The 120,196-nt window shown below is 40.9% G+C and overlaps 8 protein-coding genes across 13 annotated transcripts; 5 read left to right on the forward strand and 3 right to left on the reverse strand.

Annotated features, from left to right (window-relative positions):
* The first annotated feature begins 18,024 nt into the window (after window positions 1-18,024).
* zgc:174906 (uncharacterized protein LOC571548 homolog) lies at window positions 18,025-21,167 on the forward strand. 2 transcript variants are annotated; one of them, XM_068733171.1, is made up of 4 exons: window positions 18,025-18,159; window positions 19,024-19,351; window positions 19,428-19,523; window positions 19,605-21,167. In XM_068733171.1, exons 2-4 carry the CDS (start codon window positions 19,036-19,038, stop codon window positions 19,883-19,885), a joined length of 693 nt encoding a protein of 230 aa, XP_068589272.1. In that variant the 5' UTR covers window positions 18,025-18,159; window positions 19,024-19,035; the 3' UTR covers window positions 19,886-21,167. The 2 variants fall into 2 exon arrangements, with proteins under 2 accessions (XP_068589272.1, XP_068589273.1); XM_068733172.1 differs by having other exon boundaries at window positions 19,443-19,523.
* An 886-nt stretch (window positions 21,168-22,053) lies between these two features.
* Window positions 22,054-29,249, forward strand: csad (cysteine sulfinic acid decarboxylase). Of its 2 annotated transcripts, XM_068733078.1 has the most exons (13): window positions 22,054-22,144; window positions 22,231-22,497; window positions 22,575-22,665; window positions 24,464-24,686; window positions 25,653-25,732; window positions 26,973-27,027; window positions 27,214-27,330; window positions 27,438-27,502; window positions 27,658-27,739; window positions 27,830-28,029; window positions 28,355-28,406; window positions 28,498-28,587; window positions 28,805-29,249. In XM_068733078.1, the coding sequence occupies exons 1-13, from the start codon at window positions 22,120-22,122 to the stop codon at window positions 28,976-28,978; spliced, it is 1,521 nt and encodes a 506-aa protein (XP_068589179.1). In that variant the 5' UTR covers window positions 22,054-22,119; the 3' UTR covers window positions 28,979-29,249. The 2 variants fall into 2 exon arrangements, with proteins under 2 accessions (XP_068589179.1, XP_068589180.1); XM_068733079.1 differs by lacking the exons at window positions 22,054-22,144; window positions 22,231-22,497; window positions 22,575-22,665; window positions 25,653-25,732 and having other exon boundaries at window positions 24,596-24,686.
* Window positions 29,250-31,596: 2,347 nt separating this feature from the next.
* znf740b (zinc finger protein 740b) lies at window positions 31,597-38,542 on the forward strand. 3 transcript variants are annotated; one of them, XM_068733409.1, is made up of 7 exons: window positions 31,597-31,680; window positions 33,753-33,903; window positions 34,108-34,341; window positions 34,968-35,096; window positions 35,202-35,331; window positions 35,916-36,034; window positions 36,209-38,542. In XM_068733409.1, exons 2-7 carry the CDS (start codon window positions 33,859-33,861, stop codon window positions 36,356-36,358), a joined length of 807 nt encoding a protein of 268 aa, XP_068589510.1. In that variant the 5' UTR covers window positions 31,597-31,680; window positions 33,753-33,858; the 3' UTR covers window positions 36,359-38,542. The 3 variants fall into 3 exon arrangements, with proteins under 3 accessions (XP_068589510.1, XP_068589511.1, XP_068589512.1); XM_068733410.1 differs by lacking the exon at window positions 33,753-33,903; XM_068733411.1 differs by lacking the exons at window positions 31,597-31,680; window positions 33,753-33,903 and adding an exon at window positions 31,738-31,910.
* Window positions 38,543-48,075: 9,533 nt separating this feature from the next.
* Window positions 48,076-54,287, reverse strand: copz1 (COPI coat complex subunit zeta 1). Its single transcript, XM_068733398.1, has 9 exons — window positions 54,218-54,287; window positions 53,686-53,754; window positions 52,290-52,371; window positions 52,108-52,199; window positions 51,221-51,276; window positions 51,019-51,096; window positions 50,854-50,905; window positions 50,731-50,769; window positions 48,076-48,707 (listed from the first exon to the last, which is right to left on the reverse strand). Exons 1-9 carry the CDS (start codon window positions 54,233-54,235, stop codon window positions 48,660-48,662), a joined length of 534 nt encoding a protein of 177 aa, XP_068589499.1. The 5' UTR covers window positions 54,236-54,287; the 3' UTR covers window positions 48,076-48,659.
* A 4,927-nt stretch (window positions 54,288-59,214) lies between these two features.
* On the forward strand, window positions 59,215-63,789 carry nfe2 (nuclear factor, erythroid 2). The gene is made up of 4 exons (XM_068733816.1): window positions 59,215-59,404; window positions 61,274-61,352; window positions 61,454-61,591; window positions 62,186-63,789. The coding sequence occupies exons 2-4, from the start codon at window positions 61,305-61,307 to the stop codon at window positions 63,449-63,451; spliced, it is 1,452 nt and encodes a 483-aa protein (XP_068589917.1). The 5' UTR covers window positions 59,215-59,404; window positions 61,274-61,304; the 3' UTR covers window positions 63,452-63,789.
* hnrnpa1b (heterogeneous nuclear ribonucleoprotein A1b) lies at window positions 63,632-67,487 on the reverse strand. 2 transcript variants are annotated; one of them, XR_011105239.1, is made up of 12 exons: window positions 67,377-67,487; window positions 66,726-66,842; window positions 66,487-66,633; window positions 66,176-66,386; window positions 66,009-66,092; window positions 65,855-65,905; window positions 65,673-65,756; window positions 65,424-65,570; window positions 65,189-65,335; window positions 65,026-65,110; window positions 63,813-63,867; window positions 63,632-63,724 (listed from the first exon to the last, which is right to left on the reverse strand). XR_011105239.1 is itself a non-coding variant. In XM_068733817.1 (11 exons), the coding sequence occupies exons 1-10, from the start codon at window positions 67,386-67,388 to the stop codon at window positions 65,037-65,039; spliced, it is 1,074 nt and encodes a 357-aa protein (XP_068589918.1). In that variant the 5' UTR covers window positions 67,389-67,487; the 3' UTR covers window positions 64,549-64,858; window positions 65,026-65,036. The 2 variants fall into 2 exon arrangements, 1 of the variants encoding a protein (XP_068589918.1); XM_068733817.1 differs by lacking the exons at window positions 63,632-63,724; window positions 63,813-63,867 and adding an exon at window positions 64,549-64,858.
* Window positions 67,488-68,035: 548 nt separating this feature from the next.
* cbx5 (chromobox homolog 5 (HP1 alpha homolog, Drosophila)) lies at window positions 68,036-74,189 on the forward strand. Its single transcript, XM_068733818.1, has 5 exons — window positions 68,036-68,190; window positions 68,692-68,872; window positions 69,567-69,828; window positions 70,931-71,031; window positions 72,857-74,189. The coding sequence occupies exons 2-5, from the start codon at window positions 68,742-68,744 to the stop codon at window positions 72,996-72,998; spliced, it is 636 nt and encodes a 211-aa protein (XP_068589919.1). The 5' UTR covers window positions 68,036-68,190; window positions 68,692-68,741; the 3' UTR covers window positions 72,999-74,189.
* Window positions 74,190-106,639: 32,450 nt separating this feature from the next.
* On the reverse strand, window positions 106,640-114,307 carry hoxc1a (homeobox C1a). Its single transcript, XM_068733800.1, is given in 3 exon segments — window positions 106,640-110,171; window positions 113,708-114,262; window positions 114,265-114,307. Coding segments are annotated over 3 exon segments (996 nt in total). The 3' UTR covers window positions 106,640-109,773.
* Between the last annotated feature and the right edge of the window lie 5,889 nt (window positions 114,308-120,196).

Genomic DNA, 120,196 nt, shown 5'->3' on the forward strand with positions numbered 1-120,196 from the left:
ACTTAGACACGCACACAGAGAGAGAGAGAGAGAGAGAGAGAGAGAGAGGCTTTGAGATGGGCCTTTAGTCCTACATGTGTGTATGGCAAGGAGGAGCGGATGGGAGGAGGGGGAACTTAACAATTAGCGTTCATAATGAGATCAGGGTTATCAGACGGCTCGCTGGTCACGGATGATGAAAAGAACACTAATTCAGTTTGTCTCTTCCTCTGTTCCGCTGGCCCTCGCTGCTTGCTAAGGAATGGAGAGAGAGAAAGAGGAAGGGTGGGGAAATGTCCATATTAAGAATAACTGCTATCAGACATGTGCTAAATCATCTCTGCAGTGTAATTTCATTGCGTACATTGGTTACAATAACTGTAAGCTTAAGAGAGCAAAATCCATCATACAAATCTCATTCTCGCCTATATCTGCAGCTCTTGGTCACTGCCAAGGTTTTGGACTCCAAAATGTTGTTGTTTTTGCCTGCCACATGCCATTCCTCAAAAAAAAGACTAGCGCAAATGACGTCAACACTATTTTCTTTTTTCTTTTACCTCTTATTCCCTTGCTTCCTGTTTACTCTCTTATTCACCTGCTGTTATAAATAGCTCAAAGTCTGCCCTGGCTGCACCTCAGTTGGAGCTAAATGAGTGTAAACAGCACTGACTGGGCCAGAGACAGATGAGTGCCACCGTCGAGGGAGGGGGGGCAGAGAGATGGATGGAGACGCAGACAGAGGAGGAGAAGACAGAAGAAGGGACTTCCACACACTCCTCTCTATAGAGTTCCTCGTGATAAACGGTCTCAGCGCAGCCCTCCATGAGCTAAAGCCAGAGAGCAGACCCAACACATACAAAAACACAGAGCCACTAATCAGCAGCACACATGCAAACACACACACACAAGCAGGCAGAGACATAGTGATTTGTTGTTTAGACTTAAATATATACTTCTTCAAATGCTGAAGTAGAAAGGATATCAGATGGGTGTATTTCCTCTTTCAGAGAGTTTGGTTGCCACGCCCTGTAACACCCACAATCCCATTCTCATCAATGGAGCCTAATCATTAAGACTGATTGGGAGACATCTCAGTGTGAAAGGACCCCCACACAACCCATCTATCACTAACGCACACACAGAATCACCCACACACACATGCATACAGACATGCACACACGCCAACACGTATACACACACACACAGGCTTCATCCATCACCCCCTGTGGCTGGTCTATCTGAGGTCTCAGTGATTAGTTGTCCTGCCTGGCTGAATTATGATGTTAATAAGTCACCATTAGTTCCCTTGTCCACACCCACTTCACACATGTGAGTGGGAGCACATACACACACACACACAAACTCACACAATGACCCAAATAATACAGCTAAATCTTCTATTTGGTCTTGCCATCATACAAGAGAGTGAGTTAAAAAATAATTCCCCCTGCTGACTTTTTGCATTATTTTGTGAACTACAAGAATCTGTTGAAAATTAAATTAAATAGATTTTGGCTATCACCATAAAAGTGAAAAAAAGTATTCATCATAAACGTTGATGCTGATGAAATCCCTTTGTAATACACGCCTATATCCACATAGACCTTTTCTAAGGAGGCATTTTAATGGTACATGTAATGAATAACATTCATAACAACTGTATTCTATTTAGGTGAGCCTGTTTCAGGGCCCTGCTTTGTGCATGTTGTCTCACTGACATTGTTGACTGGGACAATTAATGGAACTGTTAATGTCATCAGTGACACCTGTGCTTTTCTTGCTGTGACAATTAAAAATGTCTACCATAAAAAAGGACTATACCAAGCTGCGATGACCATGGGGTTCCTAATGAACACCACATAGCCTTTTCATTAGAACACACACAGCACAACAACGTATTCCTTGAGGAAAGGTACACCGGGATGAAATACCCCAGGGCCAAATAAAGAGCAATGTTGCTGTCCACAGTACTGAAAAACAGGGGAAAACGTCTGCTGTCATAGAGAGAAAATCAGTACTGAGATCTACTAATGGTAGGGTAGTCAACAAAACTCAACCATGCAAATACAGATACGAGTTGACAGAATTATAATATGAATACAATCAAAGTATTTCTATGTGAAAGAAACAACACCAATAACAATAGTTTTATATGCACATTCAACAGCAAATACCCCATCTTTAGTCAACATAATATGCCTAAAACATGCGAGTAAACATCATCTTCATTGAGGTAAGAAAAAAACAGATGGGGGGGAAAAGTATTAAGGTCATATTTCTTGGCAGAATGTCTCAAAGACAGCAAGTAAGGGTCGAATAAAGTAAAACAATGTTACACTCCATGGTAGTCTACTGAGAGGAAAACCCTGCAAGTCCAATATGACAGATTACCGCCTAACTAGAACTAATGTAAAATACATAAAATACTATGAGACACATTTATATTTGCTTCGATACCACCAAAACACCAATAAACTCCATTGTGTTTAACAGGGTTGAGTTGTAAATAGATAGATAGATAGTAACTTTATTGATCCCGCGAGGGGAAATTATTTTGTTGCAAGCAGCAATAGGTTACAGGTAAGAACAGGTAAAAATAAAATCTTAATATAATATAAAAAATGCACATGTCAATTGTATGAAATAGACACACAGATAAAGTCACAAGCAATTAGTAATGGCAAGGTTGCCATCATAACAACAATCCAGCATTTTTCTTGAATAGTGAAAGTGTAAGAGTGTAACTGTCAAAAGTCTGTCACAGCGAGCTCATCAGCAGATCAAACAGGTCACACCAAACACTGCGAAAGATCCAGCAGCGGCACGGCGGCCAACAAAACAACATAATGAAAGCAACTTACAGTTTGAAGAGTTGATTTCATCCTTCGTATGGTATCGCATCTTGGCCTCAGCTTCACCAAACTGACCTGAAATTAACAGAATTAAAAATGATGGCAAGAGGTGGGGCAGCCATCGTTCACAAGTCAAAACTAATTCAAACTATAGGCAACATTGTCAGAGTTGTAATACATTTTTTGTAATGATTTATTATTTTCTATTATATTCCTCCGCACTCTGGGACTCTTACGTTAAGTTAGCAGAAATATTTACCTTGTTAGCTCAGTCCCACAAGTCTATATTTTGCACTTCCTTCTGACGCACAGGTACTCTTTGTGTGTCCTCGTCTTCAAAACGTTCCCTTTCCCTTGGCAATTTCTTGTTAAAAACCTTTCCGGTGTTTTTGTTTCATCACTATGTTAATATCACCACCACTACTTTAGCTAGCTCACCATACGGGTCCCGTGTCACTAACAGAAAAAGAAGAACACTCGTCTTCTTTTAATAGACTATTAAGCAAACTATTAATTCAGTTCAGGGGCGTTTCTAAGATTCAAAGAAAGGGGGGGCTTAGCCCCAAGGGGAGTGGCATATTTCTGCATGTAGCGCACAGCAATTTTTTTTGGGGCCCATTTGGGGCCGCGGATATCCATTGTTTCAGACAGTTCATAGATTGGTTCAGTCAGAAAGAGTGTGATTTTGCTCTGTAGCTGTGCTTGTATTCAGTATATGATAACACAACAGACAGAATTCCAGGGTCAGAGTGAAATTTGACAACACAAATATGAACTTTTCTCAAATAAAGAGAGAAATAATTTTCCTGCTTGTAAAGGAAAGACGGATAAACTAGCTTTCATATCCACCTCACTCCCAAATCCTAATTCTTAAAGGGACCGCACACAATGGATGGAGAATGGACCCGACAGTGTCAACTTTTGAGTTGTTTACTTGTTTTGTTATGAGCAGAAGGGATAAGATTTTGATCAACATTTACATCTATTTTGTTGTCTGTGTAGTTTTTACGATAACAGTGATATGTATATATACTAGATATATATATATATATATATATATATATATATATATATATATATATATATATATATATATATATATATATATGTATATACCGGTACAATAGCAATTATGAGGGATAATATGAATTTTAGTTTTCACTAGCATTAACTGATTATAAACAACAACATTCTATAGGGACTGATATTATTGTTTCAAAATAATAGAGAGATATATTAATGCAAAGAATAGAGAGATGTCGATAGTTATTTTTTGTATTTCGAATTGGCTCATTCACACTCTTGCTCACTGGAGACAGTTTCTAACAAAATAGCTAGCTAGCTAGCTAGCTAACTAGCTTAGTGTTAACATAGCCCACTACAATATTCCCTTTCATTTGCCTGAAAATCAGTCAGTAAACCTAAATGTAAGCAGGTAACATTCGTTAACAACTACAGATAGTTACAGAATGTAACTACCTGTACTTACAATTTCACTCCGTGCATCATTTACTTTGAGCTAAACTCTTTGGCTATAATCCTGGCTGTCGTTGACGAGAGACGTTACTTGGCAGAGTGAGAAAGCCAGCGCAGCAGCCTCCCCAAGGTCCTAGTGCCCGTGAATATATCGGTCAGTATGATGATAGGCTGTTGGATTGTACTTTGAAGGGGGAGAAAACATACAAACCAGAACGCACACAACATATGTAGCATGTTAGAGTTATAAATAACTTGTCCATGTGAGAAACAATAGTTTTATTTAATGACATCACCAAAATAAAAATGTTAAGAAAGTTTGTTTTTTTTAAAGCCAATAATGCCAAATTATTTGGGGGGGGGCTGAAGAACATTTTAGGGGGTGCTTCACCCCCTCTAAAATAGGCCTAGCAACGCCCCTGATTCAGTTCATATTTAGTCAGGTTTTTTGTACGGAGCACTGACACTGCCACACCATTGCATTTACTAAAAAATATTCTCAAAATTGGGATCCACATGAATTTAACCAAATTATTCATACTTTTGTCAGAAAAGGTTTTCCTGGCTACTAAGAGATGACTGCAAATATATCAGTGTTGCACGTGAGTCTTAAATACAATACAATGATCTTATATGAATACAAATTTCCTCCTGGGGATGAATAAAGTATATATCTATCTATCGATATATCTATCTATCTATTTAATTTCACTTGTTCAATCTATTGCACAGTAGCCATCATCTGAACTGTATGAAGTGCAGCCAAACAATTGATAACTGATCCTCTTTTAACATACGAGTTGGTATAATAAAAACAAGTCTCCTATATGACCTTTAGATCCACCTGTGTATTTTCTTCTGTGCATAGATATCAGTTGCCTTTAGGTCCGTATCAGCTAAACATTCCTACAGAACATTGCAGCAGGCAACACATTTAAGAGGCCTCACCATACACCTGTGTTATGTGTTCAAGTTTTAAAAAATGGCCAATATATCATTACCATTTTTTAAACTCTTAAATATTGTGAGCCACATTGGCCTCAAAAATCTAGAATCAGATTGCCTCTAATTGGCAGTGAAGGGAACTGGGCAGCCAATTTCCCCTCTCCCACTTATTGTTGCTAATTTATTGTCTTATCCTCTTTGTGTGATTTTGGCATCACACAAGGACCACAGAAACATAACCGAACAAATAGCAGCGCTGCTTTTACTGCGATATTGACTGGTGTGACCTTGACCCCTTAAAATGCACTAAAATACACACTACTAACACTCCATTTGAATTATTTTGACACCTCCACCCTTTCCCATGTATTCAGACAGAAACATCTAATTTCATCTTCATTGATTACATTTCTCCATCAGCATGTGTTCATTTGTGTTCTTGTGATATCCATGGAAAACCTTCCATCCCCAGTGTGATGACCTTTGATGAATACCTACCTTCCAGGTCAATAACATTTTGGCCAGACATTGTCCTTACTCAATACCAGCTATATCTAAGCTCTGGCTAAATCAATATCAGAGAGAGATGGAGGGACAGAAACGAAAGGAATAGTGTGGCCATTAGGGGCTGTAAAATATGCAGGTATGCCTAGGTCTTAGGATTAAATAATTGATTAGGATGGGTCGATGGTGATATGTATCATTGTTGTTTGATAAGATATAGCACCATCTGAAGATAGCCCTAGAGAAAAATCTATGCAGTAGGTAAGACTAGACTATTGATTAGCATATATCTTATAGAAGCTCTGATGACAACTAAATGTGTGTCAGTGAAAAGTCCATTTAATCAATATAGGGAATCCTCATATGCACCATTCTGTTTGATGAAATACTTAATTAACTACCTGGAAGAGGTGGGTCGTGTTCACGCTATATCGAGTCATTCAGGTGCTTTCCTGTTCCTGTGCGGGGGAAACGGTTTAGTTGCACATTAATACCTACAAGTACACCTGGGATGCTCTGCCTGAGCATATCTCTTTTGTTGCAAATTACAGTTTGTTTCAAAGTTGCATATTGCAAAAAGAATATGACCCAGAATCATTAAAAATCTTTGTTTCAAATTTTGTCAATATTCCTCAAAACATCTAAACTTTTCTCTCAGATTCAGGCTAGTTGATGAGTAGGGGCCTTTTGAGCACATTGCCTGGATAATAGACACTACTATAAACACAACTTGAATTAATTGCAACATATTGCTTTTTAAGTGAAGATTCATATAATCTCTTTTCCATACCCACGGGTCATTACCTTCCAAAGTAATGCATGAAAATATTACTGACAATATGTACTGGTGGTGGATGTAGGATGCAAATTCCAGACAGGGCTTTAGGGAGAGCCATCTGCTGTTGAGTTCCACCATAATGACCGGCTTATGAAAGCTCTGTCCTAAAATTTAGCTCTATGTATGTAGCAGCAGACAATGAGCTGTCTGCCATCTGGGAAAAACAACAAGTCCCCTTTCCAAATGCACTCACTGCTTTGGAAATGGTCTGAAGAGGTTCTTCAAATGACTGTAACATACTTGCGAGGGCATGTGCTCTGGACAGATCTATTGCCTTTGGTTCGTTTATTTGGTACCGAAAAAAAGACTTATCATGTCATGTGCAATATTTAAATATCTGCATATGTGTATAGTTTTCTCATCCGACATCAGACAAACCCCTTACTTTATTCTGCCCCTCTATCTCTCACTCACAGTCTCATGGGGAAGTTTCAACTCGTCTGGCGTGAATATGTTTGAATTTGAGCACGGTGTTGAAATTTCTCCAAAGCTGTGAAGCTGTGGGTGAAATGGAATAGTCACTCTAAAATAAGCTTGGATCACACTATTATTCTTTGATACAGTGTTCGTAAGTTCAGCTGAAATAGGGTGAGTGTGCACAAATATGTTCACACACAAAAAACACACACAGAAAGAAACACACACAAAACTGAATTTCCCTGCGTGAGGAGGTAAGCATTATGCAGCTTCAGTTTCTCTCTGGCACACAGAATTAGCTGAGGTTAATGTCTGCACTTCAGCTTAGAAAGAAAGGGGAGCGTACTGTGCGTGTGTGTGTGCATAGAGGAGCACTGCGGGGTTGACCATTTTCTCTTCTTCTGTAACTTCATTAAAGAAATATAAAATGGCAGGCCATTAGGGCAAACACATTCAGCCGCCTCTTATTGAGAGATGCTTTTAGAAAAATCTAATTCACCACAAATTGTGTGGCACTCCAAGACTCCACACACACACACACACACACACACACACACACACACACACACACACACACACACACAGACACACTTCTCTAATCTTCCCCAGATGACTGTAGCTCTGTGAGCTCTGTGAGGGCTGCAGGAGGAGGAGATGGGTGGCACCGCGTTTTCACAATGATAAAGTGGCACCTCAAACATGGCCGTCTGTTCGCCCTGCCTTCTTATTAAACACAAAGAAAGAGAATAAGAGAGCAAGAGACCAACTGAGATTGCAAAACAGACAAATTTAAATTTTGCACTCACTTTTTCTTTACCCCGCCTCTAGTTTAACAGCCTCCATGTTCTCACCTCTTTCTTCTCGGTGTGTGCTTCCATCTCTCTCCTCCTCTCCTCGTCTGTGTGAGTTATTAGGGATGAGAGGAAGTCATTCTCCGTGTGTGGTTATTAGTATTGATCTGAGCGCCGTTCAACAGCCGTTTCCTGCTGATTTCCTCTCGTTCGCCCTCCTTTTCTTACTTTATATGGCCCCCACCCCCCCTACCCACCCCGTCCATCCATCTTAGCTATGTAGCTGCTCTACAGTAAAGTTTCAATACAGCACTTTGTCTGCTGTGTCTGACTGATTTATTGGATATTGTGGCCTTAATACTGCGACACACACTCATGCACATACAATTAACTGACCACAGAAACAATAAATTTACATTCAAGCCCAGGCCTGAGAATTTTATTGACCAATAAAGCCTCACACACTCATCCACTTCATTCCTGCTGTTTGCACACCATGCAGTCCCTCACACTCACACACACACACACACACACACACACACACACACACACACACACACACACACACACACACACACACGTGTATGTATTATTGAAACAATCATTATTTACTATGGGGTCCTCAGACTCTTGTCACATTGAGGCATGCAATACTTTGCTCGGTTTGCTGCTGCTGAGTCTGTTGTTTGCAGACTTACAATAAACAGAATGACATTTCAGGGATTGGCAGGTAAAGAGCAATAAATCAGCTGATTGCCTTCTAATTAAGATAAATCAAAACATGTTGGTTTTAATCTAGTCTTGCATAGCCAGACCTGCACAGCGCACATCTCTAAATTAAGGTCTGGCTCCACGCTATCATTCAGGTATAGCGGGGGAAAAATGCACTGGCATGTTTGTATTTCTTCAAAGGCAGGGTTGGTAATCTTGAAAAACTAGCAAGAGTACGCTAGATGTTACAAATCGTCCACCCAACAAACCCAGCCCAGTGTTGCTAACTCTTTTCCAATCGAAACAGCTCGCAGCACTAGCTCCAAAAGTTGCTAAATCTAGCAAGAATGTTGTCAAGTCGGCAACACTGACAGCCAACTGTAACTACAAACACCAATCCATTTGAATGCACACACACATACAATTACACCCTATACACACGGTATGTAAAAAATCCCAGTGTGTGCAACTAATATGAAGGTGCACCGGCAACTCTTTATTATTAATAATGAAGAATTTTAAATGTCACAGGTTGAAGCATGTGTATTATTGATAGTATTCATGTCAGTTCTCACCAAACCCAGTGTATCCAGCCAACATCATCCGTCAAGAGCTGCAGACACAATGTGTGAGCACTGTCAAAATCACACACAGATCGGGAATCGATTAACAACTAGATTAGATAAGGTGCACTAGCTGTGTGTGTGTGTGTGTGTGTGTGTGTGTGTGTGTGTGTGTGTGTGTGTGTGTGTGTGTGTGTGTGTCTCTGTGGTCACTGCACCATTGGCTTACCTCCCTTTCGCCACTGGTAAGGAGCTGACACTGGCCCCTTGACACTTTGCTGTGGATAGGAGTCACCAAACACAACCAATTTCTATCCCTATTCATCAATGTTAGAGTGTAACTCTCTAACCTCAACCTTCAGCCGCAACCTTAATCCTGCAACCAATCCAATGGATCGTTACCTTTAGCATATTTAGTGCTATTGGCATGTCCTTCCTCTGTGACCATGTCTATTAGTCTTGGCTAATAGAGCAGCCATCTGTAATGAAGACACACTACATAGTTCCTAATGGCTTGTGGAAGGGATGTAAACAAGGTCAAAAGTAAAAACCAAAACAGCTCATCACAATGTGAAGAAAATGACAGAAAAGCATCATCACTGTCAGACTATAACTTGGCTCACAGCAGCAGTAGCTAACAAAGCTATTTGTAAGAGGAAAAGGGGAGCAAAAGGCCAGTTCTAGGGGGAAATCATTTTGTTATCTACAGTCCGACTTGGCCTGTCCTTTTCGTTGAGAGGCTGTGGAACACAGTGAGTGTCTTTCCCAAGCTTTGCGCTGGCCTGTGACCAGGAGGACACTGTTTTTAGAAAAGTGCAACTTTTAAAGAGTCCAGCTTCTGAAGAACAGAGGCAAAGAAAGTCCCCCTCTCACAAGACACACTGACACAGTCACACAACCAGACAGGCACTTATTAGAGTGTCAAACACATGCTGTGTCTTGAGAACTATATACTAATAGAATAGAAATGTAGTTTGTGCAATGTCAGTTCAATCAGGAAAAACCAATGAAATAGAGACTTAAAGAGAAATAAACACATTTATTTTCCCCTAAATTGAGGCTTAAAACTTTTCTGTTGGTCACTGCCTTTCCCGAGGACATTTAAAGATATTATTTGTATATATCTATTGTATTATCTATCTAATAGATCTATTGTATTACTATATTTATTGTATTTCTACTGGTTTTTATTCTCAAATATATTTAGTATAAATTGTCATATTTTCTGTTTTATTTTTTTTTGTATGTGTATGCTTTATGTTAAAGTGACAGTGTGTAACATTTAGAGGGTTTATTGGCAGATGTTGAATATAATATTCATAACTATGTTTTAATCAGTGTGTAATCACCCGGAACTATAATCGTTATGTTTTCCTTAGCTTAGAAAAAGCCATTTGTATCATCTTCCACAGAGTTTGCCATCTTGCGCCGCCATTTTTCTACAGCAGCCCAGAACTACACTGGCTCTAGCGAGAGCCTTTTGCATTTAGCGTTATCTGAAGGTAGGGATGCGTTCCCAAAATCCGGTAATAAACGGGTCCAGCTGCTATATAAATAAAGATCGTAGGAGGATACTCAAGTTTACGGCAACTACGCTTGTTACTACATGTAACAAGCATAAAATAATTGCCAGTAAAAAGCCAATACTTTATCAATACATCTATAAACACGTAAACGAAAGTGAAACCTAATCAATTCGGCCACCACCACTATGTTTACACAAGCACAGCATGAAGGATTGGCCAAAAGCTTTTTGTCATTTTTTAAAACTTCTCTGCCAGCTGAGACGAAGCAGCCAGGAGGACAGAAGATAGGAAGAATGAGTGAGATATCAATTACTTTATGTAATGACTTTGATGTTGTAAACACAACTGTTTAGTTATATCTAAATTATAAATAACTTCTAATTTTGTTCTGAATGTATTTCTTTTTAAAATCTTATATATCTTTTTAAAAACAATTATTTAGTCATGTAGCAGAGTAGAGTATTGCTAAGATTAGCCCCTAGCTGTACTAAAATCCTAAAGATACCTATCACTACCTGTAGGCCACCATAGTTCTCCAACACGCTTTGAAAGGGAGGGGTGAGCTGAAAGTTATTTAGTTAGTTGCAACTTGATGCCACTAAAACGTACACACTGTCCCTTTAAGCACTTTGAATTGACTTTGTTTATGAAATGAGCTATATAAATCAACTTGCCTTGCCTTGCTTTACATTTTGTGAACAATAGGGAAAGTTGAAGAGATATATGAGGAGTCTTAGGTGATCATTCCCCATCATGACATCATCAATTTATAGTCGTAGTCACGCCATGATACAAAATATCCAGTGAATAAATTTAAGTGTGGAGCTGATGGTCCCTAAAATGTCAAAATTGCCCTATAATTCTATTGGCAACTTGGTCCTTTAGCACAGCTTGGTCAAGGGACATTTCCTAATCAATATGATCGAAAACAAGGAGGGAAGAGAAGAGCAGCAGCCCTAATTGGAAAATTTACATTTCATTTTCAATCTATGATAAAACATGATTTTAGCACGTGAAAAGGCTGAATAGGAAAACAACAACAAAAAATCTTCAGTAGCAGAGGGTGTCTCACTTGGATGTGAAAGTCCAATCACTATATGACATTATGTTCTCAATACATTCTGGTTCCTGCATGTTGCGCTCTAGTTCCTGTATGCTCAGTATACTTGTAGAATACTATCAATCCAGAAACACACATGTAGGTCATTTACAAATATCAAAAACAAATTAACTCTATTCACATGTCCCATTAGTGTGAAAATCAACATACAGAAACACGTGCATCCAATTATCAAGATCTAACTGGCTGCTATATTTACAAAATGTGAACTGCAACAAGGAATCTGAATATTTCTGCTATAATGTTTTTTGAAATGATTTTTCATGCTCTTGGGCGGCATTGCTCTGGATGGATGACAAACCTGTCTAACAGCCTCTTATGTTCACTTTCGCCTGTAGAGCAAAACGCTGAGTTACATATCTGTCTCTCATTTGTGCTTGTTCCCTCTCTGTCCCTCTCTCCCTCCCCCTCTCTGTGACTGTGAATGATATTCAGTTGCACATTAATCCGCCCTGGATATTAATTACAGTCTCCATTAACATTTCATAAATACTTCCCAGGTGGGCTTGCTGCTGAGTGAACTGAGAGCCTTATCAAATATTAGGCCTTTAATTGGCCTTTCACTCCAATGAATGGCTTTTTAATTAGCGTGCAGTTATCATCCCTCCACCAACCACAAGGCTGATCAGCACGCGCAGATGTGCCACTTTTGCTGAGTGAGGGCATCTTAATGACCTGAGGAAGGCCACTCGTTGCATAATACCCCATTCCTGTGGCCAAGGGAGGAATAGTGCAATCTGTGGGTTGCAGGCCACAGCCAGACACTAAGTGATTGTCTGTGTTATAGCATTTAGATCTATTGGGATGGCAGGGATACAGATTTCCAGTAAGACATCTGTGGGTGCAAAGGAAAACTCACACTCTAATACTAAAGCAAATGCAACTGTTACAAAGTAGACCAATACAATTTCACTTTTTCAAATTGACCAATCAGGACCACTGTGACTTGCCGATGTTTTCTTCATTTATGCATTTGCTTAATTACCCATTCATTGTCTTTCCTGCTATCCATGCATTAAGTAGAAAGCAGGGAACCACTGATTTTCAACCCTGAGCTATGAAAATACCCTCACTATTGCTATTGCTACAGTCCAGTCCACCTGACATACATGTATTTTATACAATGTATTCAAGGGTTTCCTTACCATTGAATAAGTGCCAGAAACCCAAGGTGAGATTGGGACCTGGTTTAAAGAACTTATAACTAAGGCAACTTCATCGGTTATTTTAGAGGGTTTTCAGTAATTCTGAGAAAACATTTCTGGGACAAACACTTTTGAAACTCAAATGTACAGATAATGAATTTTGTCACACAATACCAGCAATCAGCGACTTGCTCTTAAAATATCTGCATCAGCATCCGCCGTCAAAAATTTAATTCAAAACAAATATGGAGACAATAATGAATAAAATACTCCAACAGTTCTGATTAGAAATAATATATTACAGCCAAATCCGACTATCACCAATTACTATACACACACACACAGACCCTGGCACTATATACACATATTCACACCAATATGCTGTGAAAACACAGCAGGGGAGAGTGACGGCTGTCACAAACACTTAAAATCACAGAGACAGAGACACCACGTCGAAGCTTTGGATGTACGCACAACATACACACTAACACATACGTAAATCACTCATGATGAGTCATCACAAAGCACAAGTGAGAAACACACCCAGGATACAGTATATCCCACAGACTTTTTTTAATTAATCCTACAAATAAAATGAATTCTTCTGTAAACTTTTTCATTGGAGTCCAAAAAGTATTACCAAATCACAACAGTCTGTATTTGTAGATGAGTGCTTTATGTGTGCCGTGCACATGTATCTATGTGCAGAAAGTAACTGGAAAAAACAAAATCTTGTTCTTTTTGTATCAACAATACATCCTCTAACACTTTGAATAGGGGCACAGGCAGGTAGCAGTGCATTCTCAAAATATGACCGTGTGCAATACAGTAACTTGAATTGTTCCTTCTCACAGATGAAAACTGTTATTCTGTAGCCTTAACTAACATCAAGCATGCATAACAACCATTCACGATACAGATTCATGGGATACTGTTCTTGATCCAATGAGCTAAAACCTGTTGGGACACCAGAGAGGAAGAATGGATTATATAGGGATGAGTAGTAATCTGGTTTAACTGTTAAAATGATGATGTCCCCATTGACTTGAGTAACAGTTGTTCACTGAAATATCTCATTAGAAACAGAACAGCAGTGGGAAGACATTCCCGACATCTTTTCTCTAAGTTTAAACCAGGCCAGTGTTGTCATCATTGTTCATGTCGCAAATCCACAAGGACGATAAATACATTACAAGATGTCAGTTCCTGTTCAGTCGGTGTCAAAGTGGGTAACAGTGGCCCTCGCTTGATTCAAAAGAGTAGGTGTGATGTCCTCAGAAAACATTAAACTTTCAGATTAGGTCTAGAGTCACTCCAGTTCTTACACAGAGGTAACACAGTTTAGAACAGTCCAGACCAAATCCCAAAGCCAGCACAGTGAGGGTCCATTTTGCCACTGGGATTCTTTCTGGAGCTGCTTTCTGTCTCATGTTCGAAAACGCAGATGCTGTTGGGTTGAGGCAGGTCTCAGCTTTATGACTGAAATTTTAAAAGGTATGAGGAGCTGAGAGAGGGAACGGGCTGAAAGCCACCAAATAACACTTTTAGAATGATAAGAGCTCCCTCTAGAGGTGGACTCGCGCTGTAGTGGACACACACATCAGTCTTTGTTCCTTTGCATTCGATGCGATGATGCAGATTTCCTCTGCTCCAGAGATATGAATGATTGATGAATCCTGTAAACAGAGTCTCGACGCAACCTGGACTGGTGACTTCATTGAATTACAGCAGGTATGACATGCTGACATCACACACCTTCCTCTCCCTGAGTCCAGTGACTTCAACTGTGATGATCTCACAGTCTCTTGCTTACCTCACAACTACGAAAACACACACACACACACACACACACACACACACACACACACACACACACACACACACACACACACACACACACACACACACACACAGCCTTCCTTTCTCCTGTACTCATTCATTTTCTCCAGCTGCTACTTTGTGGCTTTAATGCAGTCTGAGAATGTGTCCGTCAGTCAGACTCACTGTCTTCTCCAATCGTTAGACTTAAAGGAAGGAAAATGCTTTTGTGTTTGCCATTTTTTTCAGTTTCCTCTCCAATGTAAGGATGCTGGGGAGCACACTCACACACACTTAAATTATTTACACTCTTATCAGCAGTAATGGACCCGTCAATTATATTGCAGGCTCAACCTATAAGTCCTCCGCAAACTTTTTCCTCACCATAATGAACAACATCTTCATATAAATTTAATCTGACAGAATTTACATGAAATGCTGAATGATAATGGCCATCCTGCCTTTATACCATATCACAACCTTCTGTGCTCTAAAAGTGAGGATAACATCATCTCAGATGGTATTAATTAAGCGCTCTGAGTTGAGACTTACTGATATCTCTTTTCTACCTTTGTACGTTTCTGTACTTTGCTCTTATTCTTCCTTCCTAATACTAAATTTATCGTCCTTTGCAGGAAACTGAAGCTATCCGCCCACAGTATGTGTTCACTCTACTGTAAATAGCTGCTTCCCTTTGCCCTCCCAGTGTCTGTCTCCTGACAGTGTCTGTCTCTTTCTCCCTCTCTCTGTTCTGCTGCCCTGCACCCATGCTCTTTCCTCCTTTCACTCTAGTCTTTCATATATAATGCATGTTAAACAAACAGTCATGTCAGAGTCACTCAAATGCATGGCTGTCCCCTCGCTGCTGCTCCATTGACCCTGAGAGTGGAGGTTCACGTCTACAGTCAGCTACAGCAAATAGACTGCACATTCTACAGGGGAGAGTATATTTGTTCAGAAAGGTGAAACCTCTTTCATCACATAAAACCAAACCAGATCTGAGAGAGGAGCTTTCATGCAGAATCACTGCAAATGTGGGCTAATCTCTAATTTTCAAGGAAATATAACAAAGGAGTTGCTTCTGAAGCTATTTGGAGAGTGGATGCTTATTCAAAGGAGAAACGTTTCTTTTATCAAGGATTTTACCACCGCTTTCTTGTAAAGGAGTTCCATTTATGTGGTTGTTTGTTTCTTTGTATACACATAAAAGTCCATACCCGTGTATTGTGAAAGTGCGTGCAAAGAGATGTTTGATCCAAACAAATGTAGAACCAAATCCATTTTGTCCCTTGAGGTTCAGAGTGCTAGAGACTGTCAGTAATAACGATTTCCCTTGTCTGTTACTTTACATGTAAATCTAATTTCTCAGTTAAGGCGTGGAGGGGATAAGCTGCTGCGCTGGCTCACTCTTAAATTGTATACATGCATAAATAAACTCACACACACACACACACACACACACACACACACACACACACACACACACACACACGCACACGTTCTGTCTTCTACAAAATCCCAATTTTCCAGGTGCAGAGGTCTGTAGAATAGAGCCAGAGCCACTCATCAGGAAACAGCATTATTCTCCATCAGCACTGTGGAGCGTCCAAGCTATTATACCATCCACCACTAGCATGCACATACAAATGGAGTTTACCACTTGACAGAGAGTGCGATGGGGCCTGAAAAGCACAAGGGTATGAGTGGTACCGCACTCGATCAGTGGCAGAGTGAGTTCATTTTCATATCCCATACAGAATATGCTCCACTTGTGCTGCAGTGATTTAATGCAAAATGACAAAATGCACATTCTACAGGCACATTATACCACATTTGGAGTTGAAAGCTCACCAGAGTGTCAACACATGTATATTTTCTTAGATCAGTAGATCACTGCATTTCAGCTTTGTGTAAGTCTTCACAATGTATCTTCTTAAGATCAATTCTGAACATAATGCAAATTCCTGGCATAATAAAGTCGTTAGAAGTACATAAAGGCAGATGAATGGTGCATTCCTCTCTTACAGTCTCACCTGGGTGGAAAGAATAAACAATAAGAATAAATGATAGTTCTCTCTACTCTTTCCACCCACTGTAGGCAGAGAGAACTGGATTTATTCAGACAGCTAATACACACAGTGACTCAGAGTGTATACAGTGTGTGGATGAAATGGGCTCGAGAGGCTTTTCCTCTCACACAAAGCAAATATCTGTCCAGGAATAAGATATTGATTTGTCATTTCCCAGAGCTGAAGCTGAGTAAACAAGCTAAGCAGACGTGTGACCGGTGGCGGCTGATAATTGTTGTCCGGTAACAGTCAGAGGCCTTGAGAGGAAATGATACACGAAACTCAGATGTGCTGTGTATCCTACATCATTCACATGACCATATGTACCTGAAAACACACACACACATCGTCTGTTTGGTAGTCATTCAGTGAATCTGTTCTGCTCAAACAAATCAATCAAATATTTATTCCCATGTTAACAGCATTCCACTTCCATGGCATGAACAACAACGGATTTCTCGGAGTCAACATGAATGTTTGATCTTTTTGTTTTGACTAAGAGGGCCCAGAAGAAGAGAAGCCATTTAGTTTACGGTTTAAGAATTTAAATGTATAACAACAACAGTGAGTGTTTGTCTCCTGGATCAGTGATTGGAGTTAATTCCAGCGAAACAGCATGACACATACCATCGTACTTTTCTCTTCTAGTCTCCTTTTATGTTTTTTGCAAAGAACATACAGACAGATAGATAGATAGATAGATAGATAGATAGATAGATAGACAGACAGACAGACAGACAGACAGACAGACAGACAGATAGATAGATAGATAGATAGATAGATAGATAGATCTACCTATACCTATATATTTACACAATAGTAAGTTGCACTACTAGACTTCTTTGCAACACAATTCACTTCAATATAGTCTAAGGTATAATCTTTGTATATATTGTATCACGTTTTTTTTAACACCAACTATAGTTTTTTTCCATTTCATATTTTCCTTCCTCATGTGTTTCCTTCAAACAGTTTATTATCCGTTTTCTTACCACTCAGACTGTCTCTGTTCTGCTGTAACATGTGAATCAATAAAGGCTTATCTTTATTACGACATTGTGTTATTTATCCTTAAAATACAATATCTCTGAGTGCCTTTCTCAGCAGTGAGTGCAATGTGTGATCAATTCCACCAGATGTCACTAAATCCTCACAGCCGCGGCAGATTACTGCAATGAAGTCATCCATCCAGTGGATGGAAGCACAGTGAAACGCTGACGGTAACATTAACGCATAGTAATGCGTTAGGCTGTAGAAAAACAGACAAAGAAGGAAAAGCAGCGGGAGTAGTCAGAAGCAAGTGATCCAAACCATGTAAACAGAGAAACTGTCTCCCGTCTGTCCGCAAACAACCTGCTTCTGTTTAATCGTGTTTTTTTCTCTGTAGTCCAGCTGTTACAATATGGTAAGAGTCTTAATGTGAATAGATTTAGTTTGTAACATAAAGCCGTACTTGGTGTAAGAGAGTGAGTGTGAAGCGCATCTGGCGCAGATCGACAACAGATGCTGCGCGCACCAGGAAGTCCAGACACAGATATTCAGCGCGGGACTAATGACACTTAAACGCTATTGAATCGCAGTTTCAGAACGTAAATAATATTGTGTTAACAAATCAAACACATTGTTCTGAAAGTGTTTTTCCTCAGAGTATTGTATTGTATATTTGAGCTCTTACTGAACTGTTGTAGATTAGTAGCACACAGTAGTCGGTCTATACATGAACTTAAATGAAAAATATGTATTTTTATGCTTGTCATTCTTCATGATCAAGGCTACTTACTTACACAAACAATCAGTAGTTGTGTAAGTAAACAGAATCACTATTGAGAGCTCTCACTTGCTGTAGTCCCAAATATAAATGCAAGTCTTTCCAATATTTAAACCCCATCAGCTGTATTTATAAATGGGTCATAATAACCTTGTTTCAGATGCACGCACTAGCCCAAGATTCCCTCACAGTGTGCTTATACCAATCAGCAACAAGGGGATTAGACTCTTTATTGGGCAAAAAATGCTGTAGATGCAATTGAGACAACCTGTCGTCATATCACTCACATCACCGATCAATATCGGTGAAGGTTTTATTGCTTGAAGAAGTACACCATGACCTCATTGTGAGACCCTAAATGTGAAATGTCTGACTTGAGGACAAAAGATAACGGTTTTGCTGATTTGCCACAATGGAATCAATAGTTGGTTTCACAGTTATTTCAGATTTGCACGTGCATTAAAATAATTCATCATTACTTTATTTTCTTATTTATTGAAGTGACATTCAGTCATGGCTGAGGAACCAGCAGCAGAAATCCAACTACTCAGAAGCCAGAAGGTCAAGCTGATTGAAATTCTAAGCGCAGATGCCGATTTTGTCCTGCAGCATGCAGACTCTCGCAGTTTGCTGTCTGCTCACGGCTACCAGCAGGTGAAAGCCTGCCGGGTTCCTAGTGAGAAGGTGACAGACCTGCTGGATCACATCATCCAGAGGGGTCCTGAAGCAGCGCGAGGTTTGCTGGAACTGCTGAACGACCAGGACCTGCAGGAAACCTTCCCAATGCTTCGCTTTATTAAGGATGTGCAAGTCAACACACTGTCTTCAGGTAGGACAACGTCTGTTCAGTAGTTTAAGTAATCTCATTGTATAATACTGGTAATTTCCAATGTGAAATGTAAAAGTGTTCTCTTTACAAGGAAAGGGCAAACCATCAAGAAAGAGAGAACCAGCTCCTGACTTACAAGAGACCACTCCATCCAAAAAGATCTGCAACAAAGGTGAGTCACACTACACTCAAAGCTATTCCCTTTAAAGCATCGTAGAGAACCTCACCTACAGTACTCTGTCTCACTGCACAGGCCCTAGCTTAGTTAAGGAGAGGCAGCTGATGATCGTGGCTCGAACCATTGGCAGATCTTGGAGGGAGATTGGCAGACTGGCTCTGGACGTCCCGTCTGTGAAGCTGGAACAGATTGAAGAAGACAATTCGGTCCATGTGGAGCGAGTGTTCGCCATGCTGTGCTCCTGGAGAACCCGCCAGAGGGAAAAAGCCACTGCTGCTCACCTGCACTCGCTGCTCAGTCAGAACGACTGGGCGCTGCCACCTGAAAGCATTGACTCACTGTTGGAGACTGACTGAGGTCTTCGCTGTCGGGTACTTGCTGAGACTGAAACCCTGTTTTAACTCAGAATGAGTGTGTTTCTCTAGACTCATTCCATATCAGGAAAAACATCACTTGAAGACTGTTGTTCTTTATGGAATAACCCCACAGTGCCTTTTAGTACCACTGAGGCCTTTTGTTCAAGGTTTTTCAAGTACAGAGAATGTATAGAAGTTTGTCATCCGTATTGTTCATACTGTAATTTTACTACTATGCCGAATTACGGGACTAAGAACAGAGGGTGTCTGGCCAATTGTAAAGCCTTGACCGTAAGATATTAAGGTCAATGATCTTCTTTTCTACTTTTAGCTTTCATTACAATAATTTAGAAAGAAACTGAGTTTTGTTTTATAAAAGTTCTTTGAAAGAATTTTTTTTTAAATTCTCTGTTCATAGTGTCTTTTTTATTATTTATTTGTATTTATTTATTTTTATTGCAAGACAAGAGACAATACATAGACATAACAACAAGAGGATGACAAGAACAGTGAGATACAAGCCAGCAAACATCATATGGTCAGTGTATGGGAGAACGGTGTGTGTGTGTGTGTGTGTGTGTGTGTGTGTGTGTGTGTGTGTGTGTGTGTGTGTGTGTGTGTGTGTGTGTGCCTGAGCCCTTTGAAATTAAAGAAAAAAAACAAAAAAAAGTACATACATGAGGGCAAATTACATAAATTACAAAATATAACGTCTGAAAAAAGGAAAAAAAAGCTTTTAAAGTAAACAAAGTCAGGGGCAGTATCGCCCCGTCCACTGGCAGCAAACCACGACCAGGGCACCGTCAGGACAGTAGGATCAGTCAGGCCAGGTCAACCGAGTTAAATATTATTTAGTTATTTAATTTATTTATTGTTTTTGTTTTAAAGACTGATCAGTCCAGCTTTGGGTCGACCGTTTGAGGAGGGGGCTGGCCCAGTGCGGGTTTGAGTCCTTTTTAAAAAAAAAGAAACAGCTCCCAGACCCTATAGGGAGGGGGCCTGTTCTTTTGAGGGTGCTTATCAGTCAATTATACAGTATATAAAATGTATATATTTGTGATATATTAACGGTGACCCAGCCTTCCATCCCCATACCACCCGCTCCAGAGGGAACCATCAGAGTGCCCCGGATTGAGCTCGAGCCGCCAGGGACGGGACGGAACACCGCAGGGGAGGCCGTGCTTAAAACAATGATGACAAAATTATATATATATTTTTTTTTTCTTTTTTCATTTAATTAAGGAAAAAAAAATAAAGAATGGTTGAGAGGTTTTCAGTGCGAGATAGGTATTCGTGTATTTTTCTTATTATCATTTTTTTTTAATTATTTCTTTCCTTTATAATAATAATAACAGTAATTATAATAATAGTGATAATAATTATAATATGTAATAACAGCAACATCACAACAATAATATAACATCATCAGAGATAAACAAAGATAACAAAAAAGGATCTTCTAGAAGACCAGAATAAATATGAAGATAACAGCTCCACCTGTACAATAACTACTATTACTTATAATAGGCTATAATATAGATGAATAATATTTAGCAATTAATTTGAATTGCTATCCTATTCATATTAACATTTTATAAGCATATAAGTATATATATATATATATATATATATATATATATATGTATATTTTGTATGTATTTATTATCAATATTATTGATTTTTGTTTTTGTTTTGTTGTTGCCTGACAACCAATTGAAACCCACGTACATGCATAGATGAACACCCACATGCACACGTACATGCATGCACACATACACACATGCATTATTTTTTGCTATATATTATTCATCTGTTCATAGTGTCTGTGTTAATGATTATTCTCCTTCCAGTCAAGGAGACATTAGGAAAACACTATATTGAGACTATACACTATGGCATTTAAAGAGGAGGATGAAATCATATTTTTTTGAATCTTTTTATGTTTTGGTTTATGTTTTTCTTAACTCAACATTTCATAAATGTACAGTTTGTGAGGGGACATGTGCCTTATTGATCTAGATATATTGGTCTTTAAATGTACCTAAATGAAATGTACCATACATCTTGGTGTGTCTTTTGAGAAGGCGACTCAGTGCCTATAGTTCCATGGCTGTATTGCTCCTCCCATTCTTTTATATATGGGACAAAGGTCAACCCCTCCTACTACCAAAAAACTTGCTTAGAAGCCATTTTCTGCCGTCTGCCTTCGCGGTACAGCTGCTAAAAGGGAAGAGATGGCAAACATGTTCCCGGTCTCATGTAAGTACAGTGTGCTCTGCATGTCTATTCTTGTTTATAACTCTTCTGGCAGTGTTTGTTCATGCGTTTAACTGTTCTGACAACAGTGGAAGGGCAGGAATCACGCATTCTCCGTGACCTGAATGAGCCTCTTGTTGACCATACAGAGGGCCAACTCTTCTTGAACGATGCCTTTAATATTATTATGGAGGAGGTGCTCTGCAAGGGCACGGACGTCAAGCAAAAGGTTTGTGAATGGAAAGAGCCGGAGGAGCTGGCTCTGCTGCTGGATCTGGAGCTGAGGGAAACGGGGGAGCCACAACACAGGCTCCTACAGAGAGTTAAAGATGTCGCCAAGTACAGCATCAAGACAAGTAAGACAGCTGAGACACTGAGATACTACAGATTGTCCCTTGTTCTTTCATGATAAGACTGCTCTGGTTTCTTCCAGGTCACCCACGTTTTCTTAATCAGCAGTTTGGAGGAGTGGACTATCATGCCCTGGCTGGCCGATTCCTCACTGAGGCGCTCAACACTAACCTGTGAGAATCAACGTAATGTATAACTAAAGCATGTAAGACCATCATTATTGGGTGGATGAAAAAGTCTGTTAAATATGATGCATATAATGCAATATATGAGATAATGTGACCGTATTAGTCTGTGGAGGAAGAAATGTGAGGAGCAATAACCTAGTACTGAAATCCACAAGCCATATTTAAAATAGCAAGTTGAGAGCATGTTAATAATAAAAATAAGGCAAAGATCAAAACCAGGTATGTAAACAGAGACATGGGGCAGGCAAAGTGTCAGAGTCTGGATTATTTTACTATTCTAACTCATTGTATCCCAAAATGACTTGCAAAAGGCCCCAAGGACTTACAAAATATAACTCAACTGTATACTACTTTATCTGTACTTGTACTTCAGAAGACATTTACCTGAAATGTTAATGGTAAAGTTGCAGATTCAGATTTTACTCACTAAATATAACAATTCTAATAAGATGCATAATAAGTCATTAAACTATCCAGCATCATATTCAAATTGAAAGCTTGAACAGATGTTTAGTAGATTTTGTGCTGACAATGCCTCTTTCTCTCTTCACTTGAAGTTAAAGGATAACCATTGCTCCACTTGGTTAATCTTAACTATTGTGGATTACTTTATGTGAGCTTTCAGTCCAAAGGGCCTTTGTCAGGGCATACAAGATTCAACTGTAAATCTTCACTTGAAGTAAACATTTGAATGCAGGACTTTTACTGTGCTCTATTAATAGTTTTACTATTAATAATTAATAATTTTACTTCTGAAAAATTGTGTGCAGCCTTCTTCTACCACTGCCAATACGTACATTTCCAGTTAGAGAAACGGTGAAAAACGCTTATAAAGAAGAGAATGGATTTCATTAGCGGCTGGCGGTAAGGTTATTAGTGTTTTAAGTTTGTATCAATTCATAAACCGGGGAAATACAGTCTTACTCGAGGGGGACAAACACACCCCAGTTGTGGCTTACTCACAGTCACACTGATTCACTGGTGGAAATATTCGATAATGTGAACAACAAATCCTAACCGTAGTTAGTTTACTGTTAGCAGCCGGTTGGCAGCGCATCCCCGCTTGGGTAAATAACAGAGCTAACAGCATAGCAACATTTCAGAAACTAACTTAATCAGACATGTAGGCCTGTTATTTTATAATTCATTCCCATGCATGCTGCTGACAGCTCCTCTCCCGATAGCACAGAGTCTCTCCCGAGCACAGCTCTCCTTGGAACAGCTGTTAAAGGAGGTTTAATTCAGTATCATAATGGATTCAAGGTCCACACAGTAAAAATTATTATGGGGCAAGGGTAAACATTATCATGATGTGTTCAAATGTAATCTTGTAAAATGTAGTTTTGGGCGAGAAATTTGAATAAATACAGTTATTTGAAGATGTTTTCATAGCAATGTAAAATAAATATTAGAGAGGGAATTATGACCTGTTAAACTTAACACTAACCTAAAGTTAGTATTGCCCCCTAAAGATGTTTTAAGCAAATATTTAAATAAAAGACAATCATTTACGTCATATTCATTTTTATGTGTTGTTTTATTTTGCAAATAACAACTATAGATGGCTATAGGTCCCCAGCAATACACCCGCCATGTGGGGAGTATGATTAACGGTACTCGAGATATGCAAAGGATTTCTTACTTCATAGGAAGAGGTACAATGCTTAAATAAATGTACTAAATTACTTTCCGCTTCTGGTGTGGTAATGTTTGTGTGTATAAAATGTAGAATATAATGCAATAGTATGAAATACAACTCAAACATTTTGTGTGTCGACGGCAGCTTCACCTATGAGGTGGCCCCGGTGTTTGTGCTGATGGAGACTGAGGTTCTGAGAGGACTGCGGCAGATGGTTGGCTGGACAGAAGGTGACGGTCTTTTCTGCCCAGGAGGTTCTACCTCTAATATGTACGCCATGAACCTCGCACGCTACCAACTTTTACCAGAGGTCAAAAGTAAGGGGCTGTGTGGTCTCCCAAGACTAAACATCTTTACATCTTCAGAGGTAAGGAATGGCCATCAAACAGAAAGAGATGTTTGTTGATGATCACACTGTTGTTTATAGGCATTTCTCATTTCCCACTTTGTACGTCCTTGATTCCTTTCCTTGCGAGGAAGAGACACAAGAAGAGAGGAGTTAAGGCAACAGACATTTAACAAATTCTTTTTAAAGTGACATCAATAAAATATGACGTGAGTCACAGCTGCATCAAAGATGCTCCAGAACTGTCTCCGGCTGCATCAGCTGGTCATTGTTTTACATAACACATACTTTTGCTTTAATTCACAACGTGGTATAATGTGACAAAAATGTTCAGATGTCACACACAGACACACGTGTATATACATATAGTCTATACATATTTTATTGTGTGACGCACTGCAAATATTTGTATTAAAAGTACGATACGAAGAAAGAGTGACATATGATTGAAGAAAGAGTGACATATGATTGAGTGATATATATTATATGCACACAGTTCTGTCTATCTATATGACAACGTGAAATACAGCAAATAAGGACTAAATGCAAGAGATTGGTCTTATTGATTTACTAATTTGATGTCAGCAGCTGTTTGCACCTCTAAACATCATGTCACGATTATAGCAATTGAATTGGATGTAGCCTATACATTTAATATATAAACACAAGTAATATCCAGGTGAAATGTTATCAAGGAATTTGTTTCAAAAAGAATGAAGCACTACACACAAGCAGTGAGGGGCATTTGATCATCTTAAATAACTACAATTTATAAATACAAAAGGAACTGTTTCATTTGTAGAGTTCTGGTTTGCGATCATTCCACGGCTCTTTTATTTGTAACGGGTGTCGAAAAGGCTTCCGCAAAGGATACAGCGGTGCTTCCTCACTCATAGCTCTTCCGGCAACCTCCGAGGAGCTCCGAGTGAGGAGACGAAGAGGCAGAAAATCGAGAAATGAGAAATACCGTACGTGTTGTTTTTTCAGAGCCATTACTCTGTGAAGAAAGGGGCTGCCTTTCTGGGAATTGGGACAGACAATGTCATCATAGTGAAAGTGGATGATAGGTAATGTGTTTTTCATAATAACAGCTGAAACCATTGATAATAAATTAGCTCATTCATTTTCATAGTCAATTAAGTGCTTAAAGGTGCATATAAGTGATTCAGAGTATTAATATAGCAGCAAACAACTATTGGCTATATAAATAGTGGATGATGTTTACCTGGAGGTGTGAATCTTCACTGGGCGATTGACATGTTAACGATTCGAAAGCACAACAATTCTCGATGCATCACAATGTATCTTCGATATGTTTGATACTACTGTACATGGTTACTTTTTCAAAAGCAGTCAGATAAATTGGAACTCCCTTTATACATAGAAAGTGCTTTCAAAAATCTGAATAAAACAGACTATAACAGAAAAAGTGTGTGTGAACCACCTCAGTACACAAACATTACAAAAACCAAACAAAAATGATTCTGCAGTGCATTCCAAATGATCTGTAATCTACAGAAATAAGGTTTTCACATAGAAGCTTTAAGACATTTTACACTGCAAGAATTAGCCTAGCGGTTAGCTTACTATTCTTTACTCATAGCCCCCCTAGTCCTACATGGTTTAAGTCCCTGTATCTCCTACAGAACAACACCACAGTTGAATTTCAACCTTTATGCACCTTTTTTCAGCCCATCATTATTAACAACAGAGCAGCTAATATTAGTAGCAAGAGCAACCAGCTAGCGGTCTGCCATGTGCTGTTTGTAAGCCTCAACCCCGGTTAAACACAGATCAAGGAGAGGAGTGATAAGAGAGAAACAAGAGCAACAGACAGTAAATGACAGCAGAACCCAGTTAGGACTCTCACTGTGCTCAAATAAAACCAAACTCCTAATTATGTTCTATCGATGCAGAGTCGTTCACGTCGGCATCGCAGAATCTAAACATTTCACCACCTCTATCCTCTGTGTGTTATCCGTGATGCTCTTTGCTATGTTGAAATATCTGGGCCGAATGCGCTTGCTTTTAGTGTTCAGTCATTCATGTGAGCGTGCCCCACTGACTAGATCACGGCTGCCGCTCTGCAGAAGCGTAGCACCCACCCTTTTGCTTGCATTGTAAGCACTGTTAGCACCGTAAGCTGCGAGCCGCCGGCTCAGCCGTCACCTTGTTGTGAGCTGTCAAAAGGCAATAGAAATGCTCCCAATCCATGATGATTATTCAAAGATATATGCTTAATGATAATTGTTCATAAGCTGTATCAGTCAAAATGTTAACTTCTCTATGTTCTCTTGTGCGCTTCAGAGGCCGCATGATTCCAGACGACCTGGATGAAAAGATAAAGCTGGCACGGTCTCAGGTAAATTCACGGACGTTCAGTAACTACTAAGATGTAAAGCATGTTATGATTTTATGGTCTCTTGTATTGGTTTTAACAATAATTATCCACAAAGTCTAACTAACCATAAAACACTTTGTACATCTTGCTAACCAGAAAGCAGCAAGTGCAAGAAGGCTGTGTTCATTTTCGGTTTGTGTCTACCAGGGTGCTGTGCCATTCTTTGTAAGCTGCACATCAGGGACCACAGTGCGAGGTGCGTTTGATCCACTGGACCGCATAGCTGATGTCTGTGAGAAACACAAGCTCTGGATGCACGTAGACGTGAGTCATCCCGTCGAAGACAAATCCAGGCCTATTGACAAGCTTCTGTTGTATTTGTTCAAATTTAAGGACATGCAGAGTTTGGTCTGTTTTGTTGTGTGTTTCAGGCTGCCTGGGGAGGGAGCGTGCTCTTTTCCAAGCAACACAGACATCTGATGAAAGGGGTTCACAGGTATTAATATGCATGCCAGAAATTGCATGTTTCATTATGAGGAAGGCCACATTTTGCCTGTACATGAGTAGACCTAAGTTAGGCAGATATGGTCAGATAGAGATATAGACAATACACAGCTTATGGTGTGGGTGTTTTTATGTGTCTGTGAAAAGAGCAAATTCGGTAGCCTGGAATCCACACAAGATGCTGGTGGCTGGCCTGCAGTGTTCTGCCTTGCTGCTACAAGATACCATGGTTTGAGGCTACAGCATTATCTGATACACAAAATAAACATCTATGTTTTAAAAAAATCTTTGACAATCAATCATTTCTGCTTGTCCTCAGAACTTGTTGAAGAAGTGCCACAGTGCCAACGCCACATACCTCTTCCAGCAAGACAAATTCTATGACGTGAATCTGGATGTCGGGGATAAGTCAGTGCAGTGCAGCCGCAAGGTTGACTGTCTGAAGTTATGGTTGATGTGGAAAGCTGTTGGCTCCAGCGGCTTTGCCGAGCGTGTGGACAAAGCTTTTAGCCATGCAAGGTAGGCATGCAGCTGTAGCACAACATGAGCCTGGGGTAGGTTTTGACAAGCAGCAAATTCAAAATGATCTAATCCGTATGAGGCACAGGCTAATTTGAAAGCACTGCAATTTATCTGTTTTCATTTTATAAGCTGGCTATTTAGATCTTTCTAAATATAAACATTAAGGAAGAAGGATATTTTGGGTCCATGTTGCACAGCAGGTTAAGATACTTGTAGGCTTCTTTTGACATCTTACCCCCCCATTTTCCTCATCTTTGCTTACCATTGAGTTATGATCCAAGCCAACAGGAAGTGAAAACATATCATAACATATCTCCTGCAGATATCTGGAGGGGCAAATGAAGAAAAGGGAGGGGTTTCATCTTTTGCATGAGGTAAGTAAATATCTCAAGCATACTGAGAAAGTTAAGGTGTTTTCTCATTTAAAAATGTTTAGCACCTGTGTTTGTTTGTCTCCATGGACAGCCAGAGTTTGTGAATGTATGCTTCTGGTTCATACCACCCAGTATGAGGGGGAAGGAAGGGGACGCAGATTACCAGGACAGACTGGCAAAAGTACGTTTCTGTATCAGTGGACTGGGAAAGACTAAAGACAATCGTTTTTTGTTAATTTTACGTTGCACACGTTACACAAACACAAACAAACATGATGGCCACCGTCTTCAAGTATGTGCAACACATCTGAATCAAACGGTTAACTCTGTATTTGTGTGTGTGTGTGTGTGTGTGTGTGTGTGTGTGTGTGTGTGTGTATTTTTGTTCTTAATTAAAGGTAGCTCCCGTCATCAAGGAGCGCATGATGAAACAAGGCACTATGATGGTGGGCTACCAACCTTTGGGAAACATGGTCAACTTTTTCCGCTTGGTTGTTTTCTCTCCGCTGCTTTCCCAGAAAGACGTGGACTTCTTCATTGACGAAATTGAAAGACTGGGAAATGACTTGTGAACAAAACCCTAACCCTACAAGATGTGTACCCCTTGACTATCTAGAATGCAAGGTTATGCACAAAGCTTGCAAAAATAATGTCACAAATTGTAGCAAACAACCGAAATGTGTTCAACTCGTGTGATTTGATCGATTAAGACAGTTGTGATGATATAAGGAGAGGTACTAAACCCTGAAATCTGAAGACAGTAAAGCAAAAAATGAATGAATAGATAAACAAATAAAGGTTCACTGTTCTTCATAAATGTCAAGAATAAAATAATTGAAGTTATCCGTGGCCTTCATTTTTAAACTGTTTAAATTGGCTCTGTTCACTTTTTTTTTTTAAACATTTTTGCACAACTGAAGAACTGCTACCCTGCTATTGAGGGGATGTACACATCCTTTAATATTTAACTTATTGTCCATGGTACAGTTTCTGAATGGAAGGCTTTCATTCAAGTTTCAAGTTATTTATAATAGATGCAGATTCATTTTAGAAGCAGTCATTGTCAATACGAAGCTTGGATCTCAAACTTCCTCCAACAATGGTAATTAAATATGAAAAATAAAATCAAACTGAATCAGAGACATATATTAGTGCAAGTTAGAATATAGCACCATTTTATGTCTTGGATTCTCATTTTGTTTTTTAGAGACTTTATGTCAGATGTTCCCCCTTATTTGCCTTCATAGCTGTATGGTGGCAACCACTGATTATTTTCATTAATGTTTTGTATTCTAAAACATCAGAAAACTAAATTAAAAAAATATATGTATATATTATAAATTCCTCAGTGGAGGATGCACTAGACCATGTTAGCATTTAGCATGTTAGCCAGACCCAGGGCGCTCCTTCTGTACAGGTCACAAAATTGTGGGTGTGTCATTTAGCAGGCTAGCAGGTGGTGGTGCATTAAATCAGCTAAGTAAGATAGATGCAACATTCGTTTAGTGTGCCGAGGTACAATTATTCTAACCACGCCCTGTGTGATGCTTAACTTGACTGTGCCTGAAGTATCCCGGACCATCAGCCCAGAATGCAAACATTTATGTAATTTCCAGAGTTTCACCACTGTGGACATGGAGCTCTGCCCTCCTGCAGCCACAGATACACCTTCGGCTTCTGAATATCAATCAATTCAATGTGATTTTATGATCAGCTTTATTGGCCATGTATGTGTACGCATACATGGAATTTGACTCCGGTTTCCACTCTCAATGTACATACACAAGTTTACAATAAACAAGAACAAAATATATATATATATATATATATATATATATATATATATATATATATATATATATTTAAAAAACAAAACAAAGGCAACAGAAAAAAAGTAGAACAGATGTAGGTTTTAACAACTATGTACAATATAAGTATAACTATATATCCAAAAAGGAGATATATATATATATATATATATATATGAACATAAACCTATAAACAACAATGGCAATGGGAATTGAGTGGTAATAGTGCAAACAGAGGTAGTAGTGCAGTATGTCTGATTAATTGCTCATCAGAGTGACGGCCAGTGGAAAGAAGCTGTTCCTGTGTCTGGTGGTTTTGGCGTACAGAGCTCTGTAGCGCCTACCAGAGGAGAGGAGTTGGAACAGCTTGTGTCCAGGGTGTGAAGGGTCTGCAGTGATCTTTCCAGCCCGTTTCCTGACACTGGAGGTGAACAAGTCCAGGATGGAGGGCAGGCTGGCACCAATGATTTTTTCGGCAGACCTTACAGTCCGTTGTAGTCTGTTTCTGTCCTGTTTAGTGGCTGAGCCAAACCACACAGTGATAGAGGAGCAGAGAACAGACTGGATGATGGTGGAGTAGAACAGAATCAGCAGCTCCTGAGGCTCTGCTGGGCCTTTTTCCGGATGGTGTCGATGTTGGGGGCCCGTTTCAGGTCCTGGAAGATTGTGGATCCCAGAAACCTGAAGGTCTCTACAGCGGACACAGTGTTGTTGAGTATGGTGAGGGGGGGCTGTGTTGGGGGGCTCCTCCTGAAGTCCACTGTCATCTCCACAGTTTTGAGCTTGTTCAGCTCCAGGTTGTTCTGACCACACCAGAGGACCACCACTACCTGTACGCAGACTCATCCTCGTCCCTGATGAGGCCGATGACCATTGTGTCATCTGCGAACATTGGCATGGAAGTTTAAAAAAATAAAGCTAAACAAACTCTGTTGCCAAAGCACGGAAATGTAAAAATGCACAATTTTTCCATTCTGATTTTAACACAGTTTATCAAGACTTTTTCATGTGACTTTTGTTTTAACTCTGTAACAGATGCTACATGAAATGTAGATAAGTGCAATTATTGTGATAAATAGTAACGTAACGTTTCTTGGATAAAAATAAAATTATCGATTTTTTTAAATGTTAAAAAAATTAGTTCCGAAATTATAATTTTTTTGCCATAACAGGAGTATATTTAATTCGTTATTTCCAACCCTAAAGGAAAGCAACACATTCGGACGTTTTCAATTAGATGATTTAAATGTTATATCGATTAATAATGTCATCCATGGGCTCTCTCCCTCACAGCTATGGCCGCATATGTGGGTCGTTGAGCTTCGGTCACGTGACAGGGCGTTTGGCCAATCACCACTCGCTCCGGGGAGCACTTCCGGTGGCGTTTCCTGTCAGTGTTTGTAAACTGAGAAAAAATTGGAAGTGCGACAAAAAATAATAACCTACAAAACTCTAAAAATCGAAAGGTAAGTGGTCGCTTTTCACGCGAATTTCCTTCGCAGCTCTTTACAACATTTCACGATCAGCTACGTGTCTGTTTCTAGCCGCTGTGGCCGGTGGAGGAGGTGATATTTGGCGGTCGGCGCTGAGCCTGCACCGCACGCCCTGCCAGGCTGTTGTTGTGTTGTCTGGGGCGCGGGTGGGGGTTCAGTCATACAAGAGTTGTACCAAAACCCAACTCCTGGCTAGCTAGCAGGTTAGCCTTTTCTGTTTCATTCAGCAGAGCCTCTCAGCATGCTTCACATTGTTCAACCTATTGTCTAAACAGCGCCTTCCCCGTGTGCTCTAGATAGAGTCCCGCTTGATTAGTGAAGCTCATTTGTTCGGAGATGACCGCTTTTTCAACAGAAACTCGTAAAAAAAACAACGTTTGCAGGATAAGTCGCTAGCTAGCTCACTTGTGCACAAATGCACCATTTTATAAAACGGCCATCGTGTTTGTTTTTGCGAGATCATAAACCACACGCTTACAAATGAGAATGACGCACAACCCAATCCTTTTCAACTTACGGCTAAATAAAAGAAAACATCTTCCACTGAAGTGAGGAATAGGCTAGTTGTGTTTGTTTACTCTCAAAGCTTTTGTGCATGGGCCGTATATATCCATCTGCTGTATAATTTTAATTTCACAGCCTATTTGATAGGCAAAAAACTGCAATAATCATAATGCTCCCTGTGGTGTATTAGTCGATGAGTAGCTATGTGCGTTGTGGTTGTATGTTAATTTGCCTGACTGCCTGGGAATTAATGTTTCTATCAAATCTACAGCTTCTAGAGCCGAGGATGAACCATTCCACACTGAGTTTATGGCCATTCTCCTAAACTTAAAGGACAAACTGCTTGATATTTTGATCGTTTTTAGGTGTTCTAGTCTCTAACGTTAGTTCAGTAAGTACTAACTAACTGCTCAAGAAGTCAGACACTTTCTAAGATATTTTCTTCTTAAAATCATTTGGCTATTTAAATAAGTAAAGTACAACATAACTGACTGGGGGTAATGGAACCTTTTCGCTTCAGAAAAGAGAAAACATGGAAGATGAGGAAAAAATCCCATACAAACGTTTGTTGTATGTTACAAATATATATATATATATATATATATATATATATATATATATATATATATACAATTATTCGGTATTTTTACACGATACCTATTAATTCCAGGAAAATACTCTTGTGGTGTTTGACCATTATCATGCAATGCCTTGAATTGCACCACAGGTCATTGAGTCATGGGCAGCACAATTCATTTTAATTTGATCAGAATCGTTGCATGGCCATGTGTGTCACAATACCATTTCTAATTAGAAATTGTCGTGCTGCCGAGATGTTCCGGCCTACACATCATTATTATTCTACAGATTTAAGAAAACATCTTTGTTCGATACAAATCCTTGCAAAAATCACACCACAATCATTTTAATGTTTTAAAATGATCGCAAATAATATCACAATTGCAATATCAGTCAAAATAATCACAATTACATATTTTTTTCAAAATTGTCATAATTGAGTTCAAATAATCATTGCACCTGTAACCTCAGTGCCAGATTTAATTGCCCAAAATCTAGTTCACTGTATTATTGAAAAACATCAGATCATTGCCTGTATTACATTTTATGATGGCCATAATAATTTAATATACGGCAGATAAAACTGTGTTTACAGTGCACTTGCTGCTCTCAAACACCAGCTTTTTTTAATACTTGTCTTTTATATATTTCAGTATTATAAATGCTTCATGTATTTTTCTTCTTTTTTTTTTTTTTTTTTTACCGTTTTCCTTTTTCCCATTGGATGTCATAATTTTCCTCAATCTGTTTCTTTTGCTTTCTGTCAACCCTGGAACATGGCATGCACCAAACAATTGGGGCTTTCTTGCCTGAAACCTGCGCATATGAGTGCTGGACCTAAATTTCTGGTCATAAATCCAGATTTGGTGATTGGTAAAATTCATTAAATCAGTCTGGATTTCCAGCTCCTCATTGCAGCATGTAAAAGTGTTAGCCTCATGTTGTCATGCCTCTACTTTCAGGCTTTGGCCCCAGATGATTTGGGTGGGTGTGGTCTCTTCTGTTACCCCTCATCCTAAGTGAAGCCCCCTCTGTTCCCACAAACACACACGCATTCAAATCCCGACGATGACACACCATTCTAACAACTCTGTTCGAGACCATATGAAATGGGTCAGTGGAAGTCTCTTCACCATCATGTTTTTAGCTTGTACTCCCAATCCTAATGCCAGTGCATTTCTCTGTAACTCCCATTACTCAACTCCCATTACTCAAGTCCTTCTCATTCCCCTGACTCCTCGTCTCTGTGAGGAGTCCTGCGCCCCCCCACCACCACCCACACCTCTTTCTGCTCTGACATGGTGTTTGTTTTGCCAGGCTGGGTTGCTGGGCTGCGAGGCGGTGCTCTCCAGCATGGCCCTGATGCAAGCCAACAACATCCCAGGCCAAAAGAGGATGATGTCACCGTTGGGTCAAGGGCACAGGTCCAGTCCTGAGAGCCACCAAACCCACTCGCAGCATAGCCACAACCACCACGGACACCAGGTCCACCACGGACAACCCCACCACAGTAACATGGGCCATCCTTCAGCCGGGAGCTGTCCACCCTTGGTATGAGAGAGAAGGCTGGGCAGGGTCCCTCAGAAAGCCTGTTATTATTTCTGACTGTTGTTTGTTTGCGTTCATGAACACAATTTAAGTTGGTAATTGTGAAACGCTATGGCAGTAAAAATAAACCTAAATAAACTTAAAACTCAAAAATAGATAGCTGTAATTCTGTGGTTGAACTTACAAGCAAACACTCATTGGAGTTATATGATGTGAATATACATCATATAACTGCCCTTTTTAGCATCTATAAGCATTTTACAAACACTTAATGCATATTTAATAACACACTATAATGTAGTTGTAGGCTGATATTAAACATTTATTAATATATATCAATATTTTTCTATAATTATAATTTCTCCTATGAACTTTAAAAATAAATAAATAATATTACAATATTCTTTTACTAAATTGTCATTCATTATCTGTTTATACCTCAGCCCCGCCCACAGGAGGAGTTCTAGTTGTTACATTAATACCTGCTCACAACTACACTATAGTGAACCGTGTAGTCAGTGTTTATACACTGCGTATAAAAGTATCCTGTGTATGTAACTGTGTGTTTAGTGCTGAATTGCAAGCTAGCGTGCAGTATACGCTACTCACTACCATTTCTTCTTTCAAAGCTGATACGAAAAGACGGGGATTATCACTCATCAAGAATGATGGATGGAAAGGACATGCAAGCAAACCAGAATATGCAACCCAAGAAGAAGCACAGAAAATCCGGGTCATCCAGCAAAGTGAAAGTGGAGGTAAGGATGGTTACAAAGCCACACTTTTAAGAAAACATGTCAAAGTGCAGAGATCTACCCTTGATCATCAGCTCTCTTTCAACTAATTTTGATTTTTGTCGTTAGCATTTACTTCCACAAATCGATATGAGCGATGACAGTTCCTTGAAAGTCCAGAAGAACTTCATCTGTGACCACTGCTACGGAGCTTTCCGGAGTAGTTACCACCTCAAGCGACACATCCTCACGCATACAGGTGAGAACGCAGCTCACGTCCTCAATGTTGTCTTTCTCTCTCCTCTACATGTAGTGGTTAGATATGGGAAACAGGGTAGTGTTATGAGTAATGAGTCCACTCTTCAGCCAGTGAACCACTCTTCTTAAATTCCATCTGCTTGTATTAAACTACAAAAAAAGACAGACTCAAACCATCTTAAATGATTTCAAAAACTACATTGGGTATACAATTGTTTTAATGTATAGTATGCATGTTTTTAATTTGTTATAATGCCGTATACCTATTTCTACCTGTCCTTACTTTTCTTCTTTTTTGGGAAAGTTGGCCCTGTGTTAGTCCACATGTGTGTGCAGCTCTTTTGGCCCGGACTCGCAAAAAAAGAGATTCAAAATGGCTGACTAATTTGAATTATTTCTTGCCTACAGTGACATATGCCCTGAGACTTGGTGTGTGTGTGTGTGTGTGTGTGTGTGTGTGTGTGTGTGTGTGTGTGTGTGTGTGTGTGTGTGTGTGTGTGTGTGTGTGTGTGTGTGTGTGTGTATATATATATATATATATATATATATATATAGTGCTAAATGGTCGGCTTGTGTTGTTCACAGGAGAGAAGCCATTTGCTTGTGATGCGTGCGACATGCGGTTTATTCAGCGTTACCACCTGGACAGACACAAGAGGGTGCACAGCGGAGAGAAGCCGTACCAGTGTGATCGCTGCCATCAGGTTAGTTAGCCGTTGTTTCAGTATGGCTTATATGCTTTACATTTCCATTTTGTACTTTTCGGTTTCTGCATATTAGTCAGGCTCTTACAGCACTAAACAAATCCATCTGTCAGCATTGTCGGTGTTGTTGTTCTGCTAACTTAAACTGAAACGCACGTCTTTCTTTGCCTCCAGAACTTCTCCCGGACAGACCGGCTGCTGAGACACCGGCGCCTGTGTACAGTGGGGATGAGCAAAGAGGAAAGCCAGTTCTCACAGGATGCATCCGCCCATCCAGCTTCCTGGAGCCCCCTACAGCCTTCCAACAACCGCCTGACTGTCTGACCCTCCGCTCCCCACAGAGACCCTACAGACAGCAGCCTGCAGCTCAGTAATGTCACACGTTAGAGCTCAACAGTACTGTAAGCTGAAAACAGCGTTGCTTAATCACAACCAAACTTTACTTTTGCTCTCGCCAGCTCATTCACAGAGCTCGATAATGGATTTTTATATTTTTTTAATCTACTGTTCCATTTACAACCCAGACAAAAGGGGAAGGACTAATTCATGATCTTGGACAACAGGTCTTGGTACTATGGCAATAACTGAATTAAAAATGCACACGTCTCCTTTTATCTGAAAGGTTGCAGGTATTTTTTTTTTGTGCTATTGCTGCCGAGGGATTGCGAGTATTTTTGACTGTGTTGACTGTCACCGTATCACGCAGCATCTCTTAGGTATCCTGTTGACCTGCAAACAACCCCAGTGCTGGCCTCTCCTCCATACGGACAGTTCACTGAAGGACACACACAGAACTGTGTATCTTCTCAGTGTTCAACTTCTCCTCATTTTGTGTTCCTTACGCTACTAATTCTGTACCAGCTACTGCTCATAAGTCAAAGGTCACAGCAGACTTGTGGTCCTATTCAATACTGAAGGTGTGCGTAACACATCTGGAATTCAATTTTATGTAATTTTTTACAACAGCGATCTAAACATGAATCGGGCTTATTACAGAGTAGAATGCAACTGGTATTCCATTTTCCCTTCATGTAGGAGATCACCTTTTTTAAAAATGGATTTCAAATAATTTCTTACACACCTCGCTGTAAAACTGGATTACAGATGCAACCCTGTTGGTGATGTGTACAAACAGGTTGAAACACACTAAAAGTTAACTAGATGCTCCTGAAATGTAAAATGTTCAACTAATGTTGGCATTAGTTAAGTTGTGTAGCGACTGTTGGCTTACAATCCTCACTGTTCTACCTTGTTTTAAAGGGGTTTGTCCTGACTGTCTATATATTACACTGTTGAAATACAGGTTTTGTAGGAAGAGCAGAGTTTTTTTTGATGCTCTTGGAAAAAAAAAAAAAAGTTACTGAGCTTCTTTATCCTTTAATGACTGGATGTAGAAACCGCCTGTCTGTTGAAGAAATTAGAAATGAAGGTGCCTCTGTAATAACCCCCTCAATATAAATTGTTTTTACTGTCTCTGTTCCCAGAAACCACTGTCAGTCTTGTTTATTTTTTCCTGCTCAGCGTTTATAGATTTTCCTGAATTTGAAAAACGTCCGTCCTTTCAAATGTATTTTGGTAAGTGAGGCGGGTCGGCGTGTGATCAGAAATCCTGGGATTTACCTGAAAGTCCTTGAGAGTACGTTAGCACTCAACTCGATTAAAACTAGTCCTAGGCCTAAAATTAACTTCAGCTGAGGTACTGGGGAAATGTGGTGCAGATTCAGGGCCCAGATCAATTCAAACAAAGTATTTTTTGGTTCATCCCCCAGATTCCGAGAGCTCTCCTCTGTCGTGACCTAACTGAATGTGATCTGAACGCAGTGCCATGTCATTTCATCTCCAGGTTAACCTTGAGCGTCTTCAATGAAGATGATGAGCTGTGGACAGGGGACTATACGGTCCACGTGGTGTTTTGTAAAGTGATAACCTACATGATGTTATTTTTAGGCCTCTGTAAGATGAAGTCAGACTGTAAACACTGGACTGAAGATGTTAGCTCAATTGTAGAGGATCGTATTGTAGACTGGTACTTCTGTTGCTGTCAGACTTTTAGATTATGTAAAGGGAGTTTGGGGCCTACCACTGAGTTGACTTTTTATGAAGTTAATATATATTTAAATTGTATTAGGGGTAGAAAATAGTATGTATGGGACCTACACTTCAAAAGAAAATCAAAGTATTTACAAAGTTATAATTCTTAGTCTGATGATTTCTTATGACAACTGAAAATACATCTCTCAACTTGCTATTAGGAGTAAAATGCAAGCTGCCACTCTTGCTTTTGTTAGTATAGCAGCCATGATTAGTCAGCATATTTTTTCTTTTGCATGTATTTGTTGGATCGTCTATACATTTTGTTTTGGGAAGGCATTTTTTTATGTGAGCCCCACCTTTTTTTTGTCATTTCAGGGGTGAAGTGAAATCTATTTTGACTCAGTCAATCATTCTGTAGTGAACGGAGTTTTAGGGCCCCAAGTCTCAATAAAGCTGTTACACTTTTTAAACAAATGCTTGTTCAAATCATTGTGAGCCATTTCAGCTGCCTTCCACTTAGGTCAATGTAAAAAGAGAAGTTCAATTACTTTTCAAATGGCACAATACTTTCTGAATCTTCTGAACGAGAAAGACTGCAACACATTTCAGAAATATGTAATGCGCCAATCTTGTCAGCAGGTGGCAGCCGTGACTACATGAGGGGCAATATTCTCTATAGCGTGATGAAAAAACACAAAAAAATGTTTTCCCATATTCGTGGAAAATGATCACACAATATAAAAAATATAATAAAATAATAATTATTATTATTATTAATAAAAATATAAAAAAAACACAGACAAGGAATTAACATAAATGGGATAAAAGCAGATAGTCCTCACTTTCTATTGCTCCTCTCGCTTGTTATAAGAATGAATTAAATGGGACGAGTCTTGGGAGGCAGGTGTGTGGAAAACAAGCAGTGAGGTCAATGCCAACTCCTGCCTCCACATACATTTGTCATCAATACAAAGTTTGGGTCAGAAGGCCGTCATTCTACAATGAGACGGGTAAATATCACATTATGTGCATAATTCTGGTACAAGCCACTTAATCGTCATACACTGTATGAGATGATGGCAATTACAATTTCTATTTCAAACGAGGCTGCAAGTTTTTATCTGCTAACTATTCTAATCTACTTCTCAAAAAAATGATTGTCTGAAATAATGACAACTCTCCAACTGAGTCCCTTTTTTCCTGATCATTCAAAACAAAACCTTTTTGAATTTACAATATGAAGCAAATCCTCACATTTGAGATGGCAACACTTAAATAACACATTTCTCATGAACATTTTCAGTGATTAATTCCCTCTTAAATGCCTCAAATAATCAACTACAACAACACATTGCAATACAGTTTGATCATATTGGTCCTAGTCTGCACCACAAGAGGGAGGTGTATCCCAAATTACTGTCTGTCCACAACCTTCCTTGAGACAGTAACAAACAGATGTTACTTGCATTGTGCAAAGCCAGGTGTTCTGTAATTTTCAGGGACTTTTTTTTTTTGGTCATCGTGAAAGCGGAGATGATCAATACAACTCGTTCATGGGCCAATCACTGATATCATGGCCTGGAGTTGGTTGGGAATATATGAGCTAGATCCAAAGTTACATTCCACTCTTTGGAACTTGCAATTAAATGTTAACTTTAGGTCAAAACAGTCACATGGAGTTTTCAAATCCAATTTTATTACAAAACTTGCAAAAAATATAGACCACAGTCAGCCCTTTAAAAAACTAAGATTTGCTATAGGTGTTGCTAGAATGAAGAATTAAGTCAAACTTGGTAATTAAACAGTTTGAACTGTCTGTGTGGCGACAACACATTCTTTAGTAAAAAGGGAAGAATTTCGAGTACATTGCCCCGTCTTTGTGACTGCGAAGGTATTGCCACATCCGTCTTACGTTAGGCGGATCATACCCTTTAGCACCTTCCTCCTTGCTATTGACCAGTTCCTTAATTAAAGCATTAGGATAGGCAGAATGAGATCAGCATCAAGGCTGCTGGGAGTGTGCGCCTTCCCCCATGGGAGACATCCCCTCCCTCTGCAGCCTGATTTACAGCACCCACAGGCCCCTGGCACTTAACAATGGACCTCTTTAAGTGAGGTAGATGGGGAGGCGACCAGAGAGAGGGAGATAACACTCCATCTTCATACACAAAGTGCTGAAATCATCTAGGTTCGAAATCATCTCGGCGAGACAGACTGATCATGGAGTCAGTCCAGAGTTAAAGTGTAGGAGTGTTGCCTTGTGCTCAGTCTGGCTCACTCCATCAGGGAGGAGAGCTCTGTTTAAGAGTGATAGCCAACTCTCTACAAGCTCACCTCTCCTGTCAGAGGGATAAAAAAAGAAAATAGGCTCTTCAAACAGAAATTCCCCCCAACAACCAGTAAATCTCAGCTGCCTGTGCATACTGTGTTCTGTAAACATGTGGGCGGTTCAGAGGTTTACAAAAACAAGCGCTCAGAAGCAGAAACGTTCTGTCTCCTACAAATGTTTGGATGCCCCCTGATCAAATACACCTCAAGCTCACGGCAAATGATTGAAACCCTCCCAACAATAGCTCCTGCTATCTCCCTCTCCCCGAGGTGTGGGAGAGCCTTTTCATCTCAGCCTTTGATTAATAAAGGAATCGCTGGTTGGTTGAGGGCAGTGATCTGCCCCCCTCCCCTCGACATCCATCATGCCTGTGACAGCCCACCTCTCTGTGTTAATTAGCGTTGATATTTAAGCTGTCTGAGGTGTTCCATGGCCGTCAGCGTGGTGGTGGTGGTGCTGCTCATCATTAAAATTTCAATTCCTCTTTCCGGGTTACTCCCATTTCCCTGGACACCTCAGTGAACACGTCCTTAGACATTCACACAGAGGAACAGGCCGAGCGTTTACTGCAGGTGGCAATCAAGACTCAGCAATAACTGAGAGCACAACGGCAGCTTTTCTTTAAATGAAAAACAGATATGCGAAGAATCCTTAATTAAATGAATCAACTGTGAACATAACCCTGTTGGGGCACTCGCATGCATTTTAATGATAACCCAACTGTGTCAGCATTAATGTAAAAACATCAATTTGACTTATCGCACTTGCACAGTAACTATTTGATATTATATTAAAGAATTTGCCATAAATCTAAAGTTCTCGTCAAACAATGAGCAGTGAAAGTGTAAAGGCATTACTTATTAATGATTACCAAATATTGTAATATTCTCTTATACTGGGGGCTATTATTCAGAAATAAATTATGTATGTAGCTGAATCTTGGTCTGCCTTATAACCAAAAGGCATCCAGTATGAGAACTTTAGCGATTTAAATTAAAGAATAGCCGGGTCAATTGAGGGGCGTCTTAGCAAACGGCAACCATTTCACACTAATCTGAGATGGAAAAAATGGCCTCCAAAGTGTACAAAGTTGGTGTACTCACAGTTTCCAGTATTTCTGTTAGCGTTGCCAAAGTCTAATAAATGTATGGAAATTACTGACGGGACATCAGCCAGCCTCCTGCCTCACAAAACATCTCTGACGGGGAATGTTCGGTCACATCATGTTTCAGACTGTCCCATATTCAGATGTCTGTCACTACTTTTCTAATTAGTGTAACTCAGCAAGATTAATTAGCCTCTGCATATCATTCCCAGTACTACAAGCTATATCACAGAGGAGAAGAGAAGCGAAAGCCATCATCCATTTGACTGGTAACAAGGGAAAAGTAAAGTTTGGCCTACTTGCGTGTTGTGATACATTCAAATCATGAATATTCATACATTCAAGCTAATCTCCAGTCAAGTCAGAACTTGCATCCTGAATCTTCTAAATTAACTTTTCGCATTTTGGCTCAATCGTACGTATGGAATGAAGCGAGAGAGATTTGAGAGTGGCGGTAGTCTGGTTAGGGAGAACGGGGAAGCAGAGGTACAAAACAGGCTGGAATCTTTTGAATATGGATGGAAATAATACATTAATTCCATTTAGTTGCTTCAGTTTCTGTGTGTACACTTATTTGTGATATCTATGGGACAGCAACGTGCAATACTGCACTGGACTGCCAGTCCTCAATTCAAACGATCACTAAAACCTCTGCATCAATTAAAAACTGTTATAATACACAGTACTGACAAAGAGAGGAGCCCCGGAGGCTGCCGAGTGTGAGGGCCACCTGCTCTACCATGTACACCTATACTTAGGGTCTGCAGTATGCAGATTTAATTAATAAGATCAAGTTCAGTTGTGAAGGACCTTGTTGCTGAGATTTATGCAGCCAATCCACATTGCCCTCAACAGGATGGACTTCCTGGCACCCTGCTGACTGAGTAAACCAACAGAGGTGTGTTAAGCCTCGACAGATACATTAACATGCCTTGGCCTTACGCCTCCCTATTAATCTACAGCTTGTTGGGACGCGTTTGGGCCGAGCTGCTTTTCCAGGGAACAACCTACCAGACACAACAAGAGTATTTGGGCTTTAGAGGTGCTGGATGCTCACTGCACTGTGGAAAGACATATTTATCTGGGAAGCCACAACCTTTCCAAAGACCAGAAACACATTTAATAAATATCAGGAGATATGTTAATTAAAACCACCCATTTCTTCTCTAGTATACATTTATCGGAATGCAAATTATTCACCACATCAAAGCTGTAGATTTGATAGAACCCTGACTAACAATGTAATTTTGCCAGTCCAAAAAGAGTTCCAATCATATAAAAATGATACTACAAATAACAGAGCACACATAAAGCATGATTCTACAGAAAAGACCTCAGTGAAATGGTTAACTCTATACAGGTATATTCCTCTCAACCTCTTCAAACACACCGCCAAACAATCCGTCATTCCTCTGAGTTCAGAGGGATCATGTCTCTTAAAGATGAAAAACCTGTTTTCTTTCCCTTACATGGCACACTGTCAGAGGGCATGTGTGTAACCCCAAGTTATCAAGTTCATGAGAAGGTCTCTGATGAAATTATGCAATCTCACTTGACAAGGAAAGTCCAGGGATTTCCTCTCTCTCTCTTTATTTTCCAACAATTTTCCACTTGAGCAGACGACCTCAAGTGTGAAGTGAAAGAGTAAAGAGAGGGATTTGATCTCCAAGGGAAAGGGAGCATGAATTCACTCGGGGTTGATAGACAGGGCAGCGGCAGCCATGCTTTCTACCCTTGGAGGTTTCCATGGGTTAAGGCTGTTAACAGGGCCTCGCTCTCGCTCTTCTTGATCTTGTCAGGATAAGCTGTCAGGCTGATGAAGAGATAGGCCGCAGATAGATGATGGCGTTGCACGAACGCTGGAGCTGCGGTGAGCAGATACAGTAGTCGGACGCCAAAGTGACTTTGGCAGTGTGCCGCTGTTGATCAGCTATGATATATATGTGTGATTTACTCAGTCACTTCTGACCCCAAAGTCAAGCAAAAACCTGCTGAACATTAAAGATGAGGAATGAGAGAAGAGGAAAAAGACAAATGCACATTCCCATGCAGGTAGAAAAAGCTCAAACGAGAAGCAAGATGTGACTGGATGCATGCAGACTTGCACAATCACACACATTTTCCATTCCTCTCTCTTTGCAACACAACTGAATTTATGTCTTTGGCATTAGCAGAATATTTTGTGAGCTATTGAAAGCATTTTGGGGATTGACACAATTTATACCATCACACATTTCCCTCTTCTCCGTCTTTAGTCCCAAGAAGGTTTCTTCTCCTCTCATGACGTCAGGACTATTATACTCCAGCGCACCTCCCTTCAGGGATAAGATTTTACGATTGCAACCTGACACCGTTTCTGTGTCCTATAAGCGACAGAGCTGTAACTCACTTCAAAGGCAGAAGGCATCAAATCACAGTGCACCCATAAATTAACCTGTCAATTCTTGGCCAATGAGAAGGTGGCATTAAATCTCTGCTGTCATGCTGGCGGCCAATGGAAAGACGATGGCAGTAAATCTGTCAAGGCCGCGTCTGTTAACGGTGTTGTGGTGTGGTTGGGGAATCCACGGGGAGGGAGGGGAGAAAGTGAGAAAGAGTAGATGACAGAGGAAGGAGGGAACAAATGGAGGGTTCAGAGCTATGCAACAGAAAAATGCTTTTCTTTACATTCTTCGGTTCGGCTCCAAAACTACATACACACATGCAGTAGTAAAACAGTGAAGCGTTTACAGAGGATTTTTTTCCCAGCAAAACAAGACCAAACGTGGCCATAAAGAAAAAAGCAGAAACAGACAACATGTTTTCCTAATGGATGCAGTGGGAGTTGAATAACCAGGAGAAACACTCATAAAGCTTTACGGCCAACATGGCTGTGTCTAGTGTGGACTGTGTACAGTGAAGATGACGAATGGCTCTCCTTTGCAACCTTTTGAGACCAAAACCTGGTGTTGACTGTTTGATAACATCAGTAATCTAGTAACCTCTGACTGTTATGCACCCCCAATAACAGCGACAGGCGCCTGGCTACACGCTGCCCTATGGACTACAGGGAGGGACCAGTCGAGCACATCCAGAAACCAGATGTGCCCCAGTTGTGCAGCTTCAGAGGATGATGGAGTTGCCCCTACGGCAAAGCAACCCTGAGCAACTACACTTTGGCCATCGAACCACAAAGAAACACAACATGGTACTGCTGCATCTAACCTCTACCACCTTTGACCACACGGTATTTTCACATCCACTATCACTCTTCTAAAGCATGCGTTCAGTAAAGAGTAATGCACTGCACTGGCACAAGAGAACTGTGGGGGGAAACAGCAGAGGGAAAACACATCAGGTAGAATATTTCCTCGATTAACAATGCCCTTGGTGGTGCGCTTTCATTATCCTATCAAAGTTGAACATTTTCATGTAATAAATCTTACAGGTATCATAAAATAACTGGTCGTGCAAAGGCAATGCTACTCCAAACCAAAGGAAAAAAGCATTCCCTTAACAAAGCCCACAATTTTTTTTTCACCAACCTGTAACGACATCCAATAAACCAGCCACATTTGTGGTGACATTTTTATCTTACATCAACCACAAAAAAACTAAACATTAGCATCAGAATTTACAGTCATCTTATGTCATTACTATGAATACTTTTTTTCTTCGGAAACATAAACAGCGTGTTGAGTTATTGCGAAGGCAGGCAGGAGTGCAATGGTGGAGGTGTTGTTTTTGGCTGGCTTTTCCTGTAGTGGCCATGATTCTCTGTTCTATGAGAATCCATAAACAGACCCAGAGAGGGCAACTGGAGCCATAAACCACGTCAGACTGCTGAGATGCTGCTGAGGCAAAGGGAGCAGGACTGGGCCATACCTCCTCTCTGCATGCACACACACACACACATACACACACACAACTATATGCGTTTCGAGCAGCCTTTAATCATTATAAACATTGCAAAAGTATATAATGATTCTGCGGATATGAGGGTGGTTGACTTTATTTAGAAAAATGAGAAAATGCAGCTCAACAATAAACTACGAGCGGTCTGATCTCATGTCGTTTCTCCTGACATTATGTTAATATCATTATGTTAAATCTACGCATTATCTACTAGATGGAAATGTGAAAGCAGTAGAAGTAAAATGGCCTTGTTAATTTTAATACACTGGGTCATTAAACATCATGTGGGTCTTGGCCTCTGTCCTGCTCGGACAATATAATGACACTTCCTTTAATATGTTTACTGTGCTGCATCCAACATGCTGTCATTGGTTGTCCCCAGTGTTGTTTCTCTTTAGCAGGGCAAGCCATTGGATGGGTGCTCAGGCCCATTGACTATGACATAAAGACTCTGTAAGCTTACTGATGATGATAATTTATTGACTCTAATTCACACAACCCACTCACACACATACACACAAGAGAAAGAGAGCGACTCTTTCACTGTATGCATCGATCAATTACAAGGCTCTAGCCCACACGTCTCTGACAATTTTACTGCATGTTATGTACAGCATGTCAAGCCATGGCGTTTCAAACGGTTATACTCGTGCCTGTATAATTAATATAAATTACCTCGCTGTTTTTTTTTATGATGGTGCAACTGTAATTAGCGGATGAAAGCAAGTCACTGCGCCCCTGACGTTGCTGCAGGCCTATCTAGATGAAAAGTGAGGGTCTGGACAGGCACCTTGGGTGGGATCTGCTTTAACCCTCTCCCTTTCCCACCGGGCCCTCGCTGGGATCTCATCTAATCACATTTATTGCCGTCTGCTTCTGCTAACCTCGTCCTCTTTAACCTTCATGTTTCCCTCTCCCTCGCTGTAACCACACACTGAGACAGAAGCTCCTCATTATACCAGCAAACTAGTGCGATAACAGTAAACTGGTGCGATAATGGAGTCCATTTATAATGATTACCATTCCCTTTCTTGCTGCTCTCTCTCTCCAGTAAAACCCTTTGAAAGTAGCATCAACATGGCCTCCATCCATGCTATCTCTGCAGCAATAAAGAGACACAGATTCAGGGGCTGAATCAAACTGAAGCAAAGCCAAGACAATAGGTCCACAGGTCAGAGTCAATAACAGTTTCATTGACTACACTCCTCTCTGTTATGTGAAAACAACCCACATGCATGCATCCAGGCGCGAACACACACATTCTGTTGCCTTTTTGGTATCAGCTGTTGTCTGCCAGCAGTTAACTGGCATTGATATACAACATGCAGAGAGCTGTTCATCAGGTATTCCATGTGCAGTATGAGCTGAATAACTGAAATCAAGTAAGCCATCTGCCCCAGAATAACTACAATGTAATTTCCTTATACACATTTAAAAGCAGCTCCACAAACCCTACAGAATGTCCAGATTAAACTGCAGTATTTCTGTGCCTCAAAATACCTGGACTGTTTTCCTTTGGGCTATTTTTCTGTACTACAATTTTGGGGTAATTTTTGTGTGGTGCAATAATCGCAAGATTTAACTGATTATTTGGAAGAGGTGTGATTCCCCGTCTGGCAGACACAAGGGTGAAATGCTCCGATTTACATTCCGCATACTGAAATTCCCACTTTGTGTGATCTTTTCCACAAACTGCTCTAGGCCAAACACATCGCTACATCAAGAGCATTCATTTCATCGGCTTCTCACTTTGATGCCTTGGCCAAATGACTCATTTAGGTATAGAGAGAAAGAAACAAGGCAAACTTGTTATTTATGCAAGCTTTTAAAAAGGCTACAAACAGTAGCTAAAATGATCTTTTACTCAGTCCAACAGACATGTCACCGCATGCCTAGTGCAGTAGATGGTGGTGTCCGATTGTACAGACAAGGAAGGAAAGAGACATGATCTGTAAAATCGACTTAATGTGGTTCAAATTAAGCATGGTTGGATCTGTTGGTTGCACACCCAACACAAATCTCTCCCAGAAAAAAAAAATATCTTCAAGTGTTCATCATGAGAGCATATGTAGCTACCTGACTGGAAGAATGCAGATAGATAATTTCTACTCCTGTCATATGCATCAGGTACCAACATGATGTAGTGCCCTTTCTCACATCCATTTCTCTCTGTAGTGTACAATTCATTTGCATTACAATGAGAGTACGGGGTTAGTGTTTGAAGGTGGGTGTGCATACATCAAAGCACACAATTCATGTGGCTCTCTACAGAGCGGAAATTAATCAAGTATGACTCCATAAAACTTATCTGCATGTCACAGCAACATAGTACAGTGTAAGCTCCCGATCACAGCGGCATGAATGAGTCTCCTCCCCTCTCTGCCTTCTTGTCTACAGTACTTATGTACCTCGGCCTCGCAGTTTGCTGCAGACGCCAGGAGATGGAGCACTTGCTCAAGCGTCTCTGGCTCTTGCTGAGATCCTAAAGAACAAAGGGCGCACAGCATGGCAGCTCTGAAGAAAACAACTCTGAAAATCCTGCTACATTTACAGATATAAAAAGTACGACAAATGCTTTTAAAGTCTAGAGTTCACGTCAATAACGCATTCCTAAAATGAATGGCATGGAATGTTTGTTACACAGCAGGTAGTGTTGGACATATAACAGCTCTTCACATATTGGTGTCAACAAATATTTATTGTCAGTATCTGATAAATGGAAGATCCCCGGACAACATGTATTCACAACATACCTTTGAGATTGTTGGTATGACTACAGTACAAGTTGTTGTACACCTTTTTTTAAATCACAATAATCATGTAAATCATATAGTGCCTCAATACTTTGTACAGTAAGATGACAGTGCTGTCAAATGGGATAATATTGTTCAAGGATACACGTGGAATGTTGCGACAGGCTATGATGAGGTTTAGATACGAGACAGACTCACTGGTTTAATTAACACCTGGATGCCTTAATGGAAAAACAAACTAAGAAAACAGGCAGTACTGGAATGTACACCACATCTTATCCTCATGTTGATTAGGTCATACAAATGCAAGTCCGTGCAAAAAATAAAGAAAAAGATTGGAAAATGAAACTTTGTCGAGCAGTAATCCTGGGAGTGTGACTGGATCAGCCAGTGGTACTCCTCACAGCTTCAATTGAAGGAGTGGAAATCAGAGGAATAGGAGTATGCGGATCAGAGCCACACAGACTGGGCTCGACAGCGGCTCACTGGTGGACTGGTGCAGCGGGGACTTTATCGGAGAAGCGACCACTTGATCTGTTCTTTGGCAGACTGGAGAACCTGTGGATGAAAACTAGGGTTTGACCAAGCAGATCACTCAAATGACAAAACTTTAGCAGCGGGAGGGGCTGCGTAAGAGCAGAGCACCGCTCACATGCACTAACAGACATGCCCAGCCAGCCCGGCTTTATCAACAAAGCACGGAGGAACTCAGATTACAACACACAAAGATATTGACTTCATGCTCTGCTCAGGTGGACATTACTCCACCATATCTGTACATAGAAAACATTTGTTTGCTGCTATATAAATGCTCTGAATCCTGTGCATAGAACCTCTTAATGTCCTGGCCAGTATAAGAATGGCTACAGTCGGAGATAAACCTTTAAGGAAAAAACTATCAAATAAAACTAAATGAGAAACAAGTGGCATCTTATTAAGGAGGTTAATGAGAACAATGGTAAAAAGAAAATGTATATTATTGTTAAAAAAAACGATAAAAAAAGGGTAAACGAGTAATGTAAATGCAAGATCTAATTAATCATCTTAATTCGCTGAGTGAAAGGAGAATCATAACCATAAAGTATGGGGATTGTGAACAGCCATTAATCATGGATGAGGGATGGTGGTAGCCAGTCTCAGGCCTCTTAAATGACAACATTAATCAAGAGGAGCTCTCACAGACACGACTCATGTAAGAACTAAAAGATAGGAACCACTGGTGGCTACACCAACACCTTTACAATGAATAACTTTTAGTCACGTACAAGGTTGTGCATAGACGATAATGCAATGTATGCAAGGGCCTAATTTACTGGGACACACGGACACACGGACACACGGACACACGGACACACACACACACACACACACACACACACACACTACAGGAGATGGAGGACATAAGAAAAAATATTGCAAGTGATTTTTTTTATATCAAGTCGTAAGTTAAGACGTTATGTTACAAATATTTATTGTGTAATCATGCTGGAAAATCAATATCAATTTGAAAACATCTTAAAACACTGGCATGGTTGAAATGCGGTGTTATTTTTTACATATTTGAAAAGAGCAGAATCAGACCACCACTGTGCTTCTTCACTCAACACATTGTTGAAAGAGTTTCTATTTTCTGGAAGTCATATATTATGTCTGTAGCTCAGTAGGAGCAGCTGCCCAAGTAGGTGATAAGTAAGGAGCAAAGACAGCATGTATGAAGTGGAGAGGTGACTAAATTAGAAAGAATAATTACATTAATAATGTTACTGAATCAGAGGCCGTGGTGAAGATGGATGACAACTTTAAAAAATCTCAATAAATGCATTTTATTTGTCTCGTGTAAGGTAAAGTGTATTTTTTAATTTTAAACATTGTTGTTTACAATGTTTATTTTTCCTTTCCGATCACGGCCTAGAAAAACAAACGTCAAAAGTCTCGGCCACTATTGTGCCATGTGTGACTTGAATGAATTATTTTTTCCTCTTTTGTATCCATTATATATATATAACTATACATTCATGCAGCATGACGGTGCGTTACAGTGTTGAGGTAATGACTTCAGAGAGACCAGGCGTACCAAAAGTAGGAAGAAATGTCTTCGACCTCAAAAGGGTTTAAAAACAAACATGAAGTGTCTTTAACAGGAGTCAGGCACGAGCCTCCAGAACAGATTTGTATTTAAAAGTTTGCCAAAATCCAAGCAATAGGTGAAAAATTAAATGCTATAAAGGAGGTCTCCAGAGGGGTTTTATTCTGCACTTTTTCGCCTGTGGGCTGCTGCAACATATTGATCCATTTGATCACTTTTTGCTGTGTTTTTCTTAATAAAAGATTTTTGATTCGGCCATCCATCGTGAAAAGGACAAATCATGTCAAAAGTAGGAAAAAAATATGGTTGTGTTTTGTTCCGCCCCTGAAAATATGACAGCTTAGACTTGCGTGACAAAGTAGGAGTAGAGGAGAATGACGCTATAACAATGCCCTTGTAGTCATAGGTTCTGAATTAATGAGCTTTAACAGTCAATAAACTAATGGAGCTTTAAAACTTTATGGCAGAGAGAGATGCAAGGATTGTTTTTCTCACCTGGGTGACTGTCTGCTCCGTCAAAGGCACATCATCCCCCTACAGGAACAATTATGTTACGTTTAAGACGGACATAAACAACATCAAACTCTGTTGAATATTTCTGAGAGGAGAGGAGCTTACTCTGAGAGCCACACGGTGCACAACCTGTTGTGGGTCACTCTCCAGGATCACCCTGCAGTAGGCAGCAAAGACACAGACCAACAAGTATTAATCCCAGAGAACAACATGCTGTACTAACATCGGGCTCCTTTTTAACAAGACTTAAACACATTTCAAGCTGCTTACCCTCCATCTACAATTTCATCCACAGCCAGGAAGAGCCCCTCCATATTCTCCAACAAAGCCCTTCTCTCTACATTCTTTCTACAGAAAAAAAACAACAAAAAAACATACATGTCAAGCTTAACTTTCTAGACATCAGAAAAAGATTTGCACAAAAAAAGTTTTGTTGAAGTTTTGCAGAAAAATAACAGCTGTCAAAACATACCTCAACATCTGACTGAGCGAATCAAAAAGGCAGTTTAGAACAGCCATAAGCATTAGCTGTAGAGGATAAAGGAATATATTAGATTCTGTTCATGTCTAATGAGCCCACATCGTTATTCCATCATCTGGAGAAAATCATTCAGGAAATAACATGTGTGGAATCACTTGTTATGGTTTCTACAATATTTCTTTGGACCTCGAGGCACATCATCTTCTACCCAAGACAAACTTGTATCCGTCTGTGCAGACTCTTAACTATTGTAGTTGTAAATAAAAGACACATCAAGAGTATAAATAACACCCGATTTCATAATGGATGAAGTTAATTTTATTATTTGTAAAACATAGAAGAAATATCTCTTTAAAACCCAAATATAGACAGATGAGTTCACATTGACACACATCATTTAGTTTCTATAGCAACATGTACTGTATACCACAATATTGGTTTCCCAAATAATCCCCAAAATTCTGAGCCTTGAGGAAACACTTGAATAGCACGAAAGACAATATATTTGCCAGTTAAGTCAAACCATCTCTGATCAATTTAATTGGGTGATTATGTTGTTGAGAATATGTTCATGAAAATAATCTGTATGATCGGTCGATTATTTATTTATGATACGAACATTCATCTATTGTCTACATAAATCAATGTCATGCTGAATTGGAGAAAACAAAACAAAAAAATAAATAAACACACATGTAGAAGTACAAGTAACAGTACTTCAATTTAAAACAGGTGCAAATGCATCAACACAATAGATTTTGACACCAAACTGCTGTTGATGAAAAGTTTAAATAAATTAAATGACTAAAAAAAATGTACTGTCCAAAATTCTTAACTCTTAATAATGGTTCATTATAAAATCCTAAAATTAGCCTTACCTCATTTTCATGGGAACTTCCAATCACATAAAAGAAGAGGTCTATGTTGCTCTTGTAGACGACAGTGAGGCCTTCCAGTAACGCTATCTCACCTACGGACACACAAAGCAACCAAAGCGTGTTATGAGACGTACTGAGGCAGGAACACGTCTTTAATCTTTAATGGAGTCAAGATATCTTACTGTCCGTCCTGTGTGTTTTGTTGAATATGTTCTTCTCAAACGCCTTCTGCTCTTTGACTGTTGGGTACGTATCATCATAATACTGTAGACGTTAAAGTGAAGACGTTATTATATGTTTCCATGTAAACCTATAACCCAAGGTCCAATTTAATTTGTTTGAATTTTGATTAATAGAATAAGGCTGGTGATATTTAATATTGTCTTATTGTCAACAAATCCAATAAAAAGACCAAAACCAACAGCGCATTAGTCAATCTCTAAATACTTTCCAACTTCCACCATCGGTCTGCGACATTGTGCAACTAAATCTATAACAAACAAACAAAGTAAAAAATGTCCTAAATGCTCACGGTAATGAAACAACATATCACCTAATGCAACAGTGTGGATCGTGATGTGTGTAAAGTAGTTTTGAATTTAAACTGAGGTCAATGGCACAGAGGAATGAGCTGCATTACTTTAAAGTTGGCTACATTTGTTATCGGTTGCAAGTTCAGACATAGGGTTGTAAAATTACGGGAATAGTTAAGGTGGAAACTTTCCAGGTGAATAAACAGAATGTAACAGGAATAAAATGGAAATATTTGGGTTATTTTCTCAGGCTGTATTTACCATGCGTAGATAGAAACAACCCTTTTACCAAATAACCAGCAGACATAATCTATTAACTTGTCAAATAAATCCATACACTTGTTCAATACATACAAGTGAAAAATGCCAAGTGGTGAGTCAGCGAGCTAGTAAGTTAACTAATGGGGTACTTTGAAATTTTGTGCTGACATTAAATTGTTTTACAATCAAGAATGAATGGAAATAAGTTAGTCAAAAGTGTGATGGGAAAATGCGCTGCGCATGCAGAGGAATGTAATTGTTCTGAGTTTATTTTTTATTTTTTTTATAATTTATTGGGATGCCGGCAAATTATCTACATGTGATGGAAAAGCTTGCTGCTGAATTCCCTACATAGTTACACTTCAATTAAATGGTGATACTTTTTAACCAAAACACACCATAAGCCAAGTATGCATAAAAAGCTATTGCTTTTTATGTGTATTTTCCCACCAACTAAGTTACCTAGTAAATAGGCCCCTTTACACACACATAAAATATACGGTATATACAAATATTTAAAAGAGCATAGAACAGAATAAAATAAAATAAAACAAGATATATAGTTACTTTATTTTGGTTTAGTGAGAATGAGGGTAGTGCAAAAGGTAATATGATAATGTAGAAAACCAGTGCTGGTTTTAGTGTTGATGGGATTTGTTGATAAGAACAATGTAAAGTATCACCAGAAGGATCCTTTAAAGCAGTTGGCCCAGGACCAAGACGGTCTGCTAGGAAAAGTTTAACTAGTAATGGTAACGTCGTTGTACAATTGTCTCAATCGTACCTTGGCATATAGCCTGTCTCCATCGTTGTCCAGAATCAGAACAGCTTTCACAGTGTACAAGGATGGTTCCTGTTAAGATAGAAGGCGTTAAGCACCGACTCAATGTACACGAGTATCATTTAACAAACATATGTCGAAGTCAACAATCGAAACATGAACTGCTAACGTAACATGAAATTTTGGCAGGACGCCGGTGAATGCGCTAACAAAGGATGAATGAAAACGCAATCCGCTCAGAGTCACCAATACAATACAACTAGTAATAATGACTGCTCGTTCGCGATGTCATAAGACATGACACTTCCACATCACCAACAAACACACAACGGTACACACGAAGCTAACGTCTCTGAGGCCAAGTTAGCTGGTTAGCCAACACACCGTTTACTTTCGTTAGCTCCCTGTCGAGTTAACTCCACAACTAGATTATTAAGTTTCGAGAAACAACCACATATGTTAATGCGAAGAAGTTATAGTTAAAAGCTTGAATGACACATATACTGTGGCATATGTATTCATGCGCTAACATTACCAGTATTGGAGAATCCATCTTCTTTCTTGATAGCAAACTAACTAGCAGACTGCGGCTGCGCAGCGGCCACGTCATGCGTAACGTAAATAAGGCTCTTTCCCATTGGCTGATACAGAGCCATGCGTATATGCGGACTAGGGCAAAGAGCTACTACACCACGCGGAGCCAGGAAATACAATAAATTAAATATATGCCATTCAGCCTCACCAGCGTCTGTAACACATTTGTCCCATCAGTGGGGAAAGTTGCAACTTGGTAATGTCATGTCTCGCCAGTAAAGTCAAACATTGTATGTTGTCCTCCACTTACTTTATCTCTGTGTTTTTCTGTCTTCTGCTAGTCTACTGTAAATTAACATTACAGTTATCCCCCTAACCCTGTTCCTTCTATTGTGAAAGTAAAACATAAAGGTTATTTGTTCTGTAAATCCCAGATGTAGATCCCCAGCAATGGTGCCTATATAAACTCTATTCTACATATTCTAATGAACTACAGTAGGCCATTGAGGTTAATGTCAGAGTTCAAACCTCTACAGTGGGCACTGTAGTTAAACTAATTCATTATCATTATTGACTGAAAACTTTTTTCCATAGGGCTGCATGGTAACAACCAAAAAACAATCCTCTCATTTACAAGCCTTGCTAGCTTGCTTTTTACTCATCAACATCTTTTTTCAGGATCCTCCTACATTTAACCAACCCCAATTATCTTCGTTGCCACTTCTGGGAAGCATCTGGAAATACAGGCTGATGGGGATTTCCCTGTATCTCACTCCATGAATTACATCACTGTTCGGCCTTACTGTAAGATATTTTTGGACTTGAGTTTGAAATAATACGGGAATTTGTAAGCCTACAGTTTTGAAAGCAAGTGGTGCACAGCTATTATTTAACTGCAAACAGTGTATGGTGAAAAGCTACAAACTATGCTGAGATGCATTCATAACATGACCACTGCGGACAACCATGAAATGTTGCAATACTGCACTATGTTTACACGATTCAGCCACTAAGATTTCAAAACTTACCCGACCGGAGAGGAAACAGTATGCTGCCTTGAACTTGCTCACACTTAGACTATAGGTTAAAATATTCTTAGATGCCATTGTCATGCCATCTAATTTTAAACATCATACACATTCATACCTATATTTGTTTGAAAATCATCACTGTTATGATTATGCTGGGAGAGTTGGTGATGGTGATGAATGAAAGTTGAATGATGAATCAACATTTGTGATAAATTAACATGCAAAATGACTGGCCTACTTCTAATGGTGCTGGCTTGAAAATGGAATTGCACTAACTTTAAATCGGTTGTGTGCACTTCATAGTTGAAGGACCTCGAAGACTAAAGCATGAATGAAGCATAAATCTTCAAAGCATGAGGTGAGGAAACTGTTCAAGTGACTAATAATGTAGGCTAAAGTTCAGCAAATATTAACCATCTATTACTGGATCTGTCGAATGCTCACGAAGATTAAAAAATAGAAATGAATAACAGCAATAGATAGAGAAATGAAGTAATGTGCTGCTCCCCTCTTCTCAGCTTTATGCCAGCAACCACAGCAGTTAGCAGTTCCCTTCCGAAGAACCAAGTGTTACTTTTATCAGCATTAAGCAGAGCTTCCGCCAACCAACATCCTCCTTTCCTTACCTTCCCTCTTTTTGTCTGTATTACCCACCAGACTTGACATTCATTAAACACATTGCCTTATCGCATGTATGCAATGACCTACTGTATATATATATACACATGCACACAAACAATTACATTTTCTTATTCTAATTTTATTTTCCAACATCAGTAATATATAATGGAAATGGATTAATACGTAAGGATGAAAATAATCATACAATAATTTAGAAATACAGTACTGTTGTTACAAAACATTATCTTAATCTAAACATCTTGAGATAAGCGCACATCTTATTGAGACATTCAGAAGAATGATGTAGCATCTTCAGGTTCCTCATTTGGTTTCAGGTGGCGATAACTATCATGACAGACGTTTTAAGAAACAACAATGGAAAAGTTATCTCTGATTCCCATCAACATCTACAGTTGCTCTGATGAATGTGTCCAATAAATCATTTTGCATTCTGCTCATTTGAAAAAGATCAGAAATGTGCAAATTTAAATAAACATCTCAATATTGTCCACAATAGAATTAGGAAAGTATCTGAAATTGGATATTAGCATTTACATACTAAGTGGACTGCATTCAAAAACCCTTTCCAGTTGACTACCACAATAAACAATTGCACATATTACCATTTTTATGCCTTTTATTATTTTCAGTGTTGTTTTTATTGAGATAGAATATTAACAATAGAAAAAAAGTATATTGTAATTATTTTTTACACTTCAGATATTTTATCAGTAAGTAAAGAAATAATACTCCATCTGCCCTCTCTTTTTTTTCCTTTCCCAGAAGCTGACTCCAAAAATATTCCCTCTTTGATACCACAACCCAAGGCACACATTCATTTTGTTTAGTAGTGAGGTGGTTTTCCAGTTTATGTCTATTACAGCCTTTTGAATGTTTAAACAAAACCAAAGATGCCACATTTCTTCATCTTTAATGAACAAATAAGATGCTACGGAAACTGCAGGACACATAGCGGATACAGCAAACGGACAAACATATTTAACCCTTATTCTCTCATTTAATTTAACACACCCTAGTATAAAACTCAGTGGTCATTAAGCGAATTTAAGCCTAAGTGAGTCAACCGTGGGCAGTTCCCAGCCAACATGTCCGGTCTATTTTTGATGTAGAGTTGTTCGTAGCATCGAGGTGCACAGCAAAGAAAAGGCTGACAGCCCTGAGAGGTTCACGCAAGCTGGAAAGCAGAGATGTTAAAGACTAATTGAAGCAAACAAACACAAACAGGGAAAGTAGGCGTAGACCTGGGAACTGTGTCCAGATTCTAAACCATTGTGGTCGCAGTAATAACAGGGTGCTCTTTGGCATGCTGTGGCAGTGGTTGAGGCAGGGGCTGGGTGCTAGGAACTTGGGTTGGGAAGTCCCTTCTTTGATTCCTGGTAGACATTCACCTTTCTTGACTCCGTCAGCCACCTACTTTTTCCATCTTAGAACAATGACAAAGAAAACATGGAGATTTATGTCTCTGTGGGATGTGATATTGTATTGGGTCAGACAAAACCCTCCATGTTTTCATGGTTTTGAAATATATACGGTGCCTTACTGAAACTCCATTTTTGTTATCACAAGCTCTAAAATGTACATTTATTTAACAATAAAAAAGTAAAGTTTCAGGTCAGTATTCAGAGCAAACATTCTCATCATGTATTTGTCCCCACACTCTTTGTGTTCCTGTATAACACAAATCCCAAAGTTTACTTCAATTATCACTGTAAGGGTCTGAAAAGACCTTAAGATCAGCTTTTTCTTTTTAATGTCAAGAATGCTTCTGTGAATCACAAAGATCATAAGAGTGTTTATGAACCCACGATAAAAACTATTGAACCTGTACGTTTTCCTGTATTATTATTTAATACATTTAAACATATCACCTGTGTTATTAGTGAAGAGGGTGAACCCTTTCAATTAACTAATTTGTACGAATAGTTAATTGATTTGATTGAAGTTGTGTATGTAAGTTTATTGGAGATTTGTTTAGACTCTTAAGTTATTTTGTTTTCTGTTTATCAGTGTAAAAAAGTTATTCACTAACTGCTATTCAAGGAAGAAAGTGATTGCGACATCTGTTTTCAGCTTTGCATTTCTGAGTAAAAGAAATGATATGCAGTCGGATTCTTATTAACATAAACTGCTTGCATTTGCTGCACACTGCAGTTGTTTTATGTGCAAATGACGGACGGGGGATCCCTTGTATGCAAGTAATTCTCCAAACATGCATTTGCATCCGCTTGTTTTACAAAGACAAATATATACTTTGCAAGGCTGTAGCGTATGTTGTAGTCACGCAGTCAGACAGAATTATAGGACGCATAATTCAGTGTGTCCATTAGGTGATTTAATCAACAAATGATTTTTAAAAATGAAATCTATCCACTATGTTGTGTGTATTACACACAGCAGGGGGTATTTTACAAAGCATGGAATGTCTTGAATATTTTATGTGATGCCGAATAGTTCCAAAATCCTTATTGTCGCTGTGAGACAGGCTGCTATCTATCACTGTGCATAAAGAGAAATTGCTCTATGTAGCAATAACTATGTAACATCTCTACTGTCAGTAATTGTGTGAAAGCTGTTGCACAATAGTCTTTGTGAGTTCACTGCTCACAGTGCTTCAGATCTGGGCAATGAGGGGATTTTTTCGTGAGGGATTTTAATAGTCACTTGCTATGTAAGACACGCTCCCCTCCATTCTCCCCCTGCTCCTCTCTCTCCCTTGGCGGTTGCTCTGCCAGATAGAGGAACAATGTAGTCTTTCTTACCTGTCGGAGGGTGTACATTCCATCTCTGCTAAACTAAGTCTCAATCCTGCCTCCAACCCACTCCTGCTTGAACAGGGCCCTCACTGCAATGCCAGCTCCAGGTGCTCCACATCACACTCCTCATACCTTTCGTTTTGGAGGATTTGAAAGGACAAAGTTCTTGTACGGTTTGGCCCGGACAGAGACAACCATCCGGCTACTTTTCAATCACTTTCAGTTTTTTTAATCTGACTGTTTAATATGTATAGTCATTACATAATTTAAATCAAAATTGCATACAATTTTTTTTTATTGTTTTTTTGTAAACATCGGCCTACCTCAGTGTCGACTGACAATGATTGTCGTGGTGTATGTCAGACTGTTGGTTTGTGGTTTGTCATGTGGGCAAAAGGGAAATTTGGAGGTTGGGGTGCAAGTGTGCTATTAAGGATACAAGAGTACAAAAAAAATGTGGTGTGGGTGCTTTACAGGAAGATTGCGTTTGTCTGCACAGAGCCATCCCATTTATGCCGGTGGCTGTATGAGTAGCTGAACAGAGAGAGAGACAGACAGTTGAAGAAGAGAAAGAGCAGAAGGCCTTATTTGTTTTACTTTAGAAGTCAGCAACACCACATCATCTGTGAAAAAGAACAGATTCTCCTTTTGTTCATTTTTTTTTCTTTTCTTACCACCAGGATTGTGCTTCACATCTGAATTTTTTTTTGTTTTTGTTTTTTTACCTCATCACCTGCTGAAGAAGCAGAGAATGTTGGCCAGGTATGTTCATTCACATCATCCTTCTTCTGATTCGTCAGATCTTTTCTGTTGCAAAGCTACTGCATACTGAGAGATTACAATGTTCCCACTTAAATTAAATCTTTATAGTGGGATATTTAAGTAGATGTATCACTTCAGTAAAGTGATATTACACATAATCATATAACAAAGTGATCTATTGAACGATGTAATTACATTGTTGCTAAAGCTTCCAAGCATTGAAGTTGTAAATAATAGAGTTGAAGTAATAACACAGAGAAACATTTCATTAGAAGTTTTATCCTGCTGACTTCATTTGATTTGATTTTAGCAACTTCTTTTTAGCTGACTGGACCAGTGAAATTTGAGTGTCGACAGTGAATTATGATTCCTTACAATAAAGGAAACAGCCTTAAGAAACTTACCACAAACACAAAGCTGGTTATAGCAGGATATAATAGTTATACTGTTTCAGAAACTTTAAAAACTACAAAATAACTCACACACGACAGATGATAGCAAATAGCCTTACAGGCGGGTGCCATTGAAATAATACGCAATCTTACAAATTGTTTGCACAGAGTTTGTTTTGAAGGTCAAGAGGAAATTAGACGTTTATTTAAAATCTTAGATTAAAAAAGATAAAACACATTTGTTTGTGGATTCCACCATTACTAAGTAGAAAAATTACTTGTAAAATACAATCTGTATCTTGTAATCTGTGACACCTCAGTGTGACAGCCTGTTGTTTGATATTCCACTCCAATTAGCCTGACTTTGACTACTCATTTTTAATAATCTTTTGAATTTTAGATAATTCTAACTTCAAAGGTACCTTCGACCACTCCCATGGCTGTGTCATAACCACAAAGCAGTTACTGCATTATTGCCAGTGGAGAAGCTATAGGCTGCCACCTGGAGAGATCCCATTTATTGAAGGGAAGACTCCTGTTTGTTCAAACATATTTATTGACTCAACATGCTAAGAATGAGATATTGGAGTTGATTAAGTGACCTTCCGACTGTAAAAGTTGAGAATTAAATTGTTATTGTAGCACACACAAAAGATGACTTTTAAGTGATCCAAAGCAGTGAGACAGACACTAAGTTATATTAAGTATGTTTTTTAGCAGGGGCAACATAGATTCACGTATGGGAAAGCAATACAACAGGTACATATCTGAAGCTAATTTGCAGCCCCATTCCTGGTTTCTCTTTGAAATTGAATTAATTTCATATAAACAAGCAGATTCAGGATAAAAAGCAACAGATAAAACTAAATGTGTGTGTGTGTGTGTGTATGTGTGTGTATTGTATTTTTTAAAGTGGATCAATTCAAAAGTGATTCAGTGTCCGCTTCTCTGTTGGTGTTTAGGCAGCTGTTTCAATTGTGTGTTGAAAACTTTAAATTCTCATTGTGATTTTAACTCAAGCGGAATATTTCCAAAATTCTGAAATACAACTTGGAGATGCTAAAACTTTACAATAACGGCTACTGACAGAGTTTAAAGATTACTGCCAACATGCTAGCCATACACCAAATTTTCCAAAAAGGCAGCCATCAGGCCCCAGTGTGTTTTAAAGAGAGCGCTGTTTTCCCGCAGATTGTGTTATCAGGGGTCGGCATAGCTGCACCCGGGACAGCTGTTGGGAGGAGTTAAATCAACTGAACTGAACTCCTCATGTGCTCCAAAAGAACCTACAGAACACGCAGTCATTTATTCAGCAACGGCAGGTCTACTCATATGTAATGTGCTGTATGTATTAGTAAAGTGTGTTTGAATGCATGGTGTGACTTACTGGCTCGCAGATACTTTTTTTTTTCTTCTTCTTTCTGGTGTGACAGTTTAGATGCTGGGTAGGTAATAATAACTCTTGTGTCTTTGCCAGGTTGATCTTTTGCAACAAAAGCTTGTCCTGAATGTGTTCCACGGCGAACTATGTTCTCCCTCTGAGGAGAACCTGTGAGGTAGGTTTGTCTATGAGCTGGGAAGACAGAAACTACCACAAAATAATCTGGATTAAAATAGATTTATGAATGAGGTTATAATTTGTCTTTTCTTACACAAGGTATTAGCCACTCCAGGCAGGCTGTGTGGGGGAGTGTCCATGTCAAATCCTTACCCTGGAGCCAGGTCTCATGGAGCTCCTCAGGACACAGAGATGGATGTGGCTTGGCAGGAGCTGATGGCCATCACAGAGCTGCAGGTAACTCTTCAGCACTGACACATTGTAAACATCTATTTTTATTTATGGAAAAAGGCTACTATATGTTTTGTGTCTATTCCCGAAAAATGCCAATGTTATCACAATATCTCATGCTGCATTATCATAGAGAGGCAGTTTATTTTGTATTAAACAAATTACTAAATCCAACATGTTTCATTCTAGTGGAATGAATACTTCCTCTTTTCACGTGTTGCTAACTGTTGAAAAACTAATACTTAGCTGAGGAAGGCAACAATGGCCCATTTGAATGATGGCAGGATGAAGAGATTGTGAGAGGGGGCAAGTGCTGCATGTTGCTAGCGGCCCCCTGCACCGCACAATAGCCATCTGTTTCCAGGTGAAACCTGATCACATCTATGAGAGCCCTTCATAGGCTATGGGTGGCATGCTGAAGTGGGGGCAAACAGTTAGTGAGCCAGATGAAATGCAAAAAATACACAGTTCCACCAATTAATTAAGAGTTGTTGCAAATTTGATTATTGCCTTCAATCTTGTTATTGCCATTAGGGTGACATGTACACTGATGTACCGGTCATTCATAACTGGCCACGCCTTATTTTGTTTTTGTTGCAGGAGTTTGAAGTCTCCAGTGCAGGCTCCTATGAAACAGCACAGTACCAAAACATGGAGCCCATGGTCCCTATGGGAGGATATGAGACTCCTCCTGCTGCCTGTGAGCTCAGCACTGCTGCCACTTATGATGGATGTTACTCTGAAGAGGTGCCCATCTGTCATCGTCCAGGCAGCAACGCAGAGGCAATGTACGGACACCCTGATTCTCAGCACAATCAAAGAATGCTGCCCATGTCTTCTCACACACAGCCCTCACACATGGCTCTTAGGGAGCAGATGAACATGTCCGGTACCAGCCAAGGGCACAGGAGGGCCAACGCTTGTCTCGCTCAGGATCTACGTCGGCACATGCTGTGGACTACACACGGACAAAGTTCACACGCTCGCCCAGCTGATGATCTGGAGTCGGACTCTGGTCTGTCCCTGGGTTCTAGTCCACCTTTGGCCTCCCCAGATAATCCTGTTGGTGGTGCACCAGGTTACCAGAGTGTAGACATAGGCATGACTTATAGTGATGGAGAACCAGACAGCATGGCTGAACATGCCAGAAGAGCACAAGTCTATTACTCAATGGACTACCAGAGTCAAGCTCACTCATATTCCCACTCAGGTGCACATCCATCTTATTTTTCAACACAAACGACTTTATCTCATACTCAACCTACTGCTCTGACTAGGTCAGTGAAACAGCAGGGTCAGACCTCTGCTCTGGGCAACCTGCACATTGACTCTGGAGTGTCCAGCAGAGGGAGCTCACAATATAATGTGTATGCAAAACCACAAGGAAGTAGCTCCACTCCAGGTCCACTAAGCAGAGATGAGCGGCGGGCCGTGTCTTTGAAGATCCCCTTCCCAATGGAGAAGATCATCAATCTACCTGTGGATGACTTCAATGAGCTCCTGACACAGTATACTCTGACAGAGACTCAACTAGCACTGGTCAGGGACATCAGACGGAGAGGGAAGAACAAGGTGGCAGCTCAGAACTGCAGGAAGAGGAAGCTTGAGAGCATATTTCACCTCGAAAGAGAGCTGAACCAGCTGCATGCTAAAAGAGAGCACCTGGCACAGGAAAGAGTCGAGTTCCAGCGCAGCTTGGCTTTTCTTAAATGTCGTCTTACAGACCTTTATTCAGAAGTATTTTCCCACTTGAGAGATGAGAATGGACAACCATACTCAATAGATGAATACGCCCTACAACAGACACCTGATGGTAAAGTTTATTTGGTACCTCACGCAACTATGCAAAATAGAGAGCCCTGCTGATTAATGGATAGTCTCATGATTTCATTCCCCTGCAGAATGAGGTATACTGCCAGATTGTGCCAATCGACAGCACATTGACTGAAATGTATTTAATGTTTTATGACCCTTATGTCAGACTTGCCATACATGCATCATTGGACACCTTTCAACATCCTACAATTGACTGAAACCACACCAGAGTTCCTTATAAAAAATTCTTTATTAAAAAATATAAATAGACACTGCACAGCAGTTTTAAGATTAAAAAAGCACCAGCATGATTGTTCAGCAAACCTGTAAAGACAAAAAGAAAAAAAAAAAAAGTTAAATAAAAAGGAAAACTTAAAAAAAAAAAAAAATGTGAAGGTCTTACTGAATGTACCTGATTTAGCCATTGTCACTGAAATGAAGTCAGGTTTTGAAGACCAGGGAGTTTCCTGGAAAGCAGAAACACCAAATAAGTAAAGTGCTTCTTACACAAAAATATCATTTTTGTTCACAGCATGCAATATGTTGTAGGGCCTCTATGCACAATTAGGAGGCCAATTTTACCAGTGAACATAGGTGTAAGTCATAATAAAAACTTGTTTGCAGAAATATTTCATGTCATTACTGGGCTACACAACTTACTACCAGCTACATGAAAAAGCAAGACATACTATCAGTAGTTGAGAAGTCTGGTCTTACCTACAGAAAGCACTTAAGCCTTTTGGAAGCTGCTGCCTGCTAGCCTCAGGCTTCTGTTCTCACTCTCCCCTGCTTCAATGATCCTGGCGACGGTTTTGCTACTTCTCTCCCTCAGCTGGCTTCCATGACTAGCCTCAAAGACTTTGCATGTAAGCTAGCATCCTCCAGTTGATCTTTGCAGAACTCAGGGTAGTCTGTACCAAGTGGTGGGCTCTTTATGGTGGAAGTATTTGTGCACCACTTCTCATTCCTCAACCAGTATTGTAAATGCACTTACTCATGATGTATATGGTGAATAGCGCAGGGCTTCTCACACATCACATGGATTCTTTGGCTGCTTGCATTATGTGAAATATGTCCCTCATCCCACAATGTGCAGCACCTGATAGTGAACCCTCCCTTTCCCAAACCACTCAAGAGGCTAACAACACTTTGTAAAAAAACTGAAAGATTTGTTTATTTCAGCTTGGATGCAGTTACAAATAAAAACCAGACTTTAAAGAAAAACAATCTACATAAAACCTCATTGGAATGCTTGCTTTCCCAAAAAACACATTCGATGAAAAAACACAAAACGTTTAAATGAAGACCCTCCATGATTTATCTACTGTACATCTCTTCTTGCAGCAGCTGTAACCTGCCACAACTGTTTGGCTGAGCAGATTTAGGAGGTAAACCTGCAGCTGCCCTGTCAATTCGCTTGCTCTCCTCTCCTTGCTCTCCTCTCCTAAGTACTCAGTCCTGTTGAACAATACGGAACAACATTGTTAACTGTGCACTGACTTCATATGACCTGACATCCAGAGTGATTTGAAAAAATGTGTTATCTACACTTAACGAGTCCCTGCAACTACAAACTCTGGTTTTATGAAAAGATTAAAAGTTCAGGCGTGCCAGTGAGCACTTACCATTTCACATTTCAAAAACGTCCTGAGCGTCCATATCCGCCACCATTGTTTGAGCCCCCTCCATAGCCGCCGCCGCCACCACCACCTGGGAACAAAGGGAAACTTAGCTTACAGAAACTATGCCAAACGGTAAGCATCCTTGCATTGCCTTCCTTCATCTTACCGAAGTTCCTGCCAACTCCGCCGCCGCCGCCACCACCACCAAAGTTGTTCTTCATTGGGCCAAAATTGGAGGCCTGGGGGTCGTAGTGGCCCATGTTGTTGTAGTTATTTCCGCCGCCACCGCTGCTCCCTCCTCCACCACAGTTACCTGTGAGAATTTGCAAGCAGACCAACATCTTAAGTAAATCACATCTTGAGCACAGAAACGTTAATTTACCGGGAGCTAAAACACTTACCATAGCCGTTGCTCTCATAGCCATTTCCTCCATAGCCTCCACCGCCACCGCCTCCACCACCTCCACCACCCTGGTTGTAACCTTGGTTATATCCTCGGTTGCCACCATTGTTATATCCCCCAGGACCGCCGGGACCACCTCCATAGCCTACAACACAAATATTTTAATTCATTGCCATGCAGCAACTGTTGAAATAATTCAACCCACGCAGACAAGATTGTCAGGGGAAGTGTGTGAGAAACTACTTACCACCACCACCACCTCCGCCTCCATTACCACCACCATCACCTCCATTGCAATTGTAAGGACCATCTCCATATCTACCCCTGCCGCCTGAAAAGGGATAAATATCAAAAGTTAGGCTTCAGGCACTATTATAATAATGCAATTAAATGGATTATTATGTAGCCCCATCATAAAAGAAGTCTTACCCTGATTGAAGCCTCGGTCATATTCATAGGGCCTTCCACCGCTGCTGCGGCCTAAACCATAACACAATCATTACTTCTGGAATAGTGTCAAACTGCCAGTGTTTTAAAAAAACCACTGCTAAGAATTTTGCATAAAAGAGTTGACCTCTCATACCCATTCCCGTAGTCTGCATTTCCTGCCTTGTAAGAGCCTTCCTCACCTCACAGTTGTGAGAGTTGATTGTGTGGTATTTCTGGACTGTGGGGACAAAAAGATAAAGTGAGTAGCCATTCGATACAGGAAGGTCAACCTGCAGGAGAACAACGAGCATTTGTACTTACTGACAATCCTGTCGACCGAATCGTGATCATCAAATGTCACGAAGGCAAAGCCCCTCTTCTTTCCAGTATTACGGTCGGTCATGATATCAATGACCTCGATTTTGCCAAATTGTGTGAAGTAATCTCGCAAGTGGGACTCCTCGGTATCTTCCTTGATGCCCCCAACAAAGATCTTTTTCACGGTCACGTGGGCACCTGGCCGGTTTGAATCCTGTGAGCAAAGATATTGTTGTTACTATACATGCCTTTCCTTTACAAACGCATAATACACTCAATACGAGGTGTGTCAAAAAATATCAAATCCAACATACCTCTCTGGAAACTGCTCGTTTGGGTTCAACCACTCTTCCATCAACCTTGTGGGGGCGGGCAGACATGGCAGCATCAACCTCATCCACCGATGAGTATGTGACAAATCCAAAGCCCCTTGATCTCTTTGTGTTGGGATCCCTCATGACCTTAAGGAGAAGATTTCAGTTATTCCCAGTGTTACCCACTAGTGCACTATAATGTATAACCATGTCGCAGGGAGATTGTGAAGTCCACTTACCACACAGTCAGTAAGGCTCCCCCATTGCTCAAAATGAGCCCGCAGGCTTTCGTCTGTGGTCTCGAAGCTCAAACCTCCGATGAACAGCTTGCGGAGCTGCTCCGGTTCACGTGGGACCTGACGATGCACAACGGACAGAGCAGAGACGGTAACATTAGAGAACAATCACCAGCACTGACCGGAGCGCCGGGTGCCAAGTCGTGCATGACTACATTAACAATAACCCGCTTCAGAACGAACAACGCGGTAACGTACGGCCCACTCGTTTATGAAGCCAGTCTTGCGTCACATATCAAAAATCGGGACGTCGCCGCCATTACCGTTAGCGGACCGGCCTGGTGATAAGTAGCGCTTTTAGCAACAGTTAGACACAAACACTTAACGCATGCGTGTTAAATGCAGTGTATTTGCATTTAGAGTAGTATTACTTAAGACAAGCATGTAGTGAAATTCTTGAATTTCGTACATAGCTGGAGAGCAAGAACAAAAGGGCCACGAGGCCCAGCTGCTGTAAAATGGCGGATTTACCAGGCTTGATATACAACACAATACAACGCCTCGCCTATTCGCAATGGCTGCAAATAAACTGCTTTACAGACGCACAGTGTGCAGGATAATGGCCTAAAACCGGTTTCCAAATGCGATACTCACATCTTTCGACATGTTTGCGGGAGAATCCTTGAAGACTCCTTGTGGACTGACCGGAGAAAAGCGATCTGCGTCAGACGAGCCTAGCCTGGTTCCCAACGATAGAATAAATAGCAAAGGAAACACCTCTTTCACACAGCAATTGGCCCAGTTGTTCCCGCTGCAGTCTGTCGTCTGCAGTGGTTGAATCTGGATTGGTCCAAATTCTATCAATCACTACCAACCGCCAATGACGTGGCGGTAGGCGGTGCATTTCACAACCACGACGATAAAACATGGATGTTGTTTGAAGACAAATGTGTAAGATATCGAGTATTGTATGTGATACAACCGGGCCAAAGCCACGAATGTACTGAGCAAAAGCCCCCCCAAAGAAACCACCAAATCTTAAATTATTCAGATGTTTGACTTGTGGTTGCAGGTGTAGCTGCGCCTTTCTCGATAAAGCAACGTCAACACAGCTTTCACTACCTTACCATAAATACGTTTATGTCTTGCGTTAAGTTTTATAACGTGACGCACCCATTTATATTACAATAAACACGTTCCAAACTATGTTAGACTGAATTTATACTCGTTGTAGGAGCATATTCGCTTGGTAAATATGTGGGTCATCAGCTGACCTAGGGGCGGGTACCTTCATTGTGCGTCTTTACCGCGCGCTTTTTACGCACAGGCAAGCGCACAGCACCTTTATGTGATCCGGGCTATATGCTAAAGTAGCTCCAGCGTTGGCCCTCAGAGACCGCAGGTCCACAAAAGACAAGTGTTATCGACGAAGTTGACCGGTCTGACCGACGATCTACGCGTCCAGAAGGTAGGCAATTGTCAACACAGTGCGAAATGCTCCATGCTGCTGCATGTATCGTTCAACAATGTCAATTTTGTATCAGTGTTAGCTGGTAGCTAGTAGCTGTTGAGGCGTTAGCTTGCAAGCTAACGGTACCTGCTTAAGCAAGTTTTGCCTTTCGTGCCCATTGGTTTGGTAGTTGTTTAGCAAACACAACCTCATTTCTTCATTTCCATGTGCACGTCTTACGTTTTCTGTCAACGTTATGTCATTTGAGCGAGTGGACAACCACGGAGACGTATCCATCCAGTCTGTTAGTTCAGCATGTTTATCAGTTTGTCGTGCCTGTTGCAGATTTGGAGTAATGACAATGAAATGATGTCGTTCGTTGATATACGACAGGAGCCTATCTAACGTTAGCTAGTTAGAGCCTGATTCGTGATCAACGTTATATGACTGACTGTGTCGGCTGGAACATATTATCCATACTTTTCTTAACGTTAGCTTCTCCATCGTTTTCCTGTCCAGGAAAGTGCCATTGGCCTGCGACAGCGTAGTGTTCACCAACAAACTTTGCTATGGGCAAAAAGTCTCGCGAAGAAGACTCCTCATCATCTGATGAGGAAGAGTATGTTGTGGAGAAGGTGCTGGACAGGAGAGTGGTGAAAGGCAGGGTCGAGTTCTTCCTCAAGTGGAAAGGATATTCAGAGTAAGTTGTTTTCTTTGCCAGTATGCGATGCAGTCTTGCACTTACACCGCCACAGATTTTAAGCTTACGTTACCTAAACGCCATCAACGAGGTGCTGAGCAATAGTGTATTATTGGGCAATGTGGGCTAAATATCTGTCATTAATGTGGATAGCATTAGCCAAGCCTGCAGGGCCAAATTCAACAGCCACATAGAGTTACCCTCTAATGCTGCCCCAAAGACTAGGACGTAATAGATACTGAAGATTAAAAGATACATGACAGTGACATGACAGTGTTATGGACATCTAGGGCTAGGCATTATGGCTTCTGCATTGTTATAGGTCATTTCATATCTTGATAACGATACATCACAATATAGGATGTTTCTGGTAGTTTAATGAATAAAACGTCTTATGACATACCCACATGGTAAAGCCTATGCAATAAGACTTTCTGCTAAATGTACAACACAAACAACACATATTTGCAGCTATACACCGACTTCATACATGCACCCAAATGCAGAGTAATCAGATTAAGACAATAGTTTGAGTTTGATCCGATTTCTGGAGAAGTTATACTCAGTGTGTGCTTGTTATTATCAATTTTGACCACGTAATTGTGTATCCTGATATATGATTTAATCCCGATACGATTCCATTTAATGATAATATATCAAGTTTGTTAATAAAAAATTATGTGATCCTCTTCAGAAAACACAACACCTGGGAGCCAGAGAAGAATCTGGGCTGTCCTGAGCTTATTTCAGAATTCATGAAGACTTATAAGAAAAGCAGCAGCAGTGGTGGAAGCTCCACGCCCAGCAGTGGGGCCAGCAAATCAGTCACAGCCTCCTCGGGTCGCTCCAAAGACTCCAGTAGCTCGAAGAAGAGAAGCTCTGATGATGAGGAGGAGGAGGAGGAGGAAGAGGAGGAGGAGGTAGAGGGTGGAAGTAAGCCCAAAAAGAAGAAGGAGGTATGTAATGTGTTGGTGCAGTAGTTTATCATTTCAAAACAAGTCTGCAGTGGATGGGGTATCATTTAGTTTTTTTATAGATACTTTGCACATGTGAAGTTGACTAAAAAGTAGCTTTCCACTCTTAAAAGAAACAATAGCGTAGCTCTTGATTAAAACCTCATTATTTGAACGTTAAATAACAGCTGATGGGGTCTTATCTTAGAAGAGAGAGAAACTGTCTCTTTTATATATTTACAAGGAAACACTTCAGCAGCTTTTCATTGATTTGCCAAAGTCTCTGCTGGTTTTCTTTGACATGCAGCAAACTTATATGGGATCAGTGGGTTAGGAACATTTCATATTTTCTCTATTGAGCAATTCATTTTCAAGTTAATTCTCTAGATTGTAGCTTTAAAACCAACACTTGTCATATAACAATATCCAAAATGTAAAACAATATCTAGTTTTGTATCATGCTATTGATATATTCCCCAGCCCTTCAATAATGACTATTTTAACAGAGATTTAAAAAAAAGTGTAACCTTATGTATTATATACAATTCAAATAGTTTGAACCCAAAGTGTTGCATGCCAGGGTAGAGGATGGTTGTCACCCTTTTTTTCTCAAATACTCTTCATTCCAGAAAAGCGTGAGTGACCCTCGGTCATTATTGAACCAAAACAGTCTTTGCATTCATGCTCTAAATATTGAGTTAGTCCGTTTTTCTTTGGGCCAGTCTATAGTATGATGAGCTGAGGTTCATATAATACTAAACCAAAGCTAACTGTCTATTTCTATCGTGATGTTTTAAGATTAGCTTTGCTTAAGGAACCCACCTGTTTATATTCCAGCTTGTTATAAGCTGCCTTGTTGTGCACTTGACTGTGAAACTGGAACCTGTTGCAAACTCCTCATACAAAATATCATCTCTTTGTGTGGAGGACTTTCTACAAGCTAAAAGCCTGAAAGACAAGTCAAAGCTGCAGAGCAGTCCTTTCAGTGGCCGGCGAGCCCAAACCGTTGAACGCAATTAGTCTACAATCTAACGGTTGTTAATAACATACTCCAGTATTTTTTTGTATGCTATATAAACATTTTTCTCTTTTTATTGTCCTCCAGGAGGACATTCTAGTTGCACGTGGCTTTGAGAGAGGACTGGAGCCAGAGAAGATCATCGGAGCAACTGACTCATGTGGAGACCTAATGTTTCTTATGAAGTGGTAGGTTTCATCTCCAAATTTGCATGTGGAACACAGTTTGGGCCCAATGTTGCTGTGTGAAATGTAATCACTATTCAAAAATAAAGGAAAGTTGTCATTTAAAACCAGTACTAAAATGACTAACTTTGATGTTAAATCAAGGGCGGTCCCCGAATCAGGATGTTTAGAGTTGGCACGTCAAACCACTGCATTGAGTTTTGTATATTAATTTGTCACACTTTTTTAATTTTTCATGGTGCCCCTAGTTTTGTGGGAAGGTAATTTTAAGACAGCTAAAAAATAAAAGACATATTTTCTAAGAAATCCTTATTAAAGATATGTGGTTCCGTGGCCCGTGTCTGTACTCAGACACACTGTTTTCTTTTTCTGAACCTTCAGGACTCCTGCAGCATTCTAATCAATTGCATCTACAAATAAATGTTTCAGCTACCACAAGAGTCTCATGACATGAGCTTAGGGGTTCTGAATATATATATATATATATATATATATATATATATATATATATATATATATATATCTATCTCTTTATCTCATAAGTAATCTGCGTTGGTCTTTCCACTTAATCAGATACTTGGTATTCATATTTCCTCTGAAAACTGTTATACCGCTGGTTTCTGGGTGTTGTTGACCCTTTGGTCCTGCGGGTGTTGCCAGCAACAGTTTCTCTCTGCACTGGTGCTGCTGCTTGTGACCTGTCGGGCATGATTCTTTTAAACGGCAGCTCTGAATGTGCCAGATTGCCACTGACAAATTACCCATTAGCAGCACTAATAGCCTAGCTGTCCATTCGTGTACAAACAGTAAGCCACACCATAAAATTTTATGTCATTACATATTAGCTAGATGGATATATGTGTGTAGTACCTCGTCACTCATGCCCGACCAAGCAGCATTCCAGGGTGAGGCAACAGTTGTACCTTAGCTGGTTTGGTCATTAACTTTTTTTTTTTTAAATGAATGCTTAAAAAATCTATAGGAATATAAAAAGGAAAATAAATGTAATCACGGCGCATCCTAAACAGATTCACAAGCTCCATCTGCCTACTTTTCCTATAAGCACTATTTATAATGTGTTACTATTCGTAATTGTTTTGATTTTGAAACATCTGACTCAAATTATGAAAGGTAAGCAAATATTGAATTACACAAAAACATCCAACTACAACAAACAGTATCACCCAAAGCAGATTTATTTTACACTGTGGTTGATTTTAAATGTACACTGAAAAACCCAAAACATAAATATTTCCTAATATGACTGACATGTTAATGACAGTTTCATTTACGTCTAATGGCCTCTTTTAGACACAACGCGACAGTGGTGTCACTGCTATCTGAAAACAATTTATTTCCTGTGGCTTGTCCCGCGTCACCGCAGCTTTTCAGTCGTCCAGCAAAGCACAAGTGTGCTGAACCCAGCGGCTAACGCAACTCCAACCAGGTTCTGTCTGACAGGGCCGTAACAGTGAGGGGGAAAATAAACTGGATAAATTTCATAAAAGCATTCACAAGGACCGCTAAATTATATAATCCCTGATTTAAAAAAAGAAAAAAAAAAGAGAATTATTTGAAGTTAAAAAGTTTGTACGAAATGTCACATCAATAAAGATAATTAAAATGTATGCATTGTAATTACAAGAACATACAGTCGTGTGTAGGAGAATGTGTTTATGATGTAGACTTTTCTAACACATTCTAATCTATTATTAGTTGCTATCTTTGGAAAAACTCCAAGACAGAGCTATTACATGTATGGAAAAGTGTATTATCCAACTTGTGCAGAGATTCACAATTCTAAGCTTTGGTCCTTCATCTCTTGCAGGAAAGACTCTGATGAGGCCGATCTCGTGCTCGCCAAGGAGGCCAATAATAAGTGCCCACAGATTGTCATAGCCTTCTATGAGGAACGTCTCACCTGGCACGAAGACAGTGACAAGAAGGAGAAGGACGCGGTTACAGCATGAGTGCATCACCTCAGGAGGAAGCCGCACCTCCTCCAATGCAGGGACAACCTTGGAGTCAGACATTTTTCACACCCAAACCTCCCATCTTTGCTCTTCACCGTGTCCAACAAAGACAGCGAACACAGTCGTGTTATCTCCATCCATGCCCCATTGGAGCACAAAGGCCCCAGACTGCTGAGCAGGATCCATCAGACAGGAGGGGGAGCTGTAGCAGACATGGGTGACATGCTACTGGGGAGGGTTTCTGCTGTTCTGTCTTTGTATTCTGTTCTTTCCTTTGTCAGTGTCTTAACACATCATGTTTTAGTGCTCTCAGAATACGGTTGTGTCAGTAAGGTATGTTGCATCTCTGAGCACGTGTGGCCATCTGTTAAAACTCAGAACATAGTCCAGAGTTGGTGAAAGCTGTGTCAACTGTGAGCTTGTCCCATGGCAGGTGCACACCCCCCATCATTAGGTCTGTATAGGCGGTGCATCTCTTTGCTTTAAGAACCCTCTTACACCACTGAAGATAAAATCGTAGTATTAAATATTAAGGAAGCAACAACCGCAGCGCTTTCCTGACTGCATAATCACTTCCTTTTTCAAAACTTTTTATCTCTTGTAGATTTTTTCAGTTTGTCCTGTCTACCGGTACATAACTACTAAATTTGCAAACTTGCAGAAGACACCGGCCAATTTATAATGTTGTGATGATATCCTTGTTTATTTTTTATGAAATTGTCATTTTTATCTCTTATTTCCAAGTTTTAACATGTGAATGTTGTGGTGTTTTTTTAATTTCTTTACCCTATCACTAGTTCAAGAAAAGGACAATAAACATTTTGCTCACTTGAACCATTTTTTTTGTTTTGTTTTATTAATTGCAGTGTTATCTTTGGACCACTCTCATGTTCACAGGTTAGACAGTCGTCACTGTCAACATGAAATGAAACCAGCATCAATCACCCATCATTAGGGGGCTGCCACCTTGTGGCTAAAAGATGGAAATCTTTTTGACCAAGTGACCAATCTCTGATGACAAACCTGCAGTTTTAATGGTGTTATTGATCTTGTTAGTTAGTGATACTTCAATAGATTTTTTTTTTTTTACAGTGTAAGTGTGAAAAAAAATCCACCATGCAATTATAGTATTTGTTGTTCATCATTGTATTGTTATTTTGAAACATTAAAACCAGTTTCTGATTGGAAGATGCATATTCTGGGTTTGATTGGGATGAGTCATTTGATTATTCTTGGCCATAACTATTCAAGTTTTTCAGAAGGACGATGTTACTACCTGACAAGCGGACGTCAATTCTTCTACAAGATGGATGTCGGTTTTGTAGTTTGATCTGCTGTGTTCCAACATGGACTCTTTGGACACATTTTTAGCGTTGCAAGATCTATTTTTGTTCGTTTATTTTTTGGCTTTAATCCGCATTGTTAATGAAGACTGACCTCCCCTTTCATACATACAACTCCCTCAATATCACTGGTTATGGTTTTGGTGTAATTCTCTGTCATTAAAATATTTTGTCATTTCAGACCCTTAAGCTCTGTCCTCAGTTTTTCCAGGTGCTGAATTTTTTAAAAGTAGACTCTTGTGTCCACTAAATGTTACAAATATGTGTACAGTAGCACCCTTTAATAAACATTTTCACTGTTAACATTCTTGTCAGTTGACTTTTGTTTTAATACGTGAAAGGAATTTCTGCAGAGAGATAAAGTAAAAATTTAAACCTACACCCCGTGAGTAAATAAATTCCTGGGGGCCGGTAAATTAAAAGAAAAAAGTCAAAATTACTTATTTAATGGGATTTATTTTTTTGGATGAAATGAGTGTTAATCTACTCTGATCCTCAGCCCAACATCAGGACATTTCCTCATATAAGGTGTCAAAAATAACCATATGCCCTGGGTGATTAATAAAAACCTATAAGTCACAAATATGACACCAACGCTGTTGAATGTGGCCTCTGTCAAAACAGACATTTTAATGTTTTCTTTGTTGAGGAAAATGTTTGAAGAGCATCAGATACTCTCACCCTGCAGATGGCGCTATTGGACAACACCAACGCAAAAGTCATAACTCAATGCTTATGCAAAGTCATTCACAGTTCAAACAATGAAACACACACACACACATGAACAACTCACAAATGTATCTTTTCTAACCAGCCTTTATACGTTATTACACATCTTTAAGAGGGGCCTGGATTCATGTTGTGTTAACTGACAAACATCCCAACTCTCTCCAGGTTTCTTCGTCACTATGGCTCTTCTTCACATGTATGTCCACAAACTCACCCTGTGCAGTGAGGCATGCAGTGTTCAAACTTACAGAATTATTTCAAACTCTAGTGGAGATTCTAGAGACACCAGGAACGGCATGGCTATTAAACTAGTACGATGCAAGATATGGTGCTTACAGTGCTACTTTTAAACTGCTTGATAGTTATTATTAATAGCCACTTAAAGCTTTTGTAATCATGGCCCCATAAAGGAGTTGTATAGTAGAAATTATCCTGTCAACAGCAAAAATAGTTTAATGTGTTTTCAGGCTGAAAAGGGTCTATCTATCAATATCCATATATTCATGTTTTGATTTTTTAATTTTGTTGGGGGTGGGTGGGGAGCGTTCTATGTCTTTATTAGAAACAGAAAGAGATTGAGAAGGACATGCAACAAAGGTTCTGTGCAGGTTGCGAATCAAGGACATTATGGTCCAGGCATTGTCGGCACCTTATAGCCCCTGCAGGCCATTGAGGCACCCCTTTGTTTGATGTAATGATGAAGCCATAAAAAAAAAAAATTCAGTCATTGTAAGCACCGCATAGCTTGAATAACAAACTCAATAAACAGAATATGTAATAATGTAATATGTGAGAATTTTTTTTCCCACTCAATTAGAAAGTGACTCAAAATATAATGAGGAGGGAGCAAAAGCATTCAAAATGTAAGGAAGTGCCACCATTTTGTCACAGTCTGGCCACCATGCAAAAACAGGAAATTAATTGTTTCTTATAAATAGGAAAGTGTCTCTGGAATGGGGACCAACTGCAGTATCAGTGATAAACTGCAGTAAAGGTTGAGTCTAATCCTTGTTCTTCTCTCACCACCCTCTTTTTCTTTCTTACTGCCTTTTGTAGTGGTTCTCTCTCTCTGACATGCACACACACACACACACACACACACAAAGTGCGGCTCAGTAAAGTGATGGAATTTTCCTAGCAAAAAGGCTTTTACACTCCAAATGGAATGCAAAGGTCACTAGTAAATTTCCAGCCCCTGGGACCATTAAGCTGGGCAAAGGGAGCGAGCAGCAGGCTGTTTTATGGAGCCTGGAGCTGTCTGCTGACAAACCCAGGCCAGTAGGTTTGGTTGGGAAAGCCACAGTTGCACTCATGGGAGCTCTGCCTGTGATCTGTGTGGCAAATACCGATGTAGAGGTAATTCTGGTACGCAGTCAACTGACGTGCAGAGTGACGCTTCACCGAAGCTAAAAATCTAAATTAGGAAAATCTGATTCAAGCCTCATGCAAAAATATGTGTAGTGTACTAGTGTGTACTTTATGTGTGGCAGAGTCAATAAGGAGCTGTCTGTTCTTTGTTTAGCTAAGAAGAGCTTCTTTTTTTTTGGACAGTGCACCAAAGAATTAATATATATTTTGAAAATATACCTTAATTAGAAACCAGGTGTGTCTGCTAAGTATGTTCTTTGTCCCAATGGGGATCATATGTTAAAATATAGCTACATTTTTGGTGCAAATTTATTCATTCATTTATGCTCAGCCGCTTCGCTGTACTTCAAACCTAGTCCCTTCTGTACCAGTAACTTCTAGTGCAAATGAGTTCCTCAGGGTGCTGCCCACGGCAGAGGTGGGTCGTCTTGCAGCACATTACACCAAATGAGTGTCCGGGGAGCTGTGGAGAGGAAAGGGACTGCTGCAGTGGGCCTCATCAGTGTTACACAGCTTGTACAAGGATACCACTGAAACAGCAAACAAATACATGTGCGCTCACACAGATACACAAAAGCACAGCGCAGAGTACTACTATCCTATATATGAAAGAAAAAAAGATTTGTATTCTACAGTTAGTGTCCCAGTGAAACTGTGACAAATGTCTGTAAAAGAGGTGTAAGTCATAAGTATCACAGAGGCCGATGTAATTTGACGTGGCCTTTCCTCATGCTGTGATCATGGAGGCACAGCTGGCCAACAGCTGTGCTTACATTTTCTTGTTGCAACCAGATAAAAAGTCTGCAGTGATGACTGGTGCATCATTTTTCCGCACAGTGCACTGATCTGTGTGAAGGTGATTGCGATGTGATGCTCTAATTTGGGTGGCTATCACACTTAATGTGTGCAGTAAAGCCCCATAGACAAAGCTTCTTCGTTCTAAATACCCCCTCCACTGCACCATTGCTCTCTCCGCCAACTCTCTGCTGGCTGTGTTTCCCCTTCACCCCCCACTCCTCCCTTCATCTCCTCTCCCCACCAGGGGAAAGAGTTATAGCTGCCATAAAAGGCAGGTAATGCATTGTTAACTAATTCTGTCTGCTCAGAGCTGATATATCCTCTGCTCTAAATCTCTGTGCTTCCAATAAAATGCAAATGCTAATGCTTGCCCTCCATGAGCTGATATCATTTTTAACAGGCCAGAGGTAAATGCTAGAGGAGGGTGGGGTTCTGAGCCTTCATGGTACATTCTGATGAAAAGAACACCTCCAGACCGGATCCACACACCACTGGCCAACAGCGTGCGTGCATGTAAGTGTGTACATATGACTGTAGGTATGCACATGAGACTAAAGCAGTACATTTTTGATCATATACGGGTGTATGGGAGCGGTTTACCTGTGATAAAGCCAGTATGGTATTTTTGTTATTGCGAAGCCAGCATTTCAGTCAGCACCCATTCACCATCAAATAACACCAATTTGCCTGTGGATGTAATGCATCATATTTCTATGTTAATAGTATTGTCATACTTCATGTAACCTTAGGCTTCTAAATATTGATCCACTTCTAGATTTTCAATTATCCTGTGCCGTTTTTCTGCCATCTGGTAAGGACCAGTGATTTGTGTTCCTTCATATCTGGAGGCCTGTCCTGTAATTAGACCATAAATTAATTTGCAGAGAGGAGAGTGAGCAGGAAAGATTGAAGGCATTAAGTAAGTCCTCGATGGTTGGAGACGGAAAATCATAGGAACCCACAGCGCAGTTTTTTATTCACTAGAATAGGATAATTGGATTACAAATTCAAACACCATAACTTTTCTGCCCCTGCATGTCACTTGTTTTTCTTTCAAGTATTTAAAACCATGCTGCTGCTAATGATTGCTTGTAAGTCAGTTCTTCAATAAATGGCTAGAAATCATCCTCTGACATAATTATACCTAATTACTTGCAGTGCAGCAGCAAAATGATTAGGAAAAATGGGGCATATTAGTGTCAAAATGTGTGTGAAACTTTGCAGTGAAATGTGCTGTGAATCCATCAGTGGATTTAAAATGACCCCCCGTGCAGGCTGACAACAATTGCACGCTTTGAACCTAGCTCTTATTTACAGCACAGCTAAAGTGGAGGTCCTAAAGAAACATCTTGATTGATTTTAAATTGAGAGTATATGCTCTCCTGCAAGATTAGCTCATTGTCCCCTGCTGCTAAATTACACATAGTGATTGGGGCTGTCGCTGCACAGTGTCTGAGCACTACAACTGCTGCTCTCTTTGCCATGTGGAAATTCACATTAGACAAGCCTAAGTTACTTGTTAAAGCAATTGAGAGACATAATATGGAACTAAATGGAAATGCTAAATCAGCAGGATCTGAGTTTAAAACACTGTACTTAGACTACAAGATGTTATAAACGGAGAAAGGGTGAAGTTACAGTAAGCCTAGAACAACAGTCTGTCGACGGAAAAGGCATTTGTGTACCTGCTCTACATGATACCTTGGGTGTTATTTAGGCAAGGCCACAGCTGGCAGCACACTCTGATCATATCTTGTGCGGCTTGAGAGGCAAGGTCAGCCAACACAGAGCCCACCTGCTCCCCCATTCTCCATCACAGAGTCCCTCAGCCCTGGCCTCCCGGAGGAAACACGCCTGACTGTTGTACTACTACAGACAGCATGTGTCCCTGAATTTATGATGGCGACTTATTGTCGGCCTTTCACGTTAAAAGTCATCTTGAGTTTCCCAGTCTAGCAGTATGTGTGGCGAGCGTTAATCCATTAACATTCAGAGCAGACACGTACAGAGCCTGGCTCTCTGCCAGCCTTGAGCCCTGACAGTCTTTGACCCACCGCTGACCACAACGCTCTCCTGCCCCTGCTCCAAGCTGTAGCCAGCCTCGACATAATACAGCACCGTAAAATATCTAATGTTACACTGTATATGAACACAAAATATTATATGCTTGAGGTCCAATATGCAAGGCTTCTAGCAGAGTGAGAGGAGTCCAGCTGCCACAGCCTCTTTTTGTACAAAGGGGGGAAGAAAATCACATCTGTCTACAGAACTCTACAGATCTTACATTTTAATCGTAGGATGTCAAATGAACATAAAGTTTCAGTCCTTTCTATTTCCATCAAGGATTAGAGTTCAGAGAGGCCATGAAATCCCTACGATTTTCTGTGGTGGTATTTATTTCAACAGGAGATGTTGATGTTCATATTAACTGATCCACAAGGAATAGCTCTGGCAGAACTCAACATGCTGCAAGGCTTGCCCAGGGCTCAGAATGGAGAGCTTTCAACAACATGGGCCGGTCTGCTGCTGGAGGTGGCTCCTGGACTGATTATAATTTTAGTGGCTTATAAAGCCTTGATAAATACTTTATAAAGCCACGTTGCATAACAAATCTTACACATAAAAACAGGCATAGATGTTACTCAACACTGAATAAAGGGGCTCTTGACAGGTTTTTGAATAGGTTTTATAATTCAATATTACAACCACCATTCTTGTAAGGGACCTGTCATCTCCAGAGGCCCTAAGGATATATACGTTAAACACACATTCAAGTGCTCACAGTCTAGTCCATTACACTGATTAGCAGTAAACACATTTGTAATAAAACTTAGTGAAATAGAGGTGGATGGTCTGTGCGCTGATTCATGGTAGAATCTTGGTGAAATATAAAGTGTCTTAGGTGTCATACATCTGAGGGCACGGGAGTGATACAGGACTTTACTTACAGGATCTGTAAGGCATACAAGACAATTTATCCAAACAGCTCACGTCTAAACATGGAGTCCTTCATCTCAAATGTTGGCCAGAAATAAACCCAGGCAAAGCAGTGTGACAGGGGTTCAGCAAATGTGGGAGAATCTAAAAGGCAGAGCAGACAGATGTCTTTTCAAAACATAGACACCTCCTACTTCTATTCCCCTGCTCTCTGCTGTCAATCCCCTGCTTTACCTGACTGTACATTCCTCTAACTCCCTCTGTCTTCTAATGTAACTGCTCTCGTGTTGCCTGGTTTTAAATCTGTTCCCTATGAACCAAACCACAGATTACATAAGCATTGTTGGAAGGTTTAATGGTGCATTTTAGTACAGTTCGGTTAATAGAGGAAGAAGAGCAGGATGAAGAAGAAGAAAGGCTGGTTCATGTGTTTCCACTTTTGACCTCTCCACTGTGGCATGTACACACCTGGTTCAGTTTAGAATGCTGTTTCTGTGGAAAAGCTGACGGCAAAGCAGCTGGTGGTTTTATCTGCATAGAGGTTTACATGTGTACACCACAGATCTCTCTAAAAGGTTATTCTGTGTGCGTTCTGAAATTTGTTGTCATGTCAATAGTGAAGTATAGGCTAGACTGAAATGCAGGTGCAAAGACTCATTGTCAGTGGTGAGCCAAGCAACCAGTGAGTATCCAAGTTGAACCCTGAAGGCAACAATCTTGTTAAAAAAGAAAGTTTCATGAAGATGTTAACAGACCAAGAAAAATAACCTTTGATATTTTTGGTTAGCAGGGTTGCATTACTTCAAAATTGCATCTTTAAAAGGCATATTTTAGGCCCAACTAAGTGAAAATGTATGTCAGATGTGTTGCCTTGATGACTTGCAGGGCAAAGCATGGCCACCTCAGACTTGGAGCTACTCATCTGTTTCTTATTGGAGGAAGTGATTCTGGCAGGAAGGCAGAGGCAGCAGATGAAGGCAGGCTGGGATAGACGGACGGTAAAAAGAAAATAAAAAGGTAGAGAAACAGGAAATGGCAGTGTACCCAACTGGGTCCACTTACCATCTTGCCAAACCCCCCTGGTCACAGCATACCTACTGGGCCAGCAGTTTCCATCACCTGCTGCTTCTGGTTCCCCCACATAAACCCAGGTGCTCCTGAATAAAGCTCTCTTTCTCAAGGAGCCACAGGGAGCCGGAGGGAAAGCTGCACGCTGGAGGGGCGATGCGGCTATAACAGAAACTCTGCCTCCTTGTGAGACCATGTTCTGGAAAACACTGCTCCAAATAAGGCTAAGCAAAAGGGGGCAGGGAAATGGGGATTTCCATCAACCCCCTGCTAATTCGAAGCTCCATTCCTTCATTTTATTAATTCTGTCTTCTAATTAAAAGAAGCTTGACCATTCAATATAAACTTGCTGCATCTTTTTATTACTGTTTTCTACCTGGGTGAGATTAGGCTAATATAAACCTTGTCCACAGGGAAGGCGACTCTCAGCCCTCCCCAGCTCCTCACTGCCCCCTGGCATCTTGCATAGGAGCTGCAGCAGGTGAGCTGATAAACCCTAGAAATCATTCCCGACTCCAGCCAGAGCTCTTTACAGTACCTTCAGCGCACCCTGGTGATGGATTAATGCACTGTTGTTGTCATTTTATTGCCATTTTATTGCCCTGGTGCAATTTACCAGGCTTTATGTGCCTCTGCTGTCCGACGGAGCAACGCGCAAGCGCATGTGGCCAGCATTCCTAGACAAAGGCCATTGCTCACACGAACACTGCGCATGCGCGACACACGACCACCACTCAACACAAGACACGCACATACAATCTAAATCAAAAACACGATTCATTCAAACACGAATGGGGTACTATTCAAGGGAGCGGATGAAAGTACCAGTAGTGAATCTTTTAGCTTGCTGATGGACTTCAGATTCACTTCAGTCAGTTTCCACTCTCACCACCGGAGGGCAACATCACGCAGATGTCCTAAAGCTGCAGCCTCAAGCATCAACACGCAGATCAGAGCCCGAGGTCTATAACATAAAGTTTGGTTGCATTTGTGTGCAGATCTAGCAGAAGGGATAGGCTACTGCAGTTCCTGCAGTTTGCCACGAATTCTAATCAATGCATTTTGCAGAGGCCTCATTTCTGGGCGAGGTCGGCTTTATTTTCATCACAAAATAGTCCAATTCATAGCAGCCTAGATATTTTTTTGACATTTTAAATGTGCTGCCCATAATATTTTCAACGACCGTCATTTAACACTTATAAACCTAATAAAAGACATTTCTGGTGTTACTGCTACATAATAATTAAAGTAACCTAAACACACAAACAAACACACACACACACACACACACACACACACACACACACACACACACATACACACACACACACACACACACACACAGCACTCACTACACACACAAACACACAGCTGCTGATCTGAGGCCGTTGTTGTAACATGTAGAGCAGTTTGTCAAATCTCTTGCCAAACTATTATCTCTCTCATGCAGTAGAAACAACAGCGGTATACCCACAGCCAAGTCCTTTGGCTAGAGAAAAAGGCTTGGTTTGTTTTCAGTTTAACTGTCTTTATAGCGATATAATAGATGTCATTCTAACAGTAAACTATCATTTTAAATCTATGGCAATAACAATAAACACAAATTATTGCCTACTTTGGTTATTTGAATTGCTAATGTGATATTACATGTATGATTGACACAGAAAGTTATCTCATATTACATTTGGAATTATTATTGTTTACTTTAACTATGAGTAACATATCAAGTGATCATGATGGGGAGCAGCCACAAGAGGGAGCACAGATGCTGCTAAATCCAAGGGATGTAACTGACACTTAAGAACCACAAGGCTGCAACTATAAACATTAAAGAGATACATCATTGTACGTACCCATTCTACAAAGAATTACCATTGCAGATACATATCAGCTGCTATGAAATTATTTCAACATCAAACAACTTCAACAACTCCCATCCCTACCTTGAAATTTATTTCATGTCTCATGTTGCGTGCTTGGTTTAGGGGCGTATGTGGAAGTATGCCTGTGTGTATATTTCTTTCACATTTGCAGTGTAAAGCACAATCTTTGCAAAGACCTGTAACCTCAGAGTCTCTTACGCCCAGAGAGGTGCTGATCCATCACTCTTAATGGAAGAGGATAAGTTTCAGCCAGTGAAAGAGAGAACAGACAAAGGCAGGACGATTTATGGCAGACGTAGAAGTGGAACTCTTGGCTGTGGGCCTTGATCTGAGCTGGGCTGTGGCTCGGCTAGGCTAGGCTATGCTCCGGGCCAGGGTCACTCACATGCACGCACACACACACACACACACACACACACACACACACACACACACACACACACACAAACGAACACAGGTCCAGAGAACTTCAATCCCTACAACACATCCCCAAATCCAGACCGTCCTCTGAAGCTTTTAAAGTTCCCCTGCCCCCTTCTATCTTTTCCAGTGAGTGGTGAGCTCTGAGTGGTGAAATATGGAGTGGAGACCTGTTACATGTTTGCTTTAAGAGATAGCCAAGGTGTAAATTATGTAGGAGTCGCTGGCCAGCCTTATTTATGAGAGGCCTGTCAGGTGTTTAGGTGTTGGAGTGAGATGTGCGGCTTAAACCGTTTACTTCGCTGTAAATCAGGTCATACAGGCCACGTCTGTTTGGGTGGTGTGTGTTTACGCGTGTGTGTCTGTGTTTGAGGCCTTGTTTTTGCTGCAGGACTACGCAAGGCTGGGTTGTGATAATGTCAAGGCATAGGTGTTTCTGCGTTTTTGAAAATGAGAGGGCGCGTGCGTGGGTTTGTAGGTCTGTTTTGTCTGGAAGCCATCACGGCCGGTACAGATGGGTTGAAACATTAGCTATAGTTATAATTATTATGCTGTCTGACTTGCAAAGTCATTTTTATAGATCCCCTCAAAACCTACACCTGCCGTCACTATTCTACATTATGAGCAAACATGAAACCTACTCAAGACTTTTCCTGTTTCTTTTGTGATGCCCCTGTCTGTCTTTATCTCAGACATATCATGTAGAGGTGGATAGCTGTGATGTAGCCCATCTGAGGACATCAGATATCACTCAGCAGGTAGTTAGAGCTGTCACTGGATGATGGATACTGGCTCTTAGACATAAGAACTGCAGCAAACAGGTTGCGTAGATCCTGTATTTGTTACCATTATTCCCCCACAAGGTGCCGCCTATAGTGTGAGCCATATCTCCCCTTCTGTTCGCACTGTTGTGCATCCTCTAGTTCGGCCTTGTCTTGGCTCAAAACAGTGGCATGGGACTTGGCTGAAGCATTTTGTTCCCCCCAAGTGGGAGAGCGTCAGTCCTTAAAGTGAGACCAAAGGGAAAAGGGAGTGGAGAGTGGAGGAGAGATGAGTCGAGTTAAGGTTGAAAGGGGTTAAGAACATGAGACAGAAAACTCTGAAGGGAGATCGAGAGGATAAAATGAAGGGGCGGAGAGGAGGAGAATAAGGGAGAGGAAGAGGGACAGAGGATGATATGCTGGAGGCAGGTACATCTGCATTCTCTCCAAACACAGCATAGGCCTGTCTTAGGTGTCTCTATCCCAGCAGCACTCAGTGGCAGATTTATGGCCTCTCTTTGTGCATGTGTGTCTATGCATGTGTGTGTAGGGGCAGTAGGGATAAATTGAGAGTGAGAGACACATGTGAGTAGAGGCGAAAGGCGGCAACCAAATAGCAGCCATGTTGCATTCCATCGATATCACAGTACCCCCCTCCCCTCCGAATCGCTGCCATATTTCATCCGTGGTTTCTCCCTTTATCCTTCCCTGCTCTTCTCTCCTCTCCTCTCCTCTCCTCTCCTCTCCCTCTCTGTCTCATCACCCTGCTCTTCACTTGGCGCTCTTGGCCCTTCCATTGCTCTGCTGGGTCCCAGGCTGTAAAGCCCTCTCAGGGGGAAGGGTGTAAATCTGTCTCCTCGCCTCAGGAGATTTCCTGGAGCTCAGCAGACTCAACAAAGCCTAGCCACTGTGGAGGACCAAATGTTTCACTCACACACACGTACACACACACACACATACACACACACACACACACCAAGAAATGTATAGACCTAGAAAAACGTGTGCAGATTATACATATACAAAGAAAGCCTGCATGTGTGCATACATTCACTCACATGCTTGGCCTTGTTTGGAAGCTCCTGTGAAAACAGTATGCTTCTTCCTTGTCTAGCCGAGTGCCTGGGAAACCAGTGTTTGTATCTGTGTGTGTGTGTGTGTGTGTGTGTGTGTGTGTGTGTCCACAGGAGACCCTGCCCCCAAACCTTTTGTCCAGAGGGGCTGTCCAGACAAGCTTGTTGTCTCTCTTTATTTTCTCTCTTCCCCCCTTCTTTTTTCTCCACCTCCCTCTCTGCTTTATTGCACTTGATTCTAAGCGCGTCCATTCCTGAGATGGCTCAGATAGCAGCTGAAGCTAAATTGCCCGTCATAAAGCATCTGCAATAGCAATGGAGCTCTCGGGGTGGGACTGCTGCAAGGGGGTACAAGGCGGTTAGGGCTCACTATGAAAATACAAGGTCCTCTTTTTAATCTTTAAATGTGGAATATGAACTCTGTTTCAACATCCACAAATCATAAGGCCCTTCCTTAAACATTAAACGATTCTGTTGCATGATCGATTTCCTGAGTGCCTCCTAAATCAGTTTTATGCATATCATTTTCAGGAACATTTGGCTATTTCAGTGTGTGGGTTTTGGAGAAAAGTGACTGAAAATCAAAAGTAAAATGATCTAATGGTATTTCGGGACGCTGAAAATGCTTCTGCATGATACTACTAATTACTCAGACAAGACAGGCTAGTTAGAGTGAGATGCTGTGATTTATGGGGGAGTCATATATTGGGCTGTGCTATGTTCCTGTCAAATGGTTGACAGATAGATGACTGCTGGGCTGTAATCGGCCTTCCTGTTTGTATCTTTTCTCATGTAACAACAAAGACACTTCCCAGACTTGGCTGTAGAGGGTGCACATGTGAAAGTGCGGCCTTGTGTCAGCGTGACAAAAACAGATTCTTCACAGGAAGAAGAAACGAAGCCGAAAGGAAGGGTGGGGAAGTAATGGTTATGTGGGAGAGACACAAGAAAGGTTATTGGAGTGCAGCATGGGTAAGGCAAACTGGCAGGGAGAGAGAGAGCGAAAGCTGTTCAGATCAGTTGTGTTCCTGCAGGGCTCTGCATTGAGTGTGTGTGTGGCATTTGTGGCGAGAAATGTCTCATCCTCCTGCCAAAATTATCCCATGAACTGCAAAATTAATCTCAACAAAGATTTGGCGCAGTCAACACAGCAACGTGGCCAAAAGATCGAAAGATAGAGAGACAGAGCTGTAGTGTATTCAAGTGGGAAAATCCCTGTCTGCTTCATACGGCTGTCTACAGTGTGTTCGTTCAAAGCTGTTATGTTACTGCCCTGGAACTGACTGAGAAAGACAAGAATTCCAAGGGCCAACAGGAGCAAGACAGGGCCAGCAGCCTGTTTGGCAGGAGCCCCGGTGTGATCATCATCTATGGGAGAAGTGACGCCCCTGACTCCTGCCTCCCAGCTAGCCTTGCCCTATGACAGATGAACCCAATGACAGCAGGACGCAACAACCTGCAATTGAACATTCCCATGTGATCCGTCAATGTCCGTGATGGTGTTTCACTCTCAGAAAAACGCATAGGGACACGGGTACCTTCACACACACCCTCACATTAAGTCATTCCCCAAGTATTAGAAGAATCATGCCCCGGAACGCCTTCTCATGCTTGTGAAATGCCTAAGATACCTGTTGCAGATGTCCTTCGAGGCTTGCGAGGTGGTGTGCGTGCCTTGCTCTTGTTCCGCGTGGGGCTCATTCTCTCAGTTTTAAATAGCTGATAATTGCAGGCTAGCTCTATGATGGATACAAGTTGCATTGTACAGTATGTCAGCTGGTCCACTCTTTGTGTTTGCTAGATGTCAGTTGAAGTCGCGGTTCTCTGTTTTGACCACAAGGTGTCACCTTGCTCACAAAGAGCAGATGGCTTCAGGCATGATAGGGGCTTTATTTTCCGCCTTGGTGGCAGTGCTATGGTGTATCACTGCAAAATGAAATAGGGAAAATCAAAATAGGACATAAATGTGTTTGCCACATACAGGGCTTAATGAAGTCAGCCTTGCCAGTACATTAGGAACAAAGGCAGCAGAGAGAAAGGCATTGAAGGACAACTCACAAACAGTTCCAAAATAAAAAGGGAGATAAAGTATGAATGGCGAGCCTCCTCAATGAAAAACAGTTCATCGGTTGTCCAAGGGGAGATTTATTTTCCAAGCAACTGGCTTTTTATGGTCAAGCCCCTCCACACTGGTGAACAGCAGTGCGTTGTAATATGGCATGTAAAGAATGGGATTCAATAGAAGCAGCCCTCCATTTGTCATATTTAAGGGGATAGAAAAATGACTATTGGCTGCCTTGTGCTTGAACCGCTCAAGCTGCCTTTTTGTGTGTGCAAAATGGAGAATGAAGATGAATGGACTTCATACATGACTTTGCACAGCCAAACTATCATGTCATGTCATATAACTTAAACCAATAGCTGGTAGCTTATCATTATCCTAAGCCTGGAGCAGTAGCTAGTGCTTTGCTATGTTTCAGTGGAAATTATAAAACAATACGGCTGTCTTCACTTGGTTGTTGCAAACTAATGATTGCTTGGCTTCACAGCCATAAAAGCATGGTGCAAAATTAATTGTTTCAATCAATCAATTGGTCAATTTCATAGCCATCAAGCTTTGCCCAAGATCATGTGCTTTCTCTATACCCCTCTCCTTCAGGATGAGCCTGGAGAATGCCAGATGATTTATGGCCTCTGTGTGTGCTGCATACATATACAAATACTTTACACACATGCTGACAAGCGTACACACTCAAGAAGCAAACGCACACAAACATGCACATAGACATGCACGTTAGCACACACACATGCACACATTCCAAGTAGATGACACACAGCAGGGGGCGGATCACGTGAGGAAGCAGGACGAGCAGAGGGAGCTCTTCGGTGTATGCTAAGCATGCCGGTGACACATGCAGCTAAACATAGCACATGAAACACGACCAGCAATGATAGCCTCTCTGCAACTTACGTGTCGTGTCCAACTTTCTACATGCATGCATTAAACGTGCAAATGTACAGGCAAGCTATCACGCTTACAAGCACACACTCACGCGCGCAAATGCATGCCCGTGCATACATGCACATATATGCACGCACACTGAGTGCCAAGTGCAGAGGCTTGTTGTTAGCGTGTTGTTCCTGTGCTGTGGCTTGTGGGCCTGTCTGCAGGGCTGATCGATGATCTTTTACTGCTTCCCCAGGATTATCGGTCGAGTTCACTGGGAGGGGAAGGCAATTCATCAGAGCACAGCGGAGAGAGAGAGAGAGCGCGAACGGAGAGGGGACAGAGAGAAAGGGAGAGAGGGATGGAGGGAGAGAGAGGCGTGGGGGGCGTCGGTATGAAAATGGAAGAAAAGATAGAAGAAGGCAGGTGGGAGGAAAAACAGAGGGAGAGGAGAGAGGGAAGGAGATTGGGAGAATAAGGAAAGCAAGATGGAGACAGAGGGGAGAAGGAAGAGATGTACAGATGTGCTTGTGATATCGCTTCACCTGGAAATGTATGGAAAAGATAGAGGAGCCGACATAGATGAATATCACCAGATAAAACGATGGAGTGTCGGGGCAACCTCAGATTGAACCCTCCGTATACTGTATATTCAACATCAAACAAATATATGACAGTACATGGTGGAAATAGTTGGAGCAGTGCTGTTTTTATTGCAGTCAGATGTTGTGTTTTGCATTTAGATTCATTTATTTGACAGCTGAAGAAAAAAAATGTCTCTCATTTGCAACCACACTCTTACAGATGGCAGGGTAGTATCTCCAGAATTATTGTTCTCTTGCTGCTTGGCATTAACTGTAGAAATCCTTAATAGTCTATAATCACATATAATGTCACACTTTGAATTAAATCCTCAACATATAATATGTCAAACATGAATAATTGTCATAGCTCACAAGCAAAATACAGATGGAACCTCAAGGCAAATTCTGAGACAAATATCCAGAAATATCACACATTTCAGCTCTTTTTTTGTTTGATTAGCATGGTTCTGCAACAGAAAATCATCTTGCCAGACTGGAACACCTGCAGAAAAATTCGTTGAGCCAACAGTTAGCTCAGCTCCCAGAGGTCTCGACTATGTGTGCCCACGTTGTAACACAATATTACAGGGACCATAACACACGTGTTCCAGCTCATTCAGCTCACAGAACGGAAGGAGGAAAAAAAAGAAAGTATAGGTGATTCAGCATCACCAGCTTCACCTTTAGTGGGGGACAGATGATTGGGGGGGGGGGGGGGGTCGAAACACAGATGAAGTCTGAAACTGTCTTTTGCTTTTCGGGGAGAGGGGCAACACAGCCAGTCCACCTCTCACACAACACATTTTCAGTAATCACATTACTGACCAATGACAACGATGAGAAACATGGACCAGGTATCAGTTATACTGTAGAGAGTATTCATTTGTTCTAACCTAATCTTTATGTGTTGTGTAAAATTCAGTTTACTATAATATCTTTAAATATCACTTTAAATTCTGTTTCCAAATACGTCTGCCTTTCAATTGTTTTTTTCCTTTGTGTTTATGACACCCCATCCCAATTCTTCAATTCTCCTCGCGTCTCACTCAGATAGACAACCACTTCTTACTCCTTTTCTCCCCCCCCTCTCTCTCTCTCTTCATTGATGGATGGACAGATCGTGTATATCCAATCTAGCAGTGCTCCTGATGCGGTTAGGGTCTGTGACAAGTCTCCGGGCGGGGGAACCGAGCGGAGCGCAGCGGAGGAACGGGGTGACGAAGAGGACACGACATCTGGAGAGCATGCAGAAAAAAAAAAGATGCAGCAGAACGAGAGAGACTGTGTAAAATGTCTGCATAGCGCCCTGAGCGTGTTTGTGTTTATGTGGAAACAAACATACACCCTCTGCCATGCCCTCTCGGCTACTGTGTGGGTCTCAAGTTTGCAGTCCTGACCGACTGGCTCCTGCACTCCTCACTAGCCAATGATAATGACAAAGATGGACGGAAATTATGCGTCTGATTGCGCTGACATATTGTGTGTATCAGATAGAATAGGCAGTGTAAGAGTCTCTCCTCCATTGCTACTGTATGGACCACAGAGTGTTTGGGATGGAGATTAATTGTATGGTTGGATGTTGACATTCACTCATACCCATGAGTTTCAGGGTGCAGTTGCACACATTAGCCACTAGGGGGTAATGTTATCCTCACAGTATTCCAAGGAGCCTGTGCTCTCCAATGAAAATGTGGCGTTGGTCTCAGACAGTAGAGGGTGATTTCCTGGTTCATATTGGCAGAAGGGTTGATGATAATGTATTATCACAGGTTGCAACATTGCAGGTGGTGGTGGTGTGCGTCTGTAGGTTGGGGTCATCTCCTCTGTCCCTCTGTCCCTCTTTCCCGGCTCCACTACTGATGCTTTTTCTATCTCCGTTAAATATTTTACCAAACCTTTCATGCATGCTGAAATGGAATACTGTTGGATTGGAAAATAATTCAACACACACGTTAAAGGTAAACGAAATTAAAACCACATTTCACCTTTGAGCGGAAAAATGTAGAAGGATGTCAATTCTTTACTTTGGGAAATTGCGGTTGACAAACGCTGATGAACAACTGCATACTTTTGAAGGGCCCCAGGTATGAAAGCACACAAATCTTCAAGGTGAGGAAGTTGTGTTCTGAGCTAACCTAAGACTGTCTGACCTCTCAGTCAAAGAGGTCAGGGGTCAACTCACTTGACCCCCCCCCCCCTCGACCATATCAATCCCTTTGACTACGTACTGAACACACAAATAACTCCCTTTACACATACCTTTACTCTCCCCAGACGGGTTGTGCACAGTCATGGAGAGAAACACTTTCTCATGTGGGCCCAACACACATTCACACAATAAATAAACCAAAAAGTAAAAATGATAGCGAATTCATCTTCCCCCCTGTTTGAGACAGGGGGGAAGATGTCTCCTTTCCTTGTCCGCTGCCCCTTAAACTCCTCAGCTCAGCATGCATTCATACAACCAAGAGGCAGTAATAAAGACAAATTCAAAATTATGCAACAAAAAAGTAAACACAATCAGCATTCCACCTCCATTTTAAAGACAACGGGCAGAACAGCAGCCATTTTCTAAAATGTGGAATCGCCACCCATACCCCCACCCCTTGATAGTAATCAAATTTGGTCTCATCTTTTCATTTTCTCGTCTCTCCTCCCCATCTGTGTGGTGTAACTCCTCTCTTTCTCATTCTCTCCCTAATCATCCCTCACTGTCACTCGGCAGCTCTGAGCCATTGACCTCCGACCCCCAGGCAGGTTCACCAGCGGGTCAGGAGCCTGGCGGGGGGAGACGGGGAGAGAGGAGGGGTGGAAGGTCTGTTATTGGGGGATGCCAGCTTCCTCCTTTGGCCATGGATACAGCCTTCACTGCTGCTGCCATAGCAACTGGACGAGACGGCAGAGGGAGCAGACTGCCGAGAGCTGCTGGGATGGAGCTCTCTCTTCTGTGATCTGGCTGTAACCTCCATGGGCACTCGCACATGTCCACACACACAGTCACACTCACATGCACACATAATGACAAACTGGCAGACACACACACAATCCCATACGTGCTTGCAAAATCTAATCAAATTTCTTATTTGGACTGCCAGGCTGTGCTGGAAAATACTTTTTCAAGTTACAAGATTGATGGGCATTCCATGTTGGCTGCAATTAATTGCTGCATAATTAGACTTACAAGTTATTTATTGAAGCAATTTGGAGAATACAAGAGCCTGGGGATATATAAAACCCATTTGATCACGAGCCGCATAAACTTTAAAAATGTCTTCTTACAAGCATTATTTGGATAGAAATTAGCAATACAATCTCCCCCCAAAATGTTTCCCATGTTAATAAAATGATAAATGATAATAAATCTGGACTAAAGTGAGTGATGTGCTGGAAGCCTCACGAGGTCAGATAAAGGTGAGAGTGAGCAATGCAGTTCATAAAAATAATACGATAGAAGTAGAGATAGTGTTTTGTGCACATTTTTGGTGCATGCAGGTGTGTGCAGCTTTGAACCAGCATGCTTATCTTGGAAAGCCTCAGGGGTTAGGGCTCAGTCCAGGTGGCGTCCCACTACAAACAGAGATGTTACAACACTCTGTTGCCGCTTGATATTAATTATCTTTCATGACTCTACTACCCTTCTTCAATCACACGCTGTCTATATTTCTCTTTTCTGTTTTTGTGTCTCAGTTTCTCATCTTTCTGTTGTTTCATATATTACACTCTATTTGAATTTTCTGTACTCATCCCTTTAAACATTAATTTCATTTTCCTAATCTAACTTTTATTCACAGCGGTCTCGTCGGTCTCTTCCTCTCTCTTTCTAGTCTTGCCTCACCCAGTCTCTCATAGCTCAAACAAATATGATAAATGAAGCTATTGGTGTCTGTCAAGAATGAGCTGTGATCAGAGGGCCTTTGATGTTTGACAGCTTTAATGATGTATCTTGATGAATCGATGTACGGTAATTTTCACTTCATGTGACACACTGTTTTGCTATTGAACACATTCTTTTCTTGGTGCTGTGAATGACACTACTATTGAACGGCGTGTGTTTTTTCCCCCCATTTTTCTTGACTTCCATTCCTATGCCTTGCATGTTTTGTGACAATGTCAGTGCACTTAAGCCAACGATTTATCTCAAGTGTTTCAAGAGGCTCTTATCAGTTCTCTTTGTAATAACGGGATGAACTACTTTTAGTGGCACATACACACTCACTAACACACAGGCTGGCTGTGGACACACGCATTTGCTCACCCACACACCCAAATCTGCATGCAAGTCATTGCGTATGTATCCATGCTCCCTCTCTCCCTCACACACAAATAATACATTGTTTTAAAACAATAGTAAGAAAATGTTATGTTTATTGTATGATAATGCAACAAATGACAAAAATCGAAAACATTTAAATCATTTCCAAATGTATTATTGATCCTCGCTCAGAGAGATGACCTTGTATCATTCATTGGTTTTAGGTGTGTGATTCAGCTGTGGCCCGGCTGGTTAGATATTCTTGGCTTTGGCCCAGTGGATAAATTCCAATCACAATGTGAGTCAGGCAACTCAGGCTCAGTCTGCTCTGTGTGCTGTTCCCTCACTTCACCAATAGGTGGAGCTATGTACATGAAACAGACGATGAGGTTGCTATGGTCAAATGCCCTCAAGCAGCAGGAAGAGCTAATCAAATTGCCAGTGTGTCTGTGTCAATTACAAAGGGTCAACTTCATAAGAGGAATAGGCCCAAAACCTATTTGCACCTGTATTCCCTAGCTGTCCCTGAACCAGAAGCAGAGCAGATCCAGAGAAACGCCTCTTAGTATGGCAGGCAGATATTCAGGCTGATAATGATATGGAAATGAAGGTTTTCATAAGCACACAGTCTTATGAGATATTAACCCTTCTTTAAATTCTATAGATAACGCCTCCGTGTGGCTGCTTTGAGGGATGAGCTTTGCCATTTGTAGATCTTGGTGAGATGAATAGCGGAGTGAGGCTGATACTCTTACAGTGCCGAGCCACTATCTTATCACTTCCTTTTATCGGACTGATAAAGAAAATGACTTTGCTATAGGTGTGCAACTCTTAAAATTCATTATGAGCCTGCTCAGCCTGGTGACTATCGACATGGCTGGGAGTGTGTGATGAATGCCGGGCTGTCTGCCGAAATGCGTGTGTAGTCCATGGTCATGACACACTCCAATGGGAGACTGATAGGAGATGAAGATGTTATTGGAGGTGTGAAGTGGAACTGAGACTGGTGGCAGGAGGATCCCTGAGCCTTCTCGAATTGAATGCAAAAGCAAATTTTAAAGGCTTGTTTTGGTTAATATAATGCTCAGGGAAGTTGGGGACTTAGACCAGTCATTTACATGTTTTTAATCAAGAAACTTGCATAAATGATCAACAAGACTGATTTGTGCATCTTCTCATGAGGGAGAGCATCACTTGTAGTTTAAAGTTAGAGAAAGAAAAGATTGCTTCCAGGCTCCCCAATTCTTTATTGTTAGAAGGCCTCATGAGGGTGTTTTACCAATGCCGAGGGAGTGGGAACTGTGGTCACTAGTTGGCACAGAAATTAATCCCCCCCCACCCCCCACCCAGCCCACCCCTTCAAGAGCGCACACTCACCTCAGCGTTGTGTTCAAAGGTAGTTAGATCAGCAAAACAAATGAGTCAATGAAGGAGGTTTGAAATTGTCCCAGGAGGAGCATCCATCTCAGTGGTGAGTGGCAGCTCTGTCAATGAGCGCCAGGGCAGTAATGCACTGGTATTTGGAGGGCGAACTGTGTGTGAGTGTGTGTGTGTGTGTGTGTGTGTGTGCTGTTATGGAGGATGTTGTTAAGTGTAGCTGAATGGGACTGTGTTGCACCCCAATCAGAGCTCTGTCTCCTGTATAAACATTATATGGAGCCTGGTCACATTCCTCTTTCCTGCCCCTCCACTTTGCCTGCTCTGCATCTGGTAGAGAAGGTATCTCTGTCTCTGTCTCCACTCTGCTCATAATGGTCCATAATCCCTACCGAGTCGACCCGGCGGTATTGCAGAATTTACAGTAATAATGAGGACTAATAGAGGCAATATCCATCCATTTGACCACTAAATCAGAAATGTTGCTGAGGTAGGTGATTAATGTAGTGTTCCCCCCCAATTTTCAAAATCATAAATGATGGAATAAGTCTCTTAGGTCCAGATTAAGCTCCACTGTGAGCTCAAAATCCATGTCCATGTGGAATCCCTTTTGAAATACGATCTTGAGTCACTCAGTTTTCTTCACAGTTTTGCCGTTTTGCTGATGCTGTTGAATAGAGTAACTTGTAAGTGCTAAGATACCCTAAAACCTACAATCAAAGAAAGTGAAGAAGGAATAAGGATTATACTGACAGGGCAGAGCACACGATCAAACTGTATACCTGGAGATGGTGGGGATTCAGTGCCCTGCTCAAGGACACTGCAGTAGTGCTAATGCGTATTGACATAAAGCTTGAACTCTCAATCGCACTCTGTTGTGTGCTCCTGTGGTGGAAAGTAACTCAAAAACTGTCCTCAAGGATTGCAACTTTTATTATTCATTCATCTGTTGATTTATCAGCGAATAAGTTCGGTCATAAAACAGTGAAAAAAAATCACAACTTCTCTAAGCCCATCTTAAAATTGCATCTTAAAATTGCTTGTTTTGTGGCACCAACAGTCCAAAACTCAAAGACAATAATTCTGCAATAATATAAACAAGAAAGAAAACAGCAAATCCCAATTTGAGCAGGTGGAACTTGCTTGAAAAAGGGAACAATTAATCAGTTGCGAAAATAGTTGCCAAGTATCTACTACATTATTTCAGCTCTACTGTTCTTGTACAATTGTAAGATCTTTGCACTTTACCAACCATGTTATGCAACTTCATATTTGAACTGCAGTAAATTTATTTGACAGCTTTTCTTACTTTGCAGATTCAGACGTTACATAAAAACATACAATCATCATCTAAAATGTGACACAACACTATAGAATAAACTACCGGCCATTAAATTAAATTGATACAAATATTAGCCCCACCTCAAGCAACAACATCCAAATACTGCTTACATGTTGATTCATCATGACAAATAATCCAATAACAAAATGTATACAAATATGTATTCAGACTGTCAGAGGTGTCATTGAATGTTGTTACATCAGTACAATTTATATGTAATACTTTGTCCTGCAGAATATAGCATTCAGGACATTTAGAGCTTGCATTTACTTTGAGGTTACCCCAATAGATATTAGTAAATGTATGTAAAAGATCAGAATACCTCTAGCACTACTGTGTTCGTACAATTATGTCATCTTGCTGCCTAAGACAAGAGCCAACAAGTCCTGATTCAGCTGAAACCTGTTCTTGTAAAAACACACCATAAACGATGCATAGGATACTTTTGTAAAACTCTGCAGGAAAGTCTCTCTTGCTGATTATTGTCTTGGCCGGCACTCAGACAGCAAAAGCCCCATGCCTGCAGCAGAATGTGCCCTGCAGAGTGGAAGTCCTCGCCAGCCTCCTGCATTAGTGATGCCCCTCTGCCCTGCAGCTCCACTCAGGGAGCGGGAGAAGACATTCATGGCCGTGGCTTCTGCACGGCTGTCTGCAGGCCGCAGCCACATGGTCGCACTGTAGACGCTGATGCTTCCCAATGAGTGAGTGAGTAGGAGACATTAGTGCACAAGCAGACACATAAATGGCACCGAGATGAGATCAATTAGACAGAGAGTAAGGTTGTTAGGCCCCTGTATGGCCAGTGGTCAGAGTGCAATGCTTGTATGCTGTGTCGTGTCAGCTGTCAGTGTGAGAGCCTGTGTGTCTGTCTCTGAGCATTTGTGTCCATGTGCTGAAATTAATGTTGTTGTGCCCGCATGAGTATGTGCACATTTGAACACCACTGAGGTACAGCAAAGCAGCATTTCCCGAGGTGAGTGTAAGCTCGGCAGGGTCAAACCTGCTACAATACCTTGTCGTGTTTGAGTCCTCGGGGCTGCAACGCAGGGTGGTGAGTAATCGTGCTGTGTCTGTGCATGCGTTGTCATTGATTTTGTCTCGGCTCCTAGCTCCCCCAATTACCTCCTACTCCAGGCTGCCAGTCCCTTTGCTGTCAGAGGGGAGGCAGGAGACTGGGGCCTCGGCGAGCTGTTTGTTTACACTGCTAATTGCTCCTGTTGTTTCCTTTCATTAGCCCAGGCTGAGCTATTGGACTGCCTCACACAACTAAGTGCTCTTAGCCTTCTGGTCCCCCAGCCTATAGTAAATATTGGCGATGTATGCAGCGCCTCCTAACATATGGCTGCAGACTGGAAATGATGGGCTCTGCTGGTGCAGTAGAGTGTTTTATACATGGAGCACTGTCCTGCTCCGGTTGTGAGTTACAGTGTGGTCTAAACTAGAGTAACATACAGAGTTCGCTACATTGATACAAAGAGAAAGGGAAATCCTGAGCAGCTGCACTCTGGCTGACACTTACACAACTTCAACTGAGTCTGTTGTTGATGTTTTACTACAGTAAATGATGCAATGTCTACGTGTGTTGAGTGCATGCATTTATACCCATGCCGTATGTGTATTTGCATACGTGCATGTGTGTCTGGCTGATAGTGTGCTTTAATGTTTGCTTGGTTTATGTGAATTGTGAATCAAAGGGTTGCATACCAGAATGAGTCTCTGTGTCTGCAGTGCCCCCTCCCTATACCCCCCCCAACCCCCCCACACACACATGCAAACACAAAACCATGCAGAGGTCCACAGCATCTCAGCACACACAGCCGTGGCTCCTTAATGACTGCCATCCCTCTCTGTGCCACATTATTAATTAGCTCAATGATCCTTGCCGATGGGGCCTGCACCGTGGATTAGAGCCCTCGGCACCCACACCCCTGGCTGCTGCTGCTGCGGGGCCAGAATAGGTGAAGCAGGACTGGGGTGTGGGTTGAGAGGTGCGTGTGCGCATATGTGTGTCTTTGAAGGTACAGTACAGTTTTTTACAGTGAATATAAATGTAATTGCTTGCTTCTTTTTTTATCTGTGTGTTCCCCACAGGGCCTCTTGTTTGTCTCTCTGTAATGTTTGTGTGTGTGTGTGTGAGCAGAAGGGGTCAGGAAAGGGAGCGCGTGGATAAATCATGTGACCATGGAGGAGGAAGAAGGGTGGGTGCCACCTGGCCCAGCGCAGTGTGCAGCATGTTCAGCTCCCCAGTGCACCACCAGTCCCGGCACCACCATACTCAGCAGCGTCACAAGATTCATGGACTGATGCAGGTTCCCAGTTCCACTGATCCTGGCTATGGTCTGAGTTACCATACAGTGCAATCTATCTACAAACAGTAGAATCCATCGCACCCCTCAGTATTCTTGCCATGTATAATTGCATTGGTGTTTTTCCTCTGTGTGTTCCCAAAAATCCAATAGTTCATCAAGGACTTAGTCACTGTGGCATGCAAATTTGCATTAATATTTTTGTCAGGAGAGAAAAAAGGAAAGAGGTGAGGGAGGAGAAAAAAGGGAAACAGCCTCTCCAGATGCCTCACAATTGCACTGAGCAAATGAACATAAATGTCACTGTCAAGCTTAAATGAAGAAAAAATGTTTCACGGCAGCAAACTGTGCTGGAGTTGGAGGACAGCAGGACATGTTTTGCATATGAAGAGGTGAATGCCCAAGGAGAGAGAGGGAGATGCTGCACCTGTAACAAATGACTGTAGCCCCCCCTCCAAAACCTGTGTGGGAGCAAAGTGTAAATGTGATGTTGTGTGTATGACAGACTTATTCTTAAAGTGTTAAAAGAATAAATACATTCAATCTTTTTGACATTGTATGAGAGGAATAATCCAACTCAGTTTAATGGACCAGAGTCCCACATATTCAAAACATGCACATATTTGGATCACCAGTGGAGAAACATCAACACTTCCTCTGCTCTGCATGTCTCCTGTGGTGCAGTTCTAACTCTGCCCATAGCGTCTGTGACCGTAACAAATGTGCACGGTGCTGGGTACTAAGCAGTAAAGTCAATGAGGAGCTCGGGCATGCGTGAGGATAGATATGCAGGGCATGCAGTCGCTCCAAGGTGACAGTGAGGTGTGTTGTGATTATTGACTGTATGACCTCGCGCTGACCCCGGCTGTGAGCGAGTAAAGGGCAGGGAGTTAGTGTGTGCCGCACCGCCTGTCATGCCCGTCAATACACTGATGAATGGAGCTGGCGGTTATTAAAGCAGAATTAGAGCGGGGAGGGGGGAGCGGGATAAATGATGGCGCAAATGGTTGTGCAGTGGAGACTGTGGAGCCGGATGGCACAGCATCACTGTCATCAGTCTTTATTACCCTCCAGGGAACAGAGGGGGAGAGACAGGGAGCGGTCAGCGCCACGCACCCCTCCACCCTCCACCCTCCACCCTCAGCCTCCACCAACACCTAGGTTGCACCTCCACATCCCTCTGCTGGCCAGACATCCAACTAATCCTGACACATTATAGCTAGATACATACCTATATATGTCGACTCAGGGCATGCACAGACTGCAGCTTTTCTTCATTCCTATCAACATGAACACATTTTGGTATAAGAATACTCAATACCAATAGGTGGAGACACATACATGTGTGCAGACAAACACTGCCTCTATTTCCTTTTACTCATCACAGACTCTCTCTCTCTCTCTCTCTCTCTCTCTCTCTCTCTCTCTCTCCAGGCTTCTCTGCTTTGCCCATTCCCCTCTCTCCTGTTTTCCCTCCTCCATTTTCTCTCTCACTGAGGGAGTGGAGGACCCCCACCCAATCAATCATGGTGAAGTCACAGAGCACAGCGGCACACTCAGGGCACAACGCTGATAAGCTGGTTAGAGAAGAGAAGAGAAGAGAAGAGAGGAGAAAAGAAGAGACGAGACGAGACGAGAAGAGAAGAGAGGTGGAGAAAGTGGAGGGCTGCACTTGGATGGAGGCTTGGAAGAGGGGGAAGGGTGTGCTGGGTTCACTGCACAGTCAAAGAGTGGGCATGCTCTCTCCGCCAGGGCGGGTCGTGAATGGATGGGTGAGCTAATACCATTGGTGAAGCCCCTGTGAGACCCAGCCCCTCACCAGAGAGCTGTGCCTGCATACAGATGTGAGAGTGCCATTGATATTCTCCCCCTGTGCTGTTGCTCCTGCTCCGCTCTGCTTCTTTTTTCCTAATTAGAGGTTTATTTATTGATACCCTAGTTAATGTCTCTCCTAATTTTGCTATAGTTCTGTCTCCATTACCCAGGAGATTCATTTGCCGCAGTGTTTAGAGCAGTGCCTCTACTAGTTTGTGGGCACCTCCTAGCTCACCTTCCTCCTAAATCTGTCCCCTGCCCCACCTCACCCCCAACCCTACCTTAGTATGCAGCACCTGCCAGGCCTAAAACCAGTGGCTGGATGTTGTGAAGGAATCGTAAATGCAAGACGCTCAAGTCAGAAGATGGTTATACTCAGTATAGTTATTTGAATGTGTAGTTTTAATTCTGCTGTTCCTTCCAGCACCTGGAAGGTTTATGTGAGTCTTTTCCATGCTCAAACATGCCTCAAAACAAAATCATTACAACTTTCAATCAAGCAATATGTCCAATAACCCTAAAACAACAAAAACTCTAGCAATATTGTGTATTGAAAAGTTGTACAAAAAAAATCCCCAAATTTCCAGTGCTCTTTATCGAGGCAAATATTGATGAATTGGGTCAAGTATGTGCCGTAGATGACAGTGATGCTTTTTTCAGACATGCTGTGTATAATGGTTTTAAGTACACCCAACATTTTATCAAATAGGTTTATTGTATTGCAAACTCATCTGTAATAATCCCATCTATTTGCATTGTGTTGAAAAATAGCTTTGTGTTGCTGCTAACTCTCCAGCATATTAAGAGAGGAGCTACACTAAGAGCAACTAGCATCTCTATAGTGAGGAAATAGTCCTTCCAGCAACCTGAAGGTTGGGTGGTCAGTCATTAATTTGCATTACAGAGCCTTACATGTTATGCATTAATTATGAATTCATTATTTTTTCCTCAAGAGTGATTACTAGGGTGTAGCATGATGTAGTTGTTTTAGCTGTTTGGCTTAGTTGTGTATTTTGTTATTAAAGACATATTTCGGTTGAATTTATTACATCTTCTGCTTGATAGCGGAGGACTTCAGCGTTTTCCAAAATAAAATCGATATCTTTGATATCTTTTAAGTTGTCCTTTTGAGAAACTCTTGTAGTTTACATGTTTATTGTTGAGGATTTGCTTTTATATGTAAACTCTCTGGGCTCTAGGCAACAGACCATCATCTGCAATATCCTTGCTACAAAATAACAATCTGACTATCTGACTCTTTGATCTTTGAATATGCCCCACATGCTTTGTTTTGAGGTAAACTTTCTCACACATAGGATAAATTATAGTTACAGCTTCAATATCAGGATTGCTCGACAATGTCATGTTTTGGATTCCTGCAAGTCATTTTGATCATTAGTTATAATTTGTTACAACGTTACAAAACACCAGAACAATGTCAAAGCATGATAATAAAAGTTAATTCTGGACTCCTTTGTAGTTGACACACACATTGAATGACATCTTGGAATGTAACTGGATCATTAATCATCAACCAATATGGTTTTGGCAAGCTTAGCCATAATAAAGTGACACAAAGGTCTCTTACAATAGATCCATTATGTTTATTTAGTGGTTATTAAATCTCAAGTCAAAGAGACTAAATATCTCCCAAATGATCCCCTAAACAAATTCAGATTCAGTTGACTTTCACAACACAATTTTCTATTCTTGGGGCTGAATCTGACCTGACAAGATGTATGTAGAGTAGACGTTCATACACCACCACCACCAACTGCACCCAACCAAGTATGTCAATATAAACTGATTGGATCATCCCTCTCATTTTGAACCCACTCCGTGTCACCCTGCCCATCTCTCCCAGCTGCTACTTCAAGCCCAGGTGCTGCTGCGCTGACTAACTCATGGATCACAATCAGCCCCCTCGTTCAACCCGGCAACATCCCTGTCAGTCTCTTCTGTCTCCCCAGGGCTCAGTCTGATCCCATTCCAGCCATCACACTGACTACAGCTGCCCCTGGCGCCACACTGGAATTGGATGGTCTGATGACTAGTGTGAATGGTCGATAACTGTCCCTGCTATGTGCACAAGACAATGCAACTTACATCCTTGGATATCATTCTTTGGTAGCAGCGTATTGTTGGTTTTGCAAATGTTTCAATAGATTAGGAAAAGATGCTAACAAGATACAAAATCAGTTCATTTGGGAGTGTCTTTATCATAATGCTCTAATGCCCTTCAAATAGGGAGGATGAGCTTTTGTGCGGCAGGCCTCGACACCAACGGGTTAACTAATGATGGCATTAGCGTGTGTGTGTGTGTGTGTGAATGAGTGTCTCTACGTGCGTATGTGCCTTTGTGCATTAGTGTCTGTGTGCTATCATTTGTGTGTATGTGCCTTTCACAGGTGATCAGTCAAGGCTATCCACTCAGTCCTTCTCTTGCAGCCCCCTCATTACAGCCCACTATCTCCTCTAAACACCTGCAGTCCCACAGCCCACCTTCAGCTCCCAGGCCCACACGCTGCCTCTTTTTGTCCCAGTGTAGAAAGAGCCTGCCCATCACATCAATCTACTGCACTGTTTATATTTATGTACAGGAGAGAGGCTAAAAAAGGCCCCTCTTACTGTGGGCTTTATTGACTAAGCATTAAGCGGACATTATCAGGCGATAGCCTAGTTATTTATGAGGCGGTGATAAAGGCTGCAGGACTGAGTTATGTGAGAACCAGGAGCAGGATGAAAGCTGCTCATACAGCAGCACTGATACCCGACACTTGCCTCTCTCTGTCTGGGTAGAGAGGCACAGCAAATGCGCCAAACGGAGCTGAAACATTCAAGGATTTATGGGCGGTAAATTTATGCTCTCCATAGGTCAAACGAGGGGCTGTTTATCTGGGTTTCATTGTCACTGTCCTCGTGGCGTGCGCCGCAGGTACTGAAATTTTCATATTTGCTTTAGGCATGTAGCCAAAGAAGTGTGTGTGTGTGTGTGTGTGTGTGTGTGTGTGTGTGTGTGTGTGTGTGTGTGTGTGTGTTGGTCGGGGGGGGGGTCTCTAGGTGTGGTATTCCATTGACCTTCTGAACTTAGTTTTGAATTTTCAAAGCAACACAGTGCTTTTGAGATGTCATAAATTATGCATGACAGAATACACTCCTCCTTAACTGTGCATTGTGTATTCCAGTGGTATGCAGTAACCTTGCACAAGAGGTCTGTAGCTGTCTTTGACCTGAAGTGGGAGGGTTGCATATCTCTGTGTTTCCAGACTGACATTTTGCTGCACACCTCAACTACATGTAAACTTTGATTTAGTTTGACATTGATTGGTAGTATAGAGCCTGAAGCAACTTTGCGTCTTGTGTCACTTGTTTCTCCCCTAACTGCATACACAACTGAGGTACACACCTTCTCATTGACACTTTTGTAACTTAACTGGTTCTCAAACAAACTGTCAACCGAATCTTTTACAAACATCTATACTCACCTCTGTATACTGTACATGGCACCATCTTACCCAGTCAAAACCATCTTTCTCCTCAATAAACCAGGTCAACAAACAAAAAGCAATTATGTTGGGCAGCTGCCGCCTGGGAGTGGGTAATTACAGCGTGGTGTGGACAGCTTCATTCTAAACAGGTACTAAAAGCATCATTAATCATCCTCCCTCTGACGCCTAGCCCTGGTCATGTGACACAGGCTGCTGATGAGCAGGGGAGGGGGATCCGCCTTAGGGAGGTAGGAACAAGATCTGATTGGCTCCTTCCAGAAGTCCTTTTAGAGGTCAGCCAGTCAGCAGAGATGAACTGCCAATGACCTTGTATCACTTGACCCCTGAGGGCCCAAGGGTCACTCTCTCATATCAGTTGGAAGGCAGGCAGAGGAGAGGCAGGATGGAAGATGAATGACACGGAGAGAGGGAAGAAGAGGAGAAGAATGGCGTGAGGGGAAAGGGATGGCACACAGAAGGTTTGTGCAGAGAAGCACTGGGAGGGGTGAAGATGAAAAATAAAACAGTAGGCATGAGGTTTGATTGAGCACCTGGTCTTCCCCTTTTGCATAAAATGGCTAACAAAAAAAGTGTTTTTATAGCAGCAAGGCCAGTCCTGATGGCCCCTTTATCCCCCCTCCTCTCACTGTCTATTCCTTTCGCGCTCTTATTTTCTTCCTGTCCATTGCCAAGCTGTTGTCAGGTTGGCTGAAAGGTTAATTATATCATCTGAATCTAATTTGTGAGGACCAAAAACACCTCTATGTTTGTTTTTTTAGTGTTGAGTGATCATAGTATAAACAGCAAAATGGCCAGAGATTGCAAAATGTGAACACAACCTTCCAAATCAATTTAATAGTACACATTTTTGCTGAAGTATTTGCCTGTGGCGCCCCTGCACATACTGTGTTTTTTAGGTCGTGAAGCCGGTACGAGAATCAATCTTTTCCCTGATGAAATATAGCCAAGATGGCGCCTGACAGCGACTTGATTGAGAAAAGTTCATGAACTGTTCCCTCACTGAGCACAGACTGAAACGGATGGCTGATTGACAGATGAAACACAAAGACACATCTGAAAGACAGAGCGCCAACCTCAAACTGGTACCCATCCCCTTCCCCTCTGTCCCCCCTCCACCTCGCCCCTATAGCCCCACCCCTTCAACTCGGCTCCCCTTCTCCTCTCTCTCCATATGTCTGTGAATCTGTCACTATGGCAACCTCACCCCAGTGGCGAAGGAGGAGGGGGGTTGCCTTCGTTCAAACAAATAAGCATCGCAGGGCTCATTTATGATGGTTTGTTTAGGGATTATAATGCAATGATGAGAGGTCAAAATGTACTTGTACACATGTTCGGACATAAGAGTGTGTATGTTTGAGCCTGTTCAGAAGACTGTGTGCAGCATGTCGCTGAGCATATGTGGTAAAGCTGCACTGTAAACATTTTGGAAGGAAAAATAATTAAAAAAACCCATATATTTATAATTACTTATAATTTATTTATAAGTCTTTTTTCATATATTGCAATTTTCTGGACATAAACTGAAGAAAGCTCATGTAGCATGCCACTACAAGACGGATGCCATTAAATCTGTGGATTATATTAATGGCATCATTAGCATTGCTGGTCCTAGGTTATAGCTGATGTCTCAGATGCAGTATCAGCAAACTCTGTAAAGGCTCATTCTATTGTTTTCCCTTCACTTTATGCTTGTCTGCAACTTTTGAAAGGGCAATTCAAACTAGTGAGTAAACAGAGCTGCATGGGAGAGGTCAGAGGCTCCACACAATCAGATATGTAGCAGGGCCAGCTTGGTTGATTTTACTGATGCTGCATGATGCCACAGGAAGATACTGTATGCACTGTACATAATGATATCCCCCTCTGCTCCGACACACAGCACCAGATGTCTCAGGAAACAGGGAATTTTCCTATGCAACAGACTTGCAACCTTGACACAGTTTCACCTCTACATGCACCCCTTCTCACTCTTTTCTCCCTCACATCCCATCCTCATGATGCCTTACATTGACTCAAAGCCCCCACCAAACACACACACACACACATAGACACACACACTTTCAAGAGCAAATCTCCCTTTGCAGCCAAAAGTGCTGAGTGCTGCTGTTTGCTTTGTACACAGAAATTCGCTGAGGCTGTAAGCTGTCCCCAAACATCTGCTCCCTGGAGTGGAGCAGGAGAGCGCCAAGGACTGGATTGGTGCGCATGTTGTTCATTGTAGCTCTGTCAGAATGTGTTATGAATGGATTTGTATGTGCGGGTGTGTGCATGCGCGTGTGAGTGAACAATTATTCAAATAGGTGCTTTGTATCTTTTTGAGCGCTTTATTAGTAGCACCTTGGAAACAAAACACATATTTGGGTAATTGTACACAGGACATCGAAATATGCATAGGCACACACACACACACACACACACACACACACACACACACACACACACACACACTCACACACACAAACAGGTGCACTTCATTTAAACTTTCTTGATGCACAAATTGTTTGGTAGTCAAATATGTGAATGAGAACGATCAAAAAGACTGATTGTGCATGAAAGTCTTTGCAAATAAAAGAAAACATTAAAATCAGACGATCAGAAGAACTAAAAGGGAGGAGGGCATTCAAATGATCTGTAATTACAACAACAACTGAGCTATTTATAAGTGCTTCACTTAGAGTTAGAAAGAGCTTCACTTGAACAATTGATTTCATTCCCCTGAGCACCGGTGAGGATATTACATGCATATTATGCATTAAGTTAATTTTAGGTCAACTCAGCATTAATTACAATGAGCTCAGAAGAACCCACTTACATGTGTTAATTTAAAACGTAGTGTAAGATATGCTGTAAGCTGCATATGTTCTCTCATTGCTCATGCCACGCAGGGCTCCTCAGGAGACTTTTAACAGCCCCGAACATCAGCTATCTTCCGAGAGAAGACAGTAAGGAAGACGGTCAATAGCCTCATTCGTGATGAATTAATACATGTTTTAGTTTAATATCTCAGTGTTTCATCAAAAAAAAAAAAATGTAACAGGTAACTTAACTTTGACAAGTCATGTTTGATCTGTTGTACTTTATTATAAATATGTTTCTTATTGATTTGAATGAATGAGTTAAATAAAGTAGATTTTGGAATGAATTTTATTACAATAAATTATTGCTGTACAGGAGAGGAAAAGAAAAATAAAGGTGAAGAAAAATCCAACTTGTTCAATGTCACCACTGTTACTACCTGCGGCAGTAATACATTTTCAGCTGAGTTATTTTGGTTTTATTTCCCTTCCATTTACCATGTGTTTGCTGGTGTATAAGCACAGCACAGCTGTCAGTCTCGTGAACCAACCGTACATCTTCAGGAAGGAATTACAGAAGAGCACAAATTCATCAGAGTAGAGTCACACTCAAATGCTTTCGAACTAAATGTCAGGTCTGAACAAACAATGCAGTTTGCCTTTCATCAATTGAGAGGCAAATGTTGAAGCTGCCACAGAATGAAATTAAAGTGATAGTTCACCCAAAATAAATCAACTCTTCTTTTCACCTTCGCATCATACCTATAACTCACATTAACTTTTTTTCCTCCACATATTTTCTCTGCTATTTTAAATTGTTATGCATTTCTAAGTGAATCTATTATACAGTAGAAAACTCTGATGAAGTAAGTTGGGATTTTAAAAAGTCTGACTGCACACCTGCTGCAAACATCCTCTGTGCACATCAAAGCCTGTAACTTTATGCCCTGTGGCAAGGGAACATATTTGCACAAGGTGATGAAAGAGTTTCTGATGAGGTCAACTTAACACACTTCTTAGTAACACGGATATGAGAGACCATTTTTATATTTACAAGCTTTATCATCACATTGTTTCATCATCATCATCCTCATCCTCCTAACCTTCACAAGTGCACACTTATTTGCATAAAAAAAAGACAGACGCATTAGATTGTTTTGTTAAGCCTTCCGCTTTGTGCTATTTTGTTTAGAGAAAGGCAACCTTAATGGCCTGTATTTTGTTTAAATGCAAATGTAAAATAAATTGAGCTTAACACATTTTAAGTCTAGCTTGCATGAAAAATAATTTGTAATTACAAATAAAACTTTAAAATGTTTACACTGTCAAAAGTTCCTCTGCAGACCTTTAAGTTTGAACTTCTATTCCATTCTAGCTTTCAGTTCAAATGAATGAGATGAACATTATAAAGGACATTGTTTAAGGGGATTAATGTCTAAATTCTTCCAAAATTATTCAAGGCAATATGGATGAAATATATAAGCAGCAAGGGTGTTATGAATAGTTGCTCTAAATTTTGTTTATCCGGGCTCTGACATGGAATTCTATTAAGTGTTCAGTATGCTCAAGTAACTTTAATTTTTCAACTTTGCAATTAAAAATAGATCTGTGGTTTATATCCAAAAGCCTATTGGGTGAAAACACTCTTTTATCCAGTTTATAAAGTGAGCCAGGAGCATATTTTTGGGCTTATTAAAATAAGAGATAGGGCAAAAATTAGGTTAGCTCTAGGTGTAGAAAAAATGCATTATGTGGCTTGGAATGATAATATGAACAATTATCATATGGCCTAGTCGCCCCTCTATTCAGCTGGATGAAATATTATTGTGTGGACATAGAGACCCACCACCAGAACAAAAGCGTTCCGAGTTGTTGAAAAAAAGAGAAAACGAAAGAAAGAACGAGAGAAAGAAAGAGAGAGGGAAAGCTCAGACTTAGAGGTCATCCAAATGAATGGTGCATCTTGCTCTCACTGAGCCGCTGACCGGGTCATCGTTGTCCCGAGGCAAGACAAAGGTCAAGAGGGGAGAGGTGAACGCCGGTGTAACTGCATATATTAGCGTGAAAGTGCAACTAATAATTATATTATTATTTGACTTACACAAATCCCAAAGAGGACACCTGTTAAATGTTTAAAACGGACCCAATTCATTCATTTTGATTATCGCTTTGTATTTCTAAGCGACACCCAGCTGCTTTAGGTTTATTTTCTTTGTTGTTGTCATTAACATCCGCTTTGGATCTACTTACCTTCGCATCAAGTGCAAACACCGCTAATTGAAAGCTAAATAAAAATATTCCCTTACATGGAATTAGTGTGGCTGATGGCCTCATATCTTGATATTAGAATAGACATTAACATGACAGAAACCCATTGCGATACCGGGAACATAACAATGTTTGTGGGCCGAGTTTACAATCATTTACTTTATATGAGATGAGATGTGAATCTAGAAGGAATATTTAGCAGCTGCTGCTGGGGCCACACAATTTATTGGTTGATCTGCAAAACAGCACAGACAGCGTTTTATTGTCTGCTCTCCCGCATGAGTGTTCAAGCTAAATTATCATTTTCTGATGCATGTATATAGCGGTAATAAAAGACGCAACAACTCCCGACCGTGATTTTTCTACATGCCATTAACATGCAGTTACAGATGCATGCAAATGCTCCCATATTTGTGCCTCAAATAGATGGATCACCACGGATCAATACTCTTAATAAGAACGATCAATACATCTATCAGTCAATTATGGCATTCTAATCTTTCCGTGAAAGAAAACCTTAAAACCGGATAAACACACAACATTAAACAGCATTAAAGCTCTGCTAAATTAGCCTGATAATTATCTGCTAACCATGTTTAAGATGTTATTTGTCTGCAGGTGCATCTGACTTTTTCCTCAAATATTCAGAAACAAACAACTTTTTAAAGATATTTAAAAAATTTAATCTAATAATGCTGCAACTTGAATTGATTGAGTAAGCAAAAATCAATCCAAAATCAAATGTATTTCCAAAAGAATAAATATGACCAAATGTACATTAAATAAATAAAAATAATTCTTATTTTAAACAAATCCAGGACACACGTGTCCTGTTGAATACATATTAAAGTAAAATCAGCTCCTGGATAAATTGTACAGAATAAATAAACAAATAGTCTGCCACAGTTTCTATGGACAATTAATATAATTTTGTTTCCTTGTTTTCATTGTGTAGCTAGGGAGCGCGGTGCAATGACTTGAATTTTAATATTCAAATCAGCACCAGTCTGAAGCCGAGGGAGGATGACAAATTGTTTTGATCCGTTCTTGCATGACGAAACTTGCCAATGCGCTTCTTGCGATAAGAATCCATCGTGGTAAGCAAATACAGGTGAAGCCTGATTGAAACCGATGCAAAAGGGAATCAAAACATCTGCAGACAGGCGCCCTTGCATGAGTAAAAGCAGCTCCTGCGGTTCAGGAGTTCAGGGGCAGGTGTTTTGACGAGGACGGTCCAGGAGAGGGGCAGGTGTCCAAAGTGTCAGCGTGAGAGTGCGGTGCCGCCGGCCCCGGGTCTGAGAGCAGCCCGTCTCTCTGAAATTTCTTCTGCTTCATGCGTCTGTTCTGAAACCAAACTTTCACCTGCGTCTCGCTAAGCTGCAGGGCGCTGGCGACCTCCACCCGCCTGGCCCGCGTCAGGTACTTGTTGAAGTGGAACTCCTTCTCCAGCTCGGTCAGCTGCTTAGTGCTGAAGCTGGTCCTCGAGGCCCCGTTCACCGTGGGATGGTCACCCGTGCAGATGCTTCTGCTTCCAGCCTCGACAGCACCGAGGCCCGAGTCAACAACACTGAACCCACAGGTCATGTGCACCCTGGCTGGGAACAGAAGACATGAAAACAGTCGTCAGCAAGATCAATGAGGTTATCCACAAAACCCTTCTGAACAAAAGTATCCACGTCCTTGTCCAGAAAATAAGATTATATATTATTCCAGAGTTGAAACAATTATTGTATAATAAACTTCAGTCAATGTTTTAACTTTTGTATAAATCATCAGAAAATAAATAAAATATTAATTACAGCTGTACTGGCCTGGTAATTTGTGTGATAATGAGGAATACAACAAAAATAAATACAAATCACAGGTTTTTTTGCTATTGAAGGAATGAGTTAAAAACATATTAACATTCAAAATATTATCTACAAGAAACTGATTTGTAGGAACTGGCCCTGTGCCAAATAGTTGATTTAAAGTCTTCACACGGGAGCAATCTTTTTGTCTGTAACAGACATATTTCACTGAGGTATCAACTTTAGCAGTAGCCTATAGGCACATTGTAAAATATTTTGTAACTGTCAAACGTGGATGGGAAATGATGTTTTATCTAATTGAACTTAATAGAAACACCTGAAAAGTACAATGCAATCTCTTGCAACATTACAAACTATAGCCTGAAAAATTATTTCGACAAGATTTGAACGTTTCATGTTCATTTCGTAAAGGTCTTGCCTTTAAAGTCCAAGACGAGTTCACCAAATAGTGAAGCTAAATTTGTCGATGGATATTGCAGATGTATGGAAAAGTTGTCAAAGAAATGTTTGGCGATTCAAAACAACTTTGTATCGTTTACAGTCCATTAACTGTATTCATCAGAATCATTAATAATTTGCCTTTAGGCCTTTCTGTGTCAATGACAGTTTAACAGTTTACAAATCCTTTCCAACACTGCATTAATGACAAATGCCTCCATTTTTTCCTCTGAGGTTTCTGGGTCACACATTAAAGTATCATCTATGCTACTTATGTGCAATGAATGACAGGAACCGCAGCTATATCTTGATTTTTCATTGCTGACATTGTGGGTAAGTCGTCAGTGTGTCTTTGCCTCTGAGAAAATGTGCTGCTGCTGCATAATGGAGTCAGTGTGCCAGGTGTAGAGCAATGCCTCCCACCACAATTCATGGAGAGGAAGGTTAACAGGCCTCTAGCCACTTGGAAAAGCATAGCAGATGGAAAGGTCAGTTATAGGATAAATGTCGACATCTGTGTTTTAAGAAAATGAATGTCAAGGTAACCGAGCCTGAGAATTAGAGGGCAGTGAATATGAAGAACCAATACAGAGGAAGTGTACGTAATTAAGAACTTCAGCTTTCAGGAGTGCAAATCACATGCACATTCTGATTAATGGCACCAAAGATAATAGAATTGATGCCGGCCAGAAGGCATAAAAGAATCAAACTAAATATTTGAGAAATGACTTGCATGCTTAAAAATAGCCAGGCAGCAAAGGGAATGGAAGGGCCTTCCAAGCCAAGGAGAGGGAAGAAGAAAAGGGATAGATCGATACACATTGCCTCAGTCATCTGGGCATCCAGCCCACAGTAATTCAGGTGCTGTCAAAGCATAATTGAAGAATGACGCACTGGGAGTATATACACTGAGCCAAGAGATCAGGTTACTGCAGGTCTGTGGAGGCCTTTCAACATGGAAGAATATAAGCAAGACTTTGTTTTGTGCCAAAGCCAATACAACCTCCAGAGGAAAGCATACTTTCACTAATGACTCTTTTACAAGTTACACTATAGCGCTAATGAGTTACTCCTACAGAGGATCCCCTTCAGAGAGATGCAGAAGGAGGTTACAAAGATGCAAACAGTACTGCAAGGAGATGTGTGAGGAGATGTGTGTGCGTGTGGGTGGGTGTGAGCAAATGACTTTCTCAAGTGCACGGATTTGGTTCAGATGAGTGGCTAATGTATTTTATGAATAAAACGACTCCTCGACCAGTGAAATGTGTTGTTGTCACCTTTTGCCTCCCCCATGGTGCACCATCAGAGAGATGTATTCCCACTCATCTAGATACTGAAGTATGAATTAAAAAGCTAGAAATTGTAGTTTTATGTTTGTTGCATGTTAAAACATTGCAATATTTATGACAAATCAAAAGTTGTTCATGTCACCTTTTCTTCTCATAGCGGCATCATTAGTACAATGTTTACATTGTCCACTATAATCTGAATTTCTTTTTTTTGTCAGTTTATCCTTTCTGCATCATATAACATTGAACTCTTCCAAGTAAAATCAAATGTACTATTGTCATCCATTGCCTCTGTGATCAAGCCTTAATCCAAAGTGATGTTTCACAAGCTGTATGAATGCATATCATGAACATGAGCATGGTAATCAAAAGCTAAAAATGTTAGCTTAGTGCAGTCAAATCAAAGGTGTTGATGCTACATCTTATTCAGAATCATTAGAAATAATGTGTCCACATCATGTTACAAATGAGCGTGAATGTTGCTACACCTTTGGGTTTGTTGCAGTCCTTGCAGAGGAGCTCAGGCCTTTTTATCTCAAACAGTCTGCCTCTTTGGTCACTGAACATTTGGGTCAGCAGCACGCTTAGAGCAGACAGAGATTGTGCTTTGGGGGGAAAAAAGGTTGGACCACCATTGTAGTCAATCTTCGTCCATGTAAAATTTATGAAACCCAACCCAACTCCAGTAGCCAGTCAGTCAACTGACATTATTGATAAAATGAAGGATCTATAAGATACTATCAGTCACATAAAATTGAGGATTGATAGGCATTTTTCACATTAGTAGGCTATTGGTATTTTTTTTTTTAAGCCTGGGATGTGTATTCTTCTGTGGGCTCTCTGCCCAGGACTCATCAGTCAGGGAAATGATGATCTGTGACAGCAATTATGTTAAAAAGGTGGACACATGTAAAGGTGCTGCAAACTGAAATCAATACATGAGGGCTTTCATTACAAACAGACAACTAATCAATACTCAGGGAGCACTCCAGCTTACAAGAGTAAGTTTTACTCAACTTCCTGTGAGTCTCGACAGCCAGTGGTCTGTTTCATTATTCAACGGCTACTGGTTAGTAAGGGCAAGGGTAAATAATTGATTATTTCCCAGTTGAATATACAGTGAGGCTAAGCAGGCTTTTGACTGTTCTCTACCCTTATTTTGTACAGTCTAGATCCTGCTTGTAGCAGTAGGAGGAGCGACAATGTTAAATAACCTAACAGGCTTACATGGAAACGTTAAGGAAATAGTAACCGAGTCCTCATGTGCATATTCAAATGTGGCGTCGACTAAACAGCTAGTACTGTCTTGCAAACACTTTGATCTGCATTAAAACGTGGAGAATTATTTATTTTCAACTTTATTGTTGGTGACGGAGGCAATGGTGTACGGTGACGCACAAAACACGTCAGCTATTTTTGTCCTCTTTTTTTCAGCTTGAAGAGAAAACTTCGACCAAACTTTCCCAACTATGAATGGAAGTTATCCAAACGCTTAAAGTTACACCAATAACTCATTTATCCTGAATACGTTAATGTATCAAGGTTAATTTATCCCTCCTCTCGTGCGCAGTCTCCCTTGACAAAAAAACTTACCCGCCCGGTGCTGACTCCTTCTTACTCTCATCCACTCAAAAGTTTTACTGCTTACATCCATATGAGCCACGTTATAGTCCGAGCCAGCTGAACTCCCCATGGCGACGTGAATCTCGGGGCCATTATGAGAGTATATTTGAATTTGCTCGGCTAGTGAGCCAAAACCGGATTGTAGCGTTTCGTTGTTATTTGACGCGCAGTATCCGCGTCCTGGAGAGCCCTGCCCCTGCGCCCTGCACCGCCAGGGGACACGGGAGGAGTGGGGGCAGGCCGGTGCCGAGAAGCCCTCGAGAGTCTCGCACGCTGGAGGAGGAGGGCTGTCCAAAAAGGTGCAACTGTTGGAGAGAGTTGAGTACCGGGGATGCGGAGTATTAATTCCTGAGGCGACTTTCACCTCCAGTTTTTCCTCCTCATCACGATTGCCTAGTTCAGGATGCGTCCTGCCGTCCAGGTCCCGGTTTATGACCTCTTTTGCTCGGCGGCAGCCCGTGAACAGAGGGCTACTCTCCCCTTCGGCCGTTAACTCTTGATAGGAAGTCATTATCACCTCTCCCCTGCATAATCATTGGACGGGGTTGCACTTCATGCCCGGCCTCTCATGCATCCAAGTAACGCATGGTCAGGCGGCCGGACGACCGTGGGGACATTCCTTAGAGGAGAAACAGCAGTCCCTGATTGATGGAGATGACGTGCCCTCCTGGTCTCGGCCAATAGCTGGACATCTCTGTCATCAGAGAGGACAGCACTGATTAAACAGAGTTGAGAAACTCACTTTAGGTCAACATTTTAATGGTGTCCGAGCACTAAGAGTTGCACCATGCAGGCCTTTGCAAAACCTACACACAACTTCTAAACCATCGAGGAAGTCAATCATCATCAGCAGACACTGAGGGCCTTCATGGGCCTCTCACCTATGCAGACAGGTGGGCTATGCTTTCATAAATTGTTGTATAATGCAGAGTTTTCTGACCCAAGAGAAATATATTTTGGGTCAAACTCTGGTATTTTGATTATTTTTCATGACAACAATGAACACTTCTTCTTTTTCCAAAGCTAAATTAGCATAATATAGGCCTACATTGATGCAGCTAATGGATTATGCAAATTTGGGAAGGCTTCTTGAAAACCCGAGGCCCTCTTTAGCAAAGGGCTTAGGTCATGTGAAAGGCACACTTAATGGGTTCAGAGGTCGTGACAGCTGGTATTTAGAAGTTCAGTGGCAGCAGATTTGTAATTAGCCTCGAACAAATACAAAAAATGTATGTCTCTGAGCTGAGATCAAGAAGTTGTAACTGACAGAGAGGACGTGTTTATCTTTAGGTTAAACTAGCTCCTCTGCCAGATTAGCTGGCCAAAAACAACAAGGCGTGTTCGTTTATACAGAGTCCAAAAATCTGTTTTTAGGAGGGTTTGTTTTTTTTTCAACATGGGTGTGTTTACTCAGACATGAATCATCATGTTAAACTTTCCATGCATGTGCAAATAGCGCTGCATGCTGCTATTCAAACTGGATTGACAAACAAAAACCAACAAACCTAAAACACTCCCAAACTACATGTAGAGAAGAATAATACATCAAGTCCAGGACTTGCCTACTTGCTAGGACTTAAAACATGCAAATAGGCCTAATGCAGCTGGCTTGTGTTTTGGTACAATACAGGTACACAGCAGCCCAGTGTTTTCACCTATATAGCCCTGAAGTGAAAATGTCAATGAGCTCCACAGTGCAACAGAGGGTTTTTTTTCCTGAAGACTGGTGACCTACTTTAAAATACTTTGCTGGTTTATTCCATACATTGTAACGATAATTAATAAAGCTGTAATAATATCCCAATTGTCCAATGTTAATGTTTAATCTCCAAACCCTTTCATTATTTTGCTTTAAATCGAAAGTAAAAAGATTATGTCTTATATTTTCAAAGACATCCAACATTTGCGAAATTCCAAAGAAACACTGTTAGCCCGTTATATTATCAGTCATGTTTCATGTCATTGGCTTAGTCTATACAAATTATCACTCAAACTGGAGCCATGCTGTTGAAATTATTTTACTACTTTACATTATTTCTTATTTATAAATAATTTGAATTGTATATTTTTCCTCTCCCTGTATGATTAGATCAATCAATGAAAACAAATATAGTATGTTAATTAAAATCCATAACATGCAGGTTATTATTAATATCATTATTATCACTTTTATTGTTATATATCATCTTCCAGTTTGTCAGATAACTGTACAAAACTACAACTCGTAACATTTAATAACAACCTAAACTTAAAACAACTACATATTACTGTTCTTTTCGTATTATTTGAACAATATCTAATATGTCTTTTAAGTCTGCAGTAATTACAAAATAATTCAGCGTAATGAACAACTTCTAACTGCATTCTTACAACACAGAAATATGGTCCCAGCTGTTGGAGTTAATAGGATTCTACAGGCAGCGATGTGCTGAATGACTGAGTGCAATATATCCCTTCTCTCCATGCATTTGCAGGGTGCACTGATCCATCTTCATGTCAGCTCGGAGGTTACTCAGGGTTCATGCGCTAGCTTGTTTCTCTCCTCCACACTCAATAAATAAATCTCTGCAGCTTTCTGTTTACCGCCTGAATATAAATTTGTTTGCAGTCGATCGAAGACCTGTGCAGAGGTATTAGAAATTGTATTTCTGTAATGGCTTTCAGCACAGGAAGGGGGGGGGGTTGCAGAGAGGAGAAGAAGAAGACGACAAAGAAAAACAGGTGTAATCCCTGCTTTCCTGTATGCAAACGATTTTTTAAACGCAAGCCTCAGCCTTCGGACGTATTCAAATTACATTTAAATCCAAGTAACCTTTTTATCATGTAGGACAAGAACATCAGTCCCTTGAAGTGCCATATGTTTGATTAGCATATTTGAAGTGTTGTTCCACATCACTGCCCAGCACCTTTTATACAACAGAAGTTATATTATCACATTTAGCACACACAAAAAAACAAGACATCTCTAGCCGAGGTTTCTTCCTCTGGACAGCTTGTATCCCCTAAACCACAAACTCTGCATGACAAATAAGAACGAGAATAATCTCCCGATTTAGATGAAATGGATACAATTCTGAATTTGATTTCCCTCAAACCAAAATCTGCACCCGATACACAAACCAGAAATGTGAGCATTTGGCCCCCAACCCTATACACATCCTCTTAAAAGTCAGTGCAGGCTGCATGATCATTGTCTCTATTGTTTTGACTGGAGGTGAAGCAAAACATAGCAGCACTTGGGTGGCTGTGTCAGGAGGCAGGAGGAGGGAGACAATATTGACTGATGCTAATTTGTTTTGCGTCCATGCTCTGATGTGTGTCAATAGGCAGTCAAGGCCCTGGGATCAGCGCAGCCGTGCTCGGATTACCTCCACGGTTTGTATTGAACCCTCATCCTGTCGCTGCTGACATGATGCTACTGGCCGCCGTTGACACCAGACCCTTGTCTTGCCCTCCAACACTGTCAAGCCTAATTATATGTCAGCTCCTGACCCTGACAAGACTGGGAATTAACCAGTGCTGACAGACGACTGTCACCACCAGCCAGAGAGGTCACTGCCTTTAATGCAGTTCCAGGAGGGTAAGATGACAGCCGTCTTTGCCATGTGTATATAGAGCTTAGTGCTCATCAATGTGGCATCATGATAGAGCTGTAATATGGCAAAGAGAAATAGAGAGAGAGAGAGAGAGAGAGAGAGAGAGAGAGAGAGAGAGAGAGAGAGAGAGAGAAGGGTCAGAGCAAGGCTAAGGCACAAGAAGACAGATATTCAAGTTTGGCACATTGACCGGTTGAAAGATGGCTATCTGTATGATTGATAGAGCATGTCTGTGTTTTTCAAATATTGACATTTTTGAAAAATAGTGATGTCAGAAGTGAGGTTTAGCTTAGTATATACCCGGCCCACACACAATCCAGGGAATACCTCTTGAAACAAAGAAATCCATCCACTCAGGGTGTGGAATTCTTATAATTGTCCTTGCTTCGTCGTTGAATGGTATGAAATCTGTCACAGTACATAAACCGTAATCATAAATCCAATGCAACTACAGTGCAAATGGCCAGGGACATTACAGATAACTGCATTCTGCACAGGCTCAACAGTGTGACAATGAAGCAATACCTTGCTAATACCAGGGCTTTTCAACAATAGCCTGTAGTATGTACTGCAGTGCTTCACAGCTTCAGTGAGCCAAGAGGCTTGGAGTCGGCAGAATCCCAAACATCATGACAACAAGCCATCAGTCATCTCCCCCCCAAGCTGATGCACACACTTGTGTGTTTCCGGAGTTCTTACTGTGGGAAATGAGCAGGGTTAAACATGAAACAGAAGGAAATGTTCATCATTGCAGCACACTCTGTAATATTCTGTTTTTCGCTGCAGGGAAAGAGAAGCAGTGGTTTTTAATTTATTTATTTTTCTGCTTAAACATCCCCTGCTTGTTCACAATGCAGATCAGTAGTCTGTGCATGCTAATCATGGTTAATAGCAAAATGCAGATAGAAAAATGACACTGTATTAATAAAGCACTAATCTTCTGTTGAGGCTCAGGAAGGATTATTCCTGCAGTCTTAAAAGGAAGAATGTCAATCATGTAAAAGTTTGAAAGTTGAAGTGTAGATGAATAAGGTACTAGATATTTACAATATCCAAATATTAGTTTAATGTGTTTCATTCCACATTAAGTAGCTTTAAGGTTGTTAAAATCATCTTGTTTCACACTGTCTGACAGAATCATGTATTCTGTCTCAGCTTGACTGAAGCTATATTATGTTTACACTGAGTGAAATATTCAAGGACTCCATGAATTTTACAGCTGCACATTCCATCAATGCAGGAAAGGGGAATAATCTAAAGGTCTTGTGCATCCTTTTATATACATTTCCACAAAAATTCATAATACATATTTTGTTTCTATGAATTTTGGTCCTCACCTGTAGAATTTAAAATAAAGTGATCTGGGTCAGCACAACGTTTGGCTGCACAAGGACTGGACCACTGTTGACTGACATGAATATAACATTTTGTATTAACATTTCAAAAATGTTTAGTTTAACAATTGAGGTTCAACAAGGATTTTTCATGAAGTCAATGAAATACAAATATTGTCTCTTGTGTTTTGTTGACATTGACTTTACTTCCTCATTGTACAGACTCCCACTGACCCAACTGCTTTATGTGTAAAAACAACAATATTTGCAAAGAAAATTGTTTTCTTTAAAAGCTTTTTTTCTAAAGGTATTAATACCCAGTATGTAGAAAAGTATTGATGTGGTTTCAGCTGACACAAACTGAGCTTGGACATGTGATGTGACAAAATATGGAAATTACCATGAAGCATTATTACTACACACAAAAACATGAATATATCATGTGTTACATTAGCTATGCATGAGCATACATAAATTTCTTTCTGTTTGTCAAAAAGTCCATCGCAGACATAGAAATGTAAAATGTGTTATCCTACATTGTGACATTATTATGTTTTGTGGCAGTTTGGGGTTTGGAAGATGTCAACACCAATCACATAAATAGAGCAGATGAAAATCAATTGCATTTAGGCTTATTCTACAGCGGCGTCTCTGAGAACCCAAACGGAACTGTAAAATTGGATACAATTTGAGGTATAAAGCACATAAAACTAAGTTAAGTGTTTTTTTTTCTCAAACAAAAAAAAAACATACACTGAATATGTACATCCAAACATCAGTATTCTGATAAATTTCCAAAATATGTATATGATTCAAATGTTTTTATCTGAGATATTTCCACAAGGATTTTTTCGAGAACAACCGTAAGAAAGTGTGCATTGATTAGTTTCTGTGTGATAAAGCCGTTGGGTGTTAAATAATTCGCGGGTGATCAATAATGGTCAACATGTGACATTTAGCAGGGTGACTGTTGTGATTACAAGTTCATTCATTTAACCGGAGCTCTTCAGAGGGAAAAGTGAGCTCCATCCAGCAGGTGACTCTGTCACTGTGCACTCACCACAGCTGAGACAGTTTCATCACCAACTTACCTTTTTATTGTCACCGATCATCCTTAACTGGGAAGCATTTAAAATGTCATTGATCTTGATAATGTCGTGCTGTAATATGACAGTAACAGTTGTATGAGATTCAGGAAGTCAAATTTCCAAGATTGATGAGTCGTAGCAGTTGAGTTATAATCCATCTACCTGAGTAATGCTCAGGCTCTGTTCCACACGAAGGAGCAGACAAATAAATAAAACCCATAAAGGTGACACCGGAAATTGATACTTAACAATCATCTTGAGCAACAAGCACCTGAGAGACTGGTGGGCAGCAGTTACTGCTGTGGAGGGAAAAGGATGAGAAGGTTAATAGGTCATAAAAAGAACAAAACCTCCTAAAGGCCCAGCATAAAAGTTCAGGTTTTGCTCAACAATGGACCAAAGTATTGAATGTAACAGTAATGCTATGGGATGGTTTTACTT

The sequence above is a fragment of the Cebidichthys violaceus genome, unplaced genomic scaffold (genome assembly GCF_023349555.1).
Source record: "Cebidichthys violaceus isolate CVI_PGR_0920_01 unplaced genomic scaffold, fCebVio1.0.p SCAF_6, whole genome shotgun sequence".
NCBI lineage: Eukaryota > Metazoa > Chordata > Actinopteri > Perciformes > Stichaeidae > Cebidichthys > Cebidichthys violaceus.

Coding starts and splice junctions, on each gene's coding strand:
- zgc:174906 (XM_068733171.1), top strand. CDS start 19,036: ATGGCTGAGGAACCAGCAGCAGAAATCCAACTACTCAGAAGCCAGAAG. Junction 19,352..19,427: donor AGTCAACACACTGTCTTCAG/GTAGGACAACGT, acceptor GAAATGTAAAAG/TGTTCTCTTTACAAGGAAAG. Junction 19,524..19,604: donor CAAAAAGATCTGCAACAAAG/GTGAGTCACACT, acceptor CTCACTGCACAG/GCCCTAGCTTAGTTAAGGAG.
- csad (XM_068733078.1), top strand. CDS start 22,120: ATGGCAAACATGTTCCCGGTCTCAT. Junction 24,687..25,652: donor ACATCTTTACATCTTCAGAG/GTAAGGAATGGC, acceptor TTGTTTTTTCAG/AGCCATTACTCTGTGAAGAA. Junction 27,028..27,213: donor TAAAGCTGGCACGGTCTCAG/GTAAATTCACGG, acceptor TGTGTCTACCAG/GGTGCTGTGCCATTCTTTGT.
- znf740b (XM_068733409.1), top strand. CDS start 33,859: ATGACACACCATTCTAACAACTCTGTTCGAGACCATATGAAATGG. Junction 33,904..34,107: donor TTCGAGACCATATGAAATGG/GTCAGTGGAAGT, acceptor TTGTTTTGCCAG/GCTGGGTTGCTGGGCTGCGA. Junction 35,097..35,201: donor CCAGCAAAGTGAAAGTGGAG/GTAAGGATGGTT, acceptor TTTTGTCGTTAG/CATTTACTTCCACAAATCGA.
- copz1 (XM_068733398.1), bottom strand. Junction 52,372..53,685: donor GAGACAGGCTATATGCCAAG/GTACGATTGAGA, acceptor TAACGTCTACAG/TATTATGATGATACGTACCC. Junction 50,770..50,853: donor TGCACCGTGTGGCTCTCAGA/GTAAGCTCCTCT, acceptor TTGTTCCTGTAG/GGGGATGATGTGCCTTTGAC.
- nfe2 (XM_068733816.1), top strand. CDS start 61,305: ATGTGTTCCACGGCGAACTATGTTCTCCCTCTGAGGAGAACCTGTGAG. Junction 61,353..61,453: donor CTCTGAGGAGAACCTGTGAG/GTAGGTTTGTCT, acceptor TTCTTACACAAG/GTATTAGCCACTCCAGGCAG. Junction 61,592..62,185: donor TGGCCATCACAGAGCTGCAG/GTAACTCTTCAG, acceptor TTTTTGTTGCAG/GAGTTTGAAGTCTCCAGTGC.
- hnrnpa1b (XM_068733817.1), bottom strand. Junction 65,757..65,854: donor TGACCGAGGCTTCAATCAGG/GTAAGACTTCTT, acceptor ATCCCTTTTCAG/GCGGCAGGGGTAGATATGGA. Junction 65,571..65,672: donor AGGCGGAGGTGGTGGTGGTG/GTAAGTAGTTTC, acceptor TTTGTGTTGTAG/GCTATGGAGGTGGTCCCGGC.
- cbx5 (XM_068733818.1), top strand. CDS start 68,742: ATGGGCAAAAAGTCTCGCGAAGAAGACTCCTCATCATCTGATGAGGAA. Junction 69,829..70,930: donor AGCCCAAAAAGAAGAAGGAG/GTATGTAATGTG, acceptor ATTGTCCTCCAG/GAGGACATTCTAGTTGCACG. Junction 71,032..72,856: donor CTAATGTTTCTTATGAAGTG/GTAGGTTTCATC, acceptor CATCTCTTGCAG/GAAAGACTCTGATGAGGCCG.